The 127,583-nt window shown below is 40.1% G+C and overlaps 4 protein-coding genes across 6 annotated transcripts; 1 reads left to right on the top strand and 3 right to left on the bottom strand.

The window, feature by feature from the left end:
- Positions 1-10,372: 10,372 nt before the first annotated feature.
- On the bottom strand, positions 10,373-36,361 carry mphosph8 (M-phase phosphoprotein 8). 2 transcript variants are annotated; one of them, XM_026144358.2, is made up of 14 exons: positions 36,104-36,341; positions 33,030-33,191; positions 31,376-32,389; positions 31,093-31,189; positions 29,052-29,300; positions 28,798-28,920; positions 28,388-28,476; positions 16,353-16,493; positions 16,096-16,182; positions 15,752-15,906; positions 15,388-15,539; positions 13,797-13,921; positions 13,313-13,396; positions 10,373-11,630 (listed from the first exon to the last, which is right to left on the bottom strand). In XM_026144358.2, the coding sequence occupies exons 1-14, from the start codon at positions 36,203-36,205 to the stop codon at positions 11,589-11,591; spliced, it is 2,622 nt and encodes an 873-aa protein (XP_026000143.1). In that variant the 5' UTR covers positions 36,206-36,341; the 3' UTR covers positions 10,373-11,588. The 2 variants fall into 2 exon arrangements, with proteins under 2 accessions (XP_026000143.1, XP_026000141.2); XM_026144356.2 differs by lacking the exons at positions 10,373-11,630; positions 13,313-13,396; positions 13,797-13,921; ... (2 more) ...; positions 16,096-16,182; positions 16,353-16,493 and adding exons at positions 19,885-21,356; positions 23,932-26,158 and having other exon boundaries at positions 36,104-36,361.
- Positions 36,362-36,857: 496 nt separating this feature from the next.
- On the bottom strand, positions 36,858-48,821 carry ttf2 (transcription termination factor, RNA polymerase II). Of its 2 annotated transcripts, XM_026145666.2 has the most exons (23): positions 48,704-48,821; positions 48,414-48,519; positions 48,037-48,123; positions 47,787-47,856; positions 46,399-47,265; positions 45,847-45,967; positions 45,385-45,567; positions 45,123-45,280; positions 44,315-44,396; positions 44,007-44,132; positions 43,742-43,892; positions 43,072-43,177; positions 42,704-42,888; positions 42,010-42,163; positions 41,731-41,822; positions 41,394-41,479; positions 41,022-41,164; positions 40,721-40,900; positions 40,287-40,345; positions 40,013-40,166; positions 38,410-38,492; positions 37,993-38,067; positions 36,858-37,836 (listed from the first exon to the last, which is right to left on the bottom strand). In XM_026145666.2, the coding sequence occupies exons 1-23, from the start codon at positions 48,729-48,731 to the stop codon at positions 37,692-37,694; spliced, it is 3,441 nt and encodes a 1,146-aa protein (XP_026001451.1). In that variant the 5' UTR covers positions 48,732-48,821; the 3' UTR covers positions 36,858-37,691. The 2 variants fall into 2 exon arrangements, with proteins under 2 accessions (XP_026001451.1, XP_080146757.1); XM_080290631.1 differs by lacking the exon at positions 48,037-48,123 and having other exon boundaries at positions 48,704-48,819.
- A 381-nt stretch (positions 48,822-49,202) lies between these two features.
- cpap (centrosome assembly and centriole elongation protein) lies at positions 49,203-62,484 on the top strand. The gene is made up of 19 exons (XM_026144060.2): positions 49,203-49,377; positions 49,849-50,273; positions 51,184-51,310; positions 51,429-51,641; positions 52,157-52,301; positions 52,394-52,499; positions 52,710-53,450; positions 53,768-54,596; positions 54,837-54,969; positions 55,187-55,352; positions 55,581-55,712; positions 55,847-55,969; positions 56,218-56,317; positions 56,925-57,067; positions 57,326-57,415; positions 57,721-57,861; positions 58,393-58,477; positions 59,141-59,261; positions 59,684-62,484. Exons 2-19 carry the CDS (start codon positions 49,890-49,892, stop codon positions 59,874-59,876), a joined length of 3,972 nt encoding a protein of 1,323 aa, XP_025999845.2. The 5' UTR covers positions 49,203-49,377; positions 49,849-49,889; the 3' UTR covers positions 59,877-62,484.
- On the bottom strand, positions 61,965-101,142 carry rnf17 (ring finger protein 17). Its single transcript, XM_026144059.2, has 38 exons — positions 100,995-101,142; positions 99,660-99,772; positions 98,436-98,533; positions 97,549-97,627; positions 97,209-97,298; positions 96,618-96,721; positions 96,201-96,369; positions 95,954-96,030; positions 94,723-94,797; positions 91,606-91,889; positions 91,393-91,482; positions 91,064-91,225; positions 89,003-89,174; positions 88,668-88,809; positions 88,159-88,349; positions 87,893-88,022; positions 85,426-85,588; positions 84,231-84,346; positions 83,619-83,736; positions 83,403-83,520; positions 81,906-82,157; positions 78,267-78,414; positions 77,740-77,852; positions 77,268-77,358; positions 76,134-76,255; positions 75,680-75,866; positions 75,455-75,566; positions 75,071-75,234; positions 74,109-74,228; positions 68,075-68,155; positions 67,861-67,983; positions 67,723-67,779; positions 67,338-67,448; positions 67,090-67,213; positions 64,202-64,337; positions 63,426-63,612; positions 62,486-62,612; positions 61,965-62,105 (listed from the first exon to the last, which is right to left on the bottom strand). The coding sequence occupies exons 1-37, from the start codon at positions 101,059-101,061 to the stop codon at positions 62,517-62,519; spliced, it is 4,782 nt and encodes a 1,593-aa protein (XP_025999844.1). The 5' UTR covers positions 101,062-101,142; the 3' UTR covers positions 61,965-62,105; positions 62,486-62,516.
- Positions 101,143-127,583: the final 26,441 nt, after the last annotated feature.

Below are 127,583 nucleotides of genomic sequence, written 5' to 3'. Positions count from 1 at the left end.
AGGACCGTGAGAGGGAGTTCCAGCTAAAGAAAGAGCTGGAGCTTAGGCGTTTAGACGCAGAGCTTGCTAGAGCCAGAGAGGTCGAATTGAGGAAGGTGGAGGTGGAGGCAGAGACAGCTGTGAGGTTGCGACAGCTGGAACTCCGGCAGGTTTCCCTTCCTCCGACTGCCTCCATTCGTCAGGCAGACACCCCGTTTGACGTAGGGAAAAGTCGTCTGGTTCCGATGTTCCGTGACACTGAGGTCGACAGCTACTTCGAGTCGTTTGAACGAATAGCCACGGCCTTGCACTGGCCACGGGATTCATGGGCCATTTTGCTCCAATGTAAGCTGGCGGGTAAGGCTCAAGAAGTTTGTTCCTCATTGTCAGCTGAGGACAGCTTGGACTATGACAAGCTGAAAAGGGCTATCCTGCTGGCCTATGAGCTGGTCCCAGAAGCCTATAGGCAGCGTTTCCGGGGGTTGAGAAGAGGTCAGGGTCAGTCCTATCTTGATTTCGCCAGGGAAAAAGGTGTTCTTTTCGATCGGTGGTGTGTGGCCTGCAAAGCCACTGACCTGGCTTCGATCCGGGAACTAATGCTCATAGAGGAATTTAAGAACTGCATTGCTGAGCGCATCGCGGTATATATGTTAATGAACAGAAGGTTTCCTCGCTACAGCAGGCTGCAACGCTGGCTGATGAGTTCGCGCTCGTCCATAAAACCAGTGTCAGTAGGTATGACCGGCGCGATGCCCCAGTGAAGGCTAGCGAGGTGCCAGTTGCACAGCACCCAAAGAGTGAGGTACTTGTGTTTCGTCCCAAGGCAGACCGAAAGTGTTTTTTCTGTTTTAAGTCTGGCCACCTGATCGCAGATTGTGAAGCTTACAGACGGAAACAATCAGTCTCGTCTTCACGTAAACCAAAAGGGGTTGGGCTGATTTAAAACCATGCCTCCTGTCAGTAGGCCCCCTTCCCCTGAGACCCCGGATGAGTGTTTTAAGCCCTTCATTTTTAAGGGGATAGTTTTGCTTTCTGGTAAGACCGAGGATAAGCGTGAAGTGACCATTCTGCGTGATACTGGTGGCTCACAGTCCCTCATACTAGCTAGTGTGCTTGAATTTAATGAGAAGAAAAAAACACCCAGAATACGCAAGACATATCTTCAAAGACCGAAAAAGATGGGGGGGGATGGCTTTACCAAACTTTATGTTCTATTATTGGGCATGTAATATTCGTATTCTCAGGTATTGGCTACAGGGGGAAGACACGAATAATACCCCGGCCTGGCTCAGTTTGGAGACTTCTTCCTGTGTCTCAGCCTCTTTACCAGCCCTGATTTATGCCCAAAAGCAGCCTTCGAGTACAGGCTCTTATAATAACTCTATTGTCAAAGTTACCTTGAAAATATGGTATCAATTTCGTCGTTATTTTAAGTTGACCTTTTTTCCCCTTCAATCACCCATCTTGAAAAATCCCTCTTTTCAGCCTTCGTTAGCTGATGGTGCTTTTTATTTGTGGGCCTCTTTGGGTATCAGGTCTTTCTCTGATCTGTACATTCAGAATACATTTGCCTCCTTTGAACAGCTCTCATTGAAATTTGGCCTTCCAAAAAGTCACTTTTTTCGCTATTTACAAATCCGGAGTTTTGTTAAGGAGAAATCCTCTCAGTTCCCATCTAGACCTTCTTATCATGTCTCCTGTTTGTATGGGAGAATATGTTCCTTTGGCAACTCTTCAATCTCGGCTATTAAATTGGCATGGGAGCAGGATCTGGGGTGTGTGATTCAGGATGACTCTTGGGATAAAATTCTTTACCGGGTCCATGGCTCCTCATTCTGTGCCAAACATGGGCTGATTCAATGTAAGATTCTGCACCGTGTACATTGGACTAAGGCCAGACTAGCTCAAATATACCCCAATCTTAGCCCTGACTGCGACCGTTGTCATCAAACACCTGCCTCTTTAATGCATATGTTTTGGTCATGTTCATCCCTCAAACAATACTGGATTAATATTTTCTTGATTTTATCTAAGATCATCCAGCTAACCCTCCAACCTGTGCCCTTAACTGCTTTGTTTGGGGTTCTTCCTGATTCAGTTGCCTTGCCGACGCCTCAAGCGGATCTGGTCGCATTTCTCACCTTATTGGCAAGACGCAGAATATTGCTATGTTGGAAGTCCCCTTCTGCCCCATCCTGGGAAATCTGGATCAGAGACGTTCTGCATTTTAGCAAACTCGAAAAGATTAAATTCACCCTGCGCGGGTCTACGGCCAAATTTTTTTTTTTTTTTTAAAGACCTGGCAACCCTTTTTTGATCATGTTCAGACTTTGCGGTCTCGCAATGCTCCCAATTAGCCAGCTCAGACTCTATCATATTTTATTTTTTCTTATCTTATGTTCAAGTAAGAGGCCTAAGTTTAAGTATATGGATTCTATTGTGCCTGTGTTCTATGATGGTATTTATTTAACTACTTTATACATATTTCTTTTCTCTAACAGAATTGATTTATCCCTATAACTAAGCTGACCATTTATCATGTGTGGGTTTTTTTTTTTGTTTTTTTTTGTTTGTGTGTTTTGGTTTTTATGTGTCTGTGTGGAGGTGGGGGTTTTGGATACTCTCCACATCTCCCTTGTACACTCAGGAACTGTTGTCTTGTACCCTAGGGTTTGTTACTAGTATTATTAGATTGGATTTTTTCCTTTTTCTGTTTGTACACCCACTGGTACTGCTATAATTATGAGGTGGGAGTGTATGTCTTATATTGCTTTATGTTCTTTAAAAAGAAAACGGCATATTGTTCAATTTGTCTTTTGTAAAAGTCGATGCAAAAACTTTAATAAAAATATCGGGGGGGGAAAGAATTTAATGAGAAGTCTGACTGACTCTAGCATCATTGTAAGAGGTGTTGGGATGAATTTTGTGCCTGCTCCCCTCCATCGTATCTGGGTACAGAGTGAGCTGGTGAGTGGTTTCTTCTCAGTGGGTGTGCGGCCTTCTCTCCCGATTAATGGGGTGGATTTTATAATGGGAAATGATATCGCGGGTGGGAAAGTTTACCCTACCCCTGAGGTGACCAACAATCCTGTTATAGAGCCTGTGTTAGATGCCCTCAGCCTGCAGCACCCGGATGTGTTCCCGGTGAGCGTTCTGACTCGTTCACGTGCCCAGCAACAAGGTGGGGGGGTTGATTTGTCAGAATCAGTGATCGGCTCTATTCTAGAGAAGGATGTGATGCCCTGCACCGATGAGGGAGATAATGGAGCCTTAGAGTTAGCTCACAGTGTGGTTGAGCCAGCTCCTGTGTCTGGAGCTCCTTTTCTGCTCACCCGGGAAGCACTTGTGAAGGCTCAGAAAGAAGACCCTTCATTAGTTCAGTGTTTTACCGCAGCAGCTCAGGATAAGGGAGGTGAGGGGAGCAAGAGGCAGACATTTTTCGTTTGGGAAGGTTTATTGATGCGCAAGTGGACCCCAAGGCCTGGAGAAGACTGGAGCGTAGTGCGGCAGTTGGTGGTTCCGACCAGTCTGCGGTGGCATGTGCTGCAGTTAGCACATGATCACGCATGGTCAGGGCATTTGGGTGTCACTAAAACATATGACCGTATACTGCAGCATTTCTTTTGGCCGGCAATGAAAGCAGATGTAGTGCAGTTTTGTAACACCTGTCACACTTGCCAGCTTGTGGGTAAACCGAACCAGGCGGTGCCCCCCGCCCCCCTACGTCCTATCCCTGCTGTCGGTGAACCTTTTGAGCATATCCTGGTAGACTGTGTTGGCCCCTTACCAAAGACGCGGGCAGGGAATCAGTTCTTGTTAACCATAATGTGTGTGTCCACTCGATACCCAGAGGCGATTCCTCTGCGGAAAATCACGACAGCAAGCATTACCAAAGCACTAGTCAAATTCTTTACCACCTTTGGCCTCCCGAAAACCGTGCAGACAGATCAGGGTACCAATTTCATGTCCAGGGATTTTAATCGGACTCTACGGTCCTTTGGAGTTTCTCATTCTGTGTCTAGTGCTTATCACCCAGAGTCACAAGGTGCACTGGAGCGGTGGCATCAAACTCTCAAGGCGATGTTGAGTAAGTATTGCCACGACACCGGAAAAAGCTGGGATGAAGGGGTCCCTTTTGTATTGTTCGCTATACGTGATGCGAAGCAGGAGTCTTTGGGGTTCAGCCCAGCTACCCTGGTGTTTGGACATGACGTGCGGGGTCCGCTAAAGGTGCTGAAGGAGAGTTTTCTCAGTGGTTGTGTGCCTAAAACTACTGTGGTGGAGTTTGTAAAAACATGCAAGGACAGGTGGCAACGGGCTACTTTGTTAGCAAAAGAGGCTCTCTGTGTATCCCAGGCAAACATGAAAAAACGATGTGATCAAAAAGCAGTGGAAAGACAGTTCCAGCCTGGGGACAAAGTTCTTGTGTTGTTGCCCGTGCCCAGTTCTGCCCTCATGGCTCGTTTCTCAGGCCCCTATGTGATAGTGAAAAAAGTGTCTGACACCAACTATATTCTCAACACCCCAGAACGCAGAAGGAAGACTCGCCTATGCCATGTCAACATGTTGAAACCATACCATACCAGAGCATGACAGAATCATCAGACACTGCTGGGACGGCTGTTGCCCTGCTAAGTGTTGAAGTTAAGGGTGATGATGATCTGGGTACCCTTTCTGAGGGACAGCAATGTGGGCGGTTGTCAAATTCTGTTTTTTTAGCTAAGGCCGAGGCCAACCTATCTCACCTTCCTCCGTCCCAGTGTAAAGAGGTACTTGACTTGCTGCACTCCTACCTGTCTCTTTTTAGTGACGTACCCTCGCGTACCCACGTTTGTGAGCATGACATTGACGTTGGAGACGCAGTCCCAATCAAGCAGCATGCATATCATTGCCCCTTCACCAAACGTGAGGTCATGAAAGAAGAAGTTGAGTACTTAGTAGAAAACGGCTTGGCACAACCTAGTTGTAGCCCCTGGAGCTCCCCATGTCTACTAACACCTAAGTCTGATGGCACACCCCGTTTCTGCACAGATTATCGGAAGGTAAACGCTGTAACGGTCTCTGACTCTTTTCCGCTTCCTCGTATGGAAGACTGCATTGACAGCATTGGCCCTGCCAAATTCATCACCAAACTCGATCTCCTTAAAGGCTACTGGCAGGTGCCTCTCACTCCCAGAGCTTCAGAGATTTCTGCATTTGTCACCCCTGACCACTTCATGCAATACACAGTAATGGCCTTTGGCATGAAAAATGCCCCAGCTACTTTTCAACGACTGATGCAGTTGGTGTTGGGAGATGTGCCCCAGTGCAATGTGTATCTAGATGACATGGTGCTATACACAGACACATGGGCAGATCATATGTCCCTTCTGAGGACAGTGTTTCAGCGGCTAGCCGAGGCCTCGTTGACCCTCAATCTCGCTAAGTGTGAGTTTGGTAAGGCAACCGTCACTTACCTAGGTAAGCAGGTGGGGTTTGGGCAGGTCCGCCCAGTGGAGGCGAAGGTTGCTGCAGTCCTGGACTACCCGAGTCCAGCCACCAGACGGGAACTACCCCTCTCTGTCTCTCTCACTCTCCTCTCTCCCCAGGACACAGCTGCTGCTGATTAGCCTCGTTTGCCACCTGACTCAAGTCAGCAATCATCCTCTGAGGCTATTTAAACTGGGGATGAGCTGTGAGCAGGGTGGCTTTTTCCTCGGTGGCTCTACGCGTTTCTGTGCTAGATTTTGGACAGACAGCCTCTTTCTGACCAGTGAGCAGACGGGCTTGTGGGCCCTGAGTGTGTCTCCCCGTGGTAGGGAGTAGGGTAGGAAGTGTGGGAAGTGCCTCCTTTTTTATTGTGTTTGTTTGGTAGTCTTCCTGCCTTTCGTGGCTGCGAGCGTTTTCTTTGTTTCTTTGGCGTTGTTGGTAAGACGGCGTTGCCGGCCCTTTAAGTTAATGTTAATGTCGTTTGTAATCCACCTGTACCATTTCGTAATAAAGTTCTATTAATACAGAACAACTCTGTCTGTTTTCCTTTTCATTCTGATTCCGGACTCATTTGTTACTGGTCCCCTCACTCACATGCCTAGACCCCTTCGGGGGGAACGTAACATTGTTTAAATGTTATTTTTGTCCCCCAAATTGCACTGTGGGTTTGGGATGAACTGTGGTCGCTGAGGATCCTTTTCACAAGCGTTGCTGAGCCCCTGCTGTGATTTCTACAACTGAATTAAGTCTGTTTTTAAAGTGCTGCCCGAAAGCTTGCCTAGTTTTCCAAGAATTCTCTGACTGAGCAGTGAGGCCCTCGCCATCATGACCTCTGAAACACTCAGCTCGACTAGTATGCTGTTTATACATGCCATCATTTACTCTGTGAGATGTTTCATTAGCTGCCTGTTTTTGTTTAGCAACTTTCCAATCTTATCATCCCCACCAGAACATTAAAGCATTTAACCATATAAACTTAAATACATCTGAGCTACTGTGGTTAGCACTGTTGCTGCACAGCAAGAAAGTCCTGAGTTCAATTCCACCATCAGGCCTGGGTCTTTCTGCGTGGAGTTTGCATGGGTTCCTCCCACAGTCCAAAGACATGCAGTTAATGGGAATAGGTTAACTGGTTAATCTAAATTGCCCATAGGTGTGAATGTGAGAGCGAATGGTTGTCTGCCTGTATGTGTTAGCCCTGCGACAGACTGGCGAGCTGGGATAGGCTCCTGCAACCCTGGAAAGGATAAGCGGAAGCAGGTGGATGAAAAATATAGTTTCTACTATGGAGATGCATATAGAAATGTCACAAGTAATAAATGATGAAGTTGTGATTTTACCCATTCTCAGTAACATTCAAAACAGTAGGAGAAACTTGTAATGCTTTCCAATGAAAGTTATTCTGGTGTAAGCATTACTTACACATTATTTAGGTAAAGGATGAGTTTCTCTTCTACTTCTGTCTGTGTGCCAAAGAGGGATTCCAGAAATGTATTGACAAACAGATTAGCAGTTCAATATACACTTTTCACCTGTCATTTTTCCTTGCGAAGCTTTAAAATGATTTACACGTAATGACCAATAAAATGATCTTACAATATTCAGTCTCTTTAAAAGTGGGAGCTGTTCTTTGCTACACTACAATACTCTTAGATTTTGTTTAGTTGGAATTATCTTACTCGATTTATTAAAATGTTGAGGACTCTACATTATTTAAATGAGCAACAGCTCAACCATAATGATGCATATCATATTAATACGTAGCAGGACAAAGTAGAAGGTCTAGCGAGACAGCAAAAACACCCTTCAGCCATATTATTTGTTTATTTATTTGTTTAAAACAAATATGTGTTGATGTTGCATAGTTTGGCCACCAGAGGGCACTCTGCAACTTTCCTATTGGCGAGGTGTTTGGAATGCCACAAGCAATAACTAGCTGATTCGAGCAAAGCCAGTCAGATCATAAATTAGTAAATAATTAACGAAACATAAAAAAAAGTTAGGGAAATCGGTTTAGGTTTAATTTGCCTGAAAAATCGGCATCATAGTAACATTGGCTAGTATGTTGGAATATTTGATTTTTAAGTCACCAAATATCGGTATTGGTATCGGCCTTAAAAATCATCTATGCTATCTTCAGCATGTAATTTTATTTATTTTTTACATCTGTAACTGTAAAGTAACCACTAACTAAATTATCAGATAATTGTGGAAAATACAAAGTACAGTATTTCTGTCTGAATGTAGCATAGTAGAATATGAAAATGTAACTTTTACTTGCTAAATAAATTTCCTTCACACAGATGTTTGTTTTTTTGGTTTTTAATATTTTTGTTTAAAGACTGCCTTTCCAAGACAGGTTTAGCTTCATGCATCTTCTTTTAAAACTCTCAGGGATTTTTTTCTATCCGTCCTCTGAGTGGTGCTGTTTCAATGTACTGCCATCTTGGATTTAAAAAAAAAAAAAAAAAAAAAAGGAATTTGGTGGAGATTCCAGGTGTCTCTGACCAAAAATGACACACATTTGAGCTAAAACAAACAAACTGTCATCAAGTGTGAATTAGATCAATTTGTAGAAATGTTTAATCATGCTGGGTTTTAGTTTTACAGCACTGATATTAGCTGCATGCGTTTATACCTCCCAATGGCAAACCTCTATCATCCATATACCTTCAACTGCTCAATACTTATGAATAAAAATCATAATTGAGATGACGAATCAAAAAAAAAAAAAAGTGCAAATAATGCAAGTCCATGGAAAAGTAAGAGAAGTATGAAAGGCAGGAGAACATTGCTTATCTTTTATAGAGGAGCTTTTATACTAAATATTGTACAAAAACTAGGCAAAAACATGTATTAAGCAGATGACTTATCATGTACAACAACCTTATTTTTCAGACTGAATAATAATAATAAAAAAAAAAACTTTCCATATAATGAATGAAACCCAGCAGTGTGTGCAAATATATGCACACATTTTATTTAGGGCAGAGAGACGGCCTCAGGTAAGCAGCACCTCTACAAACAACAGTGAACTCTTTCACACAAACAGTGCATCTATCTGCGCAAACATTCAGAGCCAAATAAAAAAGTCAAAGTCAAAGTGAAGCGACTGTACGGGTAAAGGAAGGTGCCGACAAGGCGGTGAGAAACTGTTATACAGAATCAGGAGACAGTTCTCATTATTAAAAACAAGCTTCCCATTGCTCTGAAACAACTAAAAAAAACAACTCTGCGGTTTAATCATTACTGCTGTAGTTTAAAACATCTTTAATGGTCTGAATCCTTCCTTTCATCTGTTATGTGAAAGTAATTTAGCACTCCTGAAACTTACCACAAATGTGTAATACATTAAAGTGAACACTTCTGCTCTAACACTGACTGACTCACAAACAATCATAGTGGTCACAGTCACAGTAATAGCAATACATGTATTTTGTCCTTATGTAACTTAAGTGATGGTGGACTTCACTGAGATGCTTTACACGTCAGAAGCGAGTTTATGGAGGCTGTTTGTTTTTTTACTCCAATTTGCAATAAGTGGAAACCAATCACAATGTGGGAAGCTGGAAAAAAATATATCAAGTAACACAAAACATCAGAATGCATTTCAAACCGTTTAGCTGAAATTGTAAAACAGAAAACCTCAGCGGTGATATCTGAGCTAGATCTGTCTGGCTTTTCAGATATTCCAGTTTCACGTCTTCCTTCGTATCGTGCTCGTCTCTGGTATCCGACACCAAAACACCTACTCCATGTACCGATTCCTCACGCTGTACTGAGATAAGAACAGGCTACAGGTGTCTTAAGACAGGGTTTCAGATTTGCTCCCTTTTAATGCCGTAAGGTGAAATGCACTGCATGCATGCGCTGAGCAAAGCGAAAGTAGTCAAATTTGAAATCTTATTACAGAGTGTCAGCTTGCTGTAAGGCTGCGCTTGATTTTTGAAGCATCTGGATGCCTATTAAAAAAATATAGGGAGTCTGAAAGCTGTGACACCACAGGAGCCAGAAGTATGCAGCGCGATTTAAAAAACACTACACCTGACAAGTATATGGTCATAAAGTGACAGAAACACAGAGCAGACCTAAGTTTCTTTAAAACCGCAGATCAAACTGTAGCCAGTGGGATGAGCAGCTAATTGTGAACATCTGTTTTCTGAACTGTTTACCCAGTTCAGGATTGCCGGGAGAACTGGAGCCTATCGCTGCTGTCATAAGGCGAGCGGTTGCCGGTATCTCACACGGCAAAGAGAGAACCAGGCATCTCACATTCACACCTACAGCAAATTTAGAATCACCATTTAACCTAACATGCATATCTCTGGGAAGAGGCCGGAGCAACTGGAGAAAATCCGAGAGACAGGAACGCCCCAGGCGGCTGTCAAACCCACAACCTTCACTAACCGCACCACCAACACCGCGCCACCATGAATGTTAACATGCAACTTAAAGGTAAGTTTCACTACTAAGACGTTACCATGCCAACCCTCTTTTCTTACAAAGCCTGTTACAGTGCAAATACAGCAAATCTCTTTTGTTCTCTCGTAGCTACAACATCACCACTAATGCTTTTTGTACCATTGTTAACTTAGTCCACAAAACTGGTAGTTACCTATAGGAATGAGAGATAATAGCAGTAAGTGGAGTCACCATTACAGTATATGCAATGTGTTGAATTAAAACACAATAAAAAATAAAAAAAATGTAAATCTGGATATTTTCTTTACTTTCAGTCACTCAGCTTGAACCACAAAGATCTACAAACTAATGTAAAAAGTGAACATTAAGGCAGCATGGAGACATCCAATCAAACAGCACTGCTGCAATTTAAAGACATATTGCTAGCCTGAGCTGGGTTTGTAGGCAACATCACGCAGCTAGGTGTGTTTATGCAGAAGAATGTCAATAACAGATACTTGGATTTGGTATCCTCCAGTTTGGGCTCCTTTAATATCAGATGATTAAAAACAAAGAAGGTTGCTTGAGGAGACTGAAAGGGAGCAGTAAGTAGGCTCAGCACAGCAGTGATAGAGATGGTAAATATGGGGTTCTTCAATGTACTAGCCGGGCAGTTTGAGACATTTAAGCCCAGAGTGTTTTCCTGTACAAACGAAATAAATTAACTCAAAAAGGAACAAAAACATCAGCGGTCATCACATGACACCTTATAACTGCATATATGTATATAATTATATATAGTCTGTACAGAGCAGGAAATATAAACAGCAACTCTGTGCATGGAAGGCAAAACTCTTCTTCATTCACTAAAAACTCTCTAAGTCACACTTTGAAACAACCTCACACTAGTGTAATGACAAGTGGTAAACAAGACAATGGGCCAGTGGATGGAAAATTTATGGATGCATGTATTGTGTCTGTTCCCCAGAATCCGTGTTTAACCTCACACCGCTCTACTAAAGTGAAATACCAACAAACAACACAGACTTAGCACAAATAAAGAGATGTTAATTATTAAGGGAAGAGAACTGAACAGAAATGTTAATATTATTTAAGGGTAGAGTTAGAACATGAAGAAAAATCCATAAAGAAATGTGTTACCAAAAACAACATGCATGAAAAAGATTTCCATTGGTCCAAGTAAAATGCTAAAAACATGAAACCCCCCCCTAAATAAACAGTGATTGAAAATCCCCTCTTCATATTCTTCAAATTCACCAGAATAGACACAATCAACACACATGTCTAACAGATCCACCCCGACAGAAGGTGGAACTTGGAGAAAGGCACGACACAGGTTGACGTCCGTCTTCAAAGCTCCTCCGGTAACAGTTTCCGATCGCCGATAACTGCGTAGTGATGGCACCTCCCACAAAGGACGGACTGCTCAAAGGTTACGCAAGTCTCTGTAAGATCCTCACATTTATGCTGCATATGTTGGCCCTCACCGCGCTCGGGCCTGGTCTGGAGTCAGATCTCATCGCTGAACTTCAGTTGTCAAGAATGTGCACTTCCATCTCGGGAAGCCAGCTTTAAATTTCACCTCACAACAACAACTTTTTTTTTCCTTCTCAGAGGGTAACGTGCTTGGTAAAGTATCTCAGCTGCTGCTCAGAATCTGCATGTGGAATGATGTGTTGTCCAAGCTTGGTATGACATTAACATCATCAGAGAGCGCGTCACTGCAGCTGCACTCTGTACGCGCAGATGAGGAGCTTGACCTGAGGAGAGAAGATCAGACAGAAACGCTGCTGAGATGCTTCGACTTTTGGATCCTCTCTACTTATCAAAAGAAATTCAGCTTTATGATTGGATGACTAACAATTCAAACTGTTTCCTGTTTTCTGCTGCAAAATGTTTTACTTTTTTTGACTCGAACAAATACAAAAAGTAAAGCTGATGATTTGAGTTATTAACATGAAAACCAGCAGTGAGGATATCCTATTGAAAAATACTGTGTGCGTTTCCAAAGTCTGATATTACTTTTTCGCCCCAAAACTACTAAAACACATCAAAAGCAACTGCAAGGTTACAGTGACGCATTTCTCCACTGACAGTGAGGGCACAGGAAGATAAAACAGTAAGGAAACAGTCCCTAACAATGGCATGCAGCCTTAGATTGTGCCTGTTTTCATTAATGAAGCTCTTACATCTTTTATAACTTTGTTGAGCGTGGAGAGAAACTCCTTCCTATGAAGGTAGTCGAGGCTATGTCAGCATTTCTACACTCTCTGCTATGGGGAGGAATATCATTGTCATTTCAAAGGGAAGGACTGGCAGTTGGGGTTAATAAGGGAGCCACATTATCAAGAGCTCATGAGCAGATACTATTGCACTAATTAACCAAGTCATCGATATTGAAAATGTAGGTGCTGATACAGGAAAAAAAAACAGAGAAGAGATCTGAAAACCTGGCTGCACATTAAAGATAGCTGTCTGTGTAGTTTGCTTCGGAGAAGAAAGCCGTGCCTGTAAAACTGTGTCAAAAATGACGCATTGGCGGTTAGACACTAGGACAGAGGGCTGTGTGGGGGGTCTATACATAAACCAGGAGTAAAAATAGGTTGGGCCTGTGGTTAGGTGTGTTATATTAGACTAAAAGATTTTCCAACGTTAAGAAATTCTGTAGCAGATATGATAGATCATCAATATGGAAGTCAACAATAGCTGAGGACAGACTGAAGAAAACAATGAAATGAACTGAGAGTAACAACTACAAATGAAACCCAGAGCATCCAGTTCATTTATTAACTTACTTATAATGAAACTATATATCGATGACCCACTTTAAAAATGTATACATGTTCTGGGGACAAACTGGGTTTGGATTGAATGCCAGTGAGAGTAGCACACAGACAGGCCCAGGTATCATCTTTGAGGATGAAGTGTCTTCTGTCATGACTGAAAAAGACAAACCCACTCAGCTGCATGCAGTGTCTTTTTAAAAACGGTAAAATCGGAGCGTGAGAGCAAACGTTACAGGATTCTGGATGCTTGACAAGATCAACTCTGACACAAACATAGAAGCTTTGTTATTTGTGGTAGCTGGCTAAACTTAGATTGATGTTGCAGCCAAAAACCAAAGATTGCATTGAAAGGTTTCTGTAAAAAAACAAAAAAACAACTTTGTATATTTCTTTGGGTTGCCTTTAAGATAATGGACATGCCTAGTTCTACATGTAAATCATTAATAATGACCATTTGTGGTATTATTTATTCTTCTTTTAAATCATGAAAAATAAAATCGCATTCCTCAGTTTCAAAAACATTTAGTCAGATTTCCCAATGGGCTGGTTAGAAGCAGTGACCTTTGTATGCCTGATTAAGATGTTTCATATGTTTGTGTCTCACTGTGTGTGTGTGTGTGTGTGTGTGTGTGTGTGTGTGTGTGTGTGTGTGTCACCTTGGCTGCTGGCGCCTCTGCAAGGCGAATGAAGAGTTTGTTGACGCCTGGATTCGGGCTGAAAGAGTAGATGAAGTGACTATCCTGAAACGTTGAAGGCAAAAAGTAGAAAAAAATAAGCAAAAATTAGCACTGTGGCCTAAATTTAAACAATTTAATGAGGTGAAGTACATTGAATCCACACAGTGACATTAAACATGGCTGCATGGTCTCCTGTGAACTGCTTGTTCATTTGCTCAAAGCAGCAATAGTGAAAAACACTGTAAAGAGAGAGAGTGAGGGTAAACAATAGACAAACGACCACTCTGAATGATATCAAAGGAGGATTTAATATAATAAAATTCCGATGGATTAAAATCGTTTTTCAGTTTTATTTTTGTCGATTTGTTTTATAGTTTATCAAATTTCTCAATTTTATCTTTCATTAATCACTTGGCACATTTTGTTTTTAACCAACTGTTGTGTAATCATCATTTCAACCAACCAGGAAAATGGGCAGCTGGAACTTATCGTTGAGCACCACGGCGTGCACACTGCAAGGTCCGCATAGCCTGGCTGTGATCTCATTCAGGAAGTTGGCGTGGAAGATGAAGAGGAGGATACCTGAACCTGGAAGTAGGAGGGATGATAAAACTTCACAGAAAGGTTCGATTGGAATAGAAATTTATAGCCAACACATTAGTGGGATAACGTTCTAATGACGTTGACATTTGAAGCCATTTTTGCACATCAACTCTGGAAAACGTCGGGGTAATGTTCGGACCGTTCTCATACGAAGGCCCGGACACAAGTGATGTGCAGGAGGTACGATGTTTAGCCTTTGACCATGACCTCAAATGATTTCATTCTGCACTATAACCAGTGCTTGTCACACAGCAACACAATCCATCATTACACTTTGTACTAGCCGAATAGCAGGTTCAGTTTACAGTTTAAGGTGAGACAGTGCAGCTAAAAACTGCACACACTGGTCAATTTTGGGAGTTTGGGCTAATTTGCTTCCATAACAAGTCTTCTTACAGACTAATGGAAAGAAAATGTTCCAAATATGAATTTACATCTTTATTTCATAATACCTCATAATGTCTGCTGGACTGCATTGTATGGTCTATGCCAGGGGTGGGAAACTCCAGGCCTCAAGAGCCAGTGTCCTGCAGGGTTTAGATCTCACCCTGGGTCACCACACCTGAATCAAATGATTAGTTCGTTACCAGGCCTCTGGAGAACTTCAAAAAAATGTTGAGGAGGTAATTTAGCCATTTAAATCAGCTGTGTTGGATCAAGGACACATCTAAAACCTGCAGGAAACTGGCCCTTGAGGCCCGAAGTTCCCCAACTCCTGGTCAATTTACTTTTGCCTTCATGTAATATGAACTGTGGAAGTTTCACTTTAAAGATTGAAAGAGACATACAAATCTGAATAATCTTTTTATCTTGACAACACCTATTTAGATATGTATGTTCATTGGTAGCATCTGCTCAAGTACCTATTAATCTAAGCTGTTGCAGGTGTAAAACTGTCCTGTCCGCAGTTCCCTCATCTTTGGATATTTTCTTGTGTTTTGTAGCTAAAATTGAGCGTTTGTAAATTACCTTTTCAAATAAATATGTATAAAACATCACAGTTCAAAGGCAGTTTTATTTTCTCTCGGGATGTCATTTACAAAACATTTTATTAATGTCAACAGCCTAAAGGTTTTTAGCTTTTAGATTTATGTTCTTGGAAAGACTTCAAATCAGCAAAATGTTTAAAACAAATCACCTCAATGGTATATTAAAACGTACATAATATGAATCAATTAAGAATTCTAATGTAAGTAGCGTTCATCCTTTTCAACAGTACTCAGTATCTGATGTCTGCAGTGTTATCCTCCTTTTATGCAGTCTGTAAAAAATGTATCAGTAGCACAAAGCTACTAAAAGAGTAGCATCCTTGCCAAGCGTGGCCAGACATGATAAAAACAAAATTCATGAATCTGTCTGGCAACAGAAAAACAGCAAATACACCACCTCTCGAGTGAGGTGGTGTTTTTGCATATCAGGTAATGTAAAAATATGTAAAAATTTGGGGTTACCCTCTGGTTGAGGCTGTGACTTGAAGGTAAAATCCATAGAGAAGTCTGGACCCTCACAAAGCCTGTGGCAGGCCAGAGGGAAGACGGGCTCCAACAGCACCAGACGAGACTCAAAGTATGCTCGGATGGTGTCCTCCGCCACACTGGACAGCCTGCAACATAAATTAGTTCTGTGTAACCAAATATATTTGGTAGTAAAACTGGCTTTACCACTACAGTGCAGGACAAAATTTACTGACATTCCTTTTAAGGATAGAAACCAAAGTAAATGTTTGTCTCTTTAAATATTAATTCACACTATGCTGTCTCCAAAAACATCACCAAACTGATGAAACTATGATGTGATGATGTGGTTAGCACTCACATGCTGATGTGGTCCTTGATGAAGTCACACACCGTCAGGTTTTTGCTTTGCTGGGCGAAGTACATAGCTGTGTTCTGGTGTTTGGACAGGATGTTGCAGTCAGCTCCATACTCCAGCAGGAGGCGCACAACATCAGCGTTCCCTCTTTTGCATGCCTAAAAGGAAGGACGTAATGAACTTCTCTAAAGAAACCTCATACTGGTACACCACAGGTAAGGACTATAAAGTAAATATATAATTTCTGACTGATCTGCTATGAAACAGCACCATTTGTAATCTGCATGCAAACTGTAATTTTGCACTAATTAAAACCAAAGTGACCGTTAGTGTTTGTCTAGTGTTACCTTCATCAGCGCCGTCTCCCCACTCAGCGTCTGAGCATTTACATAAGCCCCGGCCTCCAGTAGGATTGCAACAGTTGTCAAACAATTCTGGGATGACACAAACGGGAATCAAGTGTTTACAAGATAAAACAAAAGAGGCAGATGCCTTTATTTCAGAGTCTTTGACTGGTTTGGCTTTGACTGAGAATTTGAATTAAAATTGTATGCACAGTATAGTTAAAGGCTGCAGGATTAACTTACATAAAAGATAGAGTTACCTTTTCAGCAGCATGCATCAGGGCTGTAGTGCCGTTCTTCTGTCGTTTATTCACTCTCACCCCCTTTTTAATCAGTAACCTGAGGATGTCATCCTGCCCCCCTATTGCTGCCAGCATGGTGAGGGTCATACAACTGCCATCCTGCACACAAACAGATAGACACAGAACTAAAACAAAGGCTGTAAAACAATAAGCTTTTTACAGACCTGCAGTGGAGTCCATTGCACTGTATAGAAATGCCTAAAAAGTGAATTACCATGTGCAGTTTTCTGGGCATGATTTGTACACAACACTGTGAAGAGAAGCTCCTTGTACAATGCCCCATTTGCAAACACAATGAAATCATTATTCGTATAATAATAAAGTTATGGTGATATCCCTGCTAAATACTTATCAATCCCAATTTAGATACTAACCAGTGCAGCCAGTCAATATAGTTTTAGTTAGGTATTTACCATACACCACAAACTGTATATAACACCGGCTTGTTTTCTTAATCTGAAAACAAAACCTAACACAGTTGTATCTTAAACCTGCATTCTTTTTGATGACTAACGCGACCACCTTAAACAATGGATGACGTTACAGTGGTCATGTCTATCTTGCTGTCTTGAGAAGTACCATAGATATGATTGTTTACAATTTTACTTACAGAAGACTAACTGCTCAACAGGCAGCTTTTGAAGATGATTAATAACCTGCTTATCAGTTTGCAAGTTTAATATCAATACCTCCTTGTGCAAAACTGAAGCTAATATAGTATTACGTTGTGATATATTTACTTGAACATCTCCACAAAAATATGGGTTAGAAATAGATTTTTTTTTTTTTTTTTTTTTTTTATGTACTTATATAGTCTCAATATTAAAAAACTAAACAATAAAAAAAATACTACATTTACATATCTGCATGACAACAATAATAATCAATATTTACTATAAAAAAATGTATTTAGAAAACACTTAATACAGCCTGTTTACCAAAGTAGCCTTGAGATTCTAGGAATACGTCGACTTGTCATCGCACTGCTTTGGGCGATGAAATGTTTTGCATTTTTATACCATTACTTTTGCACAGAGTATAGATTCTTTTGACCCATATCTGGGTTCGTCTGCTGCTACAACCACACACATCTACAACGACCTAAAGTCAGGCACTGAAATGTGTACAAGTGTAACTGGCTTGTGAGGCTTACTTGTTCTGACATTGTTTTTTTTTTGGTAATTTTATCATCAAATCAGCATTTTATTATGTGGTTTATGACAAATGCATGCACCTTGAGATTTCCTGGAGTTTCAGCTATTTTAATGCTGTTTAGCAATAGTTACTTTGCTGACATATCGATTTCAGATATTGAACATGTGTAACATGTTTGCACGGCCACTTTAAACATCAAAATATGTGACCAAGTATAATTTTACTGTTAGCATGAGTATAAAATAGTCAGGTTTATCAAATCAATACAGCTGCAAACCTTCACCCAACAAACGGGAAATCAAGGGAAATCATTTAACACTTGTCACCAGTTTTAAAATTTTAAGCCAAGAAGCATTTTATTGTACAAGCAGATTTTTGATATGAAGTATTAACTGAAGGCAACATGAAGACTAATACATAAAGTGCTTATACAACATCAATAAAAACAATGTAACTTCTACGCAGGGAAAAACATTAGTTTTGCAACATTAAACAACAATGGTAGTGCCTGAACAATCATTTGTATCATTACCATCAATACCATTCACAGATTCATCTTCCAAATACAGCTGTATATGTAACTACTGGTATACACTGTAACACAGATGTACCCTTTTTAACAAGGCGGCAACAACACAGGAAAGACGTGATGAAAATCACATGGCAATGTGCTATCTAACCTGGCTGTGTAATCTATTGCAGTCAGTCTTATGTGTGTCCAACACTAATAGCTTTGGTATGAAAGGGCGAACGCTGGTTTCTTAAAAACAGGTTCACTACAGCTACTATTGATCTTAACAGAAAAGCTTTTAAATGTGAATGAAAGCAGCAATGCTGTCCAGTCTTTGAATATTTACTGGTAAAAATGACTCAAGATTACATTTTCTTTGCAAATGTCCTGACTATGGCATCTACAAAGTTGACTGACCTAAATAACAGATCATCAACACCACAACTCTTGTTGAATGTCCAGTCTGAAAGAAGCAACACACTGAACGTGAGGAAGTGCTTCACTCATTTTTTAACTAAAATGTGATCACTTTGTTTAGTCAGTCTCCAAACCTGTATCCATCACTCTGGGCTGAACTAACCAAGCCACAAATTCCTCCTTAAAATGAAATGCGAAATATACTTAGAAACCGTAAACAGAAACGAACATCCTCATCCTCTGTCTAATGTCTGCTAGACAATTATGCATACAGTATATTGCCAAAAGTATTCAGTTACCCATCCAAATATTCCAATCACTTCCATGGCCACAGGTGTGCAAAAACGAGCACCTAGGCATGCTGCTTCTGCAGGTATTATGACAAAGTGGAAGCCAGTGGGAACGACAGCAACCCAGCCATAAGGCAATTTGTTCTTGGCAACTGGATATTAATGTTATAAACATCTAGAAAATAAAAACATACTATAAAGTAATGTAAATGAGTCAAATGTAGTGTATTTTAACTAAAATTAGAGTACACTAAATACAATTAAATGCTAAAATGCTATACACAGTCACTGTATGGGTATACAAAAATACAACACACCTTTTAGGCAGATTGTTAAAGATAAAGATAAAAGTATAATAATAGATAAGTATTAAGTGGATCTTTAAAGAAAGAAAGTGCTTTTGATATTTCAGCTATAGATACACACAGCTCCTAATTCTCTATTATCAGCAAGGAAGGTATATTATTACTGCTGCAAGCTATCTACAATATATGCTACTGGCTAAAGCAGGAATATAGTACACCTGGGCTTGTTTGGGTAAACGGCAAAGTAAATCTATCACGCTGGACGGTTTCACTGCAAAGGTTGCTGGTAGGCTTTTGATTTCTAATCACCAAAACACATTAAAAAATGCTACTAAAATTGATACAGGCAGTAAGACGGATGCATAAAGTACATGTCAAAGACAAGTAAAAATCCCCCTGTAAATGCCCAGAGGCCATCTTTGCTCTAAAATGGGCTGCCCCGTCCACAGTGGAGGTGGGATTTCCAAACAACTCTTGGTGTTATCATTTTTACAACTACAGTGTGGGAAAGCATATTTGGGTGGCACTACTTGTCACCCAAAAATGATTTCACTAGTGAAACATTACAGGCAAAAATGAGGTTCAAGTCTGCTAAACGATCACAAAACTCAATTAGAATATTTCCTAGAGACAACCTGACAGTGTTAGATAGTATATGCATTCTAAGCTTATTTTCTCGTAAGCCAAAGCTACAGTACAAACATCCCTAATTCCACCCATTTAGTGTATATTTGTGCAATTGATTGCTTAATTTATACTTGAACGTGATCCGGGATACTCTGGGGTCTTTAATTTGAAGAATAAAAGGGCTGCCTATAAATGTCTTGTGGCTACGATGGTATGTTACACTAATTTCCATCAGTTTCATTTTTATACCTTATACAAATTGAGGTAAAGTGATGTCCCTCTCACATCTAAGACCTTGCTGATAACGTGTGGTTATACTGCATGTCAAATAACGTTTACAGGGACAGATAAACAGGACCATCCCACTCAGAGTTTGAATTATGAGTCTCTGGATCTTGTCCTCCACTTTGTTTGGATGCAACAGTATGACCTCTTCTTTTGAGTGACTGAATAGAATTATGTACAAAATATTTGACCTCCCTCCATGTTCTGCTGCTTAAGGCAGGTTCAGCAGCTAAACACGCATCGCAGTCCTTTTTGCCCGGCACTTTTACTAGCTTAGAGAAGTCTCCAAGCTGTCGCCTCACTGCTGCCTGTTCTTCCTCACTCCACAACCTTTTGTTTCTTTTTTGAGGCTTGACAGCTGGATTGATTTGTTTTCCTGCAGAAGACATAGGCGCATTTTCAGATACCACCGGACTTCTGTCAGAAAGACTGGGTCCGTGGATTGTTGGGACAACCTGTGCAGCTGCAGGGCCCCTCGATGGGCTTAAGGGGTAAGGTGGTGAACTTGAATGGTTTAGAGGTGTAAACGAAGACATAATAGGCCTACTTCCATCATTAAGTGTTGAGAATGGATTGACCATTGGAGAACTTACAGTATTTAACTGTGTGAATGTAGGAACCATTGAGGTACTTGGAGTATTAAGGGAGGTAAACGAAGGAATCATTTGTGACGTTGTAGTGTCCTGTGGTACATACACAGACGGAGGTGGCATGTTTGTAGCATTCTGTGTATATGAAGGAGACAATGGCATAATTCTGCTGTTTTCTGAAGTGTATGGAGGAGGCATTAGGGCATTTGTAGTGTTGTGTGGAGTAAATGTAGGAACAACTTGCGTATCAGTAGCATTCAATGGTGTGAAAGTAGAAATCAATGGTTGACTTGTATGGACCATATCTGTACTAGATGAGCACAAGGATGCGTAACTTGAAGTAATCTCTTGGCAGAATGGTGATGCATCTCCCAAGTTGGTTGCTGGTGGCGGCAGCGGCATTGTCATGCAACAATTTGAACTTTCTCTCAAGTTATCTGGGTCGACTGTTGTCATAGTACACACAGTGCTTGTGTCTTCCAAAGTTGTCTTTGTGGTTTGGACTCCAGCTTTTGATCTCTTTGGATTCAAAACATTAAGGTTCCCCTCAGACTTCTGTATGTTATTTCTCCTACGCATTGTCTGTAGTGTGTTGTGTACATAGTTTTTAACGTCTGTCCAAGATCTTCCTCCGAGATCTGGCTCAGCAGCTATGCAAGCATTGCACTCCTTTTTGCCCGGAACCTTCATCCTTGTGATAAATTCACTCAAGTAACGTTTCACTGCAGCCTGCTCATTCTCACTCCAAGGTCTTCTTTTTAAAGCAGGCTTCTGTGCAGTTCCTAAAATGACAAATATTGAGAATCACTGCTACGCAAGAGATAAAATCTTTATCCAATTTAGAATGCAGTTTTAATTTTTTTGCTTTTGCTTTATTGAACCTGGTAAATTTTCTGATCAAGACCTTGTAAGGGTGGGCCATTTATATGGATACACTGTAATAACATGGGAATGGTTGCTGATATTAAAGTCTTGTTTGTGGCACATTAGTATATGTGAGGGGGCAAACTCCTCAAGATGGGTGGTGACCATGGTGGCCATTTAGAAGTCGGCCATCTTGGATACAACTTTTGTTTTTTCAATAGGAAGAGGGCCATGTGACACATCAAACGTATTGGTAATGTCACAAGAAAAACAATGGTGTGCTTGGTTTCAACGTAACTTTATTCTTTCATGAGTTGTTTACAAGTTTCTCTTTGTTCACAGCCATTGACATGTCGAAGAGGTTAACACGTGAGGAGCGGATCGAAACTGTGTTGATATCTGGTGAACGCAGTAACCAGGTCATTGCAGCAGATTTCAATGCAAGACACCCTACGAGACCACCCATCTTCCATGCTACAGTTAGCAAACTGCTTGCCAAGTTTCGTGAATGGTGAAGTTAACAAACAAAACCACCGCTATTGGTCTGACACTAACCCACAGTGAATGGATCCCTCCAAGACTGTTGGAACAACAAAAGAGATGGTTTGGTGTGGTATATGGGGTACAACGATAGTGGGTCCATTCTTCATCAATGGAAACCTCAAGGCCACTGGATATTTGAAATTGCTACATGTGTTTCCCTCTTTATGCACTGAAGCTGGCACGTTCCCTGAGTTCTTCCAGCAAGATGGTGCACCACCACATTATGGGTGCCAGGTCCGAGCATTCCTAGATGAACAGTTTCCTGGAAAGGGGATTGGTCGTCGTGGGCCAGTTGAATGGCCCCCAAGGTCTCCCGATCTGACCCCCTTAGACTTTTATCTTTGGGGTCATCTGAAGGCAATTGTCTATGGTGTGAAGATACGAGATGTGCAGCACCTGAAACTACAGATACTGGATGCCTGTGCTGGCATTTCTCCTGCGGTGTTGCTATCAGTGTGTGAAGAGTGGGAGAAGAGGGTTGCAATGACAATCCAACACAATGGGCAGCACATTGAACACATTTTATAAGTGGTCAGAAACTTGTAAATAACTCATGAAAGAATAAAGTTACGTATAAACCAAGCACACCATTGTTTTTCTTGTGACATTACCAATAAGTTTGATGTGTCACATGTAGGGATGGGTACCGGTGTCCGGTGCCATGATGGCACCGGTTCTGACATAAACGGTAGTAACCAGACCGAAAAGCAGCGCACATTTCGGTGCTTTATTTCGGTGCTTTTTTTTCCTGAGCTGTGATACACTTCTAGCCAATCATTTTACGTTTCCCAGGATAGTAGGCGGGGCCAGGTACGTACGTTCAGTTAGAGCAGAGCTACAGATTAAAAATGTCCAAGGCGAAGCGGTCAAAAGTCTGGCTGTACTTCACAGCAAAATATGCAAACTCAGCAGCCTGCAACAAGTGCTTTAAGCTGATACTGTGATACTGTCAAAGGAGGTAGCACCTCAAATCCGATGAAACACCTGGCGACGCATAGCGTTTTTTTTTAAAAGCCGAGAAATGCGCCGTATTTGATAGCTTGCTGCGAGACCTCACACTGTGCACGTTGGGTGGGTTGCCAGTTATCGGACCCGGAGCAACATCCCCCAAAAACCCGAAGAATAGAGTCCTGGCCCCTAGCCCTACCAGTGTAGCAGAAATGATGAGGATGATGATGGCAGCAGCAGCCGTTCTTCTCTGCGTGAGTAGCTTAATGTTGTTCAAGTGTAATTTAGGTTGAGTAGGCTAACCACGTTATTACATTAATGCATGTAAGGTGAACTAGCAAACATCATCATAGCTACATGCGGCTGCCCTCTTGTTTGATGGCAGATACTCCCTTCACCCTGGACAAAAAGGCTAAAATGACCAAAGAAAAAGTGGGAAACAGCTGAACATGAGAGGTTTTTGGACAAAGTTTGTGTTTTTTTTCCATTGTTTAAGCACTGCTTCCAGCCAAGAGTGATACCATATATGCCCCATAGCTGCAGAAAAGGCTAACATTGTTATCTTTTTACAAAAAAAACAAACAAACAGCTGAACATGAGAGGTTTTTGGACCAATTTTGTGTTCTCCATTCTTTAAGCACCGGTTCGAGCACCGTTTAAGCACCGGCACCGTTTCAAAAGTACCGATTTGGCACCGGTATCGGATAAAACCTAAACGATACCCATCCCTAGTCACATGGCCCTCTTCCTATTGAAAAAACAAAAGTTGTATCCAAGATGGCCGACTTCTAAATGGCCACCATGGTCACCACCCATCTTGAGGAGTTTGCCCCCTCACATATACTAATGTGCCACAAACAGGACTTTAATATCAGCAACCATTCCCATGTTATTACAGTGTATCCATATAAATGGCCCACCCTGTACAAAGGTCAAGAACAAAGTAAATTGACTCAGAGAGCAGCTATCAGCTATATTTTGATAGAACAAAAAGGTACTTACCATCTTTTGCACTGCTGTCTGGAAGTGATGGCAGCGTTCGATCCATCTTGAGCAGCTGTTTGCTCACTTCTTCTAGCTGGGATGCGTTTTTTAAGAGTCTGTAACACTCCTGGCTGCTCTTTCCCAACAAGTTGGCCACTTGATCCAGTTCATATTCATTAAGGCTCATTAACTGCCAGGAGCTGGCAATTTGCTCTCTTAATGACGAGGAAAGAAGTGCTTCTGGGTTTTTAACTCCACATTCCATTGCAACCCGTCGGAAACAATCCAACGCTCGGATGAAGGATGGACCTTCAGTCCGTGCAAAAAGGTATGGGTTTGTTTTTGACACACCCGCTCGTTCTCTATTTTCAACAAGCAAGTCAATAGACAAAACCATGCGTTCTGTTAAAAGAACCAGCATGTTCCTTCCATACTGACCTTCTAATTCCAACCTGGTCAAAGCGGAACCAAGTTCTAGCTCCAATTTTGTGCTTTTCCTTATTTGATCTGCAGAGGGCACAAATATTCCTTTGCTCTTTCTCTGAATGTAAGTTTGCAAAAGCAGTCTACCAATATTTCCTACCCTTCCTCTGTTGAACAGACAGACATCAGCTAAAGTTGCTTCACTGAGCTTTTTCCACGTTGACAAACTAGGACTTTCTTTCAGCTCCTTTCTTGTTTCGTCTCCTTCCTCTGTGATAAACCTGTGAAGTTTCATCAAGTCTTCTGTCACAGTTGATTTGTCCACTTCCACTTTTTTGACTTCTTGCTTTAGAGAGGAGGCAAGTGTTTTGCGAGAAAAACACTCATTCCATTTTGTATCAAGAAGTTGTATGAATTTTTTCACTTCGCTTTCTGATTCACTGTCCTCCGTCATGCGACTCTCACCAAATGCAATTTCTGCAGCTCGTTTCAAAGAGTATCCAATCTTCGTGACAAGGGAAATGCTTTTAAACTTACTGGAACTGGGGTCAAATCCACTAATCCTTTTGACCCCTTGAACAGCTAATTCAAATCGGGATGGCAGACATATTTCATGCAAGTACTTTACACTCCTGTCCAGCTCATTTACGGCAAGCACAAATCTACCCAGTTCCCTCATTTTTTGTGCAATGTAAGCAAACTGAGACTTGTCATGCTCATATTTAACAGACAATGCATTGCCATATTTACAAATAAGCGGGTCGTTTCTGATATGCCTCGAGATGTCATCTTGATGCATGATGTGGATGATTTCCTCACAGCCTCCAGTTAAGAACTCTGACATTGGAAGCAGCCGGGAGGCAGCACTGTGACCTCTCGTTCTTTTTGTTTTCTCAGTAGATTTATCGTCTCCTTTTCTAGCTTTACATGACCTTTCGTGTCTCCATAAATCAGTTTTGCGATAAAATGCAAAACAATGTTGACAAGGTAAGAAGTCACGAACTGATATGCTGGGTTTCTTGACCTGTTTCTTGGTCACAATTTCCCCCTCGCCACTTTTAAGAACTTGGCAATTATGTTCATAATCTCCTCTATTGCGAATTTGATCAAGCAATGTCTGTCTGACTTTGGAGCCTTTTGGAAAGTGTACTGCATGGGCAACATCCGTTTCCTCCGCATGTTTCCTTTCCAAATGCTTTGCAAGTTGAGTGAAAGCCATTTTGCAGTATAAACAGAAGTGTTTCTTGCATGACTCTTTCTTCTCTTCATCCAATACGCAAGGTGTCATTTGATGCAATTTCTTACAAGTCCTTAGACTTGATCTTGTTGGTTCTCTCTTTTCCACAGTTTTTGTGCAGCGCCGTAATCTTTTAACCATTTCTTTCGTACTTGATGCAGATAGAACCATATCTGTAATACCTCCCCCTACATCTCCTGGCTCGTCGCCTGAGTCATTTGTTTGCTTTAGGGGGTTTTGTTTATTTGACAGCACTTGATCCGAATGATCAAAATTCAAACTAATTTTACTTGACAAACCACCCATTGTGTCATCTGACGTCTCGTTGTCTTCTCCATCCTTTTGGTCTTCCTTTCCTCGACTTTTCTGCTTGGTAGGTGAACCGAATGCTGCGTTTTCTGATTCAGTAATATCCTTATCATTTTTTTGATCATCCAAATCTTGTGGGATATTTTCTTTTGCAGTGCCTGCTTCGTTTCTTGCACTTTCAGTGTTAGAAGTCAATCTAAGAGCATCACTCGAACTTCTCTCTTCAATCAAGTTCCTCTCTCCTTCAAATGACTTCTTCTCACCAATAGTACTCGCCTGTAAAAGAACAAGTATATGTAAGACTCAGAGCCAAATCAGATCCCATGAATAATTTTGGTAAATTTGAAACACAGACTCTTGGAAAAAATGTAGAAGGGGATGCTTAAATTTGTTTTTAATTTTGGTAGATAAATAGTTCTGACATTTTTTTAATCATTCATATATATTTTTTTTACTCCTGTTTTAGCACATCAGCACCACGGCAATGCCCCCAACCAAGATCCAGGCCCATTCAAACGAGTCAATATGATGGCCCAAGGTTTAGTAAGAAAACTCCCTCCTGACACCTCAAGTCTCACGTACAAAAACCACATGTGACCCATTCAAGTATAGTTAATGGCTTTATTGGATCAAGCAGCGTTTCGACATCATAAATATCTAACCAAGTATATGTAGTAATGGGGTGTTTGATGAAATGCTACATGAAGAAAACAGAATGTGCACTGACACTAGACCTACATCCCTGGTTTGGAATAAACAAATAATTAAAGATAAATTTTTGCTGGGCATACCAGTATTTTTACAGAGCTCACTCGTAATATAACACATCATGGCTTCATGTAAAATATGTTAATACCATGTCCAGCCATTCACATAATAACAGTCACTGTGAATTTTGTCATTTATGCTTTCAAATGTTTGATTTAAAAGAAAATGTAATAAACGGTGGCTACAGGTGCATGCTGTGCATATTGTGTTATGGTAATGACGATGATACATATTCTGAAAGCATACATTATGTACCTGATTCAAAGAGTTCATCTTGTCCAAGCGCTTCATGTCTTCAGTGTCTTCAATCACTGGCTTGTTCACTGCAATGTAAAATGATATCACAGTCTCTAAGGTGCACACATTACAATTTACATAGCAATTAATGACTGTTAGGTCTAAGTTAGCACAAATTTAAAGATCCATTTTAGAATTCAAAATAGTGCAGGGTGGTGGTAGATAGGATTGCATGCATCGAGATTTTAACCACATAAAATACAACTTCATTAACAATAACAATAATTTATATACACTTATAATGGCTCTCTGTCCTACTGAGCCTTGAATTAAGATGGTAAATTAAATAAAAATGCTCCTGAACTTGCTGAAAATACCCAGGAATAAGAGTTAATTTAATCACATCCACCTCTGCCATATTCTTTCTACTGTAATACTGTAGTTCAGTCTGAAAGTACATAACATGGCTCTGTAACTCAAAGCTACACAAGTATAATTCAGCTTTAAAACCCTACTAATTACAACAGTGTAGGCTCTGCTATATAAGAAAACTTTTATATTATACTTTATAGTATTACACTAGCATTTCTAACAAGTCATATTTATGTTTAACAGCTTTTGAGACCACATCCTTACCTGGCTTTGTTGCAGAAGGTGCTTGGAGTTCAAGAAAACATCTCAAGGAGTTGGATCATTGGTGGACAGTAAAAAGTAAAGTCTTTGGATGCGCATCTTGAAGAAAAGATTACTTGGAGCACAACACGAAAAACAAAATTGTTCTTCCATCTAAAAGCGACGTATAGTTGTCTCATTAGGATGCTTCAGACGCGTTGGGATAAGCTATTTTTTTCACGTTTTCTCAACAATATTTTCTTTTACTGCTGATTTACTAAAACATTTGAAATATCGGATACAAACTCATTATTGTAACAGACAGGGAAAATTGTTAGTTTATAAGTAGCAGTTTTATGTCATAATAAACATCTTTTTGATATTTTTGTAAGAAGGGTAAAGACTGCTCAACAAAGCTAATATTAGTTTATATGTTAAACACTGTTTAAAGTGTCAAATATGCTTTTAACGATGGTTATGCCTAATGTTTTCCATTTTCCATTTATTTAAAACAATGGTTCTTCTTTCGTAAAACCAAATGTAATTCTGATGCAATGCTAATTATGCATTTGTAACTGGGGGAACTATAGGGGAAAATATTAATGTCTATAAGTGTCATATGTGACAGACATAGCGTGATAGACCATAGTCACCAACTGAATTCATATATATTTTTAATAACAATGCAATCCCTTCAAAACACACACGCACACACTCACTCTTGGGGCCAACCAAGGTGCAAGCTGTGGAATTCTTTAAAATGTGTTTGTGTCTTAGATTTGAGTGCTCAGAGTCTTGAGATACATAAAAATCAAAAATATATTGAAGTAGGGCAGAAACTAGCGAGGAAATAAAACAGACAGCTGGGTAATGTTTATTAGAACATACCTCTTGGTCCAGATTGTAGTCCTCTTTGGAATTAAGTGCCAGTTTTACAGCCATGTAATCTCCACTTTTTACAGCATCTCGCAACTCATCTGGCAAAAACAGGTGAGGAACAAATGAAGTTTAGAGAAAGTGGACATTTAAAGATCTCACGCTCATTTAATTTTTCTTTCTTTTAAATGCCTATTTATTCAAATCTCATAGATCCTCCTTAAAAATGATGTGACCTACTGTGGACACAGAATTCTTTTTATTACAGTCACGGACATAAAACCGTTTTTCTCCATGTTTTTGGTAAACTGCACTCAGAACGAATAATTTGGATGGTAAACAAGTTGTGGTTTTCTCATGGCTTGTTGCAACTAAAAGCAAAAGTCTTCTAAATACCAAGATAGTCATCAGGAAACACTCACTTGGTGACAATGGTGGACCTGACAAGATCTCATCCTCTCCGTTAAGATGTTTCTGGAAATCATCCAGAGTCATCCAGTCCAGATTAAGGTCCATTCCTAGACTCAAAGTGGCCTGGCCCTTGTCTGTAAAACACACAATGCAGAGATCATCAACTGGGATTTCACTCAGAAAATAAATCTAAAATCAATGCATTTGACAAGTGAAGTGCGAATGTCATATTTGGAGGCATTTGTTTAGCCAATCAGAAACATACCAGATTTGTCAGTGCCCTCTGGTGGGTCCTGGGTATCATCACATGCCATAAAGAGTCTAGGCTCACTGTCCTCCCTTTTCTTTCTCCTGTCATCAGAAGGGGTTCTCCGCTCCCAGCTTTGCCGCTGTGGTTCATCTGTCTTATCCCTACGCTCCCGGGTATCATCTCCAGGCTTCGATTTCGCCACAGATTCCTCTTCCCGCTCCTCGGTGTCCAGGCTGAAGCCATAACTCTGAACTGGTCGCGAAACTGACATTGAGGGTGGCAGACAAGATAAAAATACTTTTTGAACAACGTGTCATAAAAATCTAAGACATCAAAAAAAAACAGCTTGTTCTTTTATTGTTCCTATTAGGAGTAGACCTAATACTCACTTATAAACCTGGCCATATGTTGGAATAGAAGAAAAAAAGGTTTGAAATCTCAGGGAAGCCCATACATGTCAATTTAAAGAATAAAAACGTGCAAACATGGAGAGTGTGCGCGTTTGTGTACACACACTCAAATGCTCTTGTTGCAGTTCCTGGTTTTATGCAAGTTTGCTAACAAAGAACTACAGTCTGTCACGTTTAATTAAAAATACTAATAATGAATGAGCTAAACATAGCTATTTTTAAGCTATTTGTGATTACTCTGATCGTCACCAAGTCCTGAGATTCCTGTCAATCACTGCGACACACATTCCTGACACATTTTGTCTTCTGAATTAGAGCTGGTCAGCAGACGAACTATATAAAATACACAATAATAAATAAAATAATAACTTTTGATTGTTTGACAGATCAAATATTTGACCAACACATCTGATTTTAAAGAAAAGACGTTTCTAATGCTGCACGTTATGCTCCTGACATGCAGCAATCTGTTACATTTACTTTAAATCTTTTTACAATACAAGGAGGTGCTGGATGATACTTTTTAATAACAAAATGCTGCTAATTTAAACCCTTTTTCTATGATAACCATTTATACAGCACAGTTCTTTGTGTTCATTAAAAGGCAAACTACACCCTGGCATAAAACACTCGGGCAGGAAGGGGTTAAAGATGCAAAGACATGTAGACTTTGTTTTCACACACCATAGTCTATTAGAGCTCTAGGTTTACATTTCTGTGATCTGCTCTCATCTGGGGCATGTACTATGAAGCAAGTTTAACATATTCAGGATCTATTTTCCTCATCTGGCTTCACTAACAGAAAGATCAGCAATCCCACTAAGAATTCACTCGAAGATGCTTATCAACTCGATGGGGATTCCCAATATGGCTATAAGCATGTTCACATAAAAGTGAAGCTGCTGGCACCACAGGACCAATGACAAGCATCGAATTAGCCTGCTGATAGCAGAGCGGCTGGTTTTACAAAGGAAGGATAAAAACATAATATTAGAAAATATCAAGAGGTGAGACACAGAATAGAGACTGAAAGCAACACAGCTGCTGTAGATAAATAAGAGGTGTGTTTGAAGGGAGCAGTTTAGTGTTAAAAGCGCTGTTTGAAGGTGCTTTGGTCACAAAGACCTGAAAAGACTGGAGCTACTATATTGATAAAGTTTAGCTTATTTGAAGGCAGGAGAAAAAAAAAGCTAGCAAAAATGCTGACTTTGTAACTTAACAGAGTATCACAGCTGTGGGAGAATCTGACAGATTACAGTTTTTATTCCAGAAAGACAAACGCTTTAGGTGCTCTTACAAAGTTTTAGACTATGATTACTATCCGTGCACTGGGGTCTCAGCGATCTCGCAGGAATGGTGACACAGTTTTCTGGAGAACTGACTGATTGGTATATGGTGGTATTTTATACCCTGGTATAAAAATTAACCATCTATTTGGGTTAAACCCTCACAGGCCTCTGGAAGACAGAGCTGTTATTAGAGTTTTATTGTAGGGCAGTAACCTCCTTGGCCCTTTAAGGTCAATTTTTGGAGACCGTATAGCAACTAGTATTTTTTCCTGTCATGGATAAGGTCCTTTATGCCCAGCGGGATTGGTCTGAAGCCACATTGTGTTAATCTGATTCAAGTTCAAGTTTCATGCATACCATCTGATTGCTTGGGCCTCTCCGTCTTCTCCGGCTCTTGTTTCTGAACAGGAGACTCTTTGGTTGTTTTGGGAATCTTCTCAATTTTTCCCAATACCTAAGTGTTGGGACAAAACACAACAACAACAAACTGTTAACACGCTGCATTTTTTAGAGGAAAACCTCTGAGCTGCATATCCTGTTTAAAATAGCAAAGAACATCATCTGAAAGATCACGTTGTGTTTTTTGGTTCCATTTATGAAATACTGGATGACAAAGTTAAAATAGAAATAAAGTATACACCTTTGTGGGTTTGCTGCTGCTCTTCTCTGTGGTGGGTTGATTCCTGCGGGGGGCGCGATCCTTGGCCTCGCAGTTTAACAGGAACTTTTCGAAAAGGTTAGTTGAACCTGTGGTGTCCTTCTGTCCCAATATCTCGTCCTTGGTAACTTCCTCCTCCTTACTCTTGGTGACACCAACAGCTGTAACAGAGGACGAGGACGACGAGGACGATGTAGATGGGACTTTGGGTGGTGCAGACGCGCTCTCCTGCCCTTTGCTCTTTGCTTTCTTATGTAGGGTGGAGTTGTCACTGGAGTCTGATTGTAGCGCAGTATCCTCTTTTGCTTTAGAGCTATGACTCTTCAGTTTTTGGAGGCTGCTTTCTTTCTGAGCAGAATCTGTCTTTTTGTTCTTTTTGTCGTGGATAAGGTCCTTTATACCCTGCAGCTTTACTTCCCACTTCCCCTTTTTTTGTCTGGACTTGTCGTCCAAACTGGCTTTTTCCACCGATTTTGTTAAAGTCTCAGTTGATGCGGAATCGTCCATTTGGGACTCTGACGGGCCTTCGCTCACGTCATCTTCCAGCGGAGCAGCGGCCTCGTCTTCAGAGGTTTCGATCTTCCTCTCTTTCTTCCCCTTCTTTTTCCTCCCATCGTCGCCCTTTTCTTTTTTATGCTTCCCTCCCTCTTTTCCTCTTTCCTTCCTGTGTTTCTTGGAGGGAACAGGGTCATCCTCTTCCGATTCAACCACACGTTTTTTTGATTCAGTCTTTCTCTCCTTGGGTGGAGAGCTTGGGGTTGGGGCTCTGCCTTCTTCCTCATCGGTTTCTGGTGCCGGTAGGGGCCTAAACTCTTCTTTCCGCTTGTCCTTCTTCTTTTTCCTTTTTTCCTTAAGATGCGATTCTTCCTCCTCCTCCTCCTCTTCCCGGACTTTCTTCTTCTTTTTCTTCTTGACAGGTGCCTCCGTTGGTCGGTCTTTGTCGCTGTCACTTTCCGAGTCAGCATCAAACACGTCACTCTTTGGAGGCAGAGGTTTCTAAAGAGAGAACGGGAGGGGAAATATCACATTTTGGTAATAGATATTACTTTTTGACCTTCTGACTTAAGGCTCTATAATAGTTTGTCATAAGTAATTAGAGGTCAATAATACTGCCAACAACATTTTGCCCCTTCATTTTCAAAACGATGTCCAGACAGGTGGGAAAATAACATCGATAATAATCTTAATAACAGACAAAATTTGTTTTAAGTTCATCTGTTGTGCATTAGTTCTATAATCAAGAAAGGAAAGATCAGATTACTTATATTAAAAAGGCTTTAAAGCCAAAGTTACAGGCAGTTTGCTTCTGGCTTAGAAACAAAGATGTTTTCTTGCAACATTTAAAAGAATAACTATACCAACACGGGAAACCTCACCCGGCCCGGACACAGAAGACAGATCGATAACTTTAGGTATAGCGTTTATGGCGCTTCATAAACACTATACCTAAACCCAAGAGCGTAACTTTGGGTTCAACATGCGTAAAGCTACATCTGTGCACCAAGACCAACCAAGTCCCACATAGTAGGGGCGTGCAAAAACTTTTATTTGCTGCTTGATGTGTTGGCGGTGGTTACAATGCCTCATTCCCCTGTAAATAATGCCCATGCCTCATTGCTTGAAAGATCAGACTTACCACACATTTCTTGGTTTCTGCCTCTTTCTTGGCCTTAGCTTCAGCCTGTGACTTCTTAAAAGCCAAGAGGACTTCGCGACAGTCTTCCAAATGGGCCTCTGGTTCCCATGTGTCATCGTCAGAGCAGTAGTTCTTCCAGCGAACTCTGTACAGCACTTCACCCTGAGAACAAGAAAGCGAAGATGTAGCGCTTAGCATGACCTGCCCCACTGACCTGACCTGACAGTGAGATCACGAGCCAACAGGATCTATAGAAAACAGAAGACTTCCACATGACAGCTGAGACAAGCAAACACGGCTGACAGGCCCTGTTAGTTAGTTAGTGTTAATTATGGTATTTTGAATGATGCTGTCTGTCTTTAAAGTTCTAATATCAAAAGGTTTACTGAGGAGACACAGGCAAAACATTTAAAGTTGCAGTGAGAACTTGCTGAAAGAAAGTGTGCAAAACAAAAAGTGTAAGAGTTGTAAAAAACTGTTAGTTTCACAGCTGACTTTTGTGTATTAAGAGTGACTGAACGTGAGCAAGAGAGATGCAAAATCCTGTAAAAAGCAGAGGAGAGTGTGAATATTTTCAATCTTTCCAGGGAGATGTTGACAGCGCTGCATCAGACTGTACACATATGAAGTTAAAGCATCTAAAAGGTGCAGAAGCTCCCACTGGGCACTCCGCACTGCTCAGAAGGACCACAGCTTAACTTCCTGTGCATGTGTTTACTTCGCAGGTGGTACAGCCCAGAGAGACTCCAGAGTTCACAAAGACCAACGGCAAAAAGTGTAAAAAGCAAGGTGTTGAAAATATCTTAGTAGAGATAGTATTACCTCCCATTCTACCTCAACAATCAATGTGCAAATCACAGAATTTGATTCACGAGCTCAACTGGTCAGTAGAGCTGGGCGATAGAACGATAACGATATGTATCGCGATATAACTTTTACTCGATAGAGAAATTAAGCTATCGCGATAGACCTCGCCGCTCTCGTCCTCTTAAAAAAAAAAAAAAAAAGGTCAGCCAATCTAAATTAAGTAGCGCAGAGCCGAACCAATCACAGCCGCAGCGTCACGTCGCGTGACTTGTAACGTACAGCACAAGTGCCAAGCCGCACGTGTGTTTGTTTGGGAAGCAGCCAGCGCGTAATGGAGGAAATGAGTGTGCAGACTAGAAAAATCAACCGAGCGTGACCGAAGAGAAAACGGATGACGGTTCCAACGCCGGAGAGATTGTCGAACGGAAGAGCCATAGAAGTTCCGTAGTGTGAAGGTATTTCGGCTATTTCAAGTCTGACAAAAAACAGAGTAGCGTGCACTGTAAATTGTGCCGAAAGCAAGTCTGGAAATACAATAAACTGGTGCATGCGTCACACTGTGCGCCACGTTATTGTTTCGGTGAAATGAATTTCTACAATACTGTTACTGTTAATTCTACTCTCTGCAGTGTTTAAATGCTTACATATATACACACAGTTACTGTCCCTCCACACATACGACTCGGTTCTGCTTCTATGCCCCAGCTTTGTTTACTTTTTCCCACCGAGGCTTCTAGACTTCTGATTGGCCAACATTTCTGCACGGTTAGGAATCTAGCGCCACCTGCTGCTTTGGCATGTTCATAGCAGCGTTTTCCTTCATTTCTGCCTTTATGTGTGGACGGGATTATTTTTTAAAACGAAAACGGAAAATCTCCGTTTTCAAAAATACCCGTGTACGTGTGGACGTAGCCTCAGTCTCTGACTGGAAGCGCTAATTCGTCATTCGGCTTTTGTCAGACTAAAGTAACTGTTACAACTGTTTGAAAAGCTCAGCTATACAACAAGGAGAGATTGAGAATTTCCTTTTAGTTCTCAGTTTATTTGATATTGACAAAAGTTAGTCAGTTTTGTCTGTTCTTCTGTAAAACAAACTAAGATTTATTTTTAGAATTAATATTTTGTTTCTAAGTGGAATTGACAATTTAGTCTGTTTCGTTTGTTCTGTTTTGAAACTTAAACGCTTTAGCGGCTGCCTTTTGTGTAGTTTGCAATATTTGCCTTTATTTATCTGAAAAAGTCTCATGTTCCTTAAGTACATCTACCCTGTTGAACTTATTATGGGAAATAAATATTTAAATAAAAACAAGCTGCTGATTATTTCACATTTTACTTGTGAGCAACAACACATTTAAATCTTACAAATATAGTTATTTGGCTTATATCGTGATAGATATCGTTATCGCCTGAAATGAAAAAAAAAACATATCGTGATATGAAAAAAAATCTCATATCGCCCAGCTCTACTGGTCAGTAATCAAGCCTGTACTGTCTCGCTGCTCTACTATGAATATTGATTTCTCCCTTCTTTTGGTGCTATTCAACCAAATTCATTTATAGCTGTCTTTAAAAAGAGTGCAATTTAACCTTTGTAACGAGACCTGATACTCAAAGGAACCCCCCCCCCCCCCAAAGTTAATACCACGGACATTACATGTGCTTCACGGCAATCTTAAAAAGAAAAGGTAAAAAGCAAGAAAGATAGCAAATGTAGCTAATGTTAGCTGCTGGGGTCATCTGTGTTTGTGCACGGGTCTAAAGCATGTTTGTCCGCTACTTTATACAGTTAGAAATGCAGCGGTCACAGGGCTCACCCATTATTACCTGGTATAAGTAAATTCAGTGTTAACAAACAGCAAATCCCACCAATCTTCTCACACGCTGCGAGTCCTGCATTATTCGGGGATTTAGCCGATGTAGCCCTGCAGCTAGCAAAATACGATGAAAATATGTGAAAGCCTGCAACGGGTCCGTCCTTGGCCTCAGCAGGGGAGAGCCGAGCGGACATCATGGGACAAGTTGTGCTTGGAAAAGATGCTATGTATGGAGGAACAGCGACCCACGACTAAAACCAGAAAACGCATGTAACAAAGTAACACACAAGCAATTTTGTGCATGTAAATGCACCGCAGAAACGCGATTCTGCTAACACAAAGGGTCTTTCCACCGTTGTTGGTGGGCTATGCCTCGTGAAAGTGGACTGAAAGAAATGCCAGCCATGTTTGCAAAGCTAGCCAGGCGGCTACGTAGCACTTAGCTATTTTTACCTCTTCCACCCGCATGTCAATGATCTTTTCCACTTCGTACACGTCTTCTTCCTCATCTTGTTCGCTGTCCGCGGGCTCTACCTTGTCGGTTTCAGCCGCCATGGCTGTGTGGTAGTGTTGGTTTCCTAAAATCTGCCTGTTTTGGGTTTTGCACTCGAAAAGGCCGCCGTGTTGACAGAGGTAGGACGCTGCCGTACCTAGTGGTACTACAGACTGCACTAGCTCTGCAGCTCTGAGAGGGCTGCGCTGAACGCAAGGCAGTTACCGCCCGCAGTCACGAGAGGCGTTCAAATGCTGCTCTTAATCGTCGAACGTATCACACCAAAATAGTATTTACAAAAAATAAAACATTTTATTTTTGCTGATGTACTAAAAAAAGGCGATTTGGCGATAATTAATTTTAATCGAAACAATATATTACGCTATAATACGCTAAAGTGATTTAAAACCAACAAACAACTATTTCATTGCTTTCCATAACTTCTGACTTTTATGCCCTGCTACAAGTTTAAAGAATAACAATAATTTTAACAACATATATATTTTTAAATTTTCTCTTTATTGTTCTGTTATTTCGGGCGATGACGCCCAAAAGTTCGAAATGTACTAAAGGCATCAAAAGTCAGTGATTTGCGAGCGTTGAAAACACGTTGCCTGGTGAAAACAGACCGTCTGCTAACTAATTATACATATTTAAATATAGCACACATCTTCCTGCACAGAACAAAACAAAAAAACACGTCATCCACTCATGTTTTTAGTCTTCAATGTATAATATTTTAATAATCACAAGTGCAATATTGAAATGCCTTAAAAGCCACAATATTAGCAACATGTTTTTCAACTGAGTAAACTTTAAGCAGCTTTAGAAAATTAAATAATCGTTTCAGTTTACTGCCTAAAACAGAAGTCACTTCTAATAACTTTAATCACCTAAATTTATTGTAACATTACATCACAAACAACACAAATACAGCAATACTAGTATAAAATTATGATGATAATAGTATTATTATTAATAACAATAATAATAATAATAATAATAATGATATAATGTATTTCTTTATATAAGTATAAAGAAATAAATCAGGTGGAAGAAACAGAAGACCAAAAATACATGGAGGAAAATATTATGTAATTTTACAAAATATAGTAAGAAACTGTTTAAATGTATGTGTACACACATATGTTTCAAATACTGTCCAGCTGTGTGTCAGCTGTGGCATTTGACCATCTGTTTAAACAGTCCAAAAAAAAAGAAAAAAAAAAGAAAAGAAAGAATACAAATAAAAACTAACAACCCCACCCCCCAAACAAAAACAAACCCAAAAAAGAGTTTTAGAAAAAGCCCACATATTTTGTTTAGTGTAACTAATCTAAACATCTCAGTTATGGCTCAGTGTTTGGAGGAAAATTCTTAGCCTTGGTGTAACAAATAACATGGTACTTTTAAAGTAATGCATTACCTCATTGTTGTTGTTGTTGTTGTTATTATTATTGTTATTTCAACATTTTCTAAAGTTACAACCTAATACATTCACACAATGCATGTCTGAATAGCTGTTGGTCAGCTGGTACAGCTCTTTATTCAGACTCCAAAAATGATCTTGAGATCTGCCAGAGAGAGTTTGGAGAGGGTGTTTCCGGTTCCCGACAGCACATTCTGTGCCAGCTCCTTCTTCTTTGTCTGCAGTGTGGAAATTTTCTCCTCCACTGTGTTTTCACACACAAACCTATTGACAATGCCACATAGACACACACACACAAACTATTAGCACAAAGAAACGCAGTTTACACATCATTGTTACCATTACATGCTTAGTAAAACTTAAAAATAAAGATGCAAACTAGAAATTTTGTGGAGATTCAGTTAGAAGCTGATGCGTCACCTGTGGATGGTGACGTCTTTATATTGTCCCACTCTATAGATGCGGTCACAGGCCTGATCCTCCAAAGCTGGGTTCCTGTTGAAGGGTTAAAATTGAAACAACTTTCTTCTACCTTACAGAAATGTTTCTTAAGTTTGGAATAACATAATCTCTGCAAAACTGCAGAATGCATTGTGTGACGTCTGCACATGTTTGTTTATAACTGCCTTTAAATTGTCCTTTGCCATTCCTTATAATGCGAAATGTGAAGGCACAAGATACTTTAGAGGATACAAATTAAATTAGAGAGGATAAAATATTGAAAAAATTATTTGCACAACAGATATATTTCAAATGCAGCTTGCTACATTAAACGGCGAACGGCAAACAACAGAAGTGATACTTTTCCAGCTCTTTGAATGACAATGTGGCTCTCACCAGTGCATGTCAATGAGGAACAGGTGATTCCCACCGATCAGATTCAGTCCAACCCCCCCGGCACAAAGAGAAACCAGCATCACCTGAAGCAAAAACCAGAACAATTAGGCAGCACTATACATTTAGAGCTGTGCAACAAAACAGTTTGATTACACTCATTTTCATCATTATCACTTCAAGCTTAGTTCTCAGCTGCATAGCACACTTGGTATAATGATCACAGCTAATCTAGAAGTCCCATCATCATCATTATTATTATTACTACTATTATTATTTACATTTCAGTGTTGCAGCAATTTCTGTTTATAACATATAATTTATTGTTGTTTACTTTTTATTTAACTGCATTCTTCACAAATGGAGCAAACATTACAAAAACAGGAACAGTTGGCCTTACATTTATGCACAGATTATCAGTGCAAGTACAAAAAAAAAAAAGAGTAAAAAAAAAAAGAAGCCACTATTGCTGTTTTACATAGTGCATCAGTGTTTTCACAGTTTTTTGTAAACTGATAAGTTTTTTAGCTTAAAGAAAAGAAAATCTCTTCATGTCTTTGATATTGCTCACTGTGCCATCCAGTCATTCTTAATTAGGGGTTCATGTTTTAATCATTTACGGGTTATTGCTATCCCATTGGCTGTGCAAGCAATCTTCTTAATAAGCATTTGTCTTTTACGGATAAGTTGCTTGCAGTGCTACATAAATAAATCGTACAGAAAGAAAAGTCCATCTGTTCTTGTTTCTCCTATCTGTACACAGTTTAATTTAGGGGTTATAAAATATCTTAACAGGTAGATATTCTGCTAATCGTCGTCTGTAATGGAAGATCCCAGAGTCTTTCTCCAGCTTAGATTATTTTAATGTATTTTCGCTGGCCGGACGTCAGAATAAATAAAACAAGTTTCTTATTGTTGTTGTTGTCTTATTGTTGTAAATTTGAGTCTTTTGTATTTCAAAATCTTATTTAGATTGAGCGGTAGAAAGTGGTACCAATTTCATTCCAATATTTAAAGCTCCCATTGATATCTTACTGGTGTGATAATTTTATCATTTTAAATATAGGTCCTCTGCTCTTGATGTAAAAAATGCCATGTGGATTTTCCTTGCAGCTCGTTGTATAAAAGTTGTTTTTATTTTTTATAAAAGTTGAATACGTTTATTAGTGAAACTCTGTTAAATGTGCAGAATGGATTAATCCTCATTAAGATTATGAACATCTTAAATTCTACATCGTTTTCATTCATGTCAACTCCTTTACTTGGTGCATTACTGCCACCTGTTGGTTAGAAGTATGGAAACCATTGTGCCGCCTCATTATGCTTAAATTATGCTCCTGCGGCTGTGTCTCTTTGTGAAGGTAATTATCTACAGGGAGGAGGTCTAAACATGCTCCTGTGCAGTTCTCCAAAATCTAAACTTCACATTGCTCGACGTGTATGATGATGTAAGTCGTTCGAAAGGTGATTAGCTGAGAAGTGGACCGGAACAGGGAAGGGAGAGAGTGGGGTTCACCAGGAATGTGATAAATGCAAAAAAAACCTTCAACCCCCCCAGTCGGCTTCATTCAGACATGCTCCATTTGACAAAAATAGAGACATTTACCTGTGGTCCCTTTGGGTTAGTGTTGAATTCTTCCACCAGGTCCATGCGGCGTTTAGGGTTGACGGTCCCGTCGATGACGCTGTACGTTAACCCCATCAGCTGCAGATGAACTGCTACAATTTGGAGCATGCTGGTCCACTGGGACACGATCACACTGGACAATAAGGGCGAGACACGCCATGAAGACCACATATGAGAAGGTAACATGAAAATTGTTATTAATTGTGAAAAAAAAGACATGAACTCTGAATTATTGTGATGTGTAATGTTTTACCTTTTGTGATCATTACTCTTCTCTCTGATCGCCTTCAGTTCAGAGATGATAGCAGAGATCTAGAAGGAAAATTGATCTTTTAATACTAACTAACAGACTTTGAACTGGACCACCATGCGCTCTTATCACATACATTGTGCATTTTCCCTGCCTCTAACAAAGACAAATGGTCAGCTATGAATTTTAAAACATTTAGCATGAAAACAATCATGTCAAATCACGATTTAGAGCTGAATCTGTGTGGGAAAGATCCAAAGGCTCCAACTGAGGGCAAACAATCCACACCCAGTGACTTCATTGGTGACTTTATTGTGACTTTTGATCAACAAAAACAATCATACCCTGATCTTATTTCACCTTCTATATCAGACAGCAGCACACATTTTCACATTCTGCCAGTAACTGTGATGTTAGTGTGCTGATCTATTGCCCACCTTGGTGCTCCTGCTGGTGCCCTCAAACAGCTGCGAGGGGAAGCGTGTGCCATTGAGGGCCACAGAGTCTTTGGGATCAGGGCCAGATGGCGAGGGGCTGGAGGAGAGCGACAGAGCATTGAGCTGCTCCTCCAGAGATAAGACGATCCCATCACCCTGCAGCTCCGATGAGTCCAGAGTCTAAGCACAGGAGACAGGTGTGAAATAGGTGTGTGCAGTATTCAGTTTGTATCATTATGTGTGTCTTTTTAAATTATAGACATTGCTGGAAAGCCTTATGACAGCACGTGAAAGTGTGTACCTTCTTAAGAAGTGAGAGGTGACAGCAACATTGTCGGAGGCGCAGCAGCAAGGACAGGATGTGGACGGTGCTGGACACCTGCTTAGCCTGCTGGGAGCTCGACAGAGCAGGATCAGCCTGGGACAAACCAAACTCCTGGGCCACTGGAGAGACAGAGAGAGTGAACACTATTTTAAATCACCATTACTGCTACTAGCAAACACTGATTGCTAAAAGAGTTTGACTTAAGGCAAAAGTGCCGTCCCAGCTTCCAGTTTAATTTCTGTTGTTTTCTACACGCAAATTTAATTATGCACCTCGTATAATAATATGCAATCGTGACTGCAAAACAACCTTTGCTCAGATTACGTTTATTTATTGGTGAGGCCTCACCTTTCTCAAAGGGATTAGAACTGGAAGTGCTTCCTTTCTTCACATCATTTCCTTCATGTTGCTTTAGGTAGCTCTGCAGAGTAGATCTGGAGGAGAGAAAAATATATAATTGACTTTTTATAATTGACTTAATTCCTAGTTTCACAACCCTCAAAAAGGTAAAAACATCAAGATGTCCAAATAAAAAACAAAGATGAAAATGCAGGAAATAAAATAGTGAAATGAACAATACAAACAGAACGCCTTGGGCTTTAAAAATGTTAATTAAACCCCTAACTGTAACTCTGCCTTTGCATTTCACAAAGGTTCATGTCTTTCTGAAAAGATAGACTTTTACCTGGACTGGGCAAATAACACATCATACACAGCCTGCTCATCCTCAGAAAGTTTGAGTCGATGCACCTCGGAAGTCCGATCAGGAAGAGACACCTGAAACAAAACTGCTTTAGTTTCTGGTTATATTTTGTAATTAAACATACACTCCCAGAAGCTAAAAGATACTTTGCTTGTTTATGTTTTTTAATTTAATGGTGGCAAACTCCTAATAGTGAGTGTATTTCCTGATGTGCTACCATAAAGACAGATGTTCATGGAGTCTGTGTGTGTGTCTCTCTACCAGTGGTTGGCCTGTGCTGTCCCGTTGGTCTTTGGTTCGTCGGAGCAGCAGAGTCCTGGTCAGGATGTTGAGTCGCTCTCTGCCTCTCTTGGAGCCGTTGTCCACCTGAGCTTTCCACAGTTTGTACTCGTCGAACGGAGAACAACGCAGAAACCTGAAAAGACAGAGGAACGCAGTGAAAGAACAGGATCTCATTCATGAAATACATTTATTATTCCTAATGTGTTCATTTCATTTGTGCTTCCTCGTCTCCTCCGTCCTACATCCTTCTGCTTGTGAAACAAATATTAAGCTCAGTCCTCCAGACTGAAAACTGTATCTGGAGGACAGAGGAGAAAGGAGCCTTTCCAGAGGAGCTGTAATCGAGGATGCACTGGTGTATCCTTTGCATGTTTTTATCTTCAAGTATAAAACATCCATGTCACACAGCTGAAATACACAAGCCAAGGTTAGAAGAGGATTTGTCAGACGTTGTTTTAGTTATTTAAGAAGCTCAACTGTGTGATCAAATATTCCAGACTTCATGATTTATATGTAACTTATTAAAAACAGGCGTATTATCTCGTCAGTCTGCACCATATTATGAAAATACTTAAAAACTGTCCCAAATATTAAAAACGGACCACACATGTGCAGCAGGCTAACAAAACACAGGATGGGTTAGAAACTTGTATTCACTGTGCTGTTGTCTTACTTGAGCAGCGAGTACATGTCCAGCAGGTTGTTCTGAATGGGTGTACCAGTGACAGCCCAACGGGCTCCGGCCCTCAGCTGACAGACAGCCATGGAGGTCTGCACTTTTGGGTTTTTGATGCTGTGGGCTTCATCCAGAATTATGCGGGCCCAGGACACTCGCAGGAGAGGAGCTGAGCCTGGACGCTGAAGAAAAATAATGGGAAGTGTGTTTGTAAGTTATTTCATTTTGCTGAAAGTGATGTTTCCAACACTGCTCTTATCTTAGTAAGAAATCACGAAAACAGTATTTTCCTTTTTAGTGCTGCTGCCAGCATCTTCAGTGTTAACACTGAAGGCTTTGGTTCCGGTCGTATATGTAGTATTTACCACATCGTCCTTATCCGTGTTGGGTTTATCGGCCTCTTCTTTTTGGACCGGGATCTCCTTGGACACTAGGCTGTAGGTAGTCACCACCACATCGTAATCTGCCAGTCTGGTGGACACATGCACAACACTGTATTTAGTTTTTGTGACTCAAATGTCCTTCAAATGGGAAAAGAACAGCTGTAATGAAGATCTTTGACATGTCAAAGAAACAATGACAGAGCTGCTCTCCACTACTTTGCACAAACACAAGATCAAACATTTACAGTACACAAATCAATTCCCCCGTGTGCATCATTTCATTTTGTCTGTGAAAGCATGTTTTCCCGAGAGGTGTGCTTTGCAAAAATAACGACAGTTATGACAGCGGAGCTCCTTTTTGTCTGCTTTACTCATGTTTACGACTGTACTGAGTTTTGGCTTTTCCAAGCTTTCTCTTTATGAAACATTTGCAGGACATTCTTGTTCCTACAGTGCTTTACTATGACCTCTAATACCAACATTTTAATATGTAATTGTTTGGCACAAAGGTAAAAAAGGTCAACTGTCACTGCAGGAACTTTGTGTGGCTCCTCAAAGAATAAGATGCGACTGCACCATTACAAACTGAGATAAAGGCAGAGCGGAGAAATAAACAGCAATGTGTGTGTGACAAAGTTTGCAGCTTTCTTACGCTCTGGCACTTCTCTCACGGTTCGGGCCGTGGTACAGGTACACCGTCAACTTGCCCGTCTTGACATGTCTGTCAATCTCCTTCTTCCAGTGGTGCACCAGGGAGGCAGGGCAGATGATAAGAGTGCCCTTAGACAACACAGGGATGCAGTCTGGACACAAAAAAACAAGGAAATAGCTAAAAAAAACCCCAGGAAGAACTGTATAATTTTATTTAACTAGATTTTATTTGATCCACTGAGTCAATGACAAAAGGTTCTTGTTACCAGTTTTGGATAACCAGCTATCCTTCTTCTTCTCTTCCATCTCCTCCTTGTCCTTTTTTGCTTTCATCTTCATGGCCAGTATGAGAGAAATCATGGTCAAGGTCTTCCCCAGACCCATGTCATCCGCTGATTGAAAAGAATACAAATGAGATGTACTAGAAAAAAGATGAAGAAATGGTAAGAAGCGAGGTGTTCCTCTCTTTGTCATGTGAGCAAACTGACTGGCCTGAGGAGACCATTTCTGTACATAGAATAGCAAATTAAATGTAACAAACAGACCCCACGGGCTTATTTCCAAAAACACTCACCCAGTATTCCTCCACAAGGACTCTGCGTTTCTCTCCAGAGCAACCAGGCCAAAGCTCTCCTCTGATGGGGCAGGAGAGGCACCTGAGCAACCAATCACAATGCAGCAATCTTAGCCTAACATCATCGTCCAATCAAAAGAGGAAATAAAGGCTGTACCATTCTAAATTGTGACAGTTTTGTCAATAAAAGAAAATGTTGTGACGCAAAAATGAAAATTAATTAAAATATATGGACACATAAAGATTACATTCAGATGCAATTTCTTAGAGCATAATAATGTAAAACTATGAGCTACAATCGGAAGCTATATTTCTAAGGCTGACCTTAAAATGTGGCTGCAATACTAGAAGCAGAAAACCATCCTCAAAATGAGAGTAAATAAATGGTACTCAGTCAGACACCAGGTATTTTTTATGCAGTGCAGCCTCAGTCTGAGCAGTCAAATCAGAGTAAAGATGGCGCTCGCCTGCGCTGAGTGTCATGTAAAAATTGCCGATAGATGAATTTAAAAGTGGGCTTTCATATCTTGAAATTTTGGATGATGCTTTTCGGTGAAACTATTCGTGTAAGATTTCAACCTCTCCTGCTAAGAGTTGTCTGTCATCCACTATCTTCTATATCACAACAGCTTAAAAATTCTAAATGTAACTATTTACTGACAGAGCCGAGCACTAAGCCTTGTGTAATCAGTCAGAATATCTGAGTGCTGCTATGAGTTTCCTTTATTTTTGAAGTTTTTGTGAAAATGTAGTCGTTGTTGTCAGATTTTTTTTTTGCCACAGTAGTGAGTGAAGCAGTGTGTAACACCTTGATACCCTTGGGATCAGGGGCCTCAGCCTCGGCATCAGGACAGGACTCCAGGGACTTGTGGAGATGGTCGATGGCCTCACAGGTGGCATTTTTCACCGCCAGAAGACGGTCGTTGGTCATTCTACCCCCATAAAATGTCTGTGCCTGTGGGTATGCTGGAAACATTAAGGATGAATGATTAGCAATCTATATTTATTTCAAGTTAAAAAAAAAAAATTACACATTTTATAGAAGTGTTTCTCTTTCCCATATGGCATACCTCCATACATCTGAGAGTATCCCTGGCTCAGCTGGAGCTCCAGAGAGCCACCAGAGGCCTGATGATGGTGCAGGCCCGGGGCTGGAGGAGCAGGGAGCAGGATGGTCCCGCCCTGCCGGCTGAATGGATTCATCTGAGTGGTGCTGAAACCAGAATCAGTGCTGCTACACGCTTCCTCAGACTCTGAAAGGGAGACACAGACATCCAGCCAAATCTAAAAAACCTTGTTGGTTTTATTATTACACTTTCACCTGCACGTTTGTTTGACAGAAAGAAAATCAAAGAACATCAAATTACACAGCGCTTACTAAGACAAAAAAGTCCCTCAAGGTTTTGCCCGTGTAAGCATAAGGGCTTAACTGGGAGTATAGCTGAGGTACATAGTGGAATAACTAAAAAGCACTTGAATAAACCATCTGAAAACACTATTCTATTATTTCTCATGTGCAGTGTGACTCCTACCAGGCTGAGAAGCAGCAGTGAGGCTCAGTGACTCCAGGGCTTCCTCCAGCTCTTTAACCTGTGTCCTCAGCCTCTCTCCTTTATCTGGTAGCGCCTCCAAGTTTACTGAAGATAGAGTGGCCTGAGTGAAGACAAAGAGCTCTCATAAGCCTGAGTATTAAACTAACCAGCTGCTCTGTAGTATTTGTTGTTGTGATGTATACAGTATTGGAGTGTGTAATTTATGGGCTGTTATATATGCTGAAACTGAAGGATTAGCAGTTAGCTAATACCAGCCAATTAGATATCAGCCTAATCATAAATCACATTGCTGGACTTGTGAACTAAACTGTACTTAACAGCTACCTCAGCCTACTCTGTCAGCTAGTGTAGCTAACAGTGGCAACTTTAACATTTAAAGAGAAAAGCACATTCTGAGAGCTTGCAGATTATTTACTATGATATAATTACAAGTACTACAAATATTCTTCGGTGTTTTGGGAAACGCCGGCTAGGAGTGACTGATATGAGTATATCAGGGTGGTTAATTAACAGATTTCTTAATGCAGACACCTTTTTCTGCTGGAGCTGAACGGTGAGCAGGTTCTGCAGCCCTTTGGGGTTTTCCACCGGCTTTTTGATGTTAGAAGCTGGCTGGAATCCTGGGAAGTTGGTCAGTGTCTTTTGGACAGTAGAAACAGGAGGAGTCTTTTGCGGAGCAGGCTTCACCGACACCAGTACCACATCATCATCATCATCGTTTTCGGGACTGTTGGGCTGACTGGACTCTGGCTGAGTTGGATTGTCAGGTATGGGGCTCCTGCTGCTGTCAGAGTCTCTGGATGCATGGGTGCAGCTGCTGTTTTCTAGTATTTGTTTGGTTTCTTTCACCTGAGAGGTTTCAGCATCAGATGGTTGCTGAGTCAAGTTCCTGTGAGAAACTGGTGCAGTTTGATTGATTGTTTTGAGTTGATGTTTGTTTGATGACTCAGAATGAACAGTCTTGACGTTGGAGGAAGAAATGCCCTTTTCTGCTTCTCCTTGCTTGATGCGGTTCTGCTCGGGTGTGTCTTGAATCTTCTCGGTTCTTTTTTCAACACTGTTTTCTTTGGGACTGTTGTTCTCCTCATCTGAAACTCTCTTTTTTAACTTCATCCCCGGTGGAAGTTGTTTACCCCGGTAAGTATCCGACGACCTGTGCTTATCATCTGCCTTTTCTTCCACTCCTGCACCTTGTTGCCTTTCATTTTCTTTCTGGTAATTTGCTCTTCCTTCAGCCTTGTGACTTGCTTCTCTCTCTTCATGTCTATTGTTGTGCAACTTTCTCCACCCAGAGTCCTTGTCTGTCTGGCTTGGTGCCTTAAAGGGGTTTCGTACAGGTGGAAGACATGAGGGCTGTAGCTGTGTGTCAGACAGAGGGCTTCTCTTTTCTGTTTCTGGCTGCAATCATGGAAAACAACACACTTTAAAAAAAATGTATCATAGAGATTTACAGAAAGGTGTCTAATAACAACTAATCCCTAATGTGGTGTTTAAAAAGAGTAAATAGTTCAGAATAGGAAAAATACTTGTTCATACCATTTAGCTACATCCTATTTAAGGCTGCAACTTATGATTGTTTATATAATAAATGTATTAATCAATGTGTACGCCAGGAAAACCGTAAAAAATTTACAGTTACAGCATTAAAGAAAAAACAACAAAAGAAAAACAAATACAAAAGAGGTAAGGATTACTTTTGTTTTGAGTGACTGACCAATGAACTGACTAATTTGTACAAGTTTAATTATTAGTGGAGTAGTGAGAATAATAACTTAAAACTTTAATTAACCGCATTTTTAATAACTAATAACTATCTTTAATTAATATCTCAATGCGATGGCCAGAAACCGTTGGTGATACAGATATTGAATGTATATAAAAAAACAAGTGTGTGTTGGGAAGTCTGTGACAGCACTTACTGCAGTCCAGGGTACATTTCCACACCACCTCTGGCCTGCTTTTTTACCTACAGCACATCGGTAGAACAACCTGGAAAACGAGAAGGAATTTGCAGTTAAATACACAGTCTAACCGACCTGGTTTCTAGTCATATAAGCTGTGTATAAGCATGCGATTTCAGATTTCTTTCACACACACACACACACACACACACACACACACACACACACACACACACACACACACACACACACACACACACACACACACCTATAGCCCTGCTGTTGCTGACTGTAGTTGAGAGCCTGGAGTTCCACCATTGAATCTTCATGATGGAGGCAGTGTGATGGTGAAATGCTAGAGACATGATAATTCATGTCAATAAAACAAATATTTGTGCAACACACACATTTGTTTATCAATAACTTTAACAATATGTCACTGAATAACCAACACTTTTAACCTCAGATGTTTGGAGAGAGCCAATGAGTATAGTAAAGTTGGCTACTGAGATGAATGGAACAAAAGCAATGTAAGGATATAGTCAAGGAATAGTCAAGAGATTATTATTTGGTTCAAACACAGTGACAATGACTGCTTCAGGTCTGAAAATACAGTAGAGTGGCCTATTGTCATCGTGGGAATACCTGGTTTGTTGACTAAAATCACATCCTTGCTTGTCAACGCAGACGTAGAAGCTCTTGCCTTTATTTGGTCCATCTTTTAATCCGGTTTTTAACATACACACACCACCTGTGACAAAAAGGTCTCTTTTTAGAAACACGTAAAAACTCGAAGTGCAGAATATTTAAACCGATGGTTAAACTAATTATTAAACTATGTAAGCAGCAAACCTTTATCTCAGGATAAAAACACAAATATCCAGTTTAGCATTTTATAACACATAATTAATCACCACTGACCGATTACCACTTACCGTGGATACTACATACAACCTTTTCCATTTTATCAACACATTAGTTCAGTTTCAGTTACTAGAACGTGAAGGGAAGAGCTGTATTTTGTATAGACCAATCGCAGCTCTCGGATAACACATCCGCTCTTCAAACGTCAGTATAAAAGTCAAGGTCCGAGTTATTTAGCAAAATTGTATTATGATGGACAAAGAAATAATATATAATAATGTATTAACATCAAATACCAATAACTATTGAATATATAACAATATTAAAGAAAGCAAACTCAACAAACACCAAATTGAATTTGCTTGATGACTCTTATTGTGCAATATATTTAACTTTTAACCGGATATGATATAAGCTAGTTCCGAGAACTTCCGTAAACCTGTTCCGTAAAAAGATTTTTTTTACATGTATGCAGAAGCTGCTTTTCAGTTTAAAAAAACCGTATGTTTTGTATATAAAAAGCATTATTTATCATTTCTATGAAATGAAAAGACATTAAAAAACAGTTAGTACTAGCGTGATGTAAGACTACGTTACCCACAATGCAACAACAACTTCATCGTTGGGTTTTTTTGGTCTCGCGGGCTTTGTTTTGATATGGCGGCAGGCTTCGAATTTTTTGTTTGTTGCCTTTGTATAAGGCCCGATTTCATCACAGTAAACCTGCTTTTCTCCTGAGTAACAGGTAATGTCGATGTGTTTTGTGATGCTTGGTAATGTTGTAGTGTCGTCACTACGGTGTAACATCCGGGAAAAGGTTTTATGAAATAAATAAAATGCATCCTGCTAATAACGGGAGAGTGTGGATGAGGAAGCCAAGCCTTTTAAATAAAGCGACATTTGACAAAAATGAAAAGAGCACTTCCACATTCCACGTGAGCCACATGTCATAAATGCCACCATTCTCTCCTATGTTTTTTAATAGACAGTGTTAAGATGATTGTTCGTAACCAAATATCTGGAACTGACTATACGGCTTCTATGTAGCAACCAGAACGGAAACCAATCTCGTATTAAAAAGGCAATGTCTTTTTTTTTTATATATAACGTCTCTATATATGGTTTTATTGGACCTGGGCGTCAGCTATAGGATGTTGGATGGTGTTTATTTGTGGCGTGATTAACTCTTAACCTGTCACCATAATCTTTCGCTTAGATCCCGGATTAGACTATCCTGCCTGCCACATCGCGGCCGTCATGTCATCTCCAGCTGGCCTTCAGTACTCCCAGGCAGACTTCTTGGCCCGGTGGATGCCAAGTAGCACCAGAGCCGGAGTGATCCTCAGTCCCTCTCCGGATTTGGCTGGACCCTTGGGCCACACCTCTGCCGTGGGATCTTCGCCCATGTTGCCAGACGATTCCTTCGCTTCCGATTTTGCCCCGTTGCCCGCTTCTACAGACAGCAGCTGCCTGGGTGTGGATGCATTTAGACGGGCAGCAGGAGGAGAGATGACCGAGTCTGACAGGCCGGTGAACGGTCTAAACTCTGTTCCAACGAGAATTGCAGATGGACAGCTGGACACTTTGGACGAGATGGCAAGCAAATCACAGGATCTGCCCCTTATGATGAAGCTTGAACAGGTATGGACATCGGTGCTTTTCAGAAGCTGTTTTGACCTGTAACTTGAGACAATCAAGTTGTTAAAAGTATAAAATTTGGCATATGTGACTCGCCCTGCTGCTGTGCATCTGAGGAGATGGACTTTCAATACCTAACATAAATGACACAGATACTGGGAGGATCTTTAGTTTTACTGGTTTACTGATACAGGGGTGAGACAAAGCAGAAAAAAATGAACCTGTAATTCATTTATTAATAATGTAAAAACATTTGGACACTTTAATCCCACTTTAATCTCCTAATATATGCAAATTTTGGGCCCTGCGTGGACTTCATTGTTGATTACATCACTGCTTCCTGTATACTTAATGCACCTCCATCACACACACTCCTTTACGTTTCTCTGCTATTAATAGAATTTTCCCTAAGGCAATTATGTTGGCTGGGACACAGATGCAATTAAACACTTAGACTATATGTCAACTGGCAGTATGTGCAGCGCATGTGAATTGACACTGAGCTGAAACTACTCAGAAACATCTATGTTAAGTGTAGCTTAAACCATCTGAAAAACACAGATACCATATATTGTGGCGATCGAGTTGGCAGTTCGTCTGGTAATCGGAAGGTTGGCGGTTCGAGCCCCGGCTCCAACAGTCTCGGTCGTTGTGTCCTTGGGCAAGACACTTCACCCGTTGCCTACTGGTGGTGGTCAGAGGGCCCGGTGGTGCCAGTGTTCGGCAGCCTCGCCTCTGTCAGTGCGCCCCAGGGTGGCTGTGGCTACGATGTAGCTGCCATCACCAGTGTGTGAACGGGTGGATGACTGATCGTAGTGTAAAGCGCTATACAAATACAGGCCATTTACCATATATACCATATATATTAGCTACACCATATCTAATTAGAATTGAATGTAATATGTATGTGCAGTTAAAGAAATGGCAGCAGCACATGCAGGAGCAGCTAAAAGCTCATCAGCTGGAGGAGCTGCTTCATCTCCAGGAAGAGCAGCAGAAGTTACTGGGAACTCTGAATGGATCCGAGCACTGCACAGGAGGTCAGAGAGTGAAATTACATGAACAACTGCAAAGTGATCATTTTGCGTTCAGGGTGAATGTGGTGTGCATGTATTTATCCTGCTTTATAAACTGAAGTGATGATAACCCATCTTACAGAGAGTTCAGAAATGTCTGGACCAGAGTGGGTTGAGGACACGCTCCACAGGTCATGTTACACACAGCGCTCATACAGTCCTGATACAAATCACCGTAGAGTCCCACAGGGCTCTACGATCGGCCGTCAACCAGAACAGCAACTTTCACTAGTTGTCAGACACGAGCAGCCACCCAAAGGTCAAGCATCTGAGGAGGGTGACCATGAGGAAGAGGGTAAGATATATTTATTTTAAATGTAAGTTTCAAATGTAAGGCCCAGGGTCCAGAATCGACTGACCAAAGACTCCAAACCGGCCCACTGCACAGCTTCACATGTGTGAAATGTGAAGGAGTACATAGAAAGTTACCACCACCACAAAAGTTGGTAACTAATAGATAAACAATTAAATGACACTATCTACCATAGAAATGCGTTTTCTTTTTTTTTTTGCAGGTGGTCCACAGTAAAGAATAAATTAGACATGATATTTTATTACTACAGGATAGTCTGGGCTATAAATTTCCAAAATATTTTCTCTAATTTTAAATATCTGTCATATAGTTTCACTCTTTCAGTTTACTTAAGATCAAAGCGGGCTGTATGTCTCCTATGATGTAAAACAAGTTTGACATCCCTGGTTTAGAGTAAGACACTTGCACAGTTTCTTGGTATTTGTTTTCTATAGAACTGCCCTGTCTTTCATCACATGGTCCACATGTTTTCATGGTTAACCGCTTTGTTTTTTTAGGTTCACTGGACTCCAGAGAGGATGAGGAGGAGCACAGTGTCAATGCGAGCTGTTTTTCTGAGGAAGACGACATGTTGATGCAACATAATGCTGTGGCAAGGACTGAAGATGACAGCAGAACAGAAGACAAAATCTTTCATGACAGGTAAATATTACATAGTCTTGTATTTATGTAGTATTAACATCAGACTGTCTCGACAGATCAGTGTTTGAGTAGGGTTTTGTTTGCCTCCTCAGACCTATAAGGCCAGGTATTGGTGGTCAAAAGCAGACATTTGAAGAGCTGCTGGAGGAGCAGCTGAAGCTGGAGGAGCAGCGGCTAAAGTCTGCCCAGCAACAACAGGTCAGAGGATGTGTCACGAGTGCTGAAAAGTATCAATAATGAACCATTCATTTGAGTTTTGCATTCTGCAGGTGACAACCTGATATAGGAATGTAATGTCTGCACAAATGGAGCCTGTCTGTATTTTGCAATAAAATACTCTATTTAACTGGAAAAACTAAAAGATTCCAATTTACATTGAATTCAAATCTTGTCCTATTCCTTGAACAGAGTCAAGATGGAGCCAACGCTGCGCAAGCCCTTCCTAAGAGAGCCTTTTTGAAGCGAGGAGAGGGCCTTTCGAGATTTACAAATAATCGGAAAGCTATGTTCCAAAAAACGGATGTAAAGGACTCCAGACCACCACCGCCTCAAGCCAGAGTAATCTCTCGCAGCAACTCGGAGCCCGCATATATTCAGAAAGGAGCCGCAAACAGTGCCCCACGGCTTCCTGTCCAGCGTAAAACTGCTACACTCAACAAGGAGAACCGGTTGAAGGGACTCAGTTCACCTCCTCACGATACGCGAGCAGTGACTAAAGTAGCACGGACAAAGGTTTTAGGTAGTCATCAGAGACAGAACACAACAGGACCAGAGTCTGTCCAAACTGATCCAGGTGGCAGACCAGCCAAACATCAGTTGGGGAAAGTTCTGCCGGTTCAGGCCGTGAAAGTCCCGTGTCTCAACATTCAGCCATGTCCTACAACCAAACAGGGCGGGAAGTTAGGACAGGCAGGGACGGCTGAAAATGAAAAAAGCTGTGGTTCAAAAGTGGAATCAGCAGAAGCAGGAGGGGTTTCTAAAGGAGGAGACCCAGTTATACAGGATTCCTTTGAGTTGTCTTTTCAGAAGAAGCTCCAGCGATGGGAGTGTGACCGACAGCTGGAGAGCATGGAGCTGGGAGAGTTTGAGCTGCTGGAGCAAGCGGCTGAAGAGCTGTCCTTCTCATCTAACTCCTCCTTTGTCATGAAGGTGCTCTATTTCACTCTCAAACTCATCACGCTTTAATTCAGCACTTCAAATGCTCAAAAGTTTCGATGCCTAGTGTTACAATTTTTTGTCACACAGTTTTTTGTTTTGATAGCGTCTCTGTTTCCTTGTTTGTGTTGTTTCTGGTTGTTGGGATTCAGTATTTCTGCTGCCTTTAAGTGGTTAAAATCTACTATTGAATTTCTAAAGAAATTACCAGATTGGGTTGCCTTTCTCCAGGACTTTACTGTTAGCCGTGTGTTATGTAGACAATAACCCCTCTCTCCCCAAAAAACGAATACTCTGCTCATTGCTTGCAGGTTCTTCAGATGGATCAACAACGACAGCTGCAGACTGTAAAGGGGCTCCACCAGCGACGCCTCTCTTCAACTCCCATTAAATCACCTCCTAAAGGTGCATTTCAGAGGTGCAATAGTGTTGGGAACACAGGTGGCTTAGCATGTGAAAGCAACTCTTTGAACTCAGAAGCATTTGTAAAGACAAGAAATGATATACTAGAGAACAAAGAGAGCATTAAGGAGACACAGGGCATTGAGAGAGAGGACAAACATGACATCTCTGACACGACACCCTGCAGCCGCTCTGAATGTGGAGATGACAAAGTGGTCAAAAGTTCTCTCTGCTTCCCTGCACCTATTAACCCACCATATGACAAGCGGTCGTATGAAGATGAGGATAGTTTCAGGGACTCATCTTCAGATGTGGCTGAAGAGAATGATGTGGAGAGTAAGAGTGTCCACAGCAATAGCGAGGACTCCACTCTGATAGAGGGCAAAGACGGCGAGCAGGGGAGAGTCGTGTTTGATGACGACGACACATGGAACGACCTGGAGGACACTGCCATCGGCACAGCCGATGAAAGCAAAGAGCTCAGCCCGATTTCCAAGCCGACAGCCAGAGAAATTTCTCCCCCACAGAAAACTTTGTTGAGGAAAGTGGCTGTGAGCAAAGGTGTGGAGCTGGGGAAGGCCACAGGTATCGGTTCAGTCAGTCTGGAGCCTGATCATCCTCCGGCCTCCCAGCTCATGACAAAGTTATTCCCCTCCCTGAAGCCAAAAGCCCAGAGTGCACCACTCCCTCTTCCTCCAGCTGCTTCTGTTGAGTCCAAAAAGCCAGAGGAGGACACAGGTTAGACAAATACTTTCTTTGTTTATTATTGCATTAGTAGAATTAATGTTGATTGAATGTTAATAAACTTATTACAGTACAAAATATCAGCAACTCTGATTTTGTGTTATAACCCTGCAGCTACATGAGTTCATGTGTTTATTAAATGAAAAATTGATAGTAAAGCCAGTTAAAAACCACACATTCCTCAGTGTGTGGTTTTATTATTTATCAGTTGTGTATGCATGTTGTTGCCCTCAGGCCAGCAGGTCCAGTCGAGACAGCTCAGGGAGAGACTGGCTGAGCTGGAGATTGAGATTGAGAGATTTAGGAAGGAGAACGTTGCGCTCACCAAACTCAGACAGGAGAACGAGAAAAAACAGGAAACTCTCAGGTGATATGGTCTTCTTTGCATAAGCAATTCAGTAAGGAGTGAATGCAAGTGTAAAAACTTAATAAAAATATAAAGACACTGCATCTGGTATTTGGAAGTAACCTCTTCAGTGTTAAATCCAGCTCTGTTTTCTTTTGGGAGAAATAATTTCATAAAATGTGTTATTCCTCTCCTTCCTCATGTAATGCACGTTTGTACTTTGCTGTTTGTGCTGTAGGTCAGAGCGTTTGGAGTTTGAGCAGATGAGAGCAGAGGAGATGGCCAAGTTTGAGGAGTACAAGAAAGAGGAGACGAGGAAGCTGCAGAAGGAGCGCAAATTGTTTGAGAAGCACGTGTCAGCGGCCAGAGCTATTCCTGATAAGAAGGAACGAGAAGAGATCCAGGTGAGCGTGGACATGACGCGCAAAATAACCACATGAATATGTGCTCAATGTGTAAAAAAGCAATACAGGAGTAATCAAAACATGACTGTGGAGCAATTAAATTCAAACATAATTAAATAAAGGATATCAAATCTTATTGTTTGGTGATGGTATTAATGCTTAAAAAAAGGTTTTGAGAAGAAGATATTTATGTGTCTGCCTTTATTCTCCCTTTGCTTCTCACATCAGGAGTTGAAGCAGCAGCTGAGCTCCCTGCAGGAGGAGATGAAGAGAAGGGAGAGTCGCTGGTCCTCCACACAAAGCCGCCTGCGCCAACAGATCGACTCCCTCAGACAAGAGAACAGTTCACTGCGTGATGAGGTGCCTGACCCCCCCTAACGTTTTCTCTGGTTACACACGCGTAGCTTTAAAATGCACCGTTTATCTGGATTGTAAAGAGTGGGTGAAGGCTGAAAACTGAACCCTGCGTCTTCCTGTTTGTCTTTGAATTGAAGATCCACGTGCTAGAGAAGCTCCGTCTGAGTGCCTGGAAGAAAAACCCTGCGGCTGCTGAGAAGGAAAGTCCCAGAATGTTTGAGAACAATATGCCACCTGTGACCAAAGGAGTTAAATTTGCTGTAAGCTCATTTATAAAGTCTGTTATTGTTATCTAAAAATGATGACCCCGTGTTCTGAACTAAATACCTTATATCAACATGCAGAGGAAAACATGGGAGAAGTTATAGCCCCAAAACACTTCATTTTGTTTTTTTTACTATCATCAGTGCTTTGGCAGTCTTCAGAGCTTTAGCTGTGCAGGAACTCTAATTATTCTTCTCCAATTTCGACATTGCTGAGTAACTGCAAAATCACACTTTGTTTCCAGAGTCCTCTCGACTCCAGAGGGAGTGACAGCAGCCCTCCACATGTCAGCTCTGCTCCAGCCACTAGAGGGAACTCCAGAGACGGCAGTCAGGGTGCTGCAGGTACAGTCAAGAGTTTCCATGGAAGGGTTTTTTTAATCTTTCAAAATAACTGTACAAATAAGTGTCCAAAGCCATTTCAAGAAAAACTTTGGAAGCTGAGGTTGTCTGGCGATAAGTCATCTTTAGCAACTCTGAGCCAAAAAACAAACAAACCTCACCTTTTTTTTCCATCTTTCAGCTCAGCATAAGTAGCGTGGTTAACTCTATTAGCTTTTATAATGTCAGTTTGAGCTAGAGCAGGCCTACAGACCCAGTGCACGTAGTAGCTGGTGGACGTATTGGAGTATTTGACATGTGTATATTGAGAGATTTTATGTCTGTTTCAAGTTGAGACTAGAACAGGATTAATAGCGTGATTAGACCTAAATTTGCCAGGTGGACACAAACAGACTCCAAATCATTGATGTTTGTGTCTGCTGGGTTTGTAAATAGCTAATTTTCCCATATTAATAGATTTTAATCATCCAAAAAAGCCTGGGATTGGCTCAGAGTAAAAGTTTAGGAATTTTTAGAGTTTTTGTCAATGATCATCATTAATGATTCTCATAAACACCTTGAAAAGCACGAATGGTCGAGTCTTTATTGTCCATATTTTTATTCTCTGCAGGAATAAAGAGCAGCCTGAGGAAGCCAGCAGGGCCAGGCTCCTCTTCCACCTCCGTAGCCAGCAGGAAGTCAGAGGAGAGGTCAGCACCTGCCGGGAGCCAGGAGAACTCACCAAACCAAGAACACTTATACAACTGCTCTCCAGTAAGAGCATCATCAGTGTCATACAAACACTGCAGTGTTTCCTGTAAATGATGCAAAACACCTACTGACATCCAGATAGAGGAAGAGGCAACGTTTATGGCACAAATTTAAGATACATTTGAAAGGTCAGATGTTTATTAGTCTGATTCTGCATCAGGGACAGAACAATTAAAGTCTTGTTTAAAAAAAAACAAAAACAAGCTTGTCTGTATGTGCTGCTCTGTCACAGACCTCATGTTTAAAATCTTCGTATTGCAGAACACTGATTCTCCGACAAATGAACTTGAGCTAAGTAAGGCTGAAGAGACCGAATCAACCAGGGAGGTTATCACACATCCTGATGGCAAGGTGAGAAAATAAGATGTACATTCATCCTGATATTAAATACTAATGTGAGCCACCAGACAAGAGATGTGCTGAAGAATTGATTTTGCTTTCTAAAGAAGTGCGTCTGCTTTATAATCGTGGTAGCAGCAGTTACATACAGCTGAGTTTGGCCCTGTTTTCAACAGTGAGTTATTTAAACAGGAAGGTTGCACTACTAAGTGTGAGTAATTGAGTCATTGTGGAATAACCTCAAACTTACATTAGCATTAGCTTTTATTGTTGATATTCAGTAGAGGCTGTTGATGGAGCTGTCCTGATGTTTCCAGTTAGAGAAGGTTTTGGTCAGCGGTGATCGTCTCATAGTTTACCCCAATGGGACCAGGAAGGAGGTTTCAGCAGACGGACTGACGGTCAAGGTCATCTTCTTCAACGGAGATACTAAACAAGTCACGGCCGACCAAAGAGTGGTGAGATGCTTGCGTTGCTTTATACTCATATTTTCAGTAAATACATGTACGCTGGTCTCCTGGACATGTGCTGTGTGTGAGGAGAAATGTTGGACTGTTTCCTCCTACTTAAAGGCAGGATGTGAGGAAGGAGGGGATGGGTGGCTCTGTCAGGCGTACACCACTGTGTCAGGCTACGTTCACACTGCAGGTCTTAATGCTCAAATCCGATTTTTTTGATCAAATCTGATTTTTCAGTGTGAACGTAGCCTTAGGGAGGGGGTGTCTAGCAGACTCATTCTGACGTATTGAGTAGAACAGCTGTTCAGAGGGAATCAACGTGAAGATATGAAAACATCTGACAGATTCAAAATTGAGAAATAAACGAGATCAGGACAAACAAAGTGATGCAGGCAGACAGACCGGGGAGGCCTTTTGAATCCGTTAGCCTTCCCGAATCACAGAACCAGAGAAAGAGCTACACAGACCTTTGCATGGTTCTTCTCTTTATCTTACTTGTTGATAACTAATGGTGCTGCCCCTTGTGCTCAGGTCTACTACTATGCTGAAACCCAGACAACACACATCACCTACCCAGATGGCATGGAGGTGCTGCACTTCGCCAACAACCAAACAGGTGAGAGCAGATGATGAAGCAGTGAAATTGCCAGGAGACAAAAGCTGCTGAGCTTTTTGCATTAGTGAGGTAATATTCCCATCTCATCTGAGTGCAGAGTAATTCTAAAATGATATAACAGGAGTGATAAACAAGATCTGCGTCAGAAATTGGTTGGGTGGGGAACTCCAGGCCTCAAGGGTCGGTGTCCTGCAGGTTTTAGATCTCACCCTGGGTCACCACACCTGAATCAAATGATTAGTTAATCACCAGGCCTCTGGAGAACTTCGAGACATGTTGAGGAGGTAATTTAGCCATTTGAATCACCTGTGTTGGATCAAGGACACATCTAAAACCTGCAGGACACCGGCCCTCGAGGCCTGGAGTTCCCCACACCTGGTTTACTGCATCATGAGTTCTCCAAAGTAGCAATCTTGAAATGCACTGTTGGAAGCAAATTGGCTTTTCTGTCCCATCAAAGAAAATTGTTAGTACTACAAAAGTCAGATATTCACTTTACTGTAAGAAGAAGGATAAAATAAAGTAATTTTAACACAACAGTACTTAGGAGTAAAAGTCCACGAGGTAAGTGTAGGAAAGGAACTTCCTTTCTCATGCTTGTCTTGTGGACTTTGGACATGTGTACCAACTCATATTCTACATTAATTTTTATTCCTGCTTCAGAAAAGCATTTTCCCGACGGCCGTAAGGAAATCACCTTCCCAGACCAGACAGTAAAGAACCTTTTCCCTAATGGCAGGGAGGAGAGCGTACTGACAGACGGGACCATCATCCAGGTTAACTCGTAAGTCGACCTTATATTTACCTTTAATCAATTTCCCTTACTACCTTTATAACAAAATGTTTTTTTTGCACAATATCCCTTACCAGACATGTACTCATAACTTAATTTTTGTAGGACTTCCGTACCCCTTTCCACTTCTGCACTGGGCCATGAGTGGTATATTTAAAATGACAAGGAAAAAAAAAAAAAAGACAGCTAGTAGAAAATAAGACTAATTTTTCCATCATATGGGAAAGTCAGATATTGTGAATGTTGGAGAAGGAAATAGCAAATACTTCATTAAAGAGTGATGATAACAGGTGGTGCTACAATTTTCAGTCTATTATGTGTTAATACATCAAACAACTGACTAGTGGTTAAAGAAATTGAGTATTACCACCACTCAAGACTAACTGGGCATCTATACATGCCGTTTCTCTCAGGGACGGCACCAAAGAGATCCTTTTTAACACAGGCCAGAAGGAGATCCACACAGCAGAGTACAAGAGGCGAGAGTATCCAGATGGCACAGTGAAGACCGTCTACGCAGATGGGAGGCAAGAAACCCGCTACCCCACCGGGCGGCTCAGGATCAAAGACAAAGATGGAAACGTCATCCTGGACACCAAGGTGTAGAAAGGTGGTGAATCTCAGTGACTGAAACTTGAAGCATTTTTATTATTGCAGCTATTGTTCAAACTGTGAAAAAAATCCAGGACATCAGAGAAGGATGTCTGGAGAATTTGGTGCTTTGTCTTTATTTATTTTCTTCACATGTGATAACAGATACAGGTGAGCTTTGGACATTTTGTTTTAACGATGTGACATAATCAACAGTTCAACCTGCTTTGATATTCTTGAGTTGACACTCCTTGCTTCTGAGATTCACAAATCAGCTTGTTGTTGTTTTTAAATACTTCTGTCTATATGTAGCAAATAGAGTTATGTGACACACTTTTGTGCCAGTGGTTTTAAGCCCACCCACTAAAGCACAACTGGCAGTGGCACAGGCTCAACAAGCACTACCCATGGGTGTAAAAATGAAAAACAGACCAATAAATAAATGCCGGTTTAACACACTGAGTAGACTTGGTGTTATAGAGGAGACAAAAGGAATGCAACACAATACACCTCAGTCTTAGATTCACAATGATTCCTAACAGGACCTTCTTTTGCACAAAAATCTGGGATACTTTTTAATAATTCAGCAAGTCCAACAATGTTTTGACTTGACCCTCTGGGTTTGTTCAAAGTAACCACCCAGTCAGCTTGTTCATGGCCAAAAGTGTTCACCAACAGATTATGTCTGTAATTTTTATTATTTTTATGTTTTTGTTTTTTTTTGCAATTTTTTCTGCATAAAGTTTTGAACTAACATTAGCTCTGTCCATAAATATTAGATAGTCATTACTTTTTACATTTTTAACCCGTTAAACACCAGTTTGTTTGTACAATGCACTTGTTGGAAGACAACCTCAGAACTCAATTTCATATATTTGCAGTGCTACTGGAACTTCTTGTATTATTAATAGTAGAGTCTGGGAAATCTAATTGATTTACATTAACATTGATTATTATGGATTGTGCTCAAAAGACACACATTCCTCCGATTCTATGTGGGATATTGCTGTGGTAGGTTTGGTGACGCCACAGACGAACAATAAAAATCTTCCTCTGTTGCAACTGGAGGAGCCGGGGAGGTAGCTCTAGGTTGTTTCCCCTGTGCCAGTTTTCATCTGAGGAGTTCCTCTGCCAAGGTGACCATAGTAAAGACGTTGTCCTTTGAGCTCCTCTGTCAGTTGGAGTCTGCACTCCTTTCCCTTTTTTACTTCCTGAGAACTTCCAGTGTTGTAAGGGTGCACAGCAGGTAAAAGGATCTCCAGAAGTAAAAGTGCTTTCAGCATGTGCTTCAAAGCTCAATAGCCTGCATCAACAGAAATTCACTGCAGCCTATTTAATATGTGATGTGTCATCATTTATTCCAGTCTATCTTGCAAATACATGTTTGTGTTTGTGCATGACATTGCAGCACAAACTGTTAGATCCTTGAGATCAAACCTACGTCAAAATTGTGTCATTATTTTGGTCCATTGGGAGTGCGGTAAGCCATCAAACACCCCTATTGGAAACTAGGAATATTACATGAAATTGCTTGTTTGGCCAAAAATTGGTAAATTATGTAATTTGGTAAAAAACATTAAAAACTACAATTCATTTGTTGAGTTTAGAATGAAAGCAATTTTACCTAAATTGCATGATTTAGTACTGTCAATAACAAGGAATCAAATGTTATTATAACAGGTTTCAACAGGCCAAGAATGGCCACGATAGAGCCCAGAGGGTTAAACTTTCTCCTACTATCCTAGTTTTGTCTTGCAAGACAGCCTGTCTGTTTGTCCCAGGATATTCCTGCTTAATATCCAAACCACGACCTGCTTTCGTCTGCTGTGGATGAACATTTGTAGTTTTCTCGTGTTTGCAACTATTTTTATTTGTAAAAATGTTAAATGCATATTTATTTCCCTAGCTGGCTGTACATATTTTTTTGTAAAATACATTTTCTTTTTAAAAAAAATTTTTTTTTTTAAATCTTTGAGTGTTTGTAGAGACCGTATCACATCGTCCTTTTCATTGCACCTTAGTAAAAACACACTGCAGAGGTCAGTGAAAATGGGAATATTTTACTTAGCACCTTCATACAGTAAAAGAAAAGAGAAAACAAAGTGCTACATGAACAGCTTTAATCTCTGCTGTACAGGAACAATGAAAATAAATAGAACATTTCTGTACTATATAAAAACTAGGAACACAAAGAAAACCAGAAGAACACAAAACCTGAACTGAAAACAAACTGAGCCAGGAAGCCTGAAAAAGATGATACATTTATTATTAGCTTGCTGTTCTGTTTATTAATAGCAAGCTACTATTAAGTCACTTAAATATACAGTTCAAAAGATTCTGCTGGTTACTTTTATTTCTTTGCAACATTTAGTATCTGATCCTGTTTGACTTTAGAGCCACAACAAAACGTTGAATCACAAATCTCCACAACACATTTAAACAGCATTGGTTCATCAGCCACAGTCTAATGGGGTCTGTATTTAACTGTGTCCTGGATGCTACTCACTCTCTTTGGTAAGGTTAAGAATGACTGTGGACAACTCGAATCATACAGATGCAGACATTTCAGAAAGCATTCTTTCTAAAGAAATTTTGGTGCTTGAAATAAAATGCTAAAAACTTACCTGAACAATGTTTGGAGGGCGTCTTTCCACTTTACTCAAGTTCTGCCAGTCCTTTGGTCACCAGAGGCAGATGGACCAACTCGCCATCCTCGCTGTACAGCAGCACTGTGAGCTCTGGTTCTTGAGCCTAAACCGAGGAGGACAGTGAGATACTGACTGGAAGCAAACAAAAAAATTCTCAGGCTGTGAGACCAAAGATTTGACAGTATAAAGAGTGCAACACAGGACTTATTCTGCCTGATTTGAAGTTATTAGGTAGTCTTGTTTACATACACATTTATTATTTATTAGTTACACAATGGCAGTGTCCGTTGGTGGATCCTTTAAGTCAAAAGTTATGGTAAAGATTCATTAAGATGCTGGAAATCTTCAACACATTTGGCACCACATCAACATGATGGGAGCTAACCCTATTCTACAGTGGTAAACAAAATACTGTGAGGATTTGTGCATTCAGAACAAAACTGCAGCTTGATGTCCTTGAAGACGAGGCAGTATTTTCACGGCCTCTTTGTCTTTGACTGAATCATTAACCTGTTTTGTTACATATAACTCCATGAAAAGTGAATTACTGATATTACATTTGCTCTTGACCTTTATATATAAACGTATGAAAAATTTGTTTGTATTTACAAAAAAAATCAGAAGTGCCACACAGAATAAAAGGGCCATGAAGGCCGTAAATAGGACTGCTAGTAAAAACTGACTTAAGGAAAGCAGGTTTCCATCTGCTGAGAAAACATTTTCAGCAACAACATTTATGTTTGTTGTGTTATCTTAGAGCTCACAGTGAAAGATAACACAGCTAGTTTAGTTTAGTACTGTTTCCAAAAACCTATCATGGCACATTTTTAATGACATTTCTTTAATAAATGAAACTTATGTCTTTTGAATGTAATTTCTTAGTTTTAAAAACAGTTATGTTGTGTGTGTTTCATACCACAACAGAGGCTGTGATGTTTTTGTGTAACAGGTCGATCATTTCCATTGCAGCCTTCATGCTCCATTTGGGGCTGTAGGGCAGCACATTTTCCTCCCTTGTGACACTCGGAGCTTTGAAGCCAGCGACTTTGACTTTTAGTGCCCTACATGGAAACTCCAGCAGCTCAGCTGGCATTTGGCGCAGCCTGCCAGGAAGCAACACATTATGAGAACGCCACTCAACACATCCGCATGTCCACATCATCTGTTTATCAGTAGATAAACCCCATTCAGGGTGGGTCTCAAAGAAATTCAAAGTTAAACAAACAGCAGCTTAAGACTGGAGCCTACATTAAAAGCCAGGATATCTTTTTCTTATCTGGCTTCACTTACACCAACATCAGCAGTCAGGCTAAGCGGTCACATGATGGTGTTTATCAACTGGATTAAGTCACCCTAGGGTTTCTCAAACTAGCTGCGAGTGTGTTCACATAAAACAGAAAGGAATGGCACCATATGCTCAAATCTCTACTTGCTGATTAATTAATTACCATGATGATTTACCCAGTAAGTGAACCACCTATGTAATACTGAAAACCCAGTTTAACCCAGTGATTTTGTGTCAGCATTGTCACCAGAAGATATATCCCTCTCACTTCTTCTCCACGTCATTTTTCTACGACAAGCCACAAATTTAATGCCTATAAAGTTTTCCAACACTTGGTCTGTAGCATGTTTCTACATTTTCTCATATTTTTCAGAGGAAGTGTGCTAGTAGGATGATAAGATTCATACTTGCTGGTAGGTAGAGTGTCATCAGAGCCAAAATCGACGTGTTGTACCAGGAGCATGACAGGTTCTGCACTGATGAACTTCATCAACCTGGCTCGATAGTACTTTCCATCACTGTACTCAGCGAGACATGGACCACCTGGAAACCACAGAGTGTTGGGAGGCCCCAACTTAGTGAGTCTTGCACAGAATCGGCTGCGACTTGGTGACTGCTTGTCATCCGGTAAAAAGCAACAGTATTCCTTGCTTTAAGCTAGAGCTGGGCGATAGAACAATAACGATATGTATTGCGAAATAACTTTCTCGATAGAAAAATTAAACTATTGCGATAGGCCTCATCCCTCTTGTCCTCTTTAAAAAAAAAACAAACAAAAAAAAAAAGCCAATCCAAATTAAGTAGCGCAGAGCCGAACCAATCACAGCCGCAGCGTCGCGTCACGTGACTTGTTACGTACAGCACAAGTCCCAAGCCGGTGTTCTGACAAACCATCCTACTTTGGCAAAACGTGCTACCGTAAGTAGTTTATGCACATTTCTGCTGTCACAGAGTCATTCCAGCATCAATTTAAGTAGGTATGACGGTTTGCCACTTAACTTTGCCCATCAGAGTATGCTTGTAGCTCATATGCATACAGCCAGAATGGTTTGCCACTTCATTTTACCCGTTAAAGTATGCTTGTAGGTAACATTCACAAAGGTAGCATGGTTTGGCACTTAATTTTACCAGTCAGAGTATGTATGTAGCTGTTATTAACAAAGGTAGGATGATTTGCCACTGAATTTTAGCTGTTAAAGTACGCTTCTAGCTCATATTCAGAAAGGTAGGATGGTTCGCCACTGAAATGTAGCTATTAAAGTATGCTTCTAGCTCAGATTAACAAAAGTAGCACGATTTGCCACAAAATTTTAGCAGTTTAAGTATGCTTGTAGGTGACATTCACAAAGGTAGGTGGGTTTGGCAGTTAATTTTACCGGTCAGAGTATTTTTCTAGCTAATATTCACAAAAGGTAGGACAATTTGCCACTGAATTTCGTGTTGTGCGCAGAAACAACGCGAAGGATGGTTTGCCAGGTAGGATGGATTCCCAGAACACCGGCGCCGCACGTATTTGTTTGGCAAGCAGCCAGCCGCCGTGCCGCCCGGGTAATGGAGGAAATGAGTGTGCCGACTAGAGAAAAATCAACTGAGAGCGTGACCGAAGGTTACCGAAGAGAAAACAGATGATGGTTCCAATGCAGGAGAGATTGTTGAGCGGAAGAGCCATAGAAGTTCTGTAGTGTGACGGTATTTCGGCTATTTCAAGTCTGACAAAAAACAGAGTAGCGTGCACTGTAAATTGTGCCGAAAGCAAGTCTGGTAATACAATACAGCTCAATCTCTGACTGGAAGCGCTAATTCGTCATTCGGCTTTTGTCAGACTAAAGTAACTGTTAAAACTGTTTGAAAAGCTCAGCTATACAACAAGGAGAGATTGAGAATTTCCTTTTAGTTCTCAGTTTATTTGATACTGACAAAAGTTAGTCAGTTTTGTCTGTTCTTCTGTAAAACAAACTAAGATTTATTTTTAGAATTAATATTTTGTTTCTAAGTGGAATTGACAATTTAGTCTGTTTCATTTGTTCTATTTTGAAACTTAAACGCTTTAGCGGCTGCCTTTTGTGTAGTTTGCAATATTTGCCTTTATTTATCTGAAAAAGTCTCATGTTCCTTAAGTACATCTACCCTGTTGAACTTATTATGGGAAATAAATATTTAAATAAAAACAAGCTGCTGATTATTTCACATTTTACTTGTGAGCAACGGCACATTTAAATCTTACAAATATAGTTATTTGGCTTATATCGTGATAGATATCGTTATCGACTGAAATGAAAAAAACATCGTGATATGAAAAAATCTTATATCGCCCAGCTCTACTTTAAGCCATCTTCAGTGTGTGAACAGATACAAGAATAGAGGAGGGAGAGGAGGGGGAAATCAAGCATGTCACTGAAACACGAAAAGCCACATTAACATTTGATGAAATGCTACATGCATGGTAAACATTGCGTATATTTCCAAAGATGGGGACCACCAAGTACAAATACTTTGTTATTGTAGTTAAGATGTAGAATTTTCAAGTATCTGTACTTAACTGGAGTATTTATTTTTCTGACAACCTTTTACTTTTTTAAACAAATCTCTCTTCTTAAAACTCTACATTTTCAAAATGGGTACATTACTAACTCATTAAGGTTTGTTATTTTCTGTGACTGCACATCTTGACAATTCTAATAGATTTAAATCTAAATGAAGGAAACATTAACACATCCTACTGGTGTATCCATCACTGTTGCCTTCTGTCAGCGAAGAAAGAGGCAAAAATCATACGATTTATACATCATTGACAGCACTAAACTCAGAGGTTAAAATGAGCCCTAATGAGCTACAACAGTGTTTTTGGTGTTGAAGTCCACAAGTTGTGGTCATGGTCATCATCTAGCTAATGCACATAAAGAGTGTAGGACTTATTTTAGGTGACAAGTAATTTCAATATTTTGACATTTCTAAAGGGGTCAGAATACCCTCTGCATTGGTCACGTTGCGCACCTCTGTAACATCATCACACAGTCACTACTATTTATGCCCACCATTAAGGCACAGGAAGCTGCTGCAGTATTCTCCTGAATGATAGGTGTCGCTGCTTAGACAGCACTGCCACATAATCGCTATTACAGGAAGGTAAGAAGTCAAAACTGGAGGCAAAGACTTTGCAGTGTGAATGAATCTCCACATCTGCTTAAGTAAAGAATATCTGTGCTTCTAATATCTCTGTTCATTTCAGATATATCTCAAAGATGTTACTTGCTTAAATCTTTTAAATCTGTGTCTGGATAAAGTGAAACATTACCCTCGGGGAAGTTGCTAAGTCGTGGCAGCGTGTCAATGTTTCTATTGATTCTGGTCAAAGCTTCATCTAGAGACTCTCCGTTAACCTTTACATCAGCCGTTCCTTCCAAAGGCCACAGGAAGAGCTGCAGGGGAAACAGAACAATCTCTTATTAACAACATTATTCTTATCCGCTTTGTTTATTATAAACATTTTTTAATATGACAACAGGAATTATGTATATAATTTATAATGTAGAGAGTTGCTACCTCATTGGGGGTACACATATGCTTGACCACAACTTTAAAGTGCTCCCCCTCCTGTTGCAAGTTCGGGTAGGTAAAGGACCCCAGCATTAGTTCCTCCGGGTCTCTCAAACCCTGAAAACACATCATCATTATTGGTCCTATACCCCATCTGCACACTAGGTGGAGTAGAGACTCTGATGCATCTACATAGGATCTATTTATGCACACTATAACACAGGAAACAGATTTAAAGCATAACTTGCTTTAATTACTGTAAAAAGCTTACAGCTTGAGTAATATTATAGGTCTTATAATATCAATGAAAACTGCCCCCAGGTACATGAGAAGATGACCTTGATGGTGAGATCAGCCAAATTTACACATTTCTTCAGTCTTATTATAATACCTCAGTGTTAATATCCCAGACGTCAAAGACGGGAGCAGTAGGCATCACTGTGAGGTGCTGCAGAGAAGCACACATACTCCTGAGTAAATTACTGGCATTGCTTAATTTCGGAAAAAACAGTCTATCACACACAGAGACCTTATCTGGCGACACAGTCCGATCCATGGAGGCATGTTCATGTTGGCAGAGGATCCTGCTGAGGCTCAAACCATCTATGAAGAGCTCAACAGTGACAGGTCCTCTTGGATCAGCTGGCAGCTCCTACCACACGAAAACAAATGCACACAAGGGATCATATACATATAATTGTCCACATATGTTTATAAACAATGACTCATTTGTGCATTTTTACCACAACGTTCATATCCACACTGCGGTTTAGTAACACCTCTCTCATCAAGGCCACTGCATCCTGCTGCCATTTACCACCAACCTGAAGAAACAGAGGCACAAAAGTAGAATTATTTCCACTTTGATTCTATTGTATTCAAGAAAAACATTGTAATTAGGCTCTCATTTTAGAAACTATAACTGGCTTTATGGAGGAGGTAATCTTCTGCTGCTCTTCAGGGATAAACATTTATTCCATCAGCAGTCTTTTTTTTTTATTCTTTTTTTTTATTTAACTTTTTTCCCCAACAAATATAAGACTGGTTCACATCCAAAATAATAACACTACACAGCACTAGAATATTACAACATTATGTCCATAACTGTTGTCCTCTAGGATCCAGTTTATAGGTTACTCCCAGTGCTTCCAGTGGTCTCTTCCATTTGTCCACAAAAATTCGGGAGCTCCCATCAATATAATGTCCCAGCCTGATCAGAGTCATAACTTCAATGATGAGCGACTTCCATAGAGAAATGGAGGGAGGCTCAGCCCCCACCCATCTCAACATAATGCTTTTCCTGGCCAACATCAACAGTGACTGAATTACATGCTCATGTTGTACCAGTGAGACAGGAATATATCCCAATATACACATTAATGGGTTTTCTGTCACCTGATGACCAATGGCTGTACTAATATTGGCGCAGACCTCCAAAATGACTGAATAATAGCACATTCCCACAAGCAGTGGAATCTAGTGCCCACTCTGACCTTACACTTGAGACAGTTTGGAGATATTCCCATATTATACTTACTATGAATATACGGAGAAATATACACATTGTGCAAAATTTTGTACTGCAGTTCTTTAAATCGGTTACAAACAGAGATTTTGGATGGAAGGAGCAAAATTTTGTCCCATGCCTGTATATCTATTTCACATTTAAGCAGCGTCCCCCAAGATTTTCTCAACCATGCCAGTTTATCCACAATTAGGGCATAAATCTCGGAATAAAACTTTGATACAAAATGTTTATGCTCCCTATTATCCAGAAAAAATTTCTCCAACCGAAAAGAGGCAGTTGAGATTTGTAATAATTTAGCATTTTTTAACACATAATTTCTCAATTGCAAATACTTATAAAACTCAGTCTTTGACATAGAATACTGGGACTTCAAGGATTCAAATGATTTAAACTCACCATGTTTAAAGAGGTCATAAAACCTCTTTACACCTACTTTATGCCATCCCACAAAGCTTGACCCTATGTTTTGTGGCAGAAGGTCTGGATTATTTATAAACGTTGACAAGATATTAAACAGAAGACTACTGTTAAAAATTTTTCTCAGTTTTCCCCACGTCCACATAGCATTATATATCAGTGGGTTATGCTTTATTACGTGAGGTAAGTCATTTAGACGTTTCCCTAAGAAGTTAACAGGTGAGGATGGTTTACATAATACTTCCTCAATATTTAGCCATGGCAGATCAGAATGTTCACGTATCCAGGAAGAAAGAACCCTCGCTTGTGTTGAGAGGACATAATTTTCTATGTTTGGCACTCCCCACCCGCCCAGATCTTTCGGTAACTGTAGTGTCTCCAATTTAATTTTGGGTTTTCTTCCTGCCCAAATGAAATCCACTATAGCCTTGTTAATTACTTTAATATCTTCTGATTTCAAGATTGCAAACAACATGCCTGTGGGATATAATATTTTCGGTAGGATTACCATTTTAATGAGATTTATTCTTCCCAAAAATGATATCGGAAGTGATCTCCATCTTGTCAGCATCTCCCGAAGATCTTGAACCATTCCATTAATATTTTCTCTATACAAGTGTCCAACATTTGGTGTAACTTTAACTCCCAAATATACAAAACCTGATGGTGCCCAATGAAAAGGTTTAACATATAAAGGTTCATTATCCCCTCCACTACACAAAGTCATTATAACAGATTTATCAAAATTTACTTTGTATCCAGATATAAGACCAAAGTCCTTGATACACCTAATAAGAACGGGTAAAGAGTTAACCGGGTCAGTCAGTGTCAGAAGAATATCGTCTGCATAAAGCAGAATTTTATGTTGTCTATCCCCAATTTTAACTCCAAGAACACTTGGATTTTGTCTAATGGCCATGGCCAAGGGCTCGATGGCCAAAGCAAATAATAGTGGTGACAATGGGCTACCTTGTGCTGTACCTCTGCTCAGTGAAAATGGGGAAGATAACAAGCCGTTAGTTAACACAGATGCTATTGGTGATTTGTATATAATTTTGATCCACCCCAGAAAGTTTTTTCCAAACCCAAATCTTCTCATTATTTCAAACATATATTCCCATTCAATTCTATCAAATGCCTTTTCGGCATCCATAGAGACAACAACCCCAGGGATCTGATGAAAATTTAAAAAATGAATAATATTAAATAGGCGTAGAGCAGGGGTGCTCACACTTTTTCCGCATGTGAGCTACTTATAAAATGACCAAGTCAAAATGATCTACCCACTACAAAAATCCAAAACATATACTTATTTATAAATATATTGAGGATTCTTTATATCTACAATGTATATACATGCATAACCGCAATATCCAATATTTCACAACACAATTAACTATGTAAATTTTTTGTCATTACCTGAGTTTACTCTGATGACTTGCACTGAATTGAATCAGCCAGGGATGCATAGTCCGGACAGTAGCTGCTGACGGCCAGGTTTAAGAGAAAAAACCGAGAGCTAAAAATTGGAGTTAACTCGCTGACTAGCTTGTCAGTTTTACTACACTTCGCGCCGCTGTTTGCGCATGCGCAGCGACCTAAGCGTCAGAAAAAATCTGCTGTCATCTGACTGGCTTCCCTGTATCAATCAAGTGACGGGATGGATGATAGGCTGGCATCTATTTTTTTAATGCCATGCGATCTACCAATACTACCTTTGCGATCGACTAGTCGATCGCGATCGACGTATTGAGCACCCCTGGCGTAGAGTATTATTATAAGAATTCCTCCCCTTAATAAAGCCTGTCTGATCAGCATGCACGATAGAGCACATTACTTTTTCTTGAGCATGACTCTGGATTTTTATCTTTTTTAGCTATCAATGTTATATTAGCCTGGTACATAGATTCTGGGAGTTTTGATTCTTCAAATGCTTTATTAAAAACCCTTAATAATAAACTATTTAACTTCATTGTCATTACCTTAAAAAATTCTACTGGGAAACCATCTGCCCCAGGACATTTCCCTGACTTGAGTGCTTTATCCACCTCTATCATTGTTATGGGTGACTCCAGCAGGCTTACCTGATCTTCAGAAAGCTGAGGGAATACTAAGTCGTTTAGGAAGAAGCCTGAGTTAAGCCTTGTTATGTCCATCTCAGATTGATATAAGTTTGTATAGAATTCTCTGAAGCACTCATTAATCTGACGGTTTCCTACTTGTCTTTCACCATTCACATCCACAATAGCTGTGATAAAGGAACTTGATGGAGTATTCCTTGCAAGACGAGCCAGAAAGTGGTTAGGCTTACTAGCTGATTCAAAAAGCTGTTGTCTGGCAAGAAGGACATCTCTTTCAGCCTTTCGCATTATCAAATTACGCAAAGATGTCCTGGCAATATTAAGCTCACTTAATGTTTCAGCTGATTTTGTTACATAGTATTGTTTCTCCAGCTTTAACTGCCTTATTAATCATTGCTTCCTTTTATGACTTGTGTATGAAATAATCATCCCTCTCATGTAAGCCTTATAGCTATCCCATAAAGTTCTCGTGTCTATCTCCTCTTTATCATTTATTTCTAAGAATACTGTTGTTTGCTCTGTTATGAAATGTATAAATTTCTCATCCAAAAGAGACAGTGTGCTCATCTTCCAAGACCTAGAGCGCTCAATATGTCTCATGGGTTGAATGGTTAAGACAACAGGAGCATGGTCAGAGAGACCTATATGACCAATATTTACCTGCTGAACTAACTGACTGATACACTTGGACATAAAAATATAATCTATACGAGATGCTGACAAGTGAGGGTTAGAATGGAAAGTGTACTCCTTAGATAGTGGATTATAGTGTCGCCAGACATCTATAAGGTCAAGCTCATTTATAATTTGCCAAAGGGCTTTGGAGTTTTTGGTCAACATAGATTGTGGGGGAAATTTATCCATTTTAGGGCATAAAACACAGTTAAAGTCACCCGCTAATATTATATTAGCACAGTCCATGTCCACTAATTGACTAAATAATACCGTATAAAATTCGCCATCCTGTGCATTCGGCGCATATATATTACCTAGGAGAACAGTTTCCCCATGCAACATCCCTTTAACCAATATATATCTTCCTTCATTGTCCTTGTGAGTGGCTGTAACATTGAAGGGAAGATTTTTGTGTATAAGGGTAATAACCCCCCTTTTATTTGTGGAGTAGGATGAGAAAAAAATTTGACCAACCCATTCTCTACAGTATTTTCTGTGTTCATCATCTGTCAAATGGGTTTCTTGCAAAAAGCAATGTGAGTCAAATCTTTCTTCAGAGAATTTAAAATGGACTTTTTTTTCACCACATTGTTGGACCCTTTAACATTCCAAGTACTTATCTTAACTGACATATAGGAAAAGTAATGTATATATTGTGCTGTTTACATATTTAACCAAATCTACATTTGACCAGTCTGAGCCTATTAACCAAAATAATTGAGCATAAAACAAGAACACTGGTTCCCAGCAAAACCTGAACACAAAGCCTGGAAACCTCAACCCTCCCCAACACAAATAACACAAAATAACAAAAAATAAATTACACATCTAGATGTACCCTACTCTAAAGTACAGCTGTGGGGGGCCACAAACGCGTAACATCCCTGCACTGGAGTGTATGTCAAAAATCAAAGTATACTCTATACCGTAGCTCGTTATCAATACTATAATGCTGTAAGCCTTGAGTTTGTAACTTACGTTACAATGACGCTGTCGTGCACCAACAGTTTATTTAGGTCTTGGCAATTTGCTCATATAGTCCTTGACATCCTGGGTGGTCGCGAGGGAGATGCTGGTGCCATCGGGGTTAAATATTTTAATGATGGCTGGATAAAGGAAGGAATATTTGATCCCCGCCTCTCGGAGAGCTTTACGCGCATTCGCCGACTCCTTTCTCTTTCGAGCCACCTCCGCGGAGAAATCCTGATAGAAGGATACTTTTCCTGCCTCTGTGTTTACGGTACCTTTAGCCCTGGCAGCCTGGAGAATCCTCTGTGTATCGGTGTAGTAATGAAGCCGGACCAGTACTGCACGCGGTCCCTCCGTGCCGGTAAGCCTCATAGGTGGTCCAGTGTGATGGGCTCTGTCGACTGTAATGGCACCCTGTTGAAGGCCCAGGACTTCTGGTATCCATTTTTTTAAAAAGTCCACTGGTGCTCTGCCCTCCGCGCCTTCCTTTATCCCGACAATCCTCACGTTCTGCCGCCGGCTCTGATTCTCAAAGCTTTCCAGACGCTCCATGGCCTTCTTAAGCTGGGTCTCGAGAGCGGCAATACGTGGCTCATTTGTAGCCGTGACATCTTCCAAGTCCGAGACCCGCTGCTCCACGGTTTCCATTCTTTCTATCAGATTGTCGAATTTCTCGGTGAGCTCGTTTATTGGATTTATGACTTCGGATATCTTGATATCCATATACTTGGATATGTTAGAAGTCACCTTGTCCACAATCACGTCATCCCGCAGTGTACTTAGTGCATCCTCAGCGTCGCACATGGTCTCCTTTTCGGGGCAATTGCTAGCTACCAGGTCACTGCTAGCTTTTGCTTTGACTCCACGTTTGCCCATTTCTCTCTTTTTGCTTGATCCAGGGTGTGCGAAAAACTCGTCTAGAGACATTATATAGATATTCGAGGCAACTTGTTGGCAAAAATGAGCTAAAATACCAATATTTTACAGCTGTCCAGTGCAGAGCTCATAAACTCACGTCTGCTCAGCTCGACGCATCACATGACATCAGCAGTCTTTTTAAAAAAAAATAAAAGATGGATGGAGTGACAGACACAATCTATTCCTTACAGGGTTGATGCCAAGCAGCTGGCAGATCATGCAGAGCTGAGGTACATCGTCACACAGGAGGATGGGGTACACATGAACCACCGGGATGTTCTCCACCAGACCATAATCGACATACTGCACCTGGTAATATAAACATGAACAAAAGTTGTATTAACGTACCATCAAATGAATGTTTTTAAATGTTATATGCAGTTTAGCATATAATATTGGTAAATGGACTGGTTCTTATATAGTGCTTTATACAACTTGTTCATTCACCCAATCAGACCCATTCACACAAGCACTTTTCTAAGTTGTCAGTGCTACCTAACTAACATTCATACACATTCACACTCTGATGCATGCATAGGAGAGCAACCTGGGGTTGGTATCTTCCCAAGGATATTTGGCATGGAGACTGGAGCAGACTGGGATCGAACCAACAACCTTTCATTTAGTGACCCGCTCTACTACCTGAGCTACAGCTGCCATTGATGACATATTGTAGTTGGAATATCAGAGATTATTCCATCAAGTGTAACTATTGATGGTAATACTAAATAAGCAACATATATTACTTTTTATATCACTAAAGCTAAAAATACAGTCAATTTATACTCAGTATCTTACAGAAATCTATCCATTGTCTGGCCTTGGTTTTAGCTTTTCTCTTGTTTAAATGGAATTCCCGACCTCCTGATTTAAGAAACATCTCTTCCTTCTCTCTCTTTTAAGTCCAAACTCAGAACCCACTTGTACAAAATAGCTTATCCCACATAACCTTTCCACTCTCCTATTTCATTTGTTTATGTCTTATGCTTTTGTGATTCTGTAAACTTCTTGCTTTTATGTCGCTTTTATTCTACTGTGTACAGCGACCTTGAGTGTTTTGAAAGGCGCTTTCAAATAAAATGTATTATTTATTATTATTAAATGCAAAATGCATTTACTTTAAAAGCACTAAAGGAAATAAAAAAATGGACCTTAACATGCCCTCCCAGCACTTCCAACAGCTGTCCTCGGTACCACAACATGTCAGGTCCAATGACAGCACAGCCCAAGACTGATTTCCAGGTGTAGGGCTTCTGTCTGGGCAATGCCTTCATGCTCTGCTGAATCCTCTCCTTAAGCTGCTCCAGCTGATAACCTGACAGATGACAAAATATACTTTGACTGTTTTTAACAACAGGACTGTTCTTAAGGTCCAGCCCTGACAGCTAACTTTGACAGTTACTTCTCCTTAAAGCATATGCAGCGCAGTTAATATATTTTAAGCCCAATTTCCTTTCTATGATAAGATGTAAGCTATGCAAGTATGTAGAGGTAAAAAAATATAAATAAAAATAATGGCGTGATCTTTTGTGTACCTGCATTTTGTGTTCTCACATAAATGAGACCGTCCTCTCCAACAGCAGAAATGCTTATCTGAATGTGACCAAGACATGGCAGCTCTGGGGGTTGGTACAATGAAGTCTTTACCTGCATACACAGACACACAAATATTGGCTTGGAGAATTATTATATACCACATTATCATTAATGACATTTTTGTCTATTTTTATAACACAAAATCTTGGTGTGTGCATAATCACCTTCTCAGCTGTCATAATGGAGCGAGGGGCTGGTTTTGGAGGCATGTGACCACTGACAGTGGATGACTGGAAGGGGAAGGAAATAACAGGAACAGATGGGGAACTGGTTTCTGTCTCACTCTTGTTTTGTACCTCTCTCACTGTAGATGGTGGATCCATGTCTTTGGGTTGCTGAACATTAATATTGCTGCAACAGGGCAAAGCCACAAACAAAAGACAGGATATACATTAGAAACATTTGCTTAAACTGGAATATCAACTAGTGGTTATAAAATAAATAAACTCTGCTGTGTCTGGTTTTCTTATATTTACAATATTTCTGATGTTTTGCAATGTCTACCAGAAGTACAGGGATTCAGAAGAGGTTAAGAGAGATTATTTGGAGAAGGAGAATAAGCCTGTGCACACCAACACACCTGACCCCACAATGCATGTGGAACATGCACTCACATACCTTGGTTTTCTTTGCCTGAGCGCGAGGCCTTCACTAACCAGAAAATCTGCAATGCTGATAAACTCTCCCATTCTATTGGAGCAGAACAAAGTGACAGGTACTGGACGCTCATCTGTTAACTCCTTGAAAATGAGAAAGTAGTAGAGAGAAACATACTTTGAAAAGCAGAAAAACAAACAAACAAACACCCCCACCCAAAAAAACAGGCAAAAATCAAAGTAGAAAGAAACTGGGCGTGTCACTACCCGATCCGTACCGGAAACCCGATCGGTACCCCGCATGCGTGAAAGGTGTCTACTTCCGGTCGAAGCATTTTACGATAGTTACAGGTCAGAGTATCTGTTAAGATGTTAAGAATAACAAGTATCTCTTAACATGTTTCCGATAATGAAACATTTAATATAATGTAGACAAAAATAAAAAAATTAAAAGATAGTGACAGATCGGGACTCCCGATCCTTACTGCGCATGTGCAAAGTCAGACCGTACAAATTGGGTCTACCCGATCCGTACCGCGCATGTGCAGGGGTTTTCTTCTTCTTCTGTTCGTTTAATGGCAGTGTACTCCCCAGTGTACGAGGATACCGCCACCTGCTGACTGAGCGAATGAACCCTATTGTAAACTGAATTAGCGTCATTACAAACGTGTGTTAAATTTGATTTAGTGATAATCGAGTGTGTTTATGCTTGTCTGTGTGGAGAGGATTGTTGGAAAAGTGATGATAATGTCCGCTATCACTGTCAATTGCCAGTAAACACTTCATCTGGCTGCTGAATCTTCACGTGACATATTATAAAGTCTGTATTATTAACTCTGTCATTAGGCACCATTCTTCTTATTTTATGGCGCTGTTGTTCAATCGGGGAACACTTTCTGTTGAGGAGAAAAGCAAAAATTTGTTGCGGATACGGATTATTCATTGTTTAAATGTCCTGGTAGTCGAAAAGGAGGCAGAGCTGCCGAGAAATGCTAGGAGCTAACTGGGCGCTAACCGTATCATTCAAACGTATTGAATGTTGCAATGTTGGCAAAGAGAGGAAGTGACGTAAGATTTGCGCATGCGGGTACCGATCGGGTTTCCGGTACGGATCGGGTAGTGACAGGGCGATAACGGGTGGAAAAGACAGGAAGACCTTGATCGTCATAACAGCCGAGGCTCCTGTCAAGTAGTAGGAGAATGAGTCACAGGCTGTATTTGTCCAGGTAGATCGGCCTCCCGTGGGCCTAAAAGGGACAAAGAGCAAATAAAAAGAAAAAGTGAGAAAGAAACACAAACTGGAGTAGTACACCTTTTATCCAAACCAGAGTACTGAAACTGTATGGCAGCAAAATCAAGCTGTCACATTATAGTAAAACTAATGGGGACACATCTATATACACCATCACAAAACTGTAACAGCACATTAACTGATTAAAAACTTTAAAAAATCAGAGGTTTACTGGGTAACATAACTACTATGATTATTATTATTATTACTACTGTCAAATTGTCATACTGTGACATTACATTTAAATTAAACAACCTGGCCCTACTTCTTATTGGCAAATATATTATACGTGTCCTTGTTTGTAATTAAACTCTGTGAGTGTCTGTGTGTGTGTAACCTGATGTCGTTAAGAGTGCACTCAAGTGCTAGGGAGCCAATCAAGGAAGATGGCAACGGTCGCAGGTTACTGACATCGATCTTCATCATCTTTCCGTGATCACACAGTCTCACCTGGTACCAGCCAGCAAAGACATAATCAGTGTTGATAATGCTATAATTATGCATTTAAAGAGAAATTCTAGTATGTCTGGACAGCTGTTATGAATCAATGGTTTGACCTCATTTTGCACCCTTAGAGGTAACAGAAAAAGTCATGCATAACAATGTAAATCAGAGGAGTCCTACAACCTTCCCATTAAAAAATAAATAAATTAAAAAAATCAACAAATCTTTATTATCTGAAAGTATCAAGCTACAGTTACTATTATATTCAACTGCAAATGATATACATCTCTGCCAACATGCAGTTTGTTGGATTTAAAAAAAAAGATTATTTACATGTAATACTGACTTTCAGTGCCATTTAACTCTTGGATTAAAAGAAAATAGTTTGATGGTGTTTTTTGGGAGCAACACTTGTTTTACCTCTGCACTGTCGCTAGATGTGACGTCAGAGCATATCTGTGCTCTCTCCCAAACTCCATTGAAGAGTGCAGCACAGTACATGTCTGCCTTCCATTCCACATCCTGGGGCTCTATTCGTGCACACTCCTGCTTTACCAGTTCACATATCCTGAAAAAACAAGCAACATGACAGTATATATAACTCCAAAGGGGTGTCAGGACCTCCTTAACAACTGTAGAGTAACTTTATGAATTTACAACATAAAGTGCCTTGAGGCCCAACACCTGTTCTTTTTTCCTCCACACAGTTTCCTCAATTTTTAAATGAACATGCTGCACACAATGGCAAGATATGTCAATTTTTCTATTAATATTAATTCTATTAATTTTCTATTTATATCTGTCGACTATTTGAAAAAACATGATTGTGCAAAAATAGTATTACATCTTTAGTGTTTTTCATACATCCAACTAAAGAAATGGAACAAACGATGTGTTTTGGCTGCTACTATAAAAGTTCTGATACAATTTAAAATTAATTATTTGCTTTTCATGCCTTGAGTTGGCCATTTTTTTAATGCTTGAATGATTCAGAGATCAGTTTTAAGCAAAAAACATTACAATGAAAATGATAAGGTACAAAGAGCGGACTGGAGAACCCAAGACCACTTAAAAATGACAAGAATGTCTGGAAGTAAAATAGAAAGAAACAAGAAGAGGGTCAAAACATTTACACAGTATTATATTATGGGAGTAACAACCAACTGCTTTATATGTTGTGATTTGTGTGTTGGTGCTCAATAAGAAGAGGGAGGAAAAAACAAAACAAAACAAAAAAACCCAGTTCAGTTCTTGACTTGCATTTCAAGTCTCCTTTGTCCCACACGCCATCAGACTGTTTAACTCCTCTCTGGAGGGGAGAGGGAGGGGAAACAGGAGGACAAAGGAGGGGGGAACAACTAAGCTGTAGTGCCTCTTCACCTCACTGTGCAATACCTTTTGTGCAATACTTTTGTAAATAGTCAACAGTGCAATAGACCTCAATACTTGAAATGTGCAATTCACTTGTATTTTTATTTTTTATTCCTATTTATTCTATTTATCCCCTTCGTATATTTAATTTATATTGTCTCTGTATTTATATACGTGTGTGTGTGTGTGTGTGTGTGTATATATATATATATAATATTCTGTAACTCTGTAACTTCTGTCGGTGCTGTGCTTTTTTGGAAATCGAATTTCCCAGAGGAACCCACCCGAGGGATTAATAAAGTTCTATCTAATCTAATCTAATCTAAGTCAGCCAGCCAACCTATCATACAATAAAACAGCTAAATCTAATTAATCTACAACCTAAATTACTTGTCAAGATACTAATTGGCTCAGCCTAGATCCAGACTTAAATCTAGGGGTGACCGCGCTTTTGCCCTGGTTGCACCTAATCTGTGGAACAACCTTCCCATTGCTATCCATGCGTCAGACTCCATTTTATCTTTTAAATCCCATTTAAAAACTCACTTATTCAACATAGCTTTTCCATCTACAGTGGGGCAAAAAAGTATTTAGTCAGCCACCAATTGTGCAAGTTCCCCCACCTAAAATGATGACAGAGGTCAGTAATTTGCACCAGAGGTACACTTCAACTGTGAGAGACAGAATGTGAAAAAAAAAATCCATGAATCCACATGGTAGGACTTGTAAAGAATTTATTTGTAAATCACGGTGGAAAATAAGTATTTGGTCAATAACAAAAATACAACTCAATACTTTGTAACATAACCTTTGTTGGCAATAACAGAGGTCAAACGTTTACTATAGGTCTTTACCAGGTTTGCACACACAGTAGCTGGTATTTTGGCCCATTCCTCCATGCAGATCTTCTCGAGAGCAGTGATGTTTTGGGGCTGTCGCCGAGCAACACGGACTTTCAACTCCCGCCACAGATTTTCTATGGGGTTGAGGTCTGGAGACTGGCTAGGCCACTCCAGGACTTTCAAATGCTTCTTACGGAGCCACTCCTTTGTTGCCCGGGCGGTGTGTTTTGGATCATTGTCGTGTTGGAAGACCCAGCCTCGTTTCATCTTCAAAGTTCTCACTGATGGAAGGAGGTTTTGGCTCAAAATCTCACGATACATGGCCCCATTCATTCTGTCCTTAACACGGATCAGTCGTCCTGTCCCCTTGGCAGAAAAACAGCCCCATAGCATGATGTTTCCACCCCCATGCTTCACAGTAGGTATGGTGTTCTTGGGATGCAACTCAGTATTCTTCTTCCTCCAAACACGACGAGTTGAGTTTATACCACAAAGTTCTACTTTGGTTTCATCTGACCACATGACATTCTCCCAATCCTCTGCTGTATCATCCATGTGCTCTCTGGCAAACTTCAGACGGGCCTGGACATGCACTGGCTTCAGCAGCGGAACACGTCTGGCACTGCGGGATTTGATTCCCTGCCGTTGTAGTGTGTTACTGATGGTGACCTTTGTTACTTTGGTCCCAGCTCTCTGCAGGTCATTCACCAGGTCCCCCCGTGTGGTTCTGGGATCTTTGCTCACCGTTCTCATGATCATTTTGACCCCACGGGATGAGATCTTGCGTGGAGCCCCAGATCGAGGGAGATTATCAGTGGTCTTGTATGTCTTCCATTTTCTGATGATTGCTCCCACAGTTGATTTTTTCACACCAAGCTGCTTGCCTATTGTAGATTTACTCTTCCCAGTCTGGTGCAGGTCTACAATACTTTTCCTGATGTCCTTCGAAAGCTCTTTGGTCTTGGCCATGGCGGAGTTTGGAGTCTGACTGTTTGAGGCTGTGGACAGGTGTCTTTTATACAGATGATGAGTTCAAACAGGTGCCATTCATACAGGTAACGAGTGGGGGACAGAAAAGCTTCTTACAGAAGACGTTACAGGCCTGTGAGAGCCAGAGATTTTCCTTGTTTGAGGTGACCAAATACTTATTTTCCACCCTAATTTACGAATAAATTCTTTACAAATCCTACCATGTGAATTCATGGATTTTTTTTTCACATTCTGTCTCTCACAGTTGAAGTGTACCTCCGGTGCAAATTACTGACCTCTGTCATCATTTTAAGTGGGGGAACTTGCACAATTGGTGGCTGACTAAATACTTTTTTGCCCCACTGTAGTTAGTGTCCCCATTTTATATGTGGTTCAATATTTCATTTATGTACTTCATCTTTTAGCTATATCTGTTCTTAGTAACTTTGTTCTTATATTCCCTTTTATTGCTGTATAATTAGTGCCCTCAACCTGATGACAAATGTAGTACTTTGTTTTATTTGTATTGTACTAATAACTGCTAACAGGACTAAGTAGTAAAGAATGAGCATTTTGAGTATGAGTATAGAAATAAAAGGTGAATCAAATAGACCATTACGGCAAGTCTGGGATGGTCAATTTGGTAAAGTAAATCCGTTGGGTATCTTTCTTCGCCTTTAGACAATAATTCTGATGGCAAAAGAACCAAACGGGACAGGCAAAAAAAAAAAAAATTATCTGTACTTTTCTATACTCATACTCTTGTATGAGTATAGAAAAGTACAGATAATTCTTGGATGAATGACCTATCTGTATAAATATTTCATTCAAGAAAATGATATAATCATAATGACCGTCTTGCTTTTTCAAAGCTGACCTTTTGAACTGAGAGTCGTACTGGGCGAAGCGGACATAGAAGCTGCTTGGAGAGTTGACATGGCAGACTCTCACTTTCAGGTCTTTGAGTTGGGCAGGGAGCTTCAGCTGAGGCTCAATTGGGTCCTCTTTTTGGTTTCCAGAGATTATTTGGTCTGGGACATCAACTAGCCCTGTTGCTAATCCAACCTCAAGTGGAGGGTCCCATATGGCTGAATCATCACCAGAGGGCCAGGCATTCTTAGGGTTCAGGCTACATCAGAAGGGACGTAAGTGGACAGTGACAGAAGAAAATTAAGTGAACTGGAAACAATGTACATTAAATTGGCAGAAAAGTGCAATGATTGATTGTAAGGAACAAAACAAAGAACAAACCCCCCCACCCCCCAAAAAAAATATAAATAAAGAGGCACAACAAGCACAAGATACATTAAATTCTTAAAGTTAGAGCATGAAAAATACTGCATCATTTGACTGCAGTTAATTGAGTTTGTTTTCTTACCCCTCCGAACTCAAGAACATAATCCTAGCTACGGTGGCTGCTGTTCATCTTTAGTGAATGTTGAATGTCAGTCCCCTGTTTACCTCGCATCTGCCAATATGTGTTCATGTCTATTTACTGTGGGGGAGGCTATAAAACTTTGTGAGAAGAGCCCGGGGTGAGTCAACGAGTCTGTGCAGCTCACCTCTGTCCAATAACAGCAATACTGAGGTGAGTTGCTGATGATATCCTGAACTCCAGCAAAGAACTGTAACGTTTACTGATAGTTTTAGCCGGAGTTACTGAAACTTTCTTTGAACTTGATCTAAAGTTGTTGGACTGAAAGCGAATAAACTCTAATGCGGTGTGAGAATGTAATGATGAGAAGTGTGACCTTTAGCTTGCATAATGTTAGCTTCTAACCAGCTATAGTTATACCTCATTGTCAGTTGCACAGAGATAGGAGAGACATGTTTATTCTGCTGACATGAAGTAATTGAGACAATATCAGGAATAAATTTGCATATTTATGGAACTTTTCTGACGTTAGGTCATGAGATGAGGCTAGAGGTGAGGAGGAAGAGGATAACCTTATATCCAGATACTGGTAACATTGCCTCTTTTCCTTTTCACTTCTTTGGTGAAGGGCGCCCCTTCTCAGATGGTAAAACATAGATCCCTCATATCTCTAATTAAAATCTGCTTCCACAGCAAGTGAATGTCTACAAGCTCTCTTTTTCTCTGCCTTTGGCGTGCTATGTGGCTGGTCTGTAGCCACATACATGAGCCATGATTAGGGGCAATGGTGATGTCCATCAAAGCCACTGTATTCAAGATTTGGGTTAACATGGCAGCTTCGACTACCCAGTACCCATTTTTAATTGATTAATTCTAAGTTTACAATCATTTCATTATGAGCAATTTGTTGGAAACATTTACCCGCTAATCAAATGAATGCCCTTATTTATCATGAACACTTTCTATTGCAAGTTCTATATCAAACTTGGGAGAACTAACCTCTCTTTGAAGCAGGCCAGCTCCTCTTTGACCAGCAGTTCAGCAATGCTGGTTAGTGGCTCATTCACTTCACCTTGAAACAGTTTGACTGGGAGAGGCTCAGACTTAGGGCCTTGTCCTGGAAGGAGCATACACACAACAAAAGATGACATAAATGGCTTTTTTGTGTGCTATGTTTACAGAGGAACTTATGTTTTACACTTCAATTAACAGTACCTGTAGCTATAATAGTAACCAGTTTTTGGTTGGCTAGGCTGATGAATCTGTTAGTACACGCATCGGTCCAAGACTCTCCATCCACAGGAATCACATCAGACAAACAGCAGTTGATTGCCTGCACACAGGAAGTCATTTCCTGTTGACTTAACCCAACGCTATTCAAAATTTTAACACAATATAAACAAATACACGTACATTTTCATTTTATGATAAAATATTAAACAAAATGCCAAAATAAGGTGGCAAATACACCAGACCAGCCCACCCAAAGCGCTTTGAGGGTCTCGAAAAGCGCTATATAAATGCAATCCATTATTATTATTATTATTATTATTATTATTATTATTATTATTATTATAACTAAACTCTATATGTGGGAAACACTGATAACTTTCAACCTTATCAAGGAGTGAGCACACACCCTCATGTTAGACCATTTTAATTGAACTGAACTGGAGTCAAGAAATGAACTCATTTTACTGGATGATTTTTAGGTATGTTACTTTTGCTCACAACTTACAGATACTGTAGATTCTGTTTACATGCAATAAATTCCGATAATGAATAATAATTAAAAAACAAAAAATACATAAAATTCTGTGGTCTCACCCTTGCAGGAAGGGCAAAGAACTCATCTTTGATCTTCCTCAAGTCGCTGACTGACAAGATTTTCCTGTTGCCTAAGTCAACAAACTGAACCTCCACTTTTCTTCCTCCTGGATGCCCTACACAGACACACACAGACAAACAGTTACAATAGTGTACAGCAAAAAAATAAATAAAAATGTTTTGCTGAACAAAGGTTTAAGAAAAGGTTGAAGATTAAGTGAAAAAAAAATTATGTATGAAGAAATATCTTCATGAGAAAACAATGGTTCTGCTAGTCGATAACAAGTATTTGCAGCCTGAAAAATTGCATGGCAATCTGCTAACAACCAAAGAATCACAAGTCTTTGGTGCAGCATTTTCTATGCAACTAAGGAAGAGCCAGAAACCACTGCCAGCCATTTTCCTGTAGCAACCGATGCTTAGAACACATCCAATGTGAGATCAATCTTGAGTCATTTTTGCATGATGTTACATGGCAAACCCCAATACCAACAGCCTAAAATGAAAACCCACAACCTCGACAGCCTTAACTAGTAGCATGCACACTTATAATCATTTTCTGTAAATGTTTCCGTTGTTTTAACAAAGCCAAATGCTTACTGACTCAACCGAATAGTTCCAAAGTTTTAACCTAACCAAAATTAACTCCAGTCGAGGATGAGAACCACGGAATTGTTTTTGTTTTGCTAACAAAAATGCTGCTGCTGTTAAATAAACAAGTCTTTCTGATTAACATTCAGTTGTCATTTTTTTAAAACTTGTAACAGTGCATGTTTTAACTATGCAGCTGTTTAACAAATTATGAAAAATAGAAAATGTAGATTTAGCACCATTTTATCTGTTCACCTGCTTTTCAAACACTTATGTCCACTAATTACAGATTACAAAAGCCCAAATAATTTAATGCTGTGTGGGACAGGGTTTAGTACGATTTTCTGCCATTTTACTTGTACAGCTGAGAAGAGGGACATAAACTTATTGGTCTCTCTCTTCTCTTACCAACTGTGTGGTAATGCAACCTGCATTCTAGCAGGCGGACTGTGGAAGCAACACAGTAATATCAAATGAGATATTGGGAAAAGTACTACTTCCTACTACATTATTATATCAGACCACTAAGAAGTGCTAAATAATAGGTATGGTAAACAGGTAAAAACATTTATTCAATCTTTGACATGCTCACCCACACACTTACCTGTCACCTGAGCTCTGTACCACAGCTTATCATCTAAACGGGCAACACAGGATTGTCCAATCACAGGGCAGTAGATGCTGAGCTTGTCTTCTTCAAGCAATGCAAGATCATTGTAGAACTCTTGAAGCTTGGCTGAGAGCAACATGAACTCCATGTTGTCAACCTGGTGGCGATGTTGGAAGATAGATTCAGTTAACCAATAAGTGTGGGAAAAATTCAAAATGCTATCTCTGTCTCTATAAAATAAATCTATCTGATCGAAAAATCACTCATCTTTGGAAAAGAGAGTTTATTACAGAGAAATGGCTCTTTCCAAAATAAAAGCTATACTATCCGCTTCTTCTGGGCTATATTCTCAGCAGCATATTAAACATATCAGGTCCCCCATAAGGAGAATCCTGTGCTAACGGCTGTCTAAATGACTCGGGTAAAGTTTGTAGCATGCGTGTTTGTTGTTTTGGTCTGCTTCCACTTGTCTTTGCACTAGGATGATGTTGGCGTATATGCGCAGTCATATTCGTTGTGTTCCCACTAGTTCTGTCAGCGTTAATCTCATTAAAATTACATTAACGCCATAACGTGGCAAATCTCTGTTAATGAGTTACCGCGGATCGCCCCGTGCGTGGGTCTGGGCGGCATCAACACGTTAACAAGCTAACTGCGCTGACACACTAGTTCCCACCAATAGTTGGGTTGCGGTCACGTGGTTCTGATGACGTGCGGAGGCAGCGCGATTTTTGAGTGGAGGGCGGAAGTAAACATGGAGGACACTGTGGAGAGTCAGGAGAGCAGCTATTGTGCAACTTTAGACCCCGTTTCTCGGGAGAGATATAAACAGATAGTTAAAAAATATATCGGACGTGATCCGTATTCTTTGAAAATGTCCGAATACACCACAGAAGTAAAGGATTTGCCTACTATCGAGGCTGTGGATATCACCAACTACTTGGTCCTCCAGACTTCTTACTACACTAGGCAGCAAATGAAAGCTTTCAAGAGTCTGGAGGCGTACAATTTTTTTGTCAGCGGGTGGGTCCACAACCTTGGAACAAAACGTCTCCGTGATGGATACAGTTTGGTGTTTGCAAGGGTGAGTGTTTGTTCTTATATTGCTTTATCTTAAACACGCTAACAGTTAGCGGTAGCGGCTTTAACGTCAACAAACATGCCACATCCTTAGGACTTCGTTAGAGTGACAGTTGTTTGTTTCAAGGTAAACCATTCTCAGCGGTCTAACGAGACACCTCTGAAGACTTGGGTAATTGCAAAGGAGGATGGAGAAGTGATTGCAGCTCATTGCAATTGTATGGCAGGGTTAGTAGCCTGTTCTCCACTGTCACTAGGCTCAAATCCGGGCTCTCAGCCGTCTGTTGCATATCCAAAATCGCCTCTGCACATCGATGCTGTTCTGCCTTAAGCTTCATTCTTTTCTCTCGTTTGAGAACTGATTCCGATCTGGGTTTTCGTTCGTAGCCGAGATTGACCGTCGGAGCCCAGTCCTCCGACTCTTCGTCATCCAAAGCACTTGGGCAGCCTATAGTCCCAATCAAGTCAATATTAGACTACTAACTTAAAAGCACTAAGTAAACGAGAATTTAACGACAACCTAATGCTAATAAGTTCGTTTGCAAACATAACATTACCTCTGACGAAGTGGTCGCTGCAGACACGGGCATTGGCAGACTCTGCTCCTCCCGACTGTAAACGTAAATTTAAAATCCATTTTTTCCTACGTTTTTCGGTTAGAATTTTCCATTTTTCTCCTCTTCGTTGGGCTATTTTTGGTACCCTAAAATACCGTTTATCAGTTTCTCTGGTCGACCTACTGGAGCATCCGTAAACACAACAGGACATAGGCATTTTGCGTACTGTCTGTCTGTGATTTTGCGCTTATCTTTTTCACTTCCGACCGCCAGTCAAATTTCGCGCTTTACGTCGACGTCACGTCTACGTCAAATGAAACCTAGCTATTGAGCATTGCGTGGCACATCCAACATACTGTTTTACTTTTGTCCATGACGCGCTTACCATCAGGGTCATACTTCACATGAAAACCAAAATAGGTCCAAAGGCCAGATCTGAATGAGGGTGGGGGAGGTTCAATTTTGGGTAGCGTTGAGGCAGTTGGCATGTTGCAACGGGCTTAGCTTCTGTCTTGCTAGCTTGCGCTGCGCTCAGTGGATCTGCACCCAACAGTGCAGATCCACTGAGCGCTCAACACAGACAGCATCGTCAGAAGAAAGTTGATGAAATAAATAAAAAATTTTGTATTGTTCGATACATATGCGTACCGAACCGAAAGCACCATATCGAACGGTTCAATATCGATACGTGTATTGTTGCACCCCTAATAATTTTTCCCCCCCCACGCAATGCAATTTGTGTATTTTTTTTATTTAAATTATATTGCTGGCATCTGGAATTAATTGGAGGACATTACATATTTATTCATGTTCATGTGTAGTACCAGGTTGATGTAGAAGTTAGCAGGGTTGTTGATATGGCACACCATAGCACTGATCTCGCTGTTAATCTTGGGATATACAGGAGGGTAGTACAGCAGAGGCTTCCTGCTCAGCGTCACTGGAGAATAAAACCTATGAGCAGTTTTTGGGAGAAACATAGACAAGTTTAGGCCATTTTCGTGACAGAGCTTCAAAATAAATTTATATTCAGTCCTAATGAATAACATTTAATTCTTATGGGTTTGGGTTATATGACATTTATGGGTACCTGGCTACTTCAATGAAAACAAGATACTCTCTGATAGAGAGGAATACACTGGAGCTGAACTGTTCCACGGGAGCTTTCCGCAGGTCTACCAACAAAGACTCTCGGTCCTGACCCAAAGGCCGCATCTCCACTGCTGCAGAGCCAACCACATTGCGGAATTCAACCTGTGCCTCTTTACTCCAGCCCTTTGTCTGTGCCACACACACACACACACACAGACAATATTTATCCACAATAAAAAATACAACTAACATTTCAAGAAGCAATGAAAAACTAGTATCATCTTTCACTGGGAATAGAACTTTTAATAATAATAATGATAATAAACACTCACTGTTTTCCTTCATTAGAAATATCTCATAAAAAGCATATTTAGGTTCTTTCTTGTACTTTTTGAAATACTGGCACGTGAAACTTAAGAAAAAGGAGCTTTTACTATATCGACCTTCCAAGAAAGTATTCTTCAAAATACAAATTCTATATCCGTCTATAAATTTCCGCAGTCTTACCACATCATAAGGCACCAGGTCCTTGAGTGAACATCTGATGACCATTGGGGCAAAGTGAGCCAAGTCATTTTTTACGGCTCTACCCACTTTTCTCAGCTGGTTGTTCACAGCACTCAGTGAAGCCTCAGTAGCCTCGTCTTCGCTGGTAAATTCATCCAAACAATACAGAATTAACTAAAGCTAAGAACAGACAACTTCAAACATAGTATACTTATGTGCCACTTCTCTGATGAAAAAGAAATGAACAACACACAGAGTCAAAATAATCTTCTACAATGTCCCAGTTTCTTGGGGGAATTGGGGTTCTACGTTTACTGCAGTGCGTGTGTGTGTACCTATTTATGGTGATGCTTTTTGTGAGTCCATGATCAAGGAAGAAAACTCGGATACTAGCCAGCTGGGTGACTGCACAGGTTTTCACAGGCTCTAAAGAGCCTTTCTGCAAGACTTCGACCACTCTAGCCCGACACCAGTGGCCCTCGTTCCACTTTACACAGATCAAGGATTCTGCAGAGAAACCGTAAATCAAAGAAAACAAACAAACAAACATGACGATTTCTATAGCCATTCTGAATTAAAAGTATGGCTTGATGCATTCTCAGTAGAGCACGGCGATATGACCAAAAATATTTATCACGATATACATTTGAAAATTTGCGATAACGATATAACTGATGATATAATTGACACTAGACAAAATACTTTACAACTCCACAACTTTATTAGTCCAAAAAAAAGAAGAACATCAATGTATTTTCACTTAAACAAGCAGCTTTTTTTTAAGCTTTTTTAAGTGCATTAAAGTTATATAAAAATTAACAGTGCAAATGCAAATTCCTTGCCGACAGTTTAACCAAAAGGCATTTCCAGTGGAAACTGGCCAACATATCCTCAGCATAACCATGTATAATATCCACAAAACTTAAAAACGGGTTATACACACACACAATACGGTAATATTATGTTGAAGCGAAGTACGTATCACTCCGCGAGGCGCCTGATTACGGTAACCGTAATGCTCCGACAATCCATCAAGCGGTCCGGCTTCGTAGCTTAGCAAAGTTGTACTGAAACATTTGACAGATTTTCAAGTGCCGTGTAGCACATAAAATCGTTTCCAGGTCAGTAAACACAACCAGAATTCATACATAAGGCACACGAGATTATAAAGGACACTGTCAATTTTCAGAAAAATCAAAGGATTGATTTTAAGTGTGCCGTATTTTCCAAAAAAACAAAACAAAAAAAAAACACGGTAATAACGACGGCCCGCTAGCATGCTCTACCAAAAATAGTGCTTTGTTGTGTATCTGACGGACGAAAGCTAAACCAGTTCCACACCACTGAAGTTGCAGCATTTTTACAAACCAATTCTGGTTCATCCGTTTCATTTAACGATCCACTTTTGCTCTTCTCATTCTGCATCGCCGCCATGTGCGTATGTAAACAAAGGCAATGCGTATGTGTGTTTTACCCATATTCTATCGCGATATTTCATTTTCCTATCGTTGCCCAACATTACACCGGTATTACCGTGAATGGTATGATATGGCCCAGCCCTAATTCTCAGTATATGGAAAACTCAAGCATAATCAAAAAGGGAACAAGGAAGCAAGATAAAAAAAAAATATTGAAAGCTGCCAGTGCAACCCCTCTGCCTACTAGTAGGTGCATTGATGGCATAAATTTGAAAATCCTAGGTGACTTCCGTGAGTTATCACATGCAGATGACCTCCGACCTTGAGGTCGAACTAACTGAGATTTGAACTCATCCAAGATTTTTAAGAGATGCACTAATGGTACCAATTTGAAAATCCAATGTTGCCTCGTTCTCAAATTTTCTCCCAGCTGTTCATTCTCCTGGCAGGGTGACGACATTAGTCTTTTACCACCGAAGTATAATAAAATGATTTGCAATGTATTTTTCTCCACCCAATATCAAACCAATAGTAATTAGTTCACAAATTACAAAATTCCTAAATTATTGCATTAACTGTCAAGTCATTTTTATTCTTACAGTACAAACATTTTCCAAGGGAGCACAATTAAATTCAATGCCACTTTGTTACCTTAACTCATTAACAGTTTACGGAACAATTTACATTATCTAGCTTTGATTAAAAAGTATTCTCATGAACCATTCACTTCATAAATCCTGACACGCTGCTCTCTCCTATATAAGCTCCACACTACTGTCTGAGCATATATTGTTGTTGTTTGCACTAAGGCACGTAAAATGGCATTGTGATAGAAAAACAATATGGCATTCTTATATCGTGTAAAAAATTTATACTGCTATTATTACAAACACTATAATATAGCACCGCTCAAATATGTTTAAACTGAAATGTAAAATTTTCACACAAACCGAAGTGCACACACACACATACACAAACCTGTTTCCACTGTGTCCTTTGCAGTGAAGCTGCAACCATCTCCACTGCAGAGTTGGTTGATTTTGTCTGAAAGGATCTCACTTTCTCTCCTCTCAGCCACAGACTGGACATAGAACTGACTTGGATTCACAATGTGGGTTACCACCACCCACTGTGTGACTGCTAAAAACAGACAACAAATGGTTTGTCTAATTTAGAGCATGTACCAGTTAATTTTAAATGATGTGTGGTAGGACAACTGTTTTTTTGCTGGTTGACATTATGCTTATTGATCTACTTATATTGACTTTATCTTTATAACGATATAACACTATATAACAATTCCTTACCACTTCTCTTAGTAGCAGAGAACTGATGTTTTCTTCTCCTGTTAATTCTTAGTTTGTCACTGGCCAGTTCAGGCCCAGTTGGAGGGAGGGCTACAGGAAACATTTCAAAATAGATTAAAGCTTCTCTTTTGCCTCCATTTTAAGATTCTATTTGGCTCAAACATCATTTAAGAAAATCAATGTAAAGAATGTACTAACAACAAAGCAACACACCTTGTCCCTCATCTAAAAAGTCCTCAATAATCACATCTGGGCTTCCAAGGTCTGAAGCTGAGCTGTGGCGAGAAAGGTTGAACCTGCAACGAGATCTTGGGCTTGGAGAGGAGCCTCGTGATGATGGACTGTTAGCTCTTGGACTCTGCTGGCGCTGCTTTGGTGGGGTGTGGATTTTGTCACTGCGTGGAATACACCTGCTGTTTCTGCCATCTGGACGTTTCAAGTGAGACTTTCTACCAAACCTGCCTGGCTGGTAGCTTTTGGGTGGGGACTGAGCCAGGCTACAACAAATGTCACAAGTTAACATGCCTTCAAAAATTAAAGGCAATACAGATGGCACCAGCAGTGCACTGAAAATTAATGAATCTCTATTGAATCTTCTTTTGCCCATATTTCAGGATATATGTGTACTTACATATGTGTAACCACAATGTGTATATGTTTTAATGCCATATAAATTCTATTTATATTGCACCCAAATCACAACAACAGTTACCTCAAAGGGCTTTGACAACAGAACAACCACGTATTTGAACACAATCCTATTGTAGCACATTACCACCCCTTTACTAATACATTGTGCTGCAAATAAAACTCACAGAGCATTACTACAGTAATGCTTTGCTTTCAAACAGCCAGATTTTCATGTAGGGTTTTAAGTATTCAGCAGTAGTTCTCCAGGCTTTGTGAAGGTTTTTCACAGGTTTTCTTTGAACGTTGTCCACTCTTTGCTTAGTTTCAGCCCAGTCCTTCTACTTGCCTATTTTCAGGGTAAATTTTTTGCTTGAGCAACTTAACATTAAACCTATGAACCAACCATTTAAAAGATAAAAAGAAAGGAAAAAAAGCACCTAACTAAAGAGAGATGAACCAGTGTTGTGTCCATACATAACAGATAGCAGTTAGCAAAGAACCGATTTGAAGTTGTATCTTTAGGGACTTTGTTACCTGTTGAACAATTGTATTTCTTTATTTCTTTAACTGAATCTATGAAAAGAAATGCCAAAGATAACAAGGCAAGTCCTAAAATGCTATTATTGTAAAAATACTATACTACAACCTGGTATAGGGCTGGGCGATATGACCCAAAATTCATATCTCGGTATTTTTTACCTGGATGGCGATATAAGATATACATCTCGATTTTTTTTTTTTAAAGCCATAAGTTAAGAACAAAAAGAGAGTTCTTAGTCACACTGTGTCCCAGATGTCACACAGGCACTTTTATTTACATACAGCGTGGATGTACATGAAGAAATTACTCAAAAATAAATTATCAGCATTTATTAAATAATCATGGTCCATAAATAAAATAAAACAATGTTGTTTTTGTGCATAACAAAAAGCTCACAATTGTGCAGTCAAAATGCAAACTAATAGACGCTGAGCATAACAACAAAGAGACAGATTTCACAGCTGCACCACGTCTCTGAACAGGTGCCATTTGTGGTCCTTATACACACACAGTACGGTAATATTATGTTGAAGCACAGTACGTATCACTCCGCGAGGCTCCTCCTCGGTAGCCGTAATCCTCCGATAATCCATCAAGCGATACAGCTCCGTAGCTTAGCAAAGTCATATTAAAACATTTTTTTGACAGATTGCTGAGCGCTGTGTTCCACATAAAATCGGTTCGCGGTCAGTAAGCACAACCAGAATTCATACATAAGGCGCACTGTCGATTTTTGAGAAAATGAAAGGATTTTAGGCCGTGCAGCCCCTGTGGGCTGCATGTCGTTAGCGCGGTTAGCTCGTTAGCGCGGTTAGCTCGCTAACACGTTGACGCCGTCCAGCCCCACGCACGGAGCGATCCGCGGTAACTCGCTAACGGAGATTTTCCGCTTTCATCTTGTCATTGCCTGCAGGTGAAGCTATGGGGGAGGAGGGGGAGTTGTGTTTAGTGAAGGAGAGGCGAGGCCGAGTAACGCAGCGTAGAGACAAAAGTGGACGAAAGAGGCAAACCTGCGGCTCAACAAGTATAATTATAACGTAACATAGACTATATCGATATAAACGATATTGTCACATCTTATATCTCGCATGAAAATATATCGATATTTTAAAAAAACTCTATATCTCGCCCAGCCCTAACCTGGTATATACCAGGTTGTAGTATAATATGTTCTATGCATCACTGGAGGGACCAAGACATGCGTGAGACCTTAGGAAAAAAAGTGTATAGCAGATGAACAGTATCTGAAAGTCACGTCCTTATAAAATAGGGGGGAAAAAATCCAGCAATTATTTGAAAAAGGACTGGAGAAAGGCATCTAGGCTTCCAGTTCACCCATCTACTGTTCACCAAGGACTCATCAAAAATGGTCTCAGTTGAAGTGTGGGTGTCAAGAACCATTTTTTAAGTGGAGGAAACTGAGAAAAAGCTGGGGTATGCCAAATTAACCAAAAACTGGACAGAAAATCAGCGGCAACAGGTCTATTATAAATGCCACCATCACGTAATACCATTGGGAAAGCTTCTGATTGGCATTTAAAAGCATAACAATAACCCTAAACACATTGCCAGTGTGGAAAAGAATACATTTCAGCCCACCACGAATGAGTCATGAATTTGGCCTGACCAGAGGCAGAATTGACAGAAAGTAGAAGTAAGGCAGCCAAAATCCAAAGAAGAGCTTTGGATGTCTTTCCAGAAGCCTGAAGAACTATTCCTGAAGACTACTTAAAGGTATAACCAGAAAGCTGCCTAGAATAGCTTAGGCAGTGTCAAAGAATAAAGGGGGTTGAACCAAATGTTGACTTTCAAACTCGTTAAAATTGTAGGAACTCAGTTTTGGGCTTACTGTATTTGCACATGTTTACACATCTTAATAAATCTCTGCAACCATTTCCCCATTTTTTCCCTAATAAAAATATTTTTAAAAGATGAAGGGTGACTTAAGACTTGCACAGTTATGTATGGTAAAGTACAAGTTAGTAAGTACAAGACCATTAGCTGTAATTAATGTATATTCTGCATATAGAAGTCTATGGCACAATTCTTTTCTCAACTGCTCAAACAAACAAACAAAAAAGGTAAGACAAATCTTAAATCACTTGAAAGGGAATAATGAATACAAGTGGAAATCTATAAGGGATAAATTAAACACTCACTCTTTTGGGTCGCTGACTTCCATCTTCAAGGACAATGCTAAATTCCCATTCAGACACTCTAACTGGAAAACACAGCTGCAACACATACATAGATATCCCAGTTTTAAAATATGTAGAGATAAAAGTATATCACTCATGCACTCAGACTCCCGCACTTTCCTGCACACATTATTGTTACTATTTTAATATGTCAATATACTATTGGGAAGACAGTAAAGAACTTGTTTCATGTATAAAGGTCATGTCCAAATTCATGGGCTGCATCCTGCTGAGGGGCCTTCGCGGTCTACGTGGGCCAGGTCCTCAGAAGATCTGGTAGGCCGGAAGTAAACGGCTGTGGAATTGGACGGTCTAGCCTTCTGATTATTAAACTCCGCTGTCTCGGTGGAGTTTAATAAACTCAGCCGTCTGCTCCTTGCTATCTAAAATATGACAGGACACTGGCGTAAATTCTCAACCATCTCACACTTCTGTTTGATCAGTTTTCTGTTTGACGTTTATTCAGCTGTGTGAAAACCAAGGAGGAACCCACCCGGGGGATTAATAAACGTTTATTTTATCTAATCTAATAACTTTAATCTCAGCCAAACCGATTTACTCACGAACAAACAAAACACTGAAAAAAGCCAAACAATAACATTTTTAGGTTGTCTAAGTGACTTTTATATTACGTTTAACCTGAGTTGCGAAAGTCCGCGGTGATCTGAAAATGATGTGCCGGGAGTTGTGCCGTTCTCGGCAGCTTCAGTGACCCCTGAGCTCCCGGCTAGCTATCGAGCTGGTGGGTAACATACGTCTCCGAAAACGTTGCCGCACTTTTGCAAATATGCGATGTCTTGATAAACAGAGCAGATATTTGAAGTTTACACACCCACATTCTCACCTGAAAATATGTTAAAAGCTTATTTTGTGACCCAGAAAGATTAATAAGAGTAATTTTAAAACTTAGTAGCGGCCGCCATTGTTGAAAACTGGAATTGGCTGAGCCACGCTATGAATTCTGGGATATGGTGGGCCACGAAGGACACACCCGACCCATCCTTCAAATTAGGGGAAAAGGAGGACGCATTTGTCGGCTACATTCGGAGGAGTCTACGAATTTGGACAGCCTTCGGCGTGTCGCTGTGACGTAATCGGTCAACAAATGCGTCCTCAGGAGGATGCAGCCCATGAATTTGGACACGACCGAAGTGTTCTATATATGTCCCCTACAAACCAAACAATAACAAACCTCATTCCAGTCCCCATGGTAATGCATTTCATATCAATCAACTGGTCATCCACTGGAGCCTGCAGTGTCTCTAATACCTATTATTCAAAGAGAATCAGCATATTTCAGAATTCACTATATTGTCTTCTTTTCTATAAATTATTAAAGCAGCAGGTGAAGTCACATCAATTTGTTACAAATTTTACAGAATTTGACATATACTGTGTGAGGAGGAATCTGTCAGGATGTATGTAAGAATAACAAACACCTTATTTAGTATGCAGTACTGCTCCAAAAAGGGGACACAGCGCACTTTTCTGGCCATCTGCATGGCAATCTCCAATGCCTTTATTCGCTCCTGGATGTGGCGCACTGCTGCTTGGCTGGATGAGAATTTTGTCTCCAGTTCTGTCAGCTGGCTCATCTGTGAGTCTTTCCTGTTTTGTTTTTTTTTAAAGCAAGTAAAAACAACAACAACAAAAAAAACCTAAAGATGTTTCTTGGATGAAAAACCTTAAAAAAAAACCCAAAAAAACAACAACAAAAAATTCTTTTTAAAGAAGTCCAGTCCCCTTCTCTTCAAGCTCTTAAGAAACTCTGATAAACCACTTTTCCAAAGGTGAACACAGGATATCATTACAAAGCCTTTCTATTGAACTACATTTTGAGACTTTAACATCCATACCAGTTTTGAACAGCATGTAAAGCCTTGTCTGCAGCTTGCTTGATCTCCATCTCCAGCCGAGCTACCTCTCTCTTCACTTGTTCTTCCAGACCAGTCGTCAGTGTCTGCACAAATGAAAAACATTTATTTGCAAATCCAACAACAGTCTCAAAGAACATTTTTTGTATTATAATTAATGTTATGTTAAATAACAAACAGTTAGTGATAATATTCTACAACATGTGTTCAGGTTGTTTTTATCTTGTTGTACGACACTGTTAAAATATAAAGGCGGCGTATAAAAGATAAAAAACACAATTTGCCTAAGTTATCATTCAAAGACTTGGGAGCAACACTTAACCCACAAAATCAATGTTAAGGACCTATTGCTAATAAACCTTATTAGTTATGATTTGCTCTATCAGTTGTGAGCTTTTAAGCATTACATTTGTTTTTTCCTTTTTTGGGGGGGGGGGGGGGGGGGGGGGGTCTTTTGCAACTGTCAACTATGAAATCAGTTTCAGGTGTGGTATATAAGAAAGGGATTTTTGGATGTTTTCATTTAAGACAGCTTCCACTTTTAAAAAGACAAGTATGGAATGCAGCTTTTACCTCATGGATGTGCACAAGCTGGGCAAGAGTTTCTGCAGCCTGAGCCAATGCCTCATCTACAGTCTTCTGAATCTTCTCAATATCAGCTGGCTAGAAAAGATCAGCATCAGAAATTTTAATTCAACAATTATTAAATATTTCCCAGTCATTCGTGGTTAGTACTAAAAGCATGTACTAATGAGAATAAATCAAATATTTATGCCAGTAACCTGAGAAAGAAACATGTAGTGCTATGCTTGAATGTCATCTCACATAACATGCTGCATTAACACAGTCAATGTGTCAATGTGCGATGAGAAAACAACTTTCTTTCTCCACTACTAACCTCACCCAAACTTACCTGCTCCATATCAGAGCTGACATGAGTGTCTGTGGATGGTGATGCCTTGTTCTTTTTGCGATTCTTTGATTTGTCACATCTGAGGTTTAAGAAGAGAAATACCAGAAAATTTATCATAACAAGAGTACGCAGAGAGCTCAACTTCATATTTTATGATGTTGTTTTTACAAAATGATGACATCAGCCTTTTATGGCATCATTGTGACATTGTATTGAAGAAAAAAAAACAAAAAAAAAGTGTTGTACAGCTCTCTCCATGCCCTGTCAACCTAGGTACTTATGTCACCTAAGTCCTATTATATTGATGTGAAATTTGAAGATGATCTATTAAAAACTGTGGGTAATATAAAGTTTTTACTGATTTTCACATTTGGTGTGCCCTTCACCTGATTTTCACCAAAATAAATCAGCTTGAACTGGTATTGGTATCTACTGTCACACAAAATTTGAAAATAATATGGTAAATGGCCTGTATTTGTATAGCGCTTTACTAGTCCCTAGGACCCCAAAGCGCTTTACACATCCAGTCATCCACCCATTCACACACTGGTGATGACAAGCTACACTGTAGCCACAGTCACCCTGGGGCACACTGACAGAGGCGCCCCAGGGTGGGGCAACTGAAAACTGTGGGAGCTAGGCTACTAACAACCAGACAAACAAACTGAACTGACAACATACTCCCTCCCTTCAGGGGGAGAATAAAGACTCTCTAATGATACTGTAAAATCTATGGCACATTCATTACATGCAGAGGAGGCAAAATTCTTAACAGCACTGAATTTCCCGGAGGAACCCACCCGAGGGATTAATAAAGTTTCATCTAATCTAGCATTCAACTTCTGATACAGCAGTGGGTTAGCTCAATAGTCAGAGATGCATCTTACCTTTTCATCTTATTCATTTTAGTAGTGTAGATAAGGCCTATGATTCTGCTGTCTTCCTGCAGACCATACACTTGCCCTTCGGGAAGAGTGGACACAACCTGCAGGGAGGATCAATTTGGCTACGTTCACACTGCAGGCGAAAGCGCATCAAATCCGATTTTTTTGACCCTATGCGACCCATATCCGATCATGCTATGACAGTGTGAACGGCGCAAATCCGATATTTTCAAATCCGATCTGGGTCACTTTCGTATGTGGTACTGAATCCGATACATATCCGATGTTTCAGAAAGCGACTGCTGTTTGAACGGTTAAGTCGCATTAAATCCGCCTTTTACGTCACCGACACAAGACTGAAGCCAATTATCAGCGCCCGAGAAGACATCGCGAACGCTTCCTGGCCATCCAGTGTGGATGTCAGTGAAACTGTTGGGAAGACAACGTAAACATTTTATTTGTACTGTATAATCTGCAGATTCTGACAGAAATCTACAGCTATCCTTTGAAGCACCGCTCCTCTCTTAAACGGCAATAAGGATCATTATTAGGTTATTTACATTATTATGTAAATAACAAAATAACTTAAAGCAAAAATTGGGAAACGTAAAGTCCGAAGTCTTTATATTAAGGGCCATCAGTCAAACAATACTGTTTGCTCTGGGTCTAAACAGAGCGCGTTGTGTGTGACATCTTCTTTTGCGCATGCGGGCCGCTTTGAGCGTTCACACTAGAGAGCGTTTGCTGTCGCATTTTATTTGTAGTGTGAACGAGCAGACAAAAAAATCGGATTTGATCAAAAAATCGGAATTGAGCATTAAGACCTGCAGTGTGAACGTAGCCTTTGATAGCTTACAATCACCCTTTGACTTTTTCTGCAATGAAGAACTTTGATGCAAAACCACATCAATAGCAACTGTTGCTGATTTAGCTTGAAAAAAAAAATAAAGAAAAAGCTACTTTCGGTCTGTTCGAACACAATGTGTGTTATGTAAAACTACTAAAATATCCAGTGACATTACAACAGACAACAGCCATGTGTTTCTAGCATTTCTTGCACATCTACACCTACCCTTAAGGAAAGTAATCATTTCACATTTATACGTGAAGTGCTTTACAAATTAATAAGCCACTAATTTAGTAATCTATGATGAAAGTGATCCTTTTAAATTTGCTACTGTCAACAACTGAGTTGCGGCCTCCACTGAATGGAAAGACAATTTTTACCTCACACTCCGGACATCTGATGACACTGTCACATTCAAGAGACTGCAGGCAAAATGTGCAATAGATGTGGCCACATAAAAGCACACGGGGGAGATTGCCGGGGATATCATCCTCTGTAAGAAAAAAGAAAAAAGAAAAAAAAAGGGATAAACTTTGTTTTTGTTCCCTTGATCTTTGATCTTAAAAAGATATATTATCAAAATACAGAGATCTTATCATAACAAAATGTTATCACTGGTTGAATACATTAGTCTGTAATTTACCCAAATTTAGCTTAGTTGTTCTGGACACAGTACTTCAAAAATGAATGAAACAGGAAACATTGTAGTTAAGTTTTTTTAAGACAATGTTTAGCTAAATGACATGCAACTAATCCAGAGGTTAAATATGGACAACTGCAGCTGATTTATGACCTAAAACTTTGTATTGGTCTAAATGAATTTAGAGCTATTCTGTGCTAGGACACACCAACACTTGTAACGTGATCTGGGAGTAATACCAATTTTGACAAACTACGTGTGGTCGACTAAGACAGATACCGAAATATATTTAAAAATCTGATATATCAGCTGATTTTCTTTTTCTGTCAGCTCTGCTCAGCAGGTTGTTGTACTTGTGACATTACACTAGTACAACAACTAGTGTGGCCCTTTTCAACAAAGTTCGAACAAAATTACGTTGCGGATACATATTTTGGTGACGATGAAGTTATTTATGGGCAACGTAGGTCGATTATGACACGTGAAACAACAGCAAATGGAGAGTGAAACATCGCATTGAATATGAAATCAAACGAATTATTATGTATAATAATACTGTTTTTTAAAAAACATAGAAGCTGTATGTGTCATGACCATTACAGTAATGAAATACTGCCAACAGGATTGCAAAGTGCCATCTGGTGGACAAGCTATGCAACACCAACAGTCATAGCATATTTGAAGGGCGTTTCTGTACCGGTTTCTATACCGGTTTTTATAACGCCATATGGAAAACGTAACTACGAACTTTAACTTATTAAAATTTAAAATTTGAGACATGTTTTTCTCTTGTCCCAATTAAAAAAATTTTACGGGCTCGGTCAATATACTTGACAATTTTAGTTCTTTCTTAGGTCGCTACATGACAGAAGAATACACATTCTGAAAAATTCATAAGTTTGCAGTTAGCGGTTTTCGGCAAAGTTTGATATGAACAAATTTGCATAATTAGCTAACTTAGCTAACTGATACCGCTGCTAGCTAGCGAACAGAAGTAAGTTATACCGTCATGTAAGACGGTATAACGTGTGTTAACGAGTATTAAATTGTAAGAAAAACATTTTAAAACCCCTACCAGGAAGCGTGAAGGCCTCCCCACATAACTTGCAAATTGCAGCGCTGTGGTTTTCGCCTCTGTCCATCCTTGTTGAACTGCCTTCCCTAAACTGATTTATCGAGAAGGTTCTCCAGTTTTTCTTTGTCACGTGACGGTGCAGGTGCGTTTACTGCCCAGGCATGTTCATTGCGTCATTGAGTGATGAAACACTTTTATTTACAGAACCGTTATTAATTTACTACATTGCTTTAATGCTCTGTTGCATCAATATCCATTATATAAGACAGGCAGTCACTTTTTAGAGTCATATAGAGTAAATATAAAATAATAATAATAATAATTACAAAGAAGCAAAACGATAGCCAAAAGTAATTGCTAAATAGCGGAAACTTCAATTTTCTTCAAATCATTAGCAGTAAAACCAACCTAGTGCCAAACTTCCTGCCAAATTTTTGTAAAACTATCTACTTAACCCTTATTGTTCCAAGCCTGAGTCAAAATTACCTTACAAGTTCACATCCATTCTAGGAAAAGTAAATATTTATAAAAACTGTATAATTTTGTGAAATCAAATCTAAACCATAGATGAGAAAATAGAGATCGAATTCACTCATTGGCTATTTAATCAGCAACTACTGAAATATAAACCTTAGACATACAATTTGAGGCAATAAGGCTGAAAAATTGAGTCCTGATTTTGTACACGTTTTGTGAACACTTGGGGGCACCAAAGATTAAGGCAGAGTCGTAACGGACGAGTTGGAAAAATATATTCTTGTGTTTGCGCAGATACACTCTTTGACATTCTTTCTTCTTCTTATCTAAAGTAATTTAAAAAGACTGATTATGGAGTGACCATTTGCATTTCACCCTTGTGAATATTCCCATAGATCTGCTCTTATCCCTTTAGTCATCCCTCTAGGTTAAACATTACAGATAAGTGTGTGTCATAGGTGGCAACATTGGGGAGATTTCTCGCTTAATTATAAGGACAAATGCTTGTGTTAAAAAAATTGTACTGATTTAGCATCTTCACTCTGGTCAAGCAAATAATAATCTTATTATATTAAAATAATATGAATTAATTACATGTAGGCTTAAAATTTCTGGTTTATCAAATGCCACTGGGCAGACTCTATTCTTCCTCTCCTGCCTTGTCTTTCTTAGTGAAGTTACCTCATCATCTCCCATCTCTGGTGTGTGTGGATGTTTTGAAAAATGCTTAAATACCCACTGGAAGCTCAGATGTGTTTCACAGGTCTGAATGTACAAACTGCATAAGTTGGAATAATATGAATCTGTATAATTTTGTTTTTAATGTTTTGAATTTCTCACCCATCTCTTGTATTTTCTTTGTATTTTCTCTGTATTTTCTCTCACAATATGTATTCCTCTTATTTGCTGTATTATGTATTCTTTTGTTTTCTCTTGAACCGATTTTCAAGTCTTCACAGCAATTCTAATGGCAGCACTTTGCCCCTTCTTCCATCTGAGCACAGCTGCCAGCAGCACCGCTGCCCGAGGACAATGGCAAGCTACTCAGTGAAGCAGCAGTAACTGGGAGTGACAAGGCAGTGGAGAGCAGAGAGGCAGAGACATCAGATGGTAAAGGTAAATCATCTGGTATGCAACACTGCCAAAATGTAACCTTCAGAGAGTATCCTTCCAGGTCCATTAAGGGCGGAATAAAATGGCAGCGCATGAAGAGGGACTTTTCATCACGAGCTGGCAGGATTCACCTCCAAACAACAACATGAAATACATGTTTTTTATTAGCATAACTCCCACCTCTGTAAGTGTCTGAATTAATGCATCTCCTAACTTTGATCTCAAGTCAAAGCAGATCACCTTTGAGGTGTCACAAGCCTGCAGGGATATAAAAACACCTGGAGTCAGGAGAATATCCAAGATCCAAGATCAGTTAACACTGGCTCAAGGATGTGTAGCACTACAAGTGCATCTGACATAGTGTTTAAATATTGCTTAAATTAAGAAAACAAAAGAGACACTCTAGAAAAGAAAGAAATTGCATTTTTAATGGTCAGTGTTTGTAGTAACTCTGCATTTCTTTGCAAAGTTATTTGTACTTCATTATTTTTCTTTCATTTTACAAGAGTGACCAAAGAAAAATGAAATCTCTTTTTCTTTGAAAGAATCTTTTTTTTCTTTCTTTTTTTTTTACATTGTTTCTTTGTCTGCAAGCAGGTTTTCAAAACTTTCTACCAAACAAATAAATATTTCTACCTTTCTGCACTTTGAATCGATGAAGAGAATATGATGATTTTTTTTTCTCTGCCCGTTCTGTTGGTTTTTGTCTTTTGCCCTTCTCCCCCGTCCCTCTTCTCAGCTGTTTCTCTTTCCCTCTTTCTTTCTCCCCTTCTTTCCCCCAGTCAAGTCTGTCCCGTATTCATTAAGTGAAAATAAAATAAACAATAAAAGGTGAATCAAATGGACCATTACGGCAAGGCTGGGATGGTCAGTTTGGTAAAGTAAATCCGTTGGGCATCTTTCTTTGCCTTTAGACAACAATTCTGATGGCAAAAGAGCCAAACGGGACAGGCCAAAAAAAAAGAAAAAAAAAAAAAAAAAAAGAGAGAATATGATGAGTCTGATTTGACGACTGAAGGAATCTGAACATCGGTCAGGATGATAATAGGCAGACTGGAAGGGGGCAGGGACGGCTATATGTGCATATATGTGTATGTACTGTGGCGGGGGGGTTGTAACTGTGTTTACCGCAAGTAATGAACCAATCAGCAGGCTGCCCAGGGGAGGATGTAGGGGCGCCAGATAGGGGAATGGGGGTTGTCCCCCCATCGCTCCTCTTCCTAAATGTGGGTCACTTCCCGTCCTCGGGTGATTTTCCTCGTGTTTCTTTAGGAACAATAACCCTTTTGCACCCCCAAAACCTTATCAAATCACTCACTCATTAATGATGCTCTTAATTAAGCTTTGCTGTCTTATTAGCTCTAGCGAGATGCCTCAAACAAGCCTTGAACAACCATCAGCTCACTTTATTGTTGTTATTCGGCTATTTCCCAAATCGGTTATTGTGGGTCACTTCATGCGACAGAAGATGATGTCTATAGAAAGCAGTCTATTTGTGTGTACTTCAAAGGTCTTATTAAAAGAAAACACAAACCACCCCATCCTGCTTGTGTCTTTCATTCTAAGGGTAAACCGGGTCAGAGTATTGATGTTACTGGACTCAGAACGTGTACTTTAAAAATCAGTCGGTCGAAACAAACAAAACCATTGATCTTGATGCAGTCATCTGGCATATAGATTTTTTTTAAGGAAGTATCATAGATTTTTTTTCTACCAAGGAACCTCTTATCTTTTTTTAATCTTTGAGGAAGCCCCACTGAACCATTAATTTCCACCCCCCCCCCCACCCCGACTACCCCCTCCACTTGGGTCCTGACCGACTGAGTAAAAAAAAGAAAAGAAAACAAGGAAAGGTCAGTAGACATCCAAAGCAAGGATTTAAGTGGTTGACCCCCGCAGGCCACTTGGTCAAAGCATGAAAAGAGCAGAGGCGATGCCAAATGACAGTCGCTTCCTTGTACCTCCTGTAATTTCTTTGTCTGGCCACAGAAAGACCGGCTATCCCATTAGGTAGAATAATACTCCAAGAGATATGCTTTAATTATTGAAAGGTTATACTGCTTTATGTATTTTGATATGCACATTTTTTTTTACATGTGCATAATGTTTTTTGGCCTTGACAAAGTCCATTTCTGTTTTTGACTGGCAGATATATGCCTGAATATAGCTGTTACAATTAGATTCAGGTCAGCTGAAACAAACAGAAATAGGGCTGCTCTTTTTTATGTGTAGTGACCGCAGAAATTCACATAATGATGATGATACAGGGGGTGGGGAGTGTTTCACATTTGTTCACAATACTCTCAAAATGGACACATTATATCCATCGCTTACAGATTTCCAATTGACAGCTTCCAGAGACTTTCAGTAGCAACCTTTTAAGGTCATCGTCTAAGCTACTGCAGGAACACTTTGACTTCTCCCTTTTAATCTAGCATTACTAAGTTTTTCATAAGTAGTTAGATGTATGCTGAATAACCAGAAAAAAACAACAAAAAAGCAAACCATCAGGATATGTGCACACTGTGGTCATAAAGGGATAGACATGGTCATCACCAATACTCAGGTATAATGGTATAATTAATGATAGGTACTTACCTCACAGACAATTGTTCTGTCAGTGGGCTGGTTTCAGTCATTGTGCAAATGTACTGTTTATAAGGTTGGGGAAAGCTGCAGTCAGCTGAGACTGAACAAGTCATGAGTAACAAAACGTTTTCTCCCACTGAAAATGCGACATCCACATAAACAGGATCAACCTTTTGGGATTTACTTACCTGGATGATTGCGCATGCATCAAGGCAAGCTGTGGTGTTTAGATGATGCTCAACTGGTACTAATGGGACCAAAGTATGCCGAGGATATTGCCCACACTATTATACCAACAACAGCCTGAGCTTTTGATACAAGGCAGGATGGGTCAAACCAGATTCTGATACTGCCATTAACATGTTGCTGCAGAAGTCAAGACTCATCAGACCAGGTAATGTCTTGTTAATCTTCTATTGTCCAGTTCTGGTATGCCCATGCAAACTGTAGCCTGAGTTGCCTGTTCTTAGCTAACAGGAGTGGCACCAAGTGCTGTCTTCTGCTGCTGTAGCCCATCTGTTTCAAGGTTTAACGTTGTTGTGCATTTGGAGATGATCTTTTTCATACCCTGGTTATTAAGTTGCTCCCCTATCAGCCTGAAGCAGTCTTGCCATTCTCCCTCTTCTGACATCAACAAGGCAATTTTTGCCAAGAGATCTGTTGCCCACTGGATTTTTTTTTTTTGCCGACCGTTCTCTGCAAACTCTGGAGATTGGGAAAATCCCAGTAGCTCAGTAGTTTCTGAAATGCTAAGACCAGCCCATCAGACATTTTTCCAGGGTGGAATGATTGCACACAATACACCTTTTGTGACCAAAAAACCCCAAAACAAGTTTTGATTTATTTTGGATTTTCTCTGATCCACAAACTTTGACCAGAACTATAGACAACAAACATTAGTCTTTAGCCTTTTTCTTTGGGCTGATCTGTGTATTTGTAGAGTTCATACTCATTAGGAGACATGAAGACTGTTCTTTCCATTTATCAGCTATATTTACAAGGTGTATTTCATGACTCTGACCTTTAAAACTAAAACCCATAACTGTGGACATATCTTCCCTTTTATGTATTGTCCTTGCACCCCTCTGTACTACTTCTGCCACTGTTGTGTTTTTTAGATCGCTCTACTTAAGAGCTGTTCTGAAGAGTTGCTTCTGTGATTGTAATTTGTATTTGTATTTGTATCTTTATTTATTTCAGACATCATAAAACAAACAAAAAAACCAATATATACTCGTCTACATGTATTTTCATTTACGAATATGAATATATGTGTAGATATACACACACACACGTATTTGTACAGACAAACAAGAAAAATATAATAAAATAAAACACATTCGTCTAACATGAGATAACAGTTGTCTGGTCTGAAAAGGAGTAGGAAGAAGTATGCACATACTTATTAACTCCTACCCCTGCTCAACATCTTATTAATCCCACATATTTACCTAATTCTCCTCATCACATATTCCACACAATACACAAGAAAACTTATATCAACAAGGCTGGCACGATATTTATAATTTAAATACGAGTTGACATATTTATACATACAATGGGTGATTGTCTTTTTCAATATCATATCCTTCCAAGAGTAATTTTCGAAGTGTCTTTATGAACTTGCCAATTCCTGAGCATTGCTGTAATTCTGCAGTAAAGCTATTCCACAGTTTTACTCCATAAATAGTTACGCAAAAGGTTTTAACATTTGACCGTGCTTTAAGAATCTTCAGATTCAATTTACCCCTTAGTTCATAGTCTCCTTCTCTGTCATAGAACATCCTCTGTATATTTCTTGGTAACATATTGTATCTAGCTTTATACATAATTTTTGCCGTTTTGTATTTTATAAGATCCATAAACTTCAATATTTTTAATTTCAAAAACATGGCGTTAGTATGGTCTCTATATCCAGCTTTACTAATTATCCTGATTGCTTTTTTTTGAATTTTACATATTGGTTGAAGTGAAGTTTTATATGTGTTTCCCCAAATTTCCGCACAGTATTCCAAATATGGCAATATAAGTGAACAGTAAAGTACCCGGAGTGATTTGGAAGGCAAAAAATATTTAACTTTACTCAGTATGGAGACACTTCTTGACAGTTTAGCTTGTACATACTTTATATGAGGTTTCCAGCAGATTTTGTTATCTATTATCACACCCAGAAATTTTGTATCCGAAACTTGCTCTAATTCGACATTATTTACTAATAACTTTGCTTCGGCATTGTATCAAAGCAACAACCCTCTAATTTGACTTTTCTTTAGTGGAAGGTGGACAAATTTGCAGGAACGTTTCTGTTAAAGTGTGCACTGTGCTTCAGGACATGACGGCATAATGATTTGCAGGTACATATGTAATACTGATACAGGCCACAGGCCACTTTTTGTCATAAATTTTGTCCGGATTTTACAGTAGAACTCTTTACCGACAGTCAGTTTCAGCCCACAAATTCACAATGCGCAACCCTTTAAATGTAGAAAAAAGATGCTTCTGATGTGAAGCACAGTCTAAAGGCTCAGTGACTGAAAACCAACTGGTATATTTGGTATAGCTTTTAAAATTTGATCATAATCAATCATGATTTAAATAAACTAGGTAGTTTTTATTACAGGATTGTTCTGCAGAATTCGTTTTTCTGTTCACACTGCGCACAGTAGAATCTGCGGTGTTGTACTATAACACTAGTGTCAGCAGTGCACAGCTATTCTTAAGAGAGAACCAGATAATCCCAAAAAGCCCTTGTTAAAAACAACTCAAAGTCAGGCTTAGTGTCTATGTCTATGAACCCTTAGTCACCCTTCCTCAGTCTTGCTGCCTCTCCCTATTTCTTCCATCCTCCTTACTCATACACATGATCACCTGCACTCGTTCACATGTACACTTGGTCATGCTCTCTTCACACTCAAACCTTAATCCTTTATGCTCAAAGACGTAGTTAGGAGGTGTAGGCGGTGGATGAATGGGTACCAGTCATTGGGAGTGACTTGGAAAGCTGGCATAGTTTTTAGACCAGCTAAAAATCACATCAAGGAGAAGGATTTGGGAGAGGGAGGGAAAATGAAAGATCATCTCGTTAGCCATACTGACTTACTGGTCTGTCATTAAGCATTTCATGACCTGTCCATCCTAAGAAAAAAAGGAAAAAGAAAAACAAGAGCTCAGCACCTCTGCCACTTAGCTTTTTGCACCAGAGGCCACTGTCCTCTGCAAAACAGGATGTTTTAAGTTGCGGGATGGTGTGTGTGTGTGGTGGGTGGAGGGGGCTGTATCATTTTGGGTGCGGATGGGGCCGCGTGCTTTAATAGGAAGCTGTGAGCAGTCTGTGTTGTAATTATCTCACTTTGCTGCACTTACAGAATGCTTGACCTGCTTCTCAGCATTGATATGGCACATTTGTCAGGGTGAGGATAGGGTTGTGTGGGAATAAAGAAAATATTTAACTGCTAAACAGCTTTCATCAATAGCATTGCATTAAAATGTTTATTAAAGCCACTGGCATTAGACTAAAACTTTTATTAAAGGTGCGGCTATAATCATCTTATACACACATTGCAAATAGTGCTCATGAAGAGTTGATGCTCAGTCTATTTAAGGTCTTAAGCTTCTTTGGCGCGACGATCTATTGTGTAAGTGACTTGGAGCAGCAGAAGGTTAAAAGCATACACGCTTACAAACACAAATGATTTTAAAAGATAGGCCAGGCTGAAGGCCTGGAATTCATTTAGCTTCTAACTGCATTTGAGTTTGCCTAGTAACGAGTGACAAAAGAAGAGTCAAGAAAATTGTAAGTCCCCAGGGACCATCTGAAGGGCGAAACAAACTGCAATGTATGGAAGAATGTGATGAAAAGAGGAACTTCTCTGTCTGTTTTTAGCTTTCTAGTAATCATTAACTGTAACTGCATGTCATATTCTTATCTGACGCATGAAGGGGCGGAACCCTGATATATTAAAAGCATTCTGAAGTGTATTTTTGGGCGGAGACCTATGCTGAGTGTGTTGCAGTGTACCTCTCCCCACGCATGTGTTCAATAAAATCATTGTTTGACCAAACTCTTTTGGACCATTGTTGCTTTGGACTCATCCTCAATATTTGGAATTCGGGACAGTTGGCACACAGGATTTGGATCTATGTGGGAGTTTGCGTGAAGGAGAAATGTTTTTTGTGTGAGTGAGAACATGTGTAAGTGTGATGGTGTGCTTCGGCTGCCCTGGGTGTGACAGAGGCTCTGAGAGTCTTGGTCTTCATGGGTGGGCGATAGAAGGGGTGAAGAAGTTGGAAAGATATCAAAGTGTTGTGTGATTTGCCTTATCACAAGACCCAAATTGAAAAGAAAATGCTACAAGGTTAATTACTGGATTAATGTATGTTATGGGAATAAGTTTTGGGGATCCTCCAAACAACGTCTGGTTTGCAGCACATAAACTGTACAACGTTTAGCCCACCAAATATACCTGTTTGAGATATTTGTTGGAGCATACAACTATAAGCAATAAACCATTAATGAAGCACTCAAACAGTTACATCCATCAGCCATAATGCAAAGATTTCATCAACAATTGAAACAAATGTTTGCTAAATGATGCACAACGATTATTTCATATTTACTTTTTACTCTTGTGAGGCAAGAGGCAGAACTAGGCTCAAATCAGGCAACAGGTCCTTAAATTGGTCAAAAATAAATGTAAAATAGAATTATACACATTAAAGTTTAGTTAAGGTAATATTAAGGTTTTTAGTCAATTCTTACACTTACCATGTAACATTAATTCTTTTCAGGTTTCATGCCCCACTTTTGCCACTTTACCCCTCCCACCTTATGGTGGGGAGTAGTAAAGATCTGTTTTTCTATTTAAACACACTATGCTGATAAAATATTTTATGAATGTCTGATGTAATACAAATGCTTTTCCTTGCTTGCATGTCTTTAAATGTAGCCTAACGAGTGTTTTTATTTGGACTGTATATATTTACTCTACATGTTTGTATTGTTGAATCAGTGTGGTGAATGCATCAGTCTCTTTAGGCAGGTTCTCAGCTTTGCTTTGTGTTGTTGGCTCTGTGTTTAAATTGAAACACTGTAAAAATGGTACATGCGTCCTCGGTCGTACAGGGATTTGTGCCAGTGTGTGTGACTGTAGCATGAGGTTTATACTGTTAACTGGTAATTATCTGACAGTGCATTTCAGGACATGTTACAGGTGAAAAGAAAGGTAACTTGCATTTCTTTTAGAATAGTAATCTATAACACATTACAAAATACATTTTGATGTCTGCTTAAAAGACTAAGATTGATTTAAAACAATAGCCCAGAAAACAATAGATGACATCACAGAAATCTTTATACATGATTTTTGACTTTTCCAGCTGTTTGCTTGAGTTAGTTAAATTTAAATTTAAGTAAAATGTGGTGAAAATAAACTAACCAGTTATTTAATTAATGATTTCACTCTTCTTTTATTTGGTTTTTACTTATATCTCATGTAATTTTATTTTACAGTTCCAATATACAACACTTTGTGTCAGCTGTGGTTGTTTTAAAGTGCTTTATAAATAAAGATGATGATGATGATGCAGCTGCCCTTGAAAAGTACTGCTGTACTAACAGTATTGCTAAAGTTAGGACACACTACTTCATCATAACATCGTACCATTAACTTTGAGCCCTACTAGACATATAGCTGTTGCAAATGATACTTGGGCAGAATGCATAAAAAGTGCTCTGGTGTGCTGCAACAAAATATGACCCAATGAAGTTGGACATTCCGCACTTTTAGCATACTACGTTTGACACACTAAATGTTGGGACACATTAAATCATTTCTGGCACAGTAAATAATATGGTAGTACAGTTAATGGAATGTGCTCTCGATTTGTCACAGCAGGAAGAGGTGATACTAATGACATTAAAATTACTGCATTCCTTTGAGCTGGGTTGCTTCCAGGTTTCTGTGTTGTAAACGCTGGCTCACTGGGACGCTTGATGGAATAATTAACAAAATTGGTTTCACCTACGCGTTTACTGCTCTGACAAATCAAGAAGCCTGCTATGAAAGGGGTATATTTAATTTGTCAAGCTTCGTCTCTCTGCATAATAAAAAATCTGCTCCGATCTTCCTGCCAGTGGTCCCTAGGTTTTAACACAGTATTATAATACTGCTTTGAAAGGCAAGGCAAGGCAAGTTTATTTGTATAGCACAATTCAACAACAAGGTGATTCAAAGTGCTTTACAGAGACATTAGAAACAAGAACAAATAAAAAGCATGATTTAAAATTGATTAAAACAAGCAAATAAACTAACTAACTAATTAACAAACAAACAAACAAACAACAGTATATAAAATCAAAACAGATAAAATCAGAACAGTAGATAAAATCAGTAGTTAAATGTAAGTTTTGAAATTTAAGCTTAAAGTGTGGATTTGGTGCTTTATTCAAGTCTTCAACCTGGATTTAAATAAACTGAGTGTTTCAGCTGATCTGAGGCTTTCTGGGAGTTTGTTCCAGATATACGGAGCATAAAAGCTGAATGCAGCTTCTCCGTGTCTGGTTCTGACTCTGGGAACTGATAAAAGACCGGATCCAGATGACCTGAGGGATCTGGAAGGTTCATACTGGGTCAGGAGGTCATTGATGTATTTTGGTCCTAAACCATTCAGAGCTTTATAGGCCAGCATCAGAACTTTAAAGTCTATCCTCTGACGGACAGGCAGCCAGTGTAAGGACCTCAGAGCTGGACTGATGTGGTCCACTTTTTTGGTCTTAGTGAGGACTCGAGCAGCAGAGTTCTGAATGAGCTGTAGTTGTCTGACTGATTTTTTAGGTAGACCTGTAAAGATGCTGTTACAGTAATCAAGCCTACTAAAGATGAATGCATGGACTAGTTTTTCCAGGTCCTGTTGAGACATCAGATCTTTTATCCTTGATATATTCTTGAGGTGATAGTAAGCTGACTTTGTTATTGTCTTAATGTGTTTTTCTAAGTTTAGGTCTGCATCCATCACTACACCCAAATTTCTCGCCTGGTTTGTGGTTTTTAGATGTATAGATTGAAGTTCTCTGGTGACCTGTAATCGTTTTTCTTTGGCGCCAAAGACTATTACCTCAGTTTTGTTTTTGTTTAGCTGGAGAAAATTGTGGCACAACCAGTCATTGATTTCCTCAATGCATTTACCAAGAGCCTGTACAGGGCCTCGGTCTCCTGGTGACATTGTGATATATATTTGTGTGTCATCTGCATAGCTGTGATAGTTTATTTTGTTGTTGTTTATAATCTGTGCCAGTGGGAGCATGTAGATGTTAAACAGAAGGGGTCCCAAGATGGAACCTTGGGGAACTCCACATGTGATACTTGTCTGCTCAGATGTGAAGTTACCTATTGATACAAAGTATTTCCTGTTTTCTACGTATGTTTTGAACCAGTTTAGTACAGTTCCTGAAAAACCTGCCCAGTTCTCCAGTCGTTTGAGTAATATGTTGTGGTCAACTGTATCAAATGCTGCACTGAGATCCAGTAAAACTAGGACTGACATTTTTCCACTGTCTGTATTCAGACATATGTCATTAAACACTTTGGTCAGAGCGGTTTCAGTGCTGTGGTTCTGTCTAAAACCTGACTGGAAGGCATCGTAGCAATTATTCTGTTTTAAGAAGTAACTCGATGAGAACAGCTCCACTGTTACTTTGGTCCAACCAAGTTTCAGTTAAAAACATAAAATCAAGGCTGTGCTCAGTGATTAAATCATTAATTAAAAATGTTTTCCCAGCTAGAGATCTAATGTTTAATAAAGCCAACTTAAGTGTTTTAGAGGTATTACTTGTCCCCTCGTGTTTGGGAGCAGTCTGTGGCACACAAGGTATGTTTACTATGTTTAAAGATCTTTTAGAGTGCAGCTCTCTGTGTTTTGACCAGGCCACATGTCTCCTGTCACCTAAAAGTACAGAAATTTTAAAACCTTCTAGTAAACAGGGTCCCAGCTTCTCCTGGGAAAAGTCATCACTGCCATAATCCTCACAGCCCGGACCCTTCACACATCACGCATCAGACTGCGGAGACAGGGCATGAAGAGGAACTAAGGGGGGCGAGGCTGGGCAATGTGACTTCGATTGCTCTGTTGAGGGTGGGGCTCGATGGCGAACCTTTGGCCGCTCTGGTGGGGGGTTTATGGGGGACAAAAAGGGATTGGGACGGGGGGTAGATCTGAGCCCAGCATTGACCCACTCCATCATCTCCTCAGTGAATTTCAGGTGTGGGGAGGAGGGAGAAAGGGAGGGGGAGGAGGGTGATGGCCTGTCAGGGATTTGGGGGACTGGGGAAGGTCGTGGTCCCTTGTCCTGGTCGTTGGTGTTGTTGAGAGAGTTGGAAGCAAATAGGGACCCCTCTTCTTGCCTTAGATGTCTCTCCTTTCTGAGGCTCTTCCTCAGATGCCATGGATGTCTCTCCTTTCTGAGGCTCTTCCCGGGTGGGGGCAAATGGAGCTCCTCCTCAAGGTTTCTGCTGGGCTTTGTCTGTTCTTGGAGTACTGTTTGTTCCTCTTTATGAGATAACTCCTCGTTTATCTCAGCCTTGGCACCAAGCACGGATGGATGACGTATGGAATAAAACAAGTTGGAGGTGAACAGTTTCACCCCTGACTTGTTAAAATTAAATCCATTTGCTTTGAACAGATGCCTGCGTTCCCAAAAAATATTAAAGTTGTCGATAAAGTGCACTGAGTGGTCAGCACATGCTGATATAAGCCATTTATTCAGTGTAAACAACCTGCTGAATCTCTCGTCTCCTCCTCTGACCGGCGGTACAGGTCCACTGACGAATACAGCTGCATTCAGAGAGTTTACAGTATTTAATAATCCAGTAAAGTCCCGTTTCAGAACCTCCGACTGTTGTTTGGACACATCGTTTGACCCTGTATGCAGAACAATGTTTGTCACAGTTGGATATTCATCTGCAATTTGAAGAATTCTCTCCTTCAGGTTGTTGACCATATCGTTAGGAAAGCAGAGGACTTTAGTGTTCTTACCGCACATCCTTTGTACATCCTTTACGGCAGAGTCACCCACAATCAGAGTTTCAGGCCTAGCTTTCCCTGTGGCCTTTCACTTTTCAACAGATTTTCAGACCTTATTTCGCTGCTTTTAGATGGATGGTTGTCCGATATAGATCCAGGGTCCTTTGATAGTGGAGCAAATCTGTTCTGCAGTTTCACATTCAGTTGTTTTGGAGGTTTGTTGTTAACCTTCCTATTCATGGTTGTCCAGTCCTGTTTCCTCCCGTATACAGGGGTAGAAGAGCTTCTCTGTCTCGTAGGAAGTGAAGGCCAGTCGGTTTCAGAGATTTCAGCTCGCTGTGCCCTGCCTGTGATACGTCCTCCCCCTTCCAGGAGACATGATTTATGTCTTGGTTTTGCACCAAGACAGTCTAGGGGGGGATTATCACTTGAGGATTTATAATAATGCACAGAGTCTACTTTCTTGGTCATGTTATCTGTGCTCCTTAGCTGTGTACTAGCTTGCTCATCGCCATTGTTTTGAATCAAAGGCAAGGTTGTTTCATTTCCACACAGTCCATTTACCTCCACGTTTACTTCTGAATTTTTGTCTCCAGTACTGCAATCTTCTGCAGGAGGCTGTGGTAGTCATCTGTGGAGAGGGAAGGCATCTTGTTGCTAGTTAGCCTAGCGGTTAGCACCTTTCCAGGCTATTGAGGCTGCTCGGTGCCCAGACGCTGTAATCAGGCTTCAGCTGTGTCTAGGCCACAGACACACGGAGCGCTGAGGATAAGGTAACCATAAAATGTTGCTGTTTCTGTTAAGAACACTCTAGTCCTAATGATCTACAAGTGTCCAGAAGTTATCGCAGGTAAGCTCACACGGAAAAAAGGGAAAAAATCAGCATAAAAATAAATAAAAATCAATATAAGAAGCAAAGCATTCAAGGGCAAAGAGATGAATGACCTCAGGACCCAAAGGACTCTCAAGGATACAAAAGACAAAAGGAAAAGAAAAATCTGGTCCCAATGTAAAGCTTAACGTCATCGGTTTTGCCTTCTGGTTGATGTAGTGCTGACAGATTTTTGTTTTTCAAGAGGTGACATCTGTCAGGAGACATGATTCAGCCAGGATGCATTCCACATTCAGGTCTTTGGCATACACAGAAGTGCCGCTCTTCCACCTTCATTATTCCTGCATGAATCAGATGGAGGAACAGCTGCTCGGGTGACTCCAAGAGAATTTAAAACAGAAATACTTTGGCAGGAAACAGCGAGACATACTGCGCTGATGAACTGTGATTTTGTTTCATGCCTGCCTGATACAGTTAAAATGCTTTGACTCAGCAAATCAGGTCCTTCATGTGCGTGTATGTCTTTAAGTGTAACAAATAAAGGGGACTGTGCTTCATGTATTCACTTCTGATTTTCAAACATAGTTTTTAACAGTACATCGAGTCTTCCAAATGTTCTTTTTAAGGATGTAAAAATTAAATCATCTGAACCGACAAGAACACCAGGTCTCATATAAGGAAGCTCCTCAACCTCATCTAATTTTTGCAGAAGTTGGCTTAAGAGTGCTGAAAGAGCTGCACTTCAAACTAACTACTGCTGGCAACGAAAATTGAGTTACTAATGCTCTCGCACATCGCAGTCGTGACTCACACACATCTCCCTTACTTGGCAGAATTGGGGTAGATGACACACACCTGGGCTTGTTGGCAGGCATTTACCGTCACCATTTATTTTCCTATGAAGTGGTGAGCTGCTTCAAAGCACTGCTTGGAAAAGCCTAAAAGGATCAGGTTAGAATTGCCTGTTAAAACCACTATTTGTCACTATAGTGTATACTGAAAGCACATGAAACTCTGTTAATCATCAAACTGTTGCTTTAAATAGCCTGGGACTTACAGAAAACACACACACACTCACCTGGGCCAGAATTGGGAGTGTTGAAGACAAATGAGAGGAAAGTTGGCGTTGTGAGCGCATAAAGACAAAAAGCCTAAGAAGGTAATTAATGCATCTATTCTGGTTCCTATGTAGCAACATGAAATATGTTGTGTGCAGGGGGGGACTGTGAAATAGGCTTCACTGTATTCATGCTTTATGTTCACTGATTAATAACTACACTTTTTCACCACTGACCTCGCACATTTTTCTGTCATTACTCACTAATGACACATGTAAATACTGCTTAGTGGAAAGCACAGAGTCCAGTATGAAGAGCATAAATCTGATAGAGCTTGGTCTATATTAATAATATTAATATTATATAGATTATCCCAATAGGATAATTTGGGTAGTGTGAACGGTGTTGGATTTGTTGTGGGTTTAAGTGGAACTGAATAAAGATTAGGTGAGATCAGTGTTGGCATGTTAGTAATTCAAAAAAAGTATCAAAGCACAAATGAGGTCGAGGACACACACATTCGTGTCTCCATAACTTCAGAAGAAATTTTCTCGACCTCCATTTATTTCCCACTTATAACTCTTGCTATAACTGCTTGCCACATTTGCTTTGTGTTCCAGTAAGGAAGGCAGGTCCTCGTGACCGTGTGCACAACAGCAGTTACACACAAACACACACACACAAACAACAACAACTCTGTATGTAACAAAGTACAGCTGGAATTCACTTGTTTTCTTGCTGTCACCACAAACATCCTTCTAAAATACCGTACAGTTGTCCTCTTCTCCCCTCTTCACTTTGGTAGACAGTGAGTCTTTGTTATTGCCCTTCATCCGTCTGTGTCACTGCAGACAGATGATGACAACAATGCCATCAGCCCCTAAACCCACAGCAATAATTACACCTCTAACACAGAGCCGACCCGCCTCTTGTCAGTCAGGGCCACGATAAACCGTGACAGTGACTGCAGCGAAACACCTGCATGAATGACTCGGAGGTGAAGAAAGACTAATGTGGCAGTGAAGTGTGGCGCCACGCCGCGGGCACACTCATGGCCTTGTAATCTGAAGGAAATGGGCGGCAGGATGACTTCCTGAAATGTCAGCTTTGTGGTTTTATATTCTTGTACTCAGTGTTTTCTCCTCTCCTGTCCTCTTGGGTCAAACAATGTAAAAAACAAACAAAACACTGAATGCTGTAACAAACATTATAGCATTCAAAGAAATACAAATATCATTTAAAAGTTGGAAAGGTAGAAAGTCGAACTTGTTTTTTTTCCATTGTAGTTTTGACTGACACCATTAGTCCATGTATTCATTTATCTATTGTATTAGGAACAGAATATGGGGTTTGTTTTCTTAGCTTTTGCCAATGGTTGTGTCATTATAATACCATATTTACCTCCTTAAGTATTCTTTTGTAAATTTGCTTAAGTCACCAAGGTGATCAGACATAAGGTATTGTTCTTGGTGAAAGCTAGGAATGTCAGACACCCTAAAACTCAATAAAAGAGCTCCATCTTACTTTGCAGCTCACAGTTATTTCTTTCTTCCATGCCTTTTATGATTCATATGTTCCCATAAATGGGTCCACATCACCCACTGACACGGGTGTAACAGCTAACATGCCTAATATGATGCCACTAGACGTCCCCTCATGTTAAATTCAGTGTACAATTTATTGCTTGCCCGCTCCAGGCTCCACACTCAACACTGACTAAAGCACAGAGGATGGGAGACACAATGCTTTGCTGTGTGACACTAATGCATGCATTAATACGCATGGACATGCAGATACACACAGCCAAGCATATTGTAAATATGACTCAGAGGGATGGATGTCAGTATAATGAAAAGATCAACACCAAGATACTTAGTGGGGAAAACAGACACATTACTAAAATGCTTTTACTTCTCATTGCATCAAAAGAAGAGGATTCGGGAAAACCTGTGACTAACTTGAAATACTATACTTTTGAGCTTCAAAAACACGTGAATTCAGATCGCCACTAAAACCTGCCGAGTAAGTCCTGCTACATTATCAGATTCCCCGCTGCCTGCGGCATGCTCCAAAATCTGTTCCAAATATGCTAATATTTTTAATGTGCTCATATTTTCCATCCTGCGAATTTAGGTCAGCATTCAAATACAATGTTGTCAATCCAGCTCAGTGCAGCTGCTATAAAACTTATCACCTTACACCTTTTGCAGACTCAAGCCTACACTGGGTGAGTATTAGATACTTTTAGAAGCAGTGGTTACTTACTGAACCAAGTAGAGCTACATATTTACAGTGGCCCTGACAGGTCAAATGCACTGCAAAGTAAAAAACAAACAAACAAACAAAACCCACACACCCACAAATAGGAAAAATGCTGCAAAAGCTTCCAAAAAACCCCCAAAACTAAAACCCCAAAAGTGTTTTTGGGTGCTAACTGGACTGGACAGTTGTGCACGCAATAAGCTAACTGTAAATAGCTAAAAAATAGACATGTATCTACAGTATTATATGAATCATGTAATCAAAACACACATTACCTGCATCTTTTTCCTTCCTCACAATACAGACGATTCCTCCGCTTCTTTTTAGCGTGTCTCAGTGCGAGGCAAAGCATGTAAGAGACACACTTTGCCTCTCCACGTATGCTTAAGATACTGCATTTAATATATTAATATAAGGCAAGAAGTCAGCAGTGACCAAGAAAGGTATGAAGTGGCAGCATCCTTCAATGCTAGAAACCTTTTAAACTATCTCAAGCTAAGTGGCTAATATGTACTTAGATGTAAATGTGTTAGAAAAGTCTATTTAAACACTGTCCTGTAATTATTTTCACGTTGGCTTGAAATAAATTATCTACCTCTGCTGGTACTGCAGTTTGCTGCAACTTCACGCTTATATAGACAAAGCGTGACATCCACACGGTGGACTGGAATGTCTATTACACGCTTTGCTGTGATACTGGATTTGGTCGCCTTTCCAACTGTTCTGTAATTACCTTCAGTTGTGGCTTTTTGAGTTTTTTTCTTTCTTTTTTTTTTTTTTGCTTAGACTGTGTTTTATTCAGCTTTCATTATGTTTTATTCACCTTTTCTTTTGTTCGCTGGTGTATTCTTAAGTTTCAGTGCGTTTGACCTCCCAGGGCCACCGTACATATTTCTTTTTTGCAGACACAAGTGACTGTGATTTATTTGAACAGATTTTCTTATTTGATGTGAGCTCTTACTGGATTTTATAGATGGTTCTTCGTCTGTGCATTATTGAGCTCCAAAGTTTTGCCTTAAGTTCAATGACAAACTGTCGTCCTAATAACCACGGGATTCTTGATGTACTCAGATGTTGAATTTGCACAAAGTAGGGAACGTCAATACTAGCGCTCTGTCATTTCTGGATTAATGAAACCCAGCGTGGAGAATCAGCTGGAATTCTTGCATTAGTTAATTCATTATGTATTTGCCTTCATTTTCTTCCAGAGCCTTCACTGTCTGTTAGTCTGAGGATAAACACGAGCCAGTCACATCAGGCCCACACCCTCCCTGTTTATACTGACAATGATGACTTGCCCCTAGCTCCGGCCCCGCCACGGCCGTCCACACATGGAACTCATTCTATCTGTGCACAACACCACGAAAGGCTGCCGGATCGCTCCAGCAGCATCATCCTGTAAAACAATCTGTTACTACGGCAACAGGTGCTGTTGGAGACATCCACAATTTAACAAAGAGCAGGAGTTTAAGTGACCAGTCACAGAAAGTTGAGTTTATGGGCAAAGCAGAGCTTTAGGGAAACACAGTAAGGATGACATCAGTGTCCGCACATGCACATGATCTAGAAATAGAGTCACTGTGTTTGTCTTGGCCCGCCTCTCTGCAGTTACTAAGGCTGTGTCAAAATGTGATATGTTGCAGATATCATCTTGCACATGCCAAGAAAACTGTTTAAAAAAAAGATTTAATGAGCTTAAGGTATTAATGCGTGTTAAAACTCAATCGGAGCATTCCTGTCAAACTAGTGCTGCAAGATCGCTGAAATGGATTAGTTTGTTTACAAAGGCAACAACTATCAGAGGCGAGAAAAAAAAGAATAGCCTTTGAAAAGCCCTGCGTGGGTGCAACCATATGATCTCACGATGTTTTGTTGAAGCGACTTGAACAAGACTGTAAATATTTGAGCAAAGTGTGTGTGTTTTAACCCTGCTTTACTGTGTGAATAATGTCACATTATAGTACCGTCCTGCTAAAATCTAGGTCGGGCTGGCTGCCAAACTAACAGAACTCGTGTCATATGAAAACTTTTGCCCCACTCTGTGCCTGTGCGAACACATTCTTCAACCAGAATATCCTATAATCCCCTATTTCAAACTCAAGATGACAATGAAGCCCCAAACTATAATTAACCCTTGCACGTCCAGCATACTTCACATGCCTTTCAAAATAAAGACAAAATGATACGTGACTTCTTCTGTTAGAAGAATCTTTGCTATGTGTGCGAAGAAATGATGCAACTGTAACGAGTAGCTGCTGCACATTGAGGAATTTTACACACAAAAGGAGTTGACTTTGGTTTTAAGCTCTGTGAAAAGCAAACATTTAGAAGTGGGTCTGACTGTTGATAGATTAGGATTACAACATAGCTGATTAAGAGGAACACAATGAACATTCCTTAGCTGACCCTTTTTGTGTTTAATACTTAACTTTGCTGTTAGAAGAATGATGTTGATCAATTTAAAAGGGACAGTGCCGTGCCTGCTGAGTCACTGCACTGTGACAGGGCTACAGTACGGTCTTGTGATGTTAATGCCGTGTGGATGAAGACCTGGATGACTCAACCCTGAAGACTGGTTGGTACAACTGCCCATTTTTCAGGGTACAGAAGGTGGGGAGTAGTGGGTGGACAGATCACTGGACCAGGAAAGATTGCTTCCAGGCCTTTCCAAATGCCGTGTCCAGATGAATGATCACTAACTGGAGATGACTGGATCTGAGTTTAAATCAAGTGTTGCTCAAAACAGAACCTGGCCACTTTTTCCTTTCAGGTCTATTTTTTCTCTCCTTACTCTCAGCCTAGTTTCTGCACTATTCTTCCTTTTAATCCCCCTTTTTGCCACCCCTTTCATATTCATCACTCCCATTTCTTCCCTCCTTTTATTTTTTTTAAAATAAAAAAACAACCCTTTCCATAAAAAACAACCACAAACCCACTGCTCCTGTGCGTGACTTCCATTTTTAAACTGTATGCTGCATTTATTCCCAGCATTTCCGTGATCTTTTACTGTCACACGGTTTGCTCTGACCTGTCCTGTTTAAATTAATCCGATTTTATGAGCCCAGCACAGCAGAAAGCAATGTATGGTGACTTCGTTTCAGTTGCGTGTTTTATACATAGTAATTAAAAAATGCTGAAACAATTGCAAGAAAAAAAAAGCCACACATGAGTTTTAATTGATAACAAAAAGAAAATGAGAAACAGAAAAAAGCTCACAAAAATTTAAATTTAATATTCAATTCAATTCAGTTCAATTCAATTCAATTCAATTTTATTTATATAGCGCCAAATCACAACAAAAGTCGCCTCAAGGCGCTTCATAGATACAGAGAAAAACCCAACAATCATATGACCCCCTATGAGCAAGCACTTTGACGACAGTGGGAAGGAAAAACTCCCTTTTAACAGGAAGAAACCTCCGGCAGAACCAGGCTCAGGGAGGGGCGGAGCCATCTGCTGCGACCGGTTGGGGTGAGAGAAGGAAGACAGGATAAAAGACATGCTGTGGAAGAGAGACAGAGGTTAATATCAGTAGTTTTGAGTGTAATCAAAGGACTCTTTTACATGCTGACAGAGATTCTCTGTGTTCAAGGTTCTGCTGACCCCGGGCCAGGGTTTTCCTTTTTTTTCAAATTGTTATTCATCACATACAAAGACTTAGATAATTTCCTGTTGCATTAATAAAGAATTTCTGATTCTGATATTATAACTGTCTTAAAATCTCTTTTTAAATCAAGCTTGAGATATTTGATATCCTTAAAATGCTTAAAAATCTCCAGAATTTAAAAATTAGGCTTGGATAATTTTGGTTTTGGGGACAACTATCAGCTTGCAATTCAGTCAACAACCTCTGGGGGAGCCATGGTAAGAGTTCGTTGGTTAGGCATGTTGGTACAGGATGAAATATCATGACAGGATTAGTTTTTAACTGAATGAAAGATGGCTTTTGTGTCACGATGTAACAACTCCTTGAGATAAATGACATCACTTTGGGGCCCTCTGACTTTTATAGCGTCACTATCACTAAGGATTATGACTGGTTAACCAACACATGAAATCCTCATTAGCTTCACCTCTACTTTTAGTCTTCTTTTAATATAATAATATTAGTATGCTAATAAGCTACTATGACATCAAGATGTCAAATATTTAGCTTTTATGTGAGAACAATTCTCAGAACAACCTCTGGCATCCTGTGAGGGACGGCGCAGACAGGGTTAAATTCTCTGTGGAAGGGATTTTTTTTGGAGGGGCAGTCATGAGGTTATCCCCCTGTGTCAGACTGTCACTTTTGCCCAAGGCACCTAAGGAAGAAGATTAAGTGGAAATGACCGGAACTGGTGTTTGCAAGTGTACGCACAAGATAGGAGTTCTGTGGCCACATCAAAACAATGTTTGCTCACTTCCTGCACTGCTGACCGGATTTGGCTCCACGTGAGCCTAAAGTTTTTCCCTCCCTGACAAAATGACATTCAATATATTTTTTGCTGTTGCTTTTGTAACACAGTGGTGATATAGTAAAAATAACAAAGGGGCAGTATACTTTGAACGTGACTTCAAGGGCTCGATCCAACCATAATAGGAGCACTAGAACAACTCCCAACATGTAGACAGCTAAATTTAATTTGTGGTTTTTTCTTTATGTTGTGCAGAATAGTTTTTGATTTTGTTTTTCCCCCCCTGTATTTTCTGCCTGACAAAAGATTACTATAGATTACTTCACAGATTACTATAATTGGAATAGAAAGACTGCACATGCCAGCAGCACCTTTACCTATCCCTGTCATGCTCCTGACAGGAAATCAAGGTATGGGCACAAACTAGGATATAGGTGCCTCGTGATTGAAAGTGTTCTCACTGATTTATTTAGAACACATAAAAAATAGCATAGACTTGATCCTATAAAACTGATGGATGATTTTCAGAAGTCATAGTGAGACACCAAACCCTCTCCCTCCCTGTCACAGAAACAGGCCACGCAAAATGGTTACAGAACAAATAACAACCAACGTGATTCATGTGTCAACTAACTGACACGTTTACAGAGAGTTCATGTTTTACTCTGATCTTATTATATTCAACAATCTGCTGTTTGTGAGCAGCAGAAGAAGAAGACATTATTGAGTTAATCTGGGGGTCATACGGAAGTGTTAAAACCACCTGCAGGTTAGGTAATACACAAATTCCCCAAATAACAGACTTCCCTTTGAGGGGGAGCCACATGTTTGATAAACACAGTGACCGCTTGTGTTTGCAGTCAACACAGAAACCATCAAGTCCACTTTTTCTAAATGGTTATCTAACGCTCTATCACACAAAGTTACATCATTGTTATACAACCCTCACAGAATGGGACGGGACTGTCAGCTGATGGTTTGGAGCATCTTTCATAGTTTTTAAATAACACAATGTGATCCCTGCACCTCTTTTTATTTTTATTCTGGCTGAATACTTCCTTTTGCTGGAAATTGCCACTGAGTAATATTTTTTACTGATCTGATTAATAAAAATAGAACTACTTAATTAAATAGTTGCTCTGAACATAAAATCCAACAGTGTGGGGCTCTCTCACACGGTCAGCTGGCAAAACAGGTTTTCTCATAAAAAAAGAAGCATTCCTCTTGGCAGGCCTTGCTGGCCTCCATTTCACTGCAAAGACGATGGATTGCTGTGGATTGTTTCCCCATCACATGGAGAAAATATTAAAAAGAGTGCATCATCCACCACTGGTGGCCAGACTTCAGTGATTAGCGCTCTCAGACGGGCCTCTTTTTGAGTGGGTGAGTTCAGGTGAAATGGACACGTTAAATTGTCTGTGTAGAGCTCATTTGTTATGTTCCCTTTCCTACAAACACAGTGTTGTAGTCGAAAATATATCGTAGGTTTCTTCCACTGTCAGAATGTGTTTGTGGCCACTGCCTGGAGTCAACACACCGGTTAAAAAAATATGCTCCCTAAAATAAATGGACTAAAGCACAAGGAGAGAATTATGAGACGTGTTGCCATCGGTGGGAGGGTCACTCTCATATCTGATGTGCATCTGGCAGTGAAAGTAAAACAAATAAGAATTTGACGGATGATAAATAAGACACCGCACCAAGATGTATTATAATGTGTCTCGTTAACATTTCTCTCGATGACTAATCATGCTGTGGTTGGCTACTTTTTGTAATTCCTCACAGATAACCAAAATCATTGCTCACCACTGCACATCAGCAGGGCCAAGAAAATCCCACAGGTGCTGAACGCCCAGGAAAGGCTGCCATTCTCTAGCCTGTCCAAAAAAACCCAGAAACTTTTCAAGTTTACTTTTTTACAATCTACCTTAGCAATGAGCAAGTTAACAGTTTAAAAGATAGTGGAAGAGCAGCTTATAGACAACATATTCTTGTCTGATCTGCCTCTGCATTAAAACCATCTTTCTGAAGTTCTGGAGAACACGTCCCACCCATTAAGCTGTGGGAGTATTATTTTGTTCTCAAGTATCAATAATAGGAGTAAGTTCCAGGGAGTTTAGAGGACTTGGGCTCATTTTGGTAGAGCAGGGGATTCTGCTGGGAGACCACTGATGTCAGGGGTGTGGGAGTGCTTGGACTGTAACAATGTTTAGGTGACAGGGCCCATTAAAGTAATGTCCATATGAATACCAGAACCCAAAGTTCCCCAGAAGAACATTACTCTGTAACAACATGCTCGATATTGCACAGTGATTCTGCTTGAAGCTGTGTTTTTTCTGCATGCTGCCACAGCCGTCTTAATGCTCTCCAGGTGGTTTAGAGGAAAATCTATCTTTTGATAACTAAATACTTATGGCCCACTGGCTTCAATAGAAGCCGTGGAAGTTGCCAAGCTTGATTATCAACCAAGCAATGTGGGAACTGTTTGTCAGCCTGACAGTCCAGCAGCCAAAAATGCTTCAAAACATGTTTGCATACCTTGCAACCAGTGTCAGTGTATCTTGGAAAACTAAACCTGCACAGTCCAGTTGCAACTAAGGAGGAACAAAAACACCAAAGATAATTTTGTAGCCTAGTTTTAAAATCTTGAACATTTAAAATTATTTTGCGCTTGCCAAAAGTAATTTGGCAAGTCTCATACTTACATTTTATTAAATCTTCACCAACATTTGTTTTTAGATTTCTAATGATTTATTTTTTTTTACATTCAATTTCAAATAAATGAGCTCCTTACCTGTTCTGATTTTTTTGAAGCCATTGGCATGGCCCTAAAACATTAATCACATTGCTAAAGCGGCTTTACCATGGCTTGATGTCTCTGGTTGGCAAAGACAAAGTTATATTTAAGTGCAAACACATGACACGAGTGTACTGCACATGACAGCCAAAAAGCTGCAATGGGTGAGCAGCCAACACACAAGTCCATATGTCAGAGAGCACCAAGCTGCTGAGCCACTGGCTGCAAAGTTCATGCTTTTATTTATGCACCAAATTATACTGTGAAGCTGATTTCTAAACATTTTCTTGTAAAACAAATGTGAGTCAAAAAGATCCCATAAAGAATAAAATCCATTTAGATGTGTAATGATGTTAGTTTTCTTTGTATATTACATAAAGCTATAACAGTTTAGGAAATGAAACCCTCACCACTCAAAAAGCATTATCATTCCCAACACGTAACATACCGACAATTTATCACGGCCCAAGGTTCCACGTTCTTGTGAGGTTCTCAACTGAATGCCGCTCGCAGTGCTAAGACACGCTTAGAGCAGAGGCTCCAGCCGTCCATTCCAGCCCCAATCATAACGTTAACCCTAACCTTAACCCTATCACATACTGTTTTCCAAAGTGATTCATGATCAGAATGTAAAACACATTTACAAGTATAGATTCCTTCCAACCGGCTCTCATGCCTCTGAACGCGTAACATACCAACGATTTGTCACATGCGTCGGTATGTTACGCGCTGGGATGAGAACGTGTTGCAAAAACAAGGGGAATTCAGAATAATATCTTATTTTGATGTTTATTTGATCAAATAATCTTGGTATTGAATGACAAGATCATTCAATAAAGTAAAAGTGAGCTAGCAAAGTTGAGGAGTGCTGGACAACACCTAAATGTATGTAAAAGAGGAGCAAATGTTATTGCTGCTATTTGGTTTGCAGCAAGTTGTTAAATGGTGAATATTTAATGTTTTAAGGAAATAATTAAAATGCTTGAATTTGTTAGAGATAACTCCACTTACCTTTCTACAAATGTGATCATTGGTAATAACTAAATAAATCTAAACTATACATGGTAGAAAAGATGCTTAATGTAAATTTCTGCTACCGTGACCATGATCGAAACACAACATATTGCCCCACATGAGATGAAAAAAGATGCAAACTTCTTCTTTTTTTTGCAGCAAGGGAGTGCTAACAAACTCGTCACTCTGTTAGGGTCATAGGAGAGTGTTTTCCCGTGACATTTTTCTTACTTGTCAAGTCTGAAAAGTTCAGACACTTACTATTTTACAGTGTGTTTTTAAAGCTGTTGTGGCATTCCCTCCCTCTTGTAACAGTTGTAACATGTTTGCTGAAAGAGCCAATTTGAGAGCCGCTGAGAGGACATTCTGCTTGTTAAAGCAAATTATGAAATATATCCCTGTAATTAGCTGCAGCATTTAGGTTAGACAGTGAAACGTATAGGTGTAATTACCCACAGGATTAAGGTTAAAAGACGAAATCTAGCCTCATGGTGTACCAAAAGATTCAGGGGAAACTGAAATATATCCCTCTTATTAAATCTGTCAGTTAAATGAAGGGACAAAATACTCTTTTTTCCCCTTCATCCACCAATCTCCATGTCAAATCTGACCCTTTTAGGCATGTGCATTACAATAAGACGCAGCACGTGAAGCTGGTTAGAGACAGATGCGTGCAATTACTCGTCTACTTATTGTACTGCCAACAACAGTAAAACCATGCAAAGCTGCAAAGACATGCGTCTGAAAGAGTAAAAGACTCAAGACAGGAAGTAAACGAGGGAATGTGGTTTCAGGACAGCGCAAGGAATTAGGGTGTACGTGTTTGTGAGGATGTTTGGTACAAAGCAGTGTTGAATGAGAAAAAATTCATGGAAAAAAGCAAAGAGTATGAATGCATCTTATCAACGAAAATGTGCAAGAGATAAGATCATGTCTGTGACTGTATGTGCATACAAAGCATAGCTGGAGAGCTTCTTGGTGAACATTTATAATTCCAGTTGCTTATCAAAATAAAAAAATAATATTTAAACT

This window comes from Astatotilapia calliptera, chromosome 16, assembly GCF_964374335.1.
Source record: "Astatotilapia calliptera chromosome 16, fAstCal68.1, whole genome shotgun sequence".
Taxonomy (NCBI): domain Eukaryota; kingdom Metazoa; phylum Chordata; class Actinopteri; order Cichliformes; family Cichlidae; genus Astatotilapia; species Astatotilapia calliptera.
The sequence above is the reverse complement of the archived record's forward strand: the minus strand, read 5'-3'. Positions and strand labels throughout refer to the sequence as shown.

What these genes read in the sequence shown, in the direction of transcription:
- mphosph8 (XM_026144356.2), bottom strand. Translation starts at nt 36,205, where the DNA reads ATGGCGGCTGAAACCGACAAGGTAGAGCCCGCGGACAGCGAACAAGAT. An exon ending in AGAGGGCACTGACAAATCTG is followed by an intron (nt 28,921 to 29,051) that starts GTATGTTTCTGA and finishes TGTGTTTTACAG; the next exon opens with ACAAGGGCCAGGCCACTTTG. An exon ending in AGACAGCAGTGCAAAAGATG is followed by an intron (nt 21,357 to 23,931) that starts GTAAGTACCTTT and finishes TTGTCATTTTAG; the next exon opens with GAACTGCACAGAAGCCTGCT.
- ttf2 (XM_026145666.2), bottom strand. Translation starts at nt 48,731, where the DNA reads ATGGAAAAGGTTGTATGTAGTATCCACG. An exon ending in CTGATCCCAAGGGTATCAAG is followed by an intron (nt 44,397 to 45,122) that starts GTGTTACACACT and finishes TTGGTTGCTCAG; the next exon opens with GTGCCTCTCCTGCCCCATCA. An exon ending in TCCTTGTGGAGGAATACTGG is followed by an intron (nt 44,133 to 44,314) that starts GTGAGTGTTTTT and finishes CTTTTCAATCAG; the next exon opens with CGGATGACATGGGTCTGGGG.
- cpap (XM_026144060.2), top strand. Translation starts at nt 49,890, where the DNA reads ATGTCATCTCCAGCTGGCCTTCAGTACTCCCAGGCAGACTTCTTGGCC. An exon ending in AAAAAACAGGAAACTCTCAG is followed by an intron (nt 54,970 to 55,186) that starts GTGATATGGTCT and finishes TTTGTGCTGTAG; the next exon opens with GTCAGAGCGTTTGGAGTTTG. An exon ending in AGGAACGAGAAGAGATCCAG is followed by an intron (nt 55,353 to 55,580) that starts GTGAGCGTGGAC and finishes TTCTCACATCAG; the next exon opens with GAGTTGAAGCAGCAGCTGAG.
- rnf17 (XM_026144059.2), bottom strand. Translation starts at nt 101,061, where the DNA reads ATGGACAGAGGCGAAAACCACAGCGCTGCAATTTGCAAGTTATGTGGG. An exon ending in AAAATGAATAAGATGAAAAG is followed by an intron (nt 97,628 to 98,435) that starts GTAAGATGCATC and finishes CTTAAACCTCAG; the next exon opens with ATGTGACAAATCAAAGAATC. An exon ending in TCAGCTCTGATATGGAGCAG is followed by an intron (nt 97,299 to 97,548) that starts GTAAGTTTGGGT and finishes GATCTTTTCTAG; the next exon opens with CCAGCTGATATTGAGAAGAT.